This window comes from Scyliorhinus canicula, chromosome 16, assembly GCF_902713615.1.
Source record: "Scyliorhinus canicula chromosome 16, sScyCan1.1, whole genome shotgun sequence".
NCBI lineage: Eukaryota > Metazoa > Chordata > Chondrichthyes > Carcharhiniformes > Scyliorhinidae > Scyliorhinus > Scyliorhinus canicula.
In genome coordinates, this window is record NC_052161.1 from 3,880,524 (window position 1) to 4,024,702 (window position 144,179).

The 144,179-nt window shown below is 47.9% G+C and overlaps 2 protein-coding genes and 1 long non-coding RNA gene across 9 annotated transcripts in view; 2 read left to right on the forward strand and 1 right to left on the reverse strand.

Annotated features, from left to right (window-relative positions):
- Positions 1–1,863: 1,863 nt before the first annotated feature.
- LOC119979610 lies at positions 1,864–50,801 on the reverse strand. Of its 2 annotated transcripts, none has more exons than XR_005463762.1 (3): positions 50,496–50,801; positions 49,105–49,242; positions 1,864–2,316 (listed from the first exon to the last, which is right to left on the reverse strand). It is a non-coding gene; the product is annotated as an uncharacterized LOC119979610 (long non-coding RNA). The 2 variants fall into 2 exon arrangements; XR_005463761.1 differs by having other exon boundaries at positions 50,465–50,801.
- fgf8b (fibroblast growth factor 8 b) lies at positions 41,180–67,192 on the forward strand. Of its 2 annotated transcripts, none has more exons than XM_038822091.1 (5): positions 41,180–41,638; positions 41,784–41,820; positions 43,234–43,411; positions 58,323–58,429; positions 65,823–67,192. In XM_038822091.1, exons 1-5 carry the CDS (start codon positions 41,607–41,609, stop codon positions 66,102–66,104), a joined length of 636 nt encoding a protein of 211 aa, XP_038678019.1. In that variant the 5' UTR covers positions 41,180–41,606; the 3' UTR covers positions 66,105–67,192. The 2 variants fall into 2 exon arrangements, with proteins under 2 accessions (XP_038678019.1, XP_038678020.1); XM_038822092.1 differs by having other exon boundaries at positions 43,267–43,411.
- Positions 67,193–119,864: 52,672 nt separating this feature from the next.
- fbxw4 (F-box and WD repeat domain containing 4) overlaps positions 119,865–144,179 on the forward strand; it is a 174,855-nt gene continuing 150,540 nt past the window's right edge. For 3 of the 5 annotated variants that reach the window (XR_005463760.1, XM_038822090.1, XM_038822089.1), the window contains exons 1-2: positions 119,869–120,225; positions 142,787–142,882. Coding sequence is in view for 4 of the 5 variants with exons in the window: in XM_038822090.1 (XP_038678018.1) it covers positions 120,038–120,225; positions 142,787–142,882 (284 nt within the window). In the remaining variant the exon portion in view is untranslated. Of the gene's footprint in view, positions 120,226–142,786; positions 142,883–144,179 lie in introns of all 5 variants that reach the window. The other 2 variants (XM_038822087.1, XM_038822088.1) reach the window with 1 other exon arrangement.

The following is a 144,179-nucleotide window of genomic DNA, read 5'->3' on the forward strand; positions in this document are numbered from 1 at the left end:
CGCCCTTACCGGTGATGGTTTCCGTAGATTTCTGCCTCAAGGAACTGGAACCCACAACTTTCAAGATGCATTTATCTGCTGGGGGCAGGTTTCGAGTTACGGAGATTGGATTCAGGGCCAGTGGCTGTCAAAGCAGGGCAGTCAGGGTAAGGCTCTGTTTGTTGTGAGAACGGTTTGTATGTGATTTGGGTAAATAAAGCTTTAGGGCCTCTAAGTGTCTCATTTGCTACCAAACGTCGTGGATTTTTTTCAACAGTTTAATGTTTGGTATTTGGAGAGATGGCGACGGTTACCTGCTGACAGACAGCTCACAGAATAATTTGTGGACTCAAGAGATCAGTGCAGCTGCAGTGTGCGGAAGTGCGATTATGTGTGTTTAAGTGTGAATGCATGAGCGTGTGTATGTAAGAGTAATTATATGTGTGTGTAAATAGATTACATGTGTGTGTTAGTCTGACTGCATGTGTACCTCTGCTTTGTAGTGTTTGTGTCTTTTGGAATGTGAGTGGGGACTATGTCTCATCATCTGTGAGCATTTTATTGTTTGCAAGTGTTTTTGTAGATTTTACTACTACGTTGAGTGGGTCTTGGTAGATGCATTTTAGTTAGGTACCTGGGTGAAAATGTATTTTTATGAGGTATACACCTCCACCGAGTAATGTACAGTGAATCTCCCACAACAGTACACTTGTAGTAAATATTCCTCTCCCTGTAAATGGACTGTGAATATATCTGTGAAGAGGAATGATCTGCTAGGAGTATAAATGAATGAGAACACATGAGTTGAACTGAAGAATAAAAAAGGGGCAATCGCACTACAGGTCGTACGCAATGGAGTCCCAGTCAGAGGGGGATGAATAGTAATTATGTCAGAGAAGTTCACAAACAAGAGGGAAGTAATAACAGGGATTTTAATTACCCTCTGCATGGTTCTCACCCCCACAACCCAAAGATGTGCAGGGTAGGTCGATTGGCCACATTAAATTGCCCCTTAATTGGAAAAAATGAATTGGGTACTCTAAATTTATTTTTAAAAAGAGGGATTTCAATTACCCTGACAATAACTGGGATAAATTCAGTGTGAAAGGTATAGAGGGTGGTGCATTGTTAAAATGCATTCAGAATTTTTTTATCAATAAGTAGCAACCCCAACAAGAGAAGGGACAGTTCCTGACTTTGTTTTAGGGAATTGATCTAGACAGGTGAAAGGGGGAGCACTGGGACAACATTGTGGAAGGTAAATCTGTCTGTGTGTGCGTGCGTGCGTGCGTTTCAGAACAAATATGTTCCCAGAAAAAAAAAGGTATTTCCAAATGTAGACGTCCCCTGGATGTGAAAGAGCAGGAAAAGGAAAAGGTAAGAAAGGAAGCTTATGTCAAATATTGAGAGCTCAGTACTGCAGAAAGCCTTGGAGTATAGAAAGTGCAGGGGTGAAAGTAAAAAACAAAATTAGGAATGCAAAGAGAGGGCATGAGAAAAATATCAATAAGTAAAATCCAGGAAACCCCAAACATGTTTAATAACGACATCATAGCAAGAGGATAAATAAAGAAAGAGCAAAAAGGAGGCAGAAGATATGGCTATGATTCGTATTGAATACTTTGCATTTGTCTTCACAAACTGTGAAAAGTGAAATTAAGGAGGAGTGTGAAATATTAGATGAGATAAACATAGTGACAGAAGAAATATTATGGAGTTTAGTATTTTTAAAAATATTTTATTGGACTTTTAACATTTTATACATAAACAATTAAACAATAAAACATGCATTAACAACCACAACAAGCAAATATTAACCTCCTCCGCCAACAATCACAACCACCCCCCACTCCAATCCCACCCTAACAACTAACAGGGGCCAGATCTTTGAAATGTAATAAAAACGGATGCCATCTGCGGTAGAACCCGTCAATCGCTCCCCTCACCGTGAATTTAACCTTCTCAAGATAAAAAACTCCAAGTTACCCAGGCATGGTGCCTCCAACCCAGCAGAATCCCGGTGCCGAGGTCTCAGGTTCGAACCCGGCCCTGGGTCACTGTCCGTGTAGAGTTTGCATTCTCCCCGTGACTGCGTGGGTCTCACCCCTGTTACATTCCAGTGCGTTGCAATGATTGAGTCGGTGCACCAAAGAAATTCTAGTTTGTGACTAGTTAAGATTTATTAAATTACAATATCATGGGTATAAAACAATACTAATAACGAACTGTAAACAGTTAACAACTAGAATACAAGAGCTAATACAAAACAGGACTATCATCAACGACTCTTCACTCAGACTCCACAAGCTTGCAGTTGTGGTGTAGGTCACCTGCCACCTGCTGGTTGGAGGTCGAACATATTAACATACAGAATTGCTTATGCCTATCATTATAACCCCCACAACACAAAATTATGCACAGTAGGTGGATTGGCCATGCTAAATTGCCCTTTAATTGGAAAAAATAATTGGGTAATCTAAATTTATGAAAACGAACTCCGCAGAATTTGCTGCCGGGCCAACAATGAGGCAAAGATCAGAGAATCCACCATCACCCCAGAGATTCAACCATCACCCCAGAGAATCCACCATCACCCCAGAGAATCCACCATCACTCCAGAGAATCCACCATCACCCCAGAGAATCCACCATCACCCCAGAGAATCCACCATCACCCTAGAGAATCCACCACCACCCCAGAGAATCCACCATCACCCCAGAGAATCCACCATCACCCCAGAGAATCCACCACCACCCCAGAGAATCCACCATCACCCCAGAGAATCCACCATCACCCCAGAGAATCCACCATCACCCCAGAGAATCCACCATCACCCCAGAGAATCCACCATCACCCCAGAGAATCCACCATCACCTTAGAGAATCCACCATCACCCCAGGAATTCGCCATCACCCCAGAGAATCCCCCATCACCCCAGAGAATCCCCCATCATCCCAGAGAATCCACCATCACCCCAGAGAATCCACCATCACCCCAGAGAATCCACCATCACCCCAGAGAATCCACCACCACCCCAGAGAATCCACCATCACCCCAGAGAATCCACCATCACCCCAGAGAATCCACCATCACCCCAGAGAATCCACCACCACCCCAGAGAATCCACCATCACCCCAGAGAATCCACCATCACCCCAGAGAATCCACCATCACCCCAGAGAATCCCCCATCATCCCAGAGAATCCACCATCACCCCAGAGAATCCACCATCACCCCAGAGAATCCACCATCACCCCAGAGAATCCACCATCACCTTAGAGAATCCACCATCACCCCAGAGAATCCCCCATCACCCCAGAGACTCCCCCATCACCCCAGAGAATCTACCATCACCCCAGAGAATCCACCATCACCCCAGAGAATCCACCATCACCCCAGAGAATCCTCCATCACCCCAGAGAATCCACCACCACCCCAGAGAATCCACCATCACCCCAGAGAATCCACCATCACCCCAGAGAATCCACCATCACCCCAGAGAATCTGCCATCACCCTAGAGAATCCACCATCACCCCAGAGAAGCCTCAATCACCCCAGAGAATCCACCATCACCCCAGAGAATCCACCATCACCTCACAGAATCCACCATCACCCCAGAGAATCCACCATCACCCCATAAAATCCACCATCACCCCAGAGAATCCGCCATCACCCCAGAGAATCCACCATCACCCCAGAGAATCCACCATCACCCCAGGAATCCGCCATCACCCCAGAGAATCCACCACCACCCCAGAGAATCCACCATCACCCCAGAGAATCCACCATCACCCCAGGAATCCGCCATCACCCCAGAGAATCCCCCATCACCCCAGAGAATCCCCCATCACCCCAGAGAATCCACCATCACCCCAGAGAATCCACCATCACCCCAGAGAATCCACCATCACCCCAGAGAATCCAACATCACCCTAGAGAATCCGCCATCACCCCAGGAATCCGCCATCACCCCAGGAATCCGCCATCACCCCAGAGAATCCACCATCACCCCAGAGAATCCACCATCACCCCAGAGAATCCACCATCACCCCAGAGAAGCCTCAATCACCCCAGAGAATCCACCATCACCCCAGAGAATCCACCACCACCCCAAAGAATCCACCATCACCCCAGAGAATCCACCATCAACCCAGAGAATCCACCATCACCCCAGAGAATCCACCATCACCCCAGAGAATCCACCATCACCCCAGAGAATCCACCATCACCCCAGAGAATCCACCATCACCCCAGAGAAGCCTCAATCACCCCAGAGAATCCACCAACACCCCAGAGAATCCACCATCACCTCACAGAATCCACCATCCCGCCAGAGAATCCACCATCACCCCAGAGAATCCACCATCACCCCAGAGAATCCACCATCACCCCAGAGAAACCTCAATCACCCCAGAAAATCCACCATCACCCCAGAGAATCCGCCATCACCCCAGGAATCCGCCATCACCCCAGAGAATCCACCATCACCCCAGAGAATCCACCATCACCCCAGAAAATCCACCATCATGGATGGATGAGATATCTCCACTCAACCCAGTCAAAGGCCTTTTTTGAGTCCAAAGACACAATTAGCTCTGGCTCTGGCCCCACTGCCGCTGTAAGAACCATATTAAGTAACCGCCATGTTAAATTTCAGCTTCCTGCCCTTCACAAAGCCCACCTGATCCTTCCCCACAACCTCCAGGAGACACGGCTCCAATCTTAACGCTAAAAACTTCGCTAGAGGTTTTGTATCCACATTAAGCAGAGAAATCAGCCACTACCACCCACACTTTGTGGAGTCCTTATCCTTCTTTATGAGGAGGGAAATAGAAGTCCGCCTCCATGTCTCTGGGAGGGAATTTCATGCTAATGAATCATTAAACATCCCCAACACCAATGGGGCCAACTGATCCACAAATTTCTTATAAAATTCCTCCGGGAAGCCATCTGACCCTGGCACCTTCCCAGCCTGCATCTTCCCCAGAGCCTCCAACCTTCCCTCCAATTCTTCCCTCAACTCATCCTTCACCTGAGGAAACTCCAACCCCTCTAAAAACTTTAACATCCCTTGTCTGTCCTCCAACAGCTGAAGCTTACAAAGCCGTCATAGAAGAACTGAAACACACCATTGGCAGACACCAATCCCAGCATCTGCACTATCTCTCCAGCAGTTTCTTACCACCTTACCTGATGGGTGAAAAGGTGACTGGCCTTCTCCCCGTACTCTTACCCACCGCAGCTGATGCAGCACCAGGCCCGTGGACAACAGGCCAAACCACATTTGCAGCTTTTTCCTGCGTGCCCAAATATCTAGCATGGGTTCGCTCGCATACTCCCTATCCACCTCCAAAATCTCACCCACCAACTCCTGGCATGCCTGCCTTGCCTCCCTATCTGTATGAGACTTGTACGAGATGACCTCCCCGGATCACCAGCTTCAACACCTCCCAAACGTAGAGGCAACCCATTCTCATTCCATGTCATACAGGCCTTTATAGCGCAAGAAATCTGAGCACAAAACCCGAGGTCAACAAGCAGACCAACATCCAACCACCACTGTGTACACTGTACACTGCGCTCAACCCTCCTCCCGCATTGTACACTGCACTCAACCCTCCCCCAGCGCTGTACACTGCACTCAACCCTCCTCCAGCACTGTAAACTGCACTCAATCCTCCTCCAGACTGTACACTGCACTGAACCCGCCTCCAGCACTGTACACTGCGCTCAACCCTCTTCCAGACTGTACACTGCACTCAACACTCCTCCAGCACTGTACACTGCGCTCAACCCTCTTCCAGGCTGTACACTGCACTCATCCCTCCTCCAGCACTGTACACTGCGCTCAATCCTCCTCCAGCACTGTACACTGCGCTCAACCCTCTTCCAGGCTGTACACTGCACTCATCCCTCCTCCAGCACTGTACACTGCGCTCAATCCTCCTCCGGCACTGCACACTGCACTCAACCCTCCTCCAGCACTGTACACTGTGCTCAACCCTCCTCCAGCACTGTACACTGCACTCAACCCTCCTCCAGCACTGTACATTGCACTCAACCCTCCTCCAGCACTGTACACTGCACTCAACCCTCCTCAGGCACTGTACACCGCACTCAACATTCCTCCAGCACTGTACACTGCACTCAACCCTCCTCCAGCGCTGTACACTGCGCTCAACCCTCCTCCAGCACTGTACACTATGCTCAACCCTCCTCCAGCACTGTACACTGCACTCAGCCCTCCTCCAGCTCTGTACACTGCACTCAATCCTCCACCAGCACTGTACAATGCACTCAACCCTCCTCCAGCACTGTACACTGTGCTCAACCCTCCTCCAGCACTGTACACTGTGCTCAACCCTCCTCCAGACTGTACACTGCGCTCAACCCTCCTCCAGACTGTACACTGCACTCAACCCTCCTCCAGCACTGTACACTGCACTCAATCCTCCTCCAGCACTTTATACTGCACTCAACCCTCCTCCAGACTGTACACTGCACTCAACCCTCCTCAAGCACTGTACACTGCACTCAACCCTCCCCCAGCACTGTACACTGCACTCAACCCTCCTCCAGCACTGTACTCTGCCCTGAACCCTCCTCCAGCACTGTACACTGCACTGAACCCTCCTTCAGCACTGTACACTGCGCTCAACCCTACTCCAGCACTGTACACTGCACTCAACCCTCGTCCCGCACTGTACACTGCACTGAGCCCTCCTCCAGCATTGTACACTGCACTCAACCCTCCTGCCGCACTGTACACTACACTGAACCCTCCTCAGGCACTGTACACTACGCTCAACCCTCCTCCAGGACTATACACTGCACTCAACCCTCCTCAGGCACTGTACACCGGACTCAACATTCCTCCAACACTGTACACTGCACTCAACCCTCCTCCAGCGCTGTACACTGCGCTCAACCCTCCTCCAGCACTGTACACTGCACTCAACCCTCCTCCAGCACTGTACACTGCACTCAACCCTCCACCAGCACTGTACACAGCACTCAACATTCCTCCAGCACTGTACACTGCACTGAAACCTCCTCCAGCACTGTACACTGCACTCAACCTTCCTCCAGCACTGTACACTGCACTCAACCCTCCTCCCGCACTGTACACTGCACTCAACCATCCTCCAGCACTGTACACTGTGCGCAACCCTCCTCCAGCACTATACACTGTGCTCAACCCTCCTCCAGCACTGTACACTGCACTCAAGCCTCCTCCAGCACTGTACACTGCACTCAACCCTCCTCCAGCGTGGTACACTGCACTGAAACTCCTCCAGCACTGTACACTGCACTCAACCCTCCTCCAGCACTGTACACTGCACTCAACCCTCCTCCAACGTGGTACACTGCACTGAAACTCCTCCAGCACTGTACACTGCACTCAACCCTCCTCCAGCACTGTACACTGCACTCAACCCTCCTCCAGCGTGGTACACTGCACTGAAACTCCTCCAGCAATGTGCACTGCACTCAACCTTCCTCCAGCGCTATACACTGCTCTGAACCCTCCTCCAGCACTGTACACTGCACTGAACCCTCCTCCAGTACTGTACACTGCACTCAACCCTCCTCCGGCACTGTACACTGCACTCAACCCTCCTCCAGACTGTACACTGCGCTCATCACTCCTCCAGCACTGTACACTGCACTGAACCCTCCTCCAGCCCTGTACACTGTGCTCAGCCCTCCTCCAGCACTGTACACTGCACTGAAACTCCTCCAGCACTGTACACTGCACTGAAACTCCTCCAGCACTGTACACTGCACTCAAACCTCCTCCAGCGTTGTACACTCACCTCAACCCTTCTCCAGCACTGTACACTGCACTCAACCCTCCTCCAGCACTGTTCACTGCACTGAAACTCCTCCAGCACTGTACACTGCACTGAACACTCCTCCAGCACTGTACACTGCACTCAACCCTCCTCCAGCACTGTACACTGCACTAAACCCTCCTCCAGCACTGTACATTGCACTCAACCCTCCTCCAGCACTGTACACTGCATTCAACCCTCCTCCCGCACTGTACACTGCACTCAACCATCCTCCAGCACGATACACTGCATTCAGCCCTGCTCCAGCACTGTACACTGTGCTCAACCCTCCTCCAGCACTGTACACTGCGCTCAACCCTCCTCCAGCACTGTACACTGCACTCAACCCTCCTCCAGCACTGTACACTGTGCTCAACCCTCCTCCAGTGCTGTACACTGCGCTCAGCCCTCCTCCAGCACTGTACACTGCGCTCAATCCTCCTCCAGCACTGTACACTGCGCTCAACCCTCCTCCAGCACTGTACACTGCACTCAACCCTCCTCCAGCACTGTACACTGCGCTCAACCCTCCTCCAGACTGTACACTGCACTCAACCCTCTTGCAGCACTGTACACTGTGCTCAACCCTCCTCCAACACTGTACACTGCACTCAACACTCCTCCAGCACTGTACAGTGCGCTGAATCCTCCTCCAGCACTGTACACTGTGCTGAACCCTCCTCCAGCACTGTATACTGTGCTCAACCCTCCTCCAGTGCTGTACACTGTGCTCAGCCCTCCTCCAGCACTGTACACTGTGCTCAACCCTCCTCCAGCACTGTACACTGCACTGCACCCTCCTCCAGCACTGTACGCTGCGCTCAGCCCTCCTCCAGACTGTACACTGCACTCAACCCTCCTACACTGTACACTGCACGCAACCCTCCTCCAGCACTGTACACTGCGCTTAGCCCTCCTCCGGCACTGTATACTGCGCCGAACCCTCCTCCAGCACTGTACACTGTGCTCAACCCTTCTCCAGTGCTGTACACTGCGCTCAGCCCTCCTCCAGCACTGTACACTGCGCTCAACCCTCCTCCAGCACTGTACACTGCGCTCAACCCTCCTCCAGCACTGTACACTGCACTCAACCCTCCTCCAGCACTGTACACTGTGCTCAACCCTCCTCCAGTGCTGTACACTGCGCTCAACCCTCCTCCAGCACTGTACACTGTGCTCAACCCTCCTCCAGCACTGTACACTGTGCTCAACCCTCCTCCAGACTGTACACTGCGCTCAACCCTCCTCCAGACTGTACACTGCACTCAACCCTCCTCCAGCACTGTACACTGCACTCAATCCTCCTCCAGCACTTTATACTGCACTCAACCCTCCTCCAGACTGTACACTGCACTCAACCCTCCTCCAGCACTGTACACTGCACTCAACCCTCCCCCAGCACTGTACACTGCACTCAACCCTCCTCCAGCACTGTACTCTGCCCTGAACCCTCCTCCAGCACTGTACACTGCACTGAACCCTCCTTCAGCACTGTACACTGCGCTCAACCCTACTCCAGCACTGTACACTGCACTCAACCCTCGTCCCGCACTGTACACTGCACTGAGCCCTCCTCCAGCATTGTACACTGCACTCAACCCTCCTGCCGCACTGTACACTACACTGAACCCTCCTCAGGCACTGTACACTACGCTCAACCCTCCTCCAGGACTATACACTGCACTCAACCCTCCTCAGGCACTGTACACCGGACTCAACATTCCTCCAGCACTGTACACTGCACTCAACCCTCCTCCAGCGCTGTACACTGCGCTCAACCCTCCTCCAGCACTGTACACTGCACTCAACCCTCCTCCAGCACTGTACACTGCACTCAACCCTCCACCAGCACTGTACACAGCACTCAACACTCCTCCAGCACTGTACACTGCACTGAAACCTCCTCCAGCACTGTACACTGCACTCAACCCTCCTCCAGCACTGTACACTGCACTCAACCCTCCTCCCGCACTGTACACTGCACTCAACCATCCTCCAGCACTGTACACTGTGCGCAACCCTCCTCCAGCACTATACACTGTGCTCAACCCTCCTCCAGCACTGTACACTGCACTCAAGCCTCCTCCAGCACTGTACACTGCACTCAACCCTCCTCCAGCGTGGTACACTGCACTGAAACTCCTCCAGCACTGTACACTGCACTCAACCCTCCTCCAGCACTGTACACTGCACTCAACCCTCCTCCAGCGTGGTACACTGCACTGAAACTCCTCCAGCACTGTACACTGCACTCAACCCTCCTCCAGCACTGTACACTGCACTCAACCCTCCTCCAGCGTGGTACACTGCACTGAAACTCCTCCAGCAATGTGCACTGCACTCAACCTTCCTCCAGCGCTATACACTGCTCTGAACCCTCCTCCAGCACTGTACACTGCACTGAACCCTCCTCCAGTACTGTACACTGCACTCAACCCTCCTCCGGCACTGTACACTGCACTCAACCCTCCTCCAGACTGTACACTGCGCTCATCACTCCTCCAGCACTGTACACTGCACTGAACCCTCCTCCAGCCCTGTACACTGTGCTCAGCCCTCCTCCAGCACTGTACACTGCACTGAAACTCCTCCAGCACTGTACACTGCACTGAAACTCCTCCAGCACTGTACACTGCACTCAAACCTCCTCCAGCGCTGTACACTCACCTCAACCCTTCTCCAGCACTGTACACTGCACTCAACCCTCCTCCAGCACTGTTCACTGCACTGAAACTCCTCCAGCACTGTACACTGCACTGAACACTCCTCCAGCACTGTACACTGCACTCAACCCTCCTCCAGCACTGTACACTGCACTAAACCCTCCTCCAGCACTGTACACTGCACTCAACCCTCCTCCGGCACTGTACACTGCATTCAACCCTCCTCCCGCACTGTACACTGCACTCAACCATCCTCCAGCACGATACACTGCATTCAGCCCTGCTCCAGCACTGTACACTGTGCTCAACCCTCCTCCAGCACTGTACACTGCGCTCAACCCTCCTCCAGCACTGTACACTGCACTCAACCCTCCTCCAGCACTGTACACTGCGCTCAACCCTCCTCCAGACTGTACACTGCACTCAACCCTCTTGCAGCACTGTACACTGTGCTCAACCCTCCTCCAACACTGTACACTGCACTCAACCCTCCTCCAGCACTGTACAGTGCGCTGAATCCTCCTCCAGCACTGTACACTGTGCTGAACCCTCCTCCAGCACTGTATACTGTGCTCAACCCTCCTCCAGTGCTGTACACTGTGCTCAGCCCTCCTCCAGCACTGTACACTGTGCTCAACCCTCCTCCAGCACTGTACACTGCACTGCACCCTCCTCCAGCACTGTACGCTGCGCTCAGCCCTCCTCCAGACTGTACACTGCACTCAACCCTCCTACACTGTACACTGCACGCAACCCTCCTCCAGCACTGTACACTGCGCTTAGCCCTCCTCCGGCACTGTATACTGCGCTGAACCCTCCTCCAGCACTGTACACTGTGCTCAACCCTCCTCCAGTGCTGTACACTGCGCTCAGCCCTCCTCCAGCACTGTACACTGCGCTCAACCCTCCTCCAGCACTGTACACTGCGCTCAACCCTCCTCCAGCACTGTACACTGCACTCAACCCTCCTCCAGCACTGTACACTGTGCTCAACCCTCCTCCAGTGCTGTACACTGCGCTCAGCCCTCCTCCAGCACTGTACACTGCGCTCAACCCTCCTCCAGACTGTACACTGCACTCAACTCTCTTGCAGCACTGTACACTGTGCTCAACCCTCCTCCAGCACTGTACACTGCACTCAAACCTCCTCCAGCACTGTACACTGCGCTCAACCCTCCTCCAGCACTATACACTGCGCTCAACCCTCCTCCAGCACTGTACACTGCACTCAACCCTCCTCCAGGCTGTACACTGCGCTCAACCCTCCTCCAGCACAATACACTGCGCTCAACCCTCCTCCAGGCTGTACACTGCACTCAACCCTCTTGCAGCACTGTACACTGTGCTCAACCCTCCTCCAACACTGTACACTGCACTCAACCCTCCTCCAGCACTGTACAGTGCGCTGAACCCTCCTCCAGCACTGTACACTGTGCTGAACCCTCCTCCAGCACTGTATACTGTGCTCAACCCTCCTCCAGTGCTGTACACTGTGCTCAGCCCTCCTCCAGCACTGTACACTGTGCTCAACCCTCCTCCAGCACTGTACACTGCACTGCACCCTCCTCCAGCACTGTACGCTGCGCTCAGCCCTCCTCCAGACTGTACACTGCACTCAACCCTCCTACAGACTGTACACTGCACGCAACCCTCCTCCAGCACTGTACACTGCGCTCAGCCCTCCTCCGGCACTGTATACTGCGCTGAACCCTCCTCCAGCACTGTACACTGTGCTCAACCCTCCTCCAGCACTGTACACTGCACTGAAACTCCTCCAGCACTGTACACTGCACTGAACACTCCTCCAGCACTGTACACTGCACTCAACCCTCCTCCAGCGCTGTACACTCACCTCAACCCTTCTCCAGCACTGTACACTGCACTCAACCCTCCTCCAGCACTGTACACTGCACTGAAACTCCTCCAGCACAGTACACTGCACTGAACACTCCTCCAGCACTGTACACTGCACTAAACCCTCCTCCAGCACTGTACACTGCACTGAACCCTCCTCCAGCACTGTACACTGTGCTGAACCCTCCTCCAGCACTGTACATTGTGCTGAACCCTCCTCCAGCACTGTACACTGTGGTCAACCCTTCTCCAGTGCTGTACACTGCGCTCAACCCTCCTCCAGCACTGTACACTGTAGTCAACCCTCCTCAAGCACTGTACACTGCGCTCAACCCTCCTCCAGCACTGTACACTGCACTCAACCCTCTTGCAGCACTGTACACTGCGCTCAACCCTCCTCCAGCACTGTACACTGCGCTCAACCCTCCTCCAGCACTGTACACTGCGCTCAGCCCTCCTCCAGCACGGTACACTGTGCTCAACCCTCCTCCAGTGCTGTACACTGCGCTCAACCCTCCTCCAGCACTGTACACTGTAGTCAACCCTCCTCCAGCACTGTACACTGCACTCAATCCTCCTCCAGCACTGTACACTGCACTCAACCCTCCTCCAGCTTCAAATCCACCCAATGCGTAGCATGGTCCGAAATGACCACTGCCAACATGCACTTTTTACCCCAGGGAGCAAAGTCTTACCCATAACAAAGAAGTCGATCCTCGAGTATACCTTGTGCACCGGTGAAAGAAACAGAAAGTCCTCACCCCCCAGATTCACAAACTGCCACATATCCACCCCTCCCATCTCCTCCATAAATGCAGCCAACACTCTTGCCATCTCCGAAAGAGACAGGACCCTTGGCCTGGAGCGATCTAACTTTGGGTCCAAAACACAGTTGAAATCCTCCCCCAAAATCAGCTGCTGCACATCCAACTCCGGAATGGCAGCCAACAGCCGTTCCATGAACTTAACATCATCCCAATTCGGGACATACACGTTCACTAACACCACTTCTTTCATCTCCGATGTTCCTGTAACCATCACATAGCGACCACCATCCCTGTCTGGAAATGAACCTTCTTGCTAACCAAATTTGCTACCGCACCCCCACCCCCCCCCCCCCCCTCCCCCTTCACCTACTATTGAACCAGAAATGGAAAATCTGGCTCACGCAAGCCTTCTGCAACCTGAACTGCTCCCACACCTGCAGGTGAGTTGATGCAGAAACACCACATGGGCCCCCGAATAGGAAAAAACATTGCCCTCTTCACCGTCCTCCTTCCCCCCTCCCAACCCTTGCAAAGGCCTGCACGTTTCAGGTGATCAACCTTGTCGGACATCTCTCACCACATCCCCCCCCCCACTCCCCCCTTCACCTACTATTGAACCAGAAATGGAAAATCTGGCTCACGCAAGCCTTCTGCAACCTGAACTGCTCCCACACCTGCAGGTGAGTTGATGCAGAAACACCACATGGGCCCCCGAATAGGAAAAAACATTGCCCTCTTCACCGTCCTCCTTCCCCCCTCCCAACCCTTGCAAAGGCCTGCACGTTTCAGGTGATCAACCTTGTCGGACATCTCTCACCACATCCCCCCCCCCCCCACTCCCCCCCCCCTCTCCCCCCCCCCCCCCACTCCCCCCCCCTCCCCCCCCCCCTCTCCCCCCGCCCCCCCCCCCCCCCCCCTCAAGTCAGCCATCAGCATCGTGATTTAACGTCTCGACCCAAATTCCCGGATCCCAGGTCCACCTAAGATCGCCCCCAGTCCCATTCCTAAGGTGGGACAAAGAAAAATCCTTGGACACTATTCGCACTTCTCCCCACCTCCCCCAACCAGGCTCACACCCCCTCATCCCCCACATCACACAAACAGCCAGGCCCATTGTAACCCACCCCATCAGGCTCCACAGACCGCAGCCTGCCCCCCCCCCCCACTCCACACACAATCGCTAGCCTCCCCTCTCCCCATCGCTAACAATGTGGCCCCATCCAGGGCCCTCCTCCAATATTCCTTCAAAACCAACATCCACCCCCATCCCGTCTATTCCATATCCCCATCGACATGCCCACCCCCCACCATCATTAACAAGCCTCTATCTCCTCCAAAACCCACACACCCATCCCCTTGTTTTTACTAAAACACCCCCCTCCAAACTAGGTCAAAAACACCCAACACACAAATGCGCAAAGGCATATGTACAGTAGACAAATATCCCCCTTCTTACACAGAGTCACAAAGAGTCTTCCTCACAACTTCCCAACCTATCCTCCCTCATGAAGGATCTGTCTACTTTGGCATATCGAAAAAATGATATTTCGAGTTTATGGTGACCCGTAACCTCGCCGGATACACCACCCTAAATCGCACGCCCTTACTGTAGAAAACCACCTTTGCCCTGTTACAGGCCGCAAGCCTCTTCGCCAGCTCAGTCCCAATATCCTGATATATCCACACCATGTGCTCATCCCAGCCGATATTCCGAATCCTCTTTGCCCACTCCAAGACCCGCTCCTCTGTTGGTAATTATGAAAGTGGATAATCACCGCCCACAGTGGCTCATTCGGCCTTGGATTCTGCCGGATCGCCCGGTGAGCTGTCCAATTCCAGAGAGGGGAACTCCTCATCCCAGCCCACCAGCTAAGAAAACATTCCGAAAAGTACTGGGTCGGTTTCGAGCCCTCCAAACCCTCCGAAAGCCACCTCAACCTGAGATTTAACCGCCGTGACCTATTCTCCAGATCCTCCACCTTCAGCCTCAGGCCTTTGCTGTTATCCACCACCATCAGCAGGTTGGCCTGCTACGAGGCAAGTTGGTCCTTGTGCTGTGACAGGGCCTCCTCCACACCTTTCAATGTCTCACCCTGCACTTTGATCACATTCAAAGTCTTCACCAACTGCTCCTGAATCGGCCACAGAGCTTCCTTGACAGTGGCTTTAAAGGATTCTTTTATCTCCTTGCCCTGCCGCTCAAACTGTCGACCCATTTGTTTGCCAAACTTCTCAAGCTCGTGCGCCACTGTTACAGCCAACATGTCTAAAGTAATGTGCACGGCAGCCAACTTGCCTCTTTCACCTTCCTTCAACAGACTCCTCCTGAACTTTCTTTATGTTGGGCGTCTTTGTCGATGCTTTCAACATGACTCCATGGAGGAACAGTTCTCTAGACCCACAACAGGCATTTGGTCTTCAGAAATGCTTGAAAAAACAGGTACAAGGGATCAAAAACAAGGACTTAGCCGGGAGACACCTTCTGTGCTTGTTGCTCCTACATGACGTTACCGGAAGTCCACAGAGTTTAGCATCCTTGAAAGTGGATAAGTCACCAGGCCTAGAAAGTCCAAGGCTCAATTAACAAAATAAGTGTCAAAAAACAAGGAACGCAATAGTGGAGAGTCTGACCAGCATTTTCCAATCCTTGCTGGCCACACTATGGTGTCAGAGGGCTGAAGGACTGCTAACCATTGTACCATTGTTTAAAAAGGGAATGAGGGGCACTCCAGGAAGTTACAGGCCTGTCAGCCTCATTTCGTTGGTGGGCAAATGTTCAGAAAACGTTCTGAGGGTCAGTATAAATCATCATTTAGGGAGCTACAGATAAATCAAGGAGAGTCAACATGGATTTGTTTAGGGAAGGTCATATCTCACTAACTTGATTGGATTGTTTTCTTATTCGTTCCTGGGATATGAGCGTCGTTGAATGGACCAGCATTTATTGCCCATCCCTAATTGCCCTTGAGAAGGTGGTGGTGAGCTGCGTTCTTGAACCGCTGCAGTCCCTGTGGTGTAGGTACACCCACAGTGCTGCTGGGGAGGGAGGTGGGGGTGAGTTCCTGAGTTTTTACACAGCATCAGTGAAGGAACGGTGATATTTTTCCAAGTCAGGATGGTGTGTGGCTTGGACACGAACTTGCAAGTGATGAATGAATCTGCTGCCTTGGTCCTTGTAGTGTCTAAGGAGCCTTGGTGAGTTCATGCACTGCATCTTGTACTCACTGCTGCCACACGCGTTGGGCATGAAGGGAGTGAATGTTTGTGATGGGGTGCCAATCAAGTGGGCGGCTTTGTCCTGGATAATGTTAAGCTTCTTGAGTGCTGTTGGAGCATTTTTTTCTAATTCGTTCATGGGATGTGGCGTCACTGGGTGGGCCAGCATTACAGAGTTAACCGCATTGCTATGGATCTGGAGTCACATGTAGGCCAGGCAAGAACAGCAGATTTCCTTCTCTAAAGGACACATTAGTGAACCAGATGGGTTTTTACAGCAATCGACAATGGTATTCTGGCCGCGAGGTTTGCTAGTGTCACACGGGAGGGTTTAAACTAGTATGGCAGGAGGGTGGGCACTGGAGCAATAGGTCAGAAGGTGAAAGCATTGAGGGAGAACTAGGAAATAGGGCCAGTATGGCTCTGAGGCAGAGCAGACAGGGAGATGTTGCTGAACACAGCAGGTCTGGTGGCCTGAAGTGCATATGTTTTAATGCAAGAAGTATTACGGGTAAGGCAGATGAACTTAGAGCTTGGATTAGTACTTGGAACAATGATGTTGTTGCCATTACAGAGACCTGGTTGAGGGAAGAACAGGATTGGCAGCTAAACGTTCCAGGATTTAGATGTTTCAGGCGGGATAGAGGGGGATGTAAAAGGGGTGGCGGAGTTGCGCTACTGGTTCGGGAGAATATCACAGCTGTACTGCGGGAGGACTCCTCAGAGGGCAGTGAGGCTATATGGGTAGAGATCAGGAGTAAGAAGGGTGCAGTCACAATGTTGAGGGTTTACTACAGGCTACCCAACAGCCAGCGGGAGATAGAGGAGGAGATAGGTAGACAGATTTTGGAAAAGAGTAAAAACAACAGGGTTGTTGTGATGGGAGACTTCAACTTCCCCAATATTAACTGGGACTCACTTCGTGCTAGGGGCTTAGACGGGGCAGAGTTTGTAAGGAGCATCCAGGAGGGCTTCTTAAAACAATATGTAGACAGTCCAACTAGGGTAGGGGCTGTACTGGACCTGGTATTGGGGAATGAGCCCTGCCAGGTGGTAGAGGTTTCAGTAGGGGAGCATTTCGGGAACAGTGACCACAATTCAGTAAGTTTTAAAGTGCTGGTGGACAAGGATAAGAGTGGTCCAAGGATGAATGTGCTAAATTGTGGGAAGGCTAATTGTAACAATATTAGGCGGGAACTGAAGAACCTAGATTGGGGGTGGATGTTTGAGGGTGAATCAACATCTGACATGTGGGAGGCTTTCAAGTGTCAGTTGAAAGGAATTCAGGACCTGCATGTTCCTGTGAGGAAGAAGGATAAATACGGCAAATTTCGGGAACCTTGGATAACGAGACATATTGTAGGCCTCGTCAAAAAGAAAAAGGAGGCATTTGTCAGGGCTAGAAGGCTGGGAACAGACGAAGCCTGTGTGGAATATAAGGAAAGTAGGAAGGAACTTAAGCAAGGAGTCAGGAGGGCTAGAAGGGGTCACAAAAAGTCATTGGCAAATAGGGTTAAGGAAAATCCCAAGGCTTTTTACACGTACATAAAAAGCAAGAGGGTAGCCAGGGAAAGGGTGGGCCCACTGAAGGATAGGCAAGGGAATCTATGGGTAGAGCCAGAGGAAATGGGCGAGGTACTAAATGAATACTTTGCATCAGAATTCACCAAAGAGATGAAATTGGTGGATGTTGAGTCTGAAGAAGTGTGTGTAGATAGCCTGGGTCACATTGAGATCCAAAAACATGAGGTGTTGGGCGTCTTGAAAAATATTAAGGTAGATAAATCCCCAGGACCTGATGGGATCTACCCCAGAATACTGAAGGAGGCTAGAGAGGAAATTGCTGAGGCCTTGACAAAAATCTTTGGATCCTCACTGTCTCCAGGTGATGTCCTGGAGGACAGATTAGCCAATGTTGTTCCTTTTTTTAAGAAGGTTGGCAAGGATAATCCAGGGAACTACAGGCCGGTGAGTCTTACGTCAGTGGTAGGGAAATTACTGGAGAGAATTCTTCGAGACAGGATCTACTCCCATTTGGAAGCAAATGGATGTATTAGTGAGAGGTAGCACGGTTTTGTGAAGGGGAGGTCGTGTCTCACTAACTTGATAGAGTTTTTCGAGGAGGTCACAAAGATGATTGATTCAGGTAGGGCAATGGATGTTGTCTATATGGACTTCAGTAAGGCCTTTGACAAGGTCCCTCATGGTAGACTGGTACAAAAGGTGAAGTCACACGGGATCAGGGGTGAGCTGGAAAGGTGGATACAGAACTGGCTCGGTCATAGAAGGCAGCGAGCAGCAATGGAAGGGTGCTTTTCTAATTGGAGGGCTGTGATTAGTGGTGTTCCGCAGGGATCAGTGCTGGGACCTTTGCTGTTCGTAGTATATATAAATGATTTGGAGGAAATTGTAGCTGGTCTGATTAGTAAGTTTGCAGATGACACAAAGGTTGGTAGAATTGTGGATAGCGATGAGGACTGTCAGAGGATACAGTAGGATTTAGATCGTTTGGAGACTTGGGCGGAGAGATGGCAGATGGAGTTTAATCCGGACAAATGTGAGGTAATGCATTTGGAAGGTCTAATGCAGGTAGGGAATATGCAGTGAATGGTACAACCCTCAAGAGTATTGAAAGTCAGAGAGATCTAGGTGTACAGGTCCTCAGGTCACTGAAAGGGGCAACACAGGTGGAGAAGGTCGTCAAGAAGGCATACGGCATGCTTGCCTTCATTGGCCGAGGTGAGTATAAGAATTGGCAAGTCATGTTGCAGCTGTATAGAACCTTAGTTAGGCCACACTTGGAGTATAGTGTTCAATTCTGGTCGCCACACTACCAGAAGGATGTGGAGGCTTTGGAGAGGGTGCAAAAGAGATTTACCAGGATGTTGCCTGGTATAGAGGGCATTAGCTATGAGGAGCGGTTGAATAAACTCGGTTTGTTCTCACTGGAATGACAGAGGTTGAGGGGCGACCCGATAGAAGTCTACAAAATTATGAGGGGTATAGACAGAGTGGATAGTCAGAGGCTTTTCCCCAGGGTAGAGGGGTCAATTACTAGGGGGCATAGATTTAAGGTGCGAGGGGCAAGGTTTAGAGGAGATATGCGAGGCAAGTTTTTTACACAGAGGGTAGTGGGTGCCTGGAACTCGCTGCCGGAGGAGGTGCTGGAAGCAGGGACAATAGTGACATTTAAGGGGCATCTTGACAAATACATGAATAGGCTGGGAATAGAGGGATACGGACCCAGGAAGTGTAGAAGATTGTAGTTTAGTCGGGCAGCATGGTCGGCACGGGCTTGGAGGGCCGAAGGGCCTGTTCCTGTGCTGTACTTTTCTTTGTTCTTTTGTTGTTCTTTTTGGTTTCATGGTCATCATTAGACTTTTCATTCCAGATTTTTTTTATATTGAATTCAAATTTCACCATCTGTCATGGCAGGATTCAAAACCAGGTCACCAGAGCATTACTCAGGATCTCTGGATTACTAGTCCATCAGCAATACCACTATGCCACTGCCTCCCCTACCGCTGCACTCAACCAGGCAAGTGGAAAGTATTCAATCACATTCCTGACTTGTGCCTTGTAGATGGTGGACAGGCTTTGGGGAGTCAGGAGGTGAGTTACTCACCGCAGGATTCCTAGTCTGTGACCTGCCCTGGTAGCCACAGTATTACTATGGCTAGACCAGTTCAGTTTCTGGTCAATGTTAACGCCAGGATGTTGATAGTGGGGGAATTCAATGAAAGTGATGATAATGCCATTGAATGTCAAGGGACGATGCTTAGATCCTCTCTTGTTGGAGATGGTCATTGCCTGGTGCTTGTGTGGAGTGAATGTAAAATGCCACTTGTCAGCCCAAGCCTGGATATTGTCCAGGTCTTGCTGCATTTTGACACGGACTGCTTCATTATCTGAGGAGTTGCGAATGGTGCTGAACATTGTGCAGTCCTCCGCCAACATCCCCATTTCTAACCTTATGATGGAAGGCAGGTCATTGATGAAGCAGCTGAAGATGGTTGGGCCGAGGACACTACCCTGAGGAACTCCTGCAGTGATGTTCCAGGACTTAGGTGATTGACCTCCAACTACCACAACCACCTTCCTTTGTGCCGGGTCTGACTCCAACCAGCAGAGAGTTTTCCCACTGATTCCCATTAACTTCAACTTTGCTGGGGCTCAAATGCTTGCCTTGATGTCAAGGGCAGTCATTCTCACCTCACCTCTGGAGTTTCCCTCTTTTGTCCATATTTGAACCAAGGTTGTAATGAGGTCAGAAGCTGAGTGACCCCTGGCGGAGCTCAAACTGAGCAGGTTACTGCTGATAGCCCTGTTGATGACCCCTTCCATCACTTTACTGACAATCAAGAGTAGAATGATGGGGCGGAATGGCTGGGTTGAATTTGTTCCTGGGAAATTTTCCACATTGCCGGATAGATGCCAGTGTTGTAGTTGTACTGAAAGAGCTTGGCTAAAGGTGTGACAAGTTCCGGAGCACAAGTCTTCAGTACTATTGCCTGAATATGGTTAGGGCCCATAGCCTTTGCAGTATACAGTGCCTTTAGCTGTTTTGTCTTTCCAGTGAGAACAAACCAAGTGCCAGAACTGTATAAAACACAAGTTCACAGCTGAAATACTGTGTCCAGTTCCAGTGCCGACATTACAGGAAAGATGTGATCGCATTAGAGAGGGTGCCGAAGAGATTTACAAGAACATTGCCGGCACTGGAGAACTTTAGCAAAGAGAAAAATTGGATAGGCTGGTTGCTTTCTTGGTGGCAGAAGAGGTTGCGAGGAGATTTCATTGAAATATAAAAGTATAAGGGGCCTGGATAGAATGTGTAGGAAGAAACCTGTTTCTCTTAGCAGAGTGGTCATTAACCAGGGGGCAAATATTTAAAGTAATTGGCAGAAGGACCAACTGCGGCAGCAATTTGGCCTGTACAAAATGTCGGACAAGGCTCCCATCTGCAACAACCATAGGTTCAAACCAGCACCGACTGACGCCACCTTCAAAAGGTGGAGACAGGACGGGGGGACACTGACAGTCAGGGACCTATACACGGACGACAGGATCGCAACACTGGACGAACTGACAGAGGAATTTCAGCTAGCTGGGGGGAACGAGCTACGGTACCTGCAGCTCAAAAACTTCCTACGAAAGGAGACAAGGACGTACCCACAACCGCCACGACAGACACTACTGGAAGACCTACTGGACGCAAGTATCCTAGAGAAAGGGAACTGTAGTGACATGTATGGCCGACTGGTAGATAGGGACGACACCGTACTGGACGCAACAAGAAGGAAATGGGAGGACGACCTGGGGATGGAGATAGGGTGGGGACTCTGGAGCAAAGCACTGCATAGGGTCAACTCCACCTCCACGTGCGCAAGGCTCAGCCTGACGCAACTAAAAGTGGTACATTGAGCCCACTTAACGAGAAACCGTATGAGTAGGTTCTTCCCGGAGGTGGAGGACAGATGCGAGCGGTGCCAAAGAGGCCCGGCCAACCACGCCCACATGTTCTGGTCTTGCCCCAGACTTGTGGAGTACTGGACAGCCTTCTTCGAGGCTATGTCCAAAGTGGTGGGGGTGAGGGTGGAGCCATGCCCGATAGTGGCGGTCTTCGGGGTTTCAGACCAGCCAGATCTATTCCTGGGGAGGAGGGCGGACGCCCTTGCCTTTGCCTCCCTGATTGCCCGCCGTAGAATCCTGTTTGGCTGGCGGTCAGCAGCACCGCCCAGAGCTGCAGACTGGCTGTCCGACCTCTCGGAATCTCTCCAAATGGAGAAAATCAAATTCGCCATCCGAGGGTCGGACGACGGCTTCCACAGAACGTGGGAGCCATTCATGCAACTGTTCCGGGACCTGTTTGTGGCCAACGTACAAGAGGAAGAATAGTCGGGTGGCCAGGAATCAGGGGAAAATGGACGGGAATCGGGGGAGGGTAGCCGGGGGGGGGGGGGGGGGGGGGGGGGGGTTACGGGCTCGTTATGGGGGTTTGCTGGCAAGCCAAGGCCCAAAACCAAACTATAAATAAATGCCTATAAACATGTGCCTCGGCCATATTGGGGAATGTAAAATATGTATGCTGGCTAAAGGGGGCGGCCACAATTGTTGTTATGAAGATGCTTACCTGTAAATATTCATGCTAAATTTTTGTGTTTTCTTTTTTTTTCTCTCTAATAATTTGTAATTTGTCATATATAAAATATGAAACTCAATAAAAAACATTTATAAAACAAAAGTAATTGAGGTTTAAAAAATCACTTTGATGGTCTACTTCTTCGGCGATCACTCGCTAACGAGTATGATTGTCGACCTAAGAAACTCTGTGTTACTGGTCATGGGTTCTGTGGGTCCTTACATGGCTAATGAGCTCAATCTTACCCAGGGATGGGTTGGTAAAGGACTTGATTCTTCTCGAGGTTGAGACTGATTCTTTGGTATGCTTCGGCAAAGATTCCAAGCATGGCTTGGAGATTCTCTTCTGCCAGAGTCGGGATGGCGATGTCATCTGAACTGGCACAAGCAATGTCAGTGTCATTTTCTTCTTGGAGTTCAACCAGTTGAGGTTGAAAGGCTTTCCGTCCCACCTGTAGACGATGCCCACTCCACTGGTAAGCTTGTTCTTGACAAGGTGATGGATGATGTTGATGAAGCTGGAGGAAAGGGTGGGGGCATTGACACATCCCTCCTGGACTCCAGTCTTGGCCTTGAAGGTTTTGGTCTTATTTCCGTTGGTGAGGACTGAGGCCGGCATCTTGTCGTGGAGGAGTGGGAGGATGTTGATGAATTTCTCTTGTCAGCCGGCCTTTGACAGGGTCTTCCATAGTATTTCCCGACTGACTGAGTCAAAAGCCTTGGTCAGGTCAATGAAGGCCATGTAGAGTGGTTGATGCTGTTCCCAGTATTTCGCTTGAAGTTGCCGATCAGTGAAAATCATGTCCGCTATTCCGCGGTTTGGTTGGAAGCCACACTGGCTTTCTGGAAGGATTGATGACAACATCCCTGAGGTCGGCAGGAATTTCTTCCCTGTCCCAGATTTGCAGGAATAGCTGATGGAGAGGGTAGTGTGTGACTAGAACTCACTGTCTGGAAGGATGGCAGAGGCAAAAACTTTCATTGCATTTTAAAAATACTTGGACATGCACTTGAGTGCTGTAACCTACAAAGCTACAGGCAAGATCTGGGAAGTGAGTTTAGGCTGGATAACTGGATAGCTGTGTTCTGGCTGGTACAGACACAAAGGGTTGAGTTGCCACCTTCTGTCCCATAAATGTTCTATGTTTACCTTCTCATTAAATATATGATTAATATAGCAATAATGGCCACAGTTTCACATGAAATGTACAGAAAATATACCCCTCCACTTCATGAGATGCCTGGTCAATATACATCTACCCATCAAATATACAGTGAATATATCTTCCCATCAAATATATAGTGAAGATACTACCCCTGGGGAATGTGCAATAAAAAGTACAATGCGGGACTTCCGGTTGCGGCTATGACTAGCTAAGCCGCACATTTGGAAGCTCCTGCAACAAAGGTGTTTTTGGGCCAATTGGAGGGCCCCAATGGCGCTGAAAAAACGAATCCCGGTGGGGGAAGGTCCCCTGAGGAGAACTAGACCGATTTTATGGTCGGTACCCGGAGTGGAGCGGCAAGAAAAACGGCAGCAGCTCCCCAAAAAAAGCGGGGGAAGAAAATCAAATGGCGGCCGGCGGTGCATCGGAGGAGTGGAAGAAATGGGCGGAGGAGCAGCAGGCCGCTCTCCTCCGTTTTTTCACGGAGATGAAAGTGGAGCTCTTAGAGTCCATGAACGCGACGGCCACCAGGTTGGTGGGAGCCCAGGCGATCCAAGAGGCGTCGATTAAAGATCTGCAGCAGGAGATGACCGCGAGGGAGGAGGAGGCCACAGTCATCGGGGCAAAGGTGGAGGTGCGCGAGGCACTCCACATGAAGTGGCAGAGCCGCTTCGAGGAGCTGGACACTCGGATGAGGAGGAAAAATTTGAGGATCCTGGGCCTGGAAGAAGGCCTGGAGGGGTCGGATCTCCCGGGATATGTGGCGGAGATGTTGAGCTCCCTGATGGGGGAAGGGGCCGGTCCGGCGCCCCTGGAATTGGAAGAGGCATACCGGGTCATGGCCAGGAGGCCTAGGGCAAACGAGCCCCCGAGGGCGGTGCTGGTGCGGTTCCAGCGGCTAAGTGATCGAGAGAAAGTCCTGAGGTGGGCAAAAGGGAGAAAAGCAGCAAGTGGCAGAACTCGACGGTAAGGGTGTACCAGGACTGGAGTGCGGAGGTGGCAAAGCGGCGGGCCCGGTACAACCGGACAAAGGCGGTGCTACACGCGAAAAAGATCAAATTTGGAATGCTGCAACCGGCGCGCTTGTGGGTCACCTACAAGGACCAACATCATTATTTCGAGTCCCCAGAGGAGGCCTGGACCTTTGTACAAGAGGAAAAGTTGGACACGAACTAAAACCTGGGAGCACCGGCGGTCGTAGCCGCCGGGGGACTCTTGATTGAGCAAGTGGCCCTTTTCTTTTTCAGGCCAGGTCGGAACTGGGTAACAGTTTCGTGGATTGTTTGGGGGTGTTTTTTCTCGAACGGTTGACTTTCTGAATATTTTGAAGGTTTCGAGTTGTTGGGTGTTTCTGTATATTTGTACTGTTGAAATCTCTATTGTGGGTCGTTGGCTTCTTATGGGGTGTTTTTTTTCCCGTTTCCAATTCCCTTAGTTATTTACCCCTCTTACCCTTTTTCTTTGGGTGCTTGGGGGGGTTTTTTGTTCTTTTTTCTTTTCGGGTTATGGTTATCTGCGGTTATTTATACGTTTGATGGAGGGTGATGGTTGGGCACACTGTTAGTTGATAGTTAGTTAATTATTTTGTTATTTAAGTATGTAGTTAAGTATTTATGTTTTTAGTTGCCATTGGGTATTTATATCGTTAAGTGGGGGAGAGGGGAGGGGGGGAGCGGGTTGTTTATGCGGGTCTTTCTCGGGGGTTTTAAGGGGATCTTTCACGGGCGCAGATGGGGTGAACCGGGAGGAGTCGGAATGTGGCAGGAGCAGCCGGGTCAGCGGAGACCAGCTGACTCTCGGGAGTACGATGTGGGTACATCGCGGCTAGGAGGGGTCCTAGCCAGGGGGGGGGGGGGGGGGGGAAGGGGGGGGGGGGGGCTGGGGGGGGACACCGGGTTGCTGCTGGAAAGACCAGGGACGAGAAGGGGAGAGCCGGGGGGTGGGGGGGGGGGGGCCATCGCTATGGGAAGCGGGTCAGAAAAGAAGGGATGACCCGGGGCGAGCAAGGGACAAGACATGGCTAATCGACAGGGAGTAGGGACGGGTCGCTCTGCGACCCGATTGATCACGTGGAACGTAAGGGGGCTGAATGGGCCGGTCAAAAGATCAAGGGTCTTCTCACACCTGAAGGGACTGAAGGCTGATGTAGCAATGCTGCAGGAGACTCATTTGAGGGTAGCAGATCAGGTCCGCCTGAGAAGGGGGTGGGGTGGGACAGGTGTTCCACTCAGGCTTGGATATCAAGAACCGGGGGGTGGCGATTTTGGTGGGAAAGAGGGTGTCGTTTGTGGCGGCAGAGGTGGTGGCAGACAAGGAGGGCAGGTACGTGATGGTGAGGGGTAGGCTGCAGGGAGAGAATGTGGTACTGGTAAATGTGTATGCCCCGAACTAGGACGACGCGGGTTTTATGAGGCGCCTGCTGGGCCTCATCCCGGGACTGGAGGCAGGGGGCCTGATCATGGGAGGGGACTTTAATACGGTGTTAGACCCTGGGCTGGATAGATCGAGTTCCAGGACGAATAGGAGGCCGGCAGCGGCAGAGGTGTTAAGGGGGTTCATGGAGCAGATGGGAGGGGTAGACCCATGGAGATTTGGTAGGCCTAGGGCGAGGGGAGTATTCTTTTTTCTCCCACGTCCACAGAGTGTACTCTAGGATCGATTTTTTCGTATTGAACAGGGGGCTGATACCGAGAGTGCAGGACACGGAGTACTCGGCCATTGCGATATCGGACCATGCACCACATTGGGTGGACGTGGACATGGGGGAGGCGCGGGACCAACGCCCGTTGTGGCGCCTGGATGTAGGGCTGTTGGCGGACGAGAGGTGTGCAGAAGGGTGAGAACGGGCATTGAGAACTATCGGGGTACGAATGACACAGGTGAGGTGCAGGTGGGGATGGTCTGGGAGGCCTTGAAAGCAGTGATTAGAGGAGAGCTGATCTCCATAAGGGCACACAGAGAGAGGAAGGAGAGGCAGGAAAGGGAGAGGCTGGTGGGGGAGCTCCTAGAAGTAGATAGGAAATATGCGGCGGCACCAGAGGAGGGGCTATTAAGGGAGCGGCGTAGCTTGCAGGCCAGGTTCGACCTACTGACCAATAGGAAGGCGGAAATGCAGTGGAGAAGGGCGCAGGGTGCGGAGTATGAGTACGGGGAAAAGGCGAGCAGGATGCCTGGCACACCAGCTTCGTAAGCGAGATGCAGCCAGAGAGATTGGGGGAGTGAGAGAGAGGGTGGGGATGTAGTGCAGGAAGGGGCAAGAGGGTGAATAGGGTCTTTAGGGACTTCTATAGGGAATTGTATAGGTCTGAACCGCCGAAGAGGATAGGGGGAATGAAGAAACTTTCGCGACAAATTGGGGTTCCCAAAGGTACAGAGGAGCTGGTGGAAGGGTTGGGGGCGCCGATAGAGCTGCAGGAGCTAATTAAAGGGATAGGCCAGATGCAGGCGGGGAAGGCGCCGGGGCGGATGGGTTCCCGGTGGAGTTTTACAGGAAATTTGTGGACTTGGTGGGTCCAGTGCTGGTGCGAGCCTTTAATGAGGCGCGCGAGGGGGGGGTTCTGCCCCCAACAATGTCGCAGGCCCTGATCTCCTTGATTTTGAAGCGGGACAAGGACCCGGTCCAGTGCGGGTCCTACAGGCCCATCTCCCTCCTGAATGTTGACGCCAGCTGTTAGCAAAGGTCCTGGCAACCAGGATAGAGGACTGTGTGCCAGGGGTAGTCCATGAAGACCAGACGGGGTTCGTGAAGGGACGCCAACTTAACACAAATGTCCGGAGATTGTTAAATGTGATTATGATGCCAGCAGTGGAAGGGGAGGCGGAGATAGTGGTAGCGCTGGACGCGGAGAAGGCATTTGACAGGGTGGAGTGGGAATACTTGTGGGAGACGTTGGAAAGGTTTGGGTTTGGGGAGGGATTTATCAAGTGGGTAAAACTGCTCTATTCAGCTCCGATGGCAAGTGTGGTACAAACGGGAGGAGGTCAGAATATTTTGGGCTCCATCGAGGTACTAGGCAGGGATGTCCCCTATCTCCCTTACTCTTTGCATTAGCGATTGAGCCGTTGGCGATGGCACTGAGGGGTTCAGGGGGGTGGAGAGGACTGACAAGGGGAGGGGAGGAACATCGGGTCTCGCTCTATGCGGATGATTTGTTGTTGTATGTGGCAGACCCGGAGGGGGGAATGCCGGAGGTATGGGGATACTAGCGGAGTTCGGGGACTTTACGGGATATAAATTAATCTGGGGAAAAGTGAGGTCTTTGTAATACACCCGGGAGACCAAGGGGAGGGAATTGGGAGGCTCCCCTTCAAAAGAGCAGTTAAAAGTTTTAGGTATTTGGGGGTGCAGGTGGCAAAGAACTGGGGGACCCTCCACAAGTTGAACTTTTCCAGACTGGTGGAACAGATGGAGGAGGAGTTTAAGAGGTGGGACATGGTGCCGCTGTCGCTGGCAGGGAGGGTGCAGTCAGTTAAAATGACGGTCCTCCGAGGTTCTTGTTTTTGTTCCAGTGTCTGCCCATCTTCCTCCCCAGGGCCTTTTTCAAGAAGGTAACGAGTAGTATCATGGGGTAGGTGTGGGCACATGGCACCCCGAGAGTTAGAAGGTCTTTTTGGAGCGGAGTAGGGATAGTGGAGGGCTGGCGTTACCCAACCTTTCAGGATATTACTGGGCGGCAAATACATCGATGGGTACGAAAGTGGATGATGGAAGGGGAGGGGGCAGCCTGGAAGCGCATGGAGAGGGCGTTCCTGCGGCAACATAAGCTTAGGGGCACTGGTACGGCACCATGGCCGCTCCCTCCCACGAGGTATACCACGGCCCGGTGGTGGCGGCCACCCTCAAGATCTGGGGGCAGTGGAGGCGACACAGTGGGGAAGTGGGAGGTCTGTATAGGTGGCACCACTAGAGGGAACCACAGATTTGCTCCGGGAAACACAGGAGGGGGATTCCAGAGCTGGCAGAGGGCGGGTATTAGACACTGAGGGACTTGTTTATAGAGGGAGGTTTGCGAGCCTGGGAGAGCTGGAGGAGAAATTTGGGCTCCCCCCGGGGAACACGTTCAGGTACCTCCAAGTGAAGGCATTTGCCAGACGACAGGTAGCGGGGTTCCCCGCGCTCCCCGACAGGGGGGTGAGTGATAGGGTGCTATCAGGGGTCTGGGTCGGGGAGGGGAAGATCTCGACATCTATAAGATTATGCAGGAGGTGGAGGAGGTACCAGTAGAGGAGCTTAAAGATAAGTGGGAGTTAGAGCTGGGGGAACAGATAGAGGACCGGACATGGGCAGACGCCCTGGAGAGGGTCAACTCGTCGTCGTCATGTGCGAGACTAAGTCTCATTCAATTTAAGGTACTGCATAGAGCCCACATGACGGGGACAAGGATGAGTCGGTTTTTCGGGGGTGAAGACAGGTGTATTAGATGTTCGGGAAGCCCTGCGAATCATGCACATATGTTTTGGGCATGTCCGGCACTGGAGGAGTTCTGGAAGGGGGTGGCAGGGACGGTGTCGAGAGTGGTGGGGCCCAGGGTCAAGCCAGGATGGGGACTTGCGATCTTCGGGGTTGGGGGTGGAACCGGGGGTACAGGAGGCGAGGGAGGCTGGAATATTAGCCTTTGCGTCCTTGGTGGCTCGGAGGAGGATCCTGATTCAGTGGAGGGACGCAAGGCCGCCAAGTGTTAACACCTGGTTAAACGACATGGCAAACTTCATCCAATTGGAAAGGATCAAATTCGCCCTGAGAGGGTCGGTGCAGGGGTTTTTCAGGCGATGGCAACCCTTCCTAGACCTCTTGGATCAGAGATAGAAACTGAGGTCGTGACAGCAGCAACCCGGGAGGGGAGGGGAGGGCGGGAGGGATGGGGGGAGGAGGGGAGGGGGGAGGGGGGACAAAGACGAAGGAAGTACGGTAGCGGTGGTGGCACAGGCAAGGCCTGCCCGAGGACGCTGCTAGAAATGATAAGTTGGTCTGACTGTCGGTTCGCCGGCGGGGGGGGGGGGGGGGGGGGGGGGGGGGGGGGGGGGGGGACGTGCGAGTAGGGGGGGGGGGGGGACTTTTTTCTTTTTCTTGTTAAGTAGGGGGGTTTGACTTTGTTTTGTTATAATTTAAATGTAAATGTAGGGGGGGTTAAAATGTTTGTATTTTGAAAAATTTCTTCAATAAAAATTATTTAAAAAAAAAAAAAGTACAATGCGTATATGCACTGTGAAAAAATGCCATCAATGCCGACAATTTCAGAGAGATTGTCACATAGTGTCCAAGGTTGGGAATTAAATATTCTAGGATACTTGAAGTTCCAATAAGACAGGCAGAATTGAAAAGGAGGAGGGGTAGATCTGCTAATGAAGGGTGAGAGGAGAACAGTAGTGAGGAAGGATCTTGGCTCAGGCAGGTAGAGACGGGCTGGTCAGATGGGCTGATGAGGGGCAAATGGAATTAAATCCGGATAAGTGTGAGGTGATGCACTTGGGGCAGGACAAGTAAAACAAGGGAATACATGATAAACAGCAGGACCCTGGGAAAAAATGAGAATCACCGGTGTGCATGTACACTGGTCCTTAAGGTAGCAGAGCAGATGGATAAAGTGATTAAGAAGACATATGGTATACTGCCTGTCTTATTGGAACTTCAAGTATCCTAGAATATTTAATTCCCAACCTTGGACACTATGCGACAATCTCTCTGAAATTAGATCAGAACTATTTATCTCTATTTGTGCTGGTAATTCATCTACCATGTTACCAATGCGTTCTCATTTCAGATAAAGAATTTTAATTTTAACATTTGACCTTATTCACTGAGTACTATTACTGTTAAATTCTTTGCCCTATCCTGGCACGGTTTGTCATAATACTGCCCTACAGCTTTGACTACAGATTTTTACATTTTGCTTTGCATAATCCCACGTCCCCTCCCATCCCCACCTGATGTTGTACAGTGAAAACAAATGCCCATAAAATGCAAAGTAAACATCTCCTTTGAAATGTACAATGACGTGGGCGGCACGGTTGTGCAGTGATTAGCACTACTGCCTACGGGGCTGAGGACCCGTGTTCGATCCTGGCTCCGGGTCACTGTTTGTGTGGAGTTTTTTGCTCTCCTAATTTCCTTTTTAAGTTCCCTTTTGCACATTCTATATGCCTCTAGGGCTTCTGCTGTTTCGAGCCTTCGATATCTGCCATAAGTCTCCCATTTTCTCCTGATTCAATGCTGTATGTCCCTCGATATCCATGGTTCAGTGGAGTTGGTGATTCCCCCCTTTTTCCTGATTGGAACATGTTGGCCCGATACTCTCCCTGTTTCCTTCTTGAATGATTCCCACTGTTCTGTCACAGATTTACCCAAAGTTCTGAGGTCCCAGTCTACTCTGGTAAATCATATCTGACCTTCTGAAAATTGGCCTTCCCCAGTTTAGAGCATCAATCTCAGACCCACCCTAGTCCTTTCCATACTAAACTTGAATCTAACAAAGTTTTATGATCACTGACTGCAAAATGTTCCCCACTGATCCGTCAACCACCTGCCTGGCTTTACATAGATACATCGAACATACAGGGCAGAAGGAGGCCATTTGGCCCATCAGGTCTGCACCGACCCACTTAAGCCCTTACCTCCACCCTATCCCCGTAACCCAATAACCCCTTTGAACCTTTTTAGACACTAAGGGCAATTTATCATGGCCAATTCACCTAACCTGCACGTCTTTGGACTGTGGAAGGAGCACCCGGAGGAAACCCACGCAGACACGGGGAGAACATGCAGACTCCGCACAAACAGTGACCCAGTGGGGAATTGAACCTGGGACCCTGGCGCTGTGAAGCCACAATGCTAGCCACGTGTGCTACCGTGCTGCCCACCCGGCTTTGTGACTTAAAAGTATGCCGAGAACGACACCTCTCTTGTAGGACCTTCTACATATGGCTTAAAAAGTTCTCCTGGATGCATTTTAAGAATTTAATATGCAGTGAATACACATCCTAGTGGAAAATGCAGTAAGTCTACCTCCCTGCGAGATATGTTGTGAATACACCTCCCAGTTGGATAAGCAGTGAGCAAACTCCCCAGTGAGATATACAGTGAAATTACCTCCCTGTGAGATATACAGTGAGTCAACCTCCCTGTGAGATATGTTGTGAATATACCTCTCTGTGAGATATGCAGTGAATATACCGCCCTGTGAGATATACAGTGAGTCTACCTCCCTGTGAGATATGTTGTGAATATACCTCCCTGCGAGGTTTGCCGTCAGTATACTTCCTGTGAAATATGCAATCCGAATACCTTCCTGTGAGAAATGCAGTGAGTATACCTCCTTGTGAGATATGCAGTGAATATATCTCCCTGGGAGATAGGCAGTGAATATACTTCCCTGTGAGATATGCAGTGAATATATCATCTCCGACCCACATTGACAAAATTCAGTGGGTTTCCGAGTGAGATCTGCAGTGAGTGTACATCCCTGAGAGATATTCAGTGAATATACCACCCTGTGATGTATGCAGTCAGTACACCTCCTTGTCAGATATGATAATAATCGCTATTGTCACAGGTAGGCTTCAATGATGTTACTGTGAAAAGCCTCTAATTGCCACATTCCAGCGCCTGTTCGGGGAGGCTACTACGGGAATTGAAGCCGTGCTGCTGACATTGTTCTGCATTATAAGACAGCTGTTTAGCCCACTGTGCTAATCCAGCCCCTGGATATGCAATGGATATAGCTCTCTGTGAGATATGCAGTGAATATACCTCCCTGTGAGATATGCCGTGAATATTTCTCCCTGTGAGATATGCCGTGAATATACCTCCACGTGAGAAACGCAGTGAATATACATCCCTGCGAGATATGCAGTGAATATACCTCCCTGTGAGATAGGCAGTGAATATACCTCCCTGTGAGATATGCAGTGAATATACCTCCCTCTGAGATATGCAGTGAATATACCTCCCTGTGAGATATGCAGTGAATATACCTCCCTGTGAGATATGCCGTGAATATACCTCCCTGTGAGATATGCAGTGAATATACCTCCCTGTGAGATATGCAGTGAATATACCTACCTGTGAGATATGCAGTGAATATACTGCCCTGTGAGATATGCAGTGAATATACTTCCCTGTGAGATATGCAGTGAATATACTTCCCTGTGAGATATGCAGTGAATATACCTCCCTAGAGATATGCAGAGAATATACTTCCCTGTGAGGTATGCAGGAATATACCTCCCTGTGAGATATGCAGTGAATATACCTCCCTCTGAGATATGCCGTGAATATACCTCCCTGTGAGATATGCAGTGAATATACCTCCCTGTGAGATATGCAGTGAATATACTTCCCTGTGAGATATGCAGTGAATATACCTCCCTGTGAGATATGCAGAGAATATACTTCCCTGTGAGATATGCAGTGAATATACTTCCCTGTGAGATATGCCGTGAATATACTTCCCTGTGAGATATGCAGTGAATATACTTCCCTGTGAGATATGCAGTGAATATACCTCCCTGTGAGATATGCCGTGAATATACTTCCCTGTGAGATATGCAGTGAATATACTTCCCTGTGAGATATGCAGTGAATATACCTCCCTGTGAGATATGCAGTGAATATACTTCCCTGTGAGATATGCAGTGAATATACTTCCCTGTAAGATATGCAGTGAATATACCTCCCTGTGAGATATGCAGTGAATATACTTCCCTGTGAGATATGCAGTGAATATACCTCCCTCTGAGATATGCAGTGAATATACTTCCCTGTGAGATATGCAGTGAATATACCTCCCTGTGAGATATGCAGTGAATATACTTCCTTGTGAGATATGCAGTGAATATACCTCCCTGTGATATATGCAGTGAATATACTTCCCTGTGAGATATGCAGTGAATATACCTCCCTGTGAGATATGCCGTGAATATACTTCCCTGCGAGATATGCAGTGAATATACTTCCCTGTGAGATATGCAGTGAATATACGTCCCTGTGAGATATGCAGTGAATATACCTCCCTGTGAGATATGCACTGAATATACTTCCCTGTGAGATATGCAGTGAATATACTTCCCTGTGAGATATGCAGTGAATATACCTCCCTGTGAGATATGCAGTGAATATACTTCCTTGTGAGATTTGGAGTGAATATACCTCCCTGTGAGGTATGCAGTGAATATACTTCCCTGTGAGATATGCAGTGAATATACCTCCCTGTGAGATATGCAGTGAATATACTTCCATGTGAGATATGCAGTGAATATACCTCCCTGTGAGATATGCAGTGAATATACTTCCCTGTGAGATATGCAGTGAATATACCTCCCTGTGAGATATGCAGTGAATATACTTCCCTGTGAGATATGCAGTGAATATACTTCCCTGTGAGATATGCAGTGAATATACCTCCCTGTGAGATATGCAGTGAATATACTTCCCTGTGCGATATGCAGTGAATATAGCTCCCTGTGAGATATGCAGTGAATATACTTCCTTGTGAGATATGCAGTGAATATACCTCCCTGTGATATATGCAGTGAATATACTTCCCTGTGAGATATGCAGTGACTATACTTTCCTGTGAGATATGCAGTGACTATGCCTCCCTGTGAGATATGCAGTGAATATACCTCCCTCTGAGATATGCCGTGAATATACCTCCCTGTGAGATATGCAGTGAATATACCTCCCTGTGAGATATGCAGTGAATATACTTCCCTGTGAGATATGCAGTGAATATATCTCCCTGTGAGATATGCAGTGAATATACTTCGCTGTGAGATTTGCAGTAAATATACTTCCCTGTGAGATATGCTGTGAATATACTTCCCTGTGAGATATGCAGTGAATATACTTCCCTGTGAGATATACAGTGAATATACCTCGTTGTGAGATATGCAGTGAATATACTTCCCTGTGAGATATGCAGTGAATATACTTCCCTGTGAGATATGCAGTGAATATACCTCCCTGTGAGATATGCAGTGAATAAACTTCCTTGTGAGATTGGAGTGAATATACCTCCCTGTGAGGTATGCAGTGAATATACTTCCCTGTGAGATATGTAGTGAATATACCTCCCTGTGAGATATGCAGTGAATATACTTCCATGTGAGATATGCAGTGAATATACCTCCCTGTGAGATGTGCAGTGAATATACTTCCCTGTGAGATATGCAGTGAATATACTTCCCTGTGAGATATGCAGTGAATATACCTCCCTGTGAGATATGCAGTGAATATACTTCCTTGTGAGATATGCAGTGAATATACCTCCCTATGAGATATGCAGTGAATATACTTCCCTGTGAGATATGCAGTGACTATACTTTCCTGTGAGATATGCAGTGAATATACCTCTCTGTGAGATATGCAGTGAATATACTTCCCTGTGAGATATGCAGTGAATATACCTCCCTGTGAGATATGCAGTGATTATACTTCCCTGTGAGATATGCAGTGAATATACCTCCCTGTGAGATATGGAGTGAATATACCTCCCTCTGAAATATGCCGTGATTATACCTCCCTGTGAGATATGCAGTGAATATACTTCCCTGTGAGATATGCAGTGAATATACCTGCCTCTGAGATATGCAGTGAATATACCTCCCTGTGAGATATGTAGTGAATATACTTCCCTGTGAGATATGCAGGAATATACCTCCCTGTGAGACATGCAGTGAATATACCTCCCTGTGAGATATGCAGTGAATATACTTCCCTGTGAGATATGCAGTGAATATACTTCCCTGTGAGATATGCAGGAATATACCTCCCTGTGAGATATGCAGTGAATATACCTCCCTGTGAGATATGCAGTGAATATACTTCCCTGTGCGATATGCAGTGAATATACTTCCCTGTGAGATATGCAGTGAATATACTTCCCTGTGAGATATGCAGTGAATATACTTCCCTGTGAGATATGCAGTGAATATACTTTCCTGTGAGATATGCAGTGAATATACCTCCCTGTGAGATATGCAGTGAATATACTTCCCTGTGCGATATGCAGTGAATATACCTCCCTGTGAGATATGCAGTGAATATACTTCCCTGTAAGATATGCAGTGAATATACCTCCCTGTGAGATATGCAGTGAATATACTTCCCTGTAAGATATGCAGTGAATATACCTCCCTGTGAGATATGCAGTGAATATACTTCTCTGTGAGATATGCAGTGAATATACTTCCCTGTGAGATATGCAGTGAATAAACCTCCTTGTGAGATATGCAGTGAATATACTTCCCTGTGAGATATGCAGGAATATACCTGTGAGATATGCAGTGAATATACCTCCCTGTGAGATATGCAGTGAATATACCTCCCTGTGAGATATGCAGGAATATACCTGTGAGATATGCAGTAGATATACTTCCCTGTGAGATATGCAGTGACTATACTTTCCTGTGAGATATGCAGTGAATATGCCTCCCTGTGAGATATGCAGTGAATATACTTCCCTGTGAGATATGCAGTGAATATACCTCCCTGTGAGATATGCAGTGAATATACTTCCCTGTGAGATATGCAGTGAATATACCTTCCTGTGAGATATGGAGTGAATATACCTCCCTGTGAGATATGCAGTGAATAAACCTCCTTGTGAGATATGCAGTGAATATACTTCCCTGTGAGATATGCAGTGAATATACCTCCCTGTGAGATATGCAGTGAATATACCTCCCTGTGAGATATGCAGTGAATATACTTCCCTGTGAGATATGCAGTGAATAAACCTCCCTGTGAGATATGCAGTGAATAGACTTCCCTGTGAGATATGCAGTGAATATACTTCCCTGTGAGATATGCAGTGAATATACCTCCCTGTGAGATATGCCGGAATATACCTGTGAGATATGCAGTTAATATACCTCCCTGTGAGATATGCAGTGAATATACCTCCCTGTGAGATATGCAGGAATATACCTGTGATATATGCAGTGAATATACCTCCTTGTGAGATATGCAGTGAATATACCTCCTTGTGAGATATGCCGTGAATGTACCTCCCTGTGAGATATGCAGTGAATATACTTCCCTGTGAAATATGCAGTGAATATATCATCTCCGACCCACATTGACAAAATTCAGTGGGTGTTCGAGTCTTTTCCAGATCCGATGCGCTAAACGCAGAGTGCAGGAGAATGTAGACTGGGTTAATGCCCGTTGTCTGGTGAAATAATAGCGGGAACAGTCTGGACTGGCTCTGCGCTCCTTTGTGGCCTGTTTTAAAATGTTTCCTTTCCGATTGAGTGTCCCCAACAGTTCCAATTAAGAATCCGCGCTACAGAGAGCTCGAACTATAGAAATTAAATATCATTGCCTTCCAACGTCTGTGTTTGGATCTCGAGAAACTTAATCCTTCATTGTTTTAATTCGTGTATTTTCGTTTTCCGATTTATTTACAAGTCATTTCTTTCATTTAAACCTTCCCGATAGAACATTCAATAATATTTGAATTCGTGCAGGATCTCGCCCTCTTTCAGAAACGATTATAGGAATATTGGTACGTGGTATTTACGGTGTAGCTGACCCGCCGCCCTGCATCACCCAACAACTCACACACACTCGCATACTCACACACTCAGATACACACACACACTCATATACACAAACACACTCGCATACTCACACACTCAGATACACTCACACACACTCATATAGTTATATACAGCTCCAGGGTCCCAGGTTCGATTCCCGGCTGGGTCACTGTCTGTGCGGAGTCTGCACGTCCTCCCCGTGTCTGCATGGGTTTCCTCCGGGTGCTCCGGTTTCCTCCCACAGTCCAAAGATGTGCGGGTTAGGTGGATTGGCCATGCTAAATTGCCCGTAGTGTCCTAAAAAGTAAGGTTAAGGGGGGGTTGTTGGATTACGGGTATAGGGTGGATACGTGGGTTTGAGTAGGGTGATCATGGCTCGGCACAACATTGAGGGCCGGAGGGTCTGTTCTGTGCTGTACTGTTCTATGTTCTATACACAAACACACTCGCATACTCACACACTCAGATACACTCACACACACATATACACAAAAACACTCGCATACTCACACACTCAGATACACACACACATTCATATACACAAACACACTTGCATACTCACACACACTCATATATACACACTCACATACACACACTCATATACACAAACACACTCGCATACTCACACACACTCATATATACACACACACTTATATACACACACACATACACTTGCATACTCACACACACATATATACACACTCACATACACACACACTCATATACACAAACACACTTGCATATTCACACACATACTCACACACACTCACATACTCACACATTATATACACATACTCACACTCACATACGCACACTCATATACACATACACACACATTCATATACCATTACAGTCGTATACTCACACAGTCACACACACATACACACACTCGCATACTCACACATACACTCGCATACTCACACACTCATACTCACAGACTCATACACACTGCAGTGTATATTCACTACACACACACTTGCATACTCACACACTCACATATTCATATATGCATACATTCATTCACATACTCACATACAGACACACACACTCACATACACACATATTCACATCTACTCACACACACGCACTCATACACACATACAGACACACATCTGCATGTGCATACGTACACACACTCACAGACGTACACACTCATAAACACAGTCTCACATACACACACTCATACATACAAATACACACTCGGCACACTTTTACATACTCACTCTCACATATACACTCATACTCACACATGCAAACATTCACACATATGCACTCACATAGATACGTACATACTCACACACACTCACACACCAACACACTCTCACATACACACTCATACATACAAATACACACTCACGCACACCCTCACATACACTCACATATACACATATTCAGACACACTTACAAACATTGGATGGATACACACATGTCCATGCAAACACTTTCATATATTCTCAGACTTATCCATACATTTCTCAGACTGAAGCACATGCACTCACACATATACTCATACAGGCACGTTCTCTCAAACATTCAGGGAGTGGGGACGAGGGAGTGGGAGGGAGAGGGAGGCAGGAAGAGCGGGAGTGGGAGAGAGGGAGTGGGATAGAGGGAGTGAGAGAGGGAGTGAGAGAAAGAGCGAGTGAGAGAGGGAGGGAGAGAGAGGGAAGCAGGAAGAGAGGGAGTGGGAGAGAGGGAGTGGGATAGAGGGAGTGAGAGAGGGAGGGAGAGAGAGGGAGTGAGGAGGAGGGTGAAAGATACATACTCTCTTACATACAAACATACAGGAACACACACACACACCTTCACATTGGCACACAAACTGATACACATCCACTTACATTCACAGATAACTCATAAAATGCTCACTTACATACACACATACTAATTCGCATAACTCACCAGCTCTTTCAAACATTGAGACATACTCGCTCGTGTGATACACACGCGCTTACATTCAGGAACACTTGAGTTCACAGTTCAAATACACAGTCACACACACACAGTCCCGCTCACACACACAGTCCTGGCACAAATACACAGGCACACACACAGTCCCGGCACAAATACACAGGCACACACACAGTCCCGCTCACACTCACAGTCCCGTTCACACACACACAGTCCCGGCAGAAATACACAGGCGCACACACACACAGTCCCGCTCACACACAGTCCCGGCACAAATACACAGGCACACACAATCCCGCTCGCATACACAATCTCGGCACAAATACACAGGCACACACACAGTCCCGCTCACACACACACAGTCCCGTTCTCACACACACAGTCCCGGCACAAATACACAGGCACACACACACACACACACACAGTCCCGCTCACACACACACAGTCCCGGCACAAATACACAGGCACATACAGTCCCGCTCACACACACAGTCCTGTTCACACACACAGTCCTGTTCACACACACACAGTCCCGGCAAAAATACACAGACACACACACACACGCACAGTCCCGCTCACACACACACAGTCCCGGCACAAATACACAGGCACACACAATCCTGCTCACACACACAGTCCCGTTCACACACACACAGTCCCGGCACAAATACACAGGCACACACACACACACAGTCCCGCTCACACACACACAGTCCCGGCACAAATACACAGGCACACACAATCCCGCTCACATACACAATCTCGGCACAGATACACAGGCACACACAATCCCGCTCACGTACACAATCTCGGCACAAATACACAGGCAGCTGAAGCATGGCTTTCAGATGTTAAAAATGTAAATTCATAGTCAGATCTTAGAGACCCCAAGAAATACAAATCCATTAATTGTAACACGATATGTATGTCCCTGGGAGTACAGCGTGTATATTATTGCTACATATGAGTGTGTGAATGCGTTAAACAGTCACATTTTCAATCATTCTGTGAAATTCCAACAAATAATCAGTTCAAAGTCACATTTCCTGAAACGTTTCTAATACAGGACAGCACTGGAGCTGTTGCTGAGATTGATCAAATTCACCCCCCCCCCCCCCCCCCCTCCTGAAATGTCATTCCCAGGATGAGGAAAGTGTGGGCCGTCCGGCAGGCAGACAGGTGTGTGCCTCTATTTAAACCATTGTCCCCTCAGAGGGGCAGCTCCGCTCCGCTCCTCTCCGCTTGCCCGCTTGTAGCTGACAGGATAGACCGCGGAGAGCTCACAGACAGTGAGAGAGGGAGGGAGAGAGGGAGGGAGAGAGAGAGTGAGAGAGGGAGGCAGGGAGAGAGGGAGGGAGAGAGGGGGTGGGAGAGAGGGAGTGAGAGAGAGAGGGAGAGAGAGAGGGAGTGGGAAAGAAGGAGGGAGAGAGACAGGGACTGGGAGAGGGAGTGGGAGAGAGAGAGTGGGAGAGGGAGTGAGAGAAGAGGGAGTGAGAGAGAGAGGGAGAGAGTGAGGGAGGGAGAAGGAGAGTGAAAGTGACAGAGAGAGTGAGAGAGGGAGTGAGAGAGGGAGTGAGAGAGAGAGGGAGGGAGAGGGAGCGAGTGAGAGGGAGGAAGAGAGAGTGAGAGAGTGAGAGGGAGTGGGAGTGGAAGGGAGGGAGTGAGAGAGAGGGGGAGAGGGACTGAGAGGGAGTGAGAGAGGGAGGGCACAGTGAAATTGAGGAAGAGGGGGAGGGAGGAACAGGGGCTTGCTACTGCCGTAATGAGTGTGTGAGGAGGTTTCAGTTGTGTTAAGGTGACCAGCAGATTGCGGAGCCAAGCAGCCAGTGCGCCCAGATTTGGGAGTGGATTCACAGCCCTGAGGGGGAATTTGCCGTGAGGCAGTTGCCTGGTTAAATAAGGCGAAGTGAAGAAGATGTTTGTTTAACCAGAGGTGTGTCTGAGTGTGAGAGAGAGAGAGAAGGTGGGAGAGTCCGGGCTGCTGTGTCACACAGACTATTCCAGAATAGCGGAGACTCGGCATCTGGACACTGCTGTGTGTGAGGGAGCTGCTGTGGGTCTGGGCACAGAACTCCCCCCCACCCACCCTTTACCCATCGCCAGACAAACAGAAGAGCAGAGAGAGAGAGAGAGAGAGAGGCGGCAGTATTGTGTGAATGTCATCCAGCTCTGGACATTAATCTGCCCGGTCTCTGCAGCCTGGACCAGTCCCTGATCGTGGCATCTGACTGTTGCCTTTCACCAGACATATCGCCAACTGCCAGTTTCCTGAACCACAGAATCCTCTCTCTCCCCTTCAACATCCACCCCGAAAACAGGAGAGCGGGAACTGCGTGAGGTGTGAGTCCCGCCTGGAGGTTCCTCACTCCGGCCCCCCCGCACTGCCCTGCTCAGGGATCCTGCCGGGGATTGAACCCGCTCCGGAGACTCACTCTGCACGTTACAGGCATACTGCGCTTTCTTGTCTACCTCTTCCATTGACATTTAAATCGCTGACTAAAACCTGCAACCAACAAGATTCATCCAAAATCAAGAATGCGTCTCGCATCCACTCGGCTGAGTTATTTGTAAGTTAATCAGTCGGTGCTTTGTGTTGATTAGAATGTACACATTGGCAGTAATATTGCTGAGTTGTGTGAAGCTGCAGTATGGAGTCACTCTCCCCCTGGCTATGAATACCGAGCTCTCTAACTGTCTCCCTTCAATCCTCAGGTGTCTGCAGTTACTGGCTCTCTGCTTCCAAGCTCAGGTCGGTGTCACTATTTCATGTTTCTCTCTATTTATTTGTTCTTTTGTTTTTGGTTTACTGAGTGGAGTAAAATAACGTGAACATTGATGGCTTGTCTCTCAAACTGGTAGAGAGGGTTGTTTTTTAAACCGGAGCAGTTTCTGGGAGTGTTTGGATGTGTCTGTGTGTCGGGGATAGGAGGGTGGCTCTGGAATAAACTGTGCAGGGAAGGGGGCAGATGAGAAATGATCGGCTGCATCGCAGAGGCCGAGGAACAGAAAATGAGAGGGAGCTCGAGAGAGGGATAGAAAGAAGACAGAGGGAGAAAAGGGGAAAACGAGTGGCAGAAACGGGGATAAACTAGTGAGAAATTGGATGAAAGGGTGCTGGGGTTGGAGGGGAAAGAGTTGGAAATGAAAAGGTAAAATGGTTTGAGGTGAAGGAGTGAGTAACCCAGCGGCTCACAGGCACACAGAAAGACAGAGGGAGTTAGGAATTACAGTCCCGCTCTCTTACACATGTTTATGTCATTAGCAACCCGCCTATAAATTGATGGCATTATGTAAACTCTGGGACCAATCCAACTGCAATTGAAGGAATGGTGATGTGAGAGCGCCCAACACACACGGGCAACCGGCTGGGTGAACCCAGAGCAGACCCTCCCTCCCTGGCTGGCACCAGATGTTCCCCCCTGGCACCAGGCACCCCCTGGGTGGCACCAGGCACCCCCTGGTACCAAACCTTCCCTCCCTGGCACCAGGCACCCCCTGGCTGGCACCAGGCACCTCTTGGCACCAAACCTTCTCTCCCTGGCACCAGGCACCCCCTGGCTGGCACCAGGCACCCCCTGGCTGGCACCAGGCACCCCCTGGCACCAAACCTTCTCTCCCTGGCACCAGGCACCCCCTGGCTGGCACCAGGCACCCCCTGGCTGGCACCAGGCACCCCCTGGCACCAAACCTTCCCTCCCTGGCACCAGGCACCCCCTGGCTGGCACCAGACCTCTCCCCTTGGCACCAGGCACCCCCTGGCTGGCACCAGACCTCTCCCCTTGGCACCAGGCACCCCCTGGGTGGCACCAGCACCTCCTGCCCCCAGCTCCGGGAGCCACTGACTGGAATCCTTACCCAGCACAATATCCACATAGCTCAAGAAGAGAAAGAGAGAATCCGGATGGATTCACTTTTATTTATTAAACCATTGGCACCACCGAGCCCGTTAATGGAACTGAAACTATTCTGAGAGCGAGGGTTCTGCTAATTGATTAAACTATTTTTAATAATATATATATTTTAAACAAGCAAAGAATTGAGGAGGAAATATTCTTGGAGCGAAGGAAGTTCCCGCACAGACGGTGCCTCAGTCTGAAGGCGGCTGTCTGGATCTGTGATTGTTTAATGTACACGTGTATTGTATATTGTATTTTCTTTAAAGGTAACCTATCAGTCACCGCCTAATTTTACACAGCACGTTAGGGAGCAGACCAGGCAGACAGACCGGCTCAGCAGGAGGCTAATCCGCACCTACCAACTATACAGCCGCACCAGCGGGAAACACGTCCAGGTCCTGGGCAAGAAGATTAACGCAAAGGCGGAGGATGGAGACAAGTACGGTAAGAGAGAGAGAGAGTGAGAGTGAGGGAGGGAGAGAGAGAATCCCAGAGAGTGAGTGTGTCCGTGAGAAAGAAGAGAGAGACTCCGAGAGAGTGAGTGTGTGAGAGTGAGGGAGAGAGAGAATCTGAGAGAGAGTGAGTGTGTGAGAGAGGGAGGGAGAGAGAGAATCTGAGAGAGAGTGAGTGTGTCCGTGAGAAAGGGAGAGAGAGAATCCGAGAGAGAGGTGGTTAGAGAGTGAGGGAGAGAGAGAATGTGAGAGAGTGTGAGTGTGTGAGAGAGAAAGGGAGGGAGATAATCTGGGAGAGTGTGTGAGAGAGGGAGGGAGAGAGAGAATGTGAGAGTGTGAGTGTGAGAGTGAGGGAGAGAGAGTGTGAGGAAGGGAGAGAATCTGACAGTGCGTGAGTGTGAGAGAGTGAGTGTGAGAGTGTGTCTGGGTCTGTGTGCGAGGCTTTGCGTGTCAGTGGGTAGAGAATGTGTAAGAGTGTATGTGAAAGTGCCAGTGCCTGAGTGTGTAGAGACACAGGTGTGTGTGTACGTGTGAGAAAGATTCGAGAAACATTGGAGAGAGAGGAGACACTAGAGGTGAGGGGGTGGAAGAGAGACTGAATGGAAAGGGGGACACATTGCAGGGAGAGAGTGGGTAAAGTGATGCGGGGATAGGAGAGAGAATTAAAAGAGTAGAACGCGGGAATAAACGCATTGAAAGAAATGAGGGTCAGGAAGTGTCCGAGGCGAGAAAAAACCGATGGTGAAAGAGAAAGTGTAAAGGGGGCGTGTAAGGAGAGACTGGCAGAGAAATAATAGCAATTGAGTAAAAACGGAGTAAAATATCGCAATTCCGTCACCTCACTCAGAGAGAACAGGACCAGGCCGCGGGTCCCGGGCTCAGGCTCAGGGTCCCAGGCTCAGGGTCCCTGGCTCAGGCTCAGGGTCCTGGGCTCAGGTCCTGGGCTCAGGGTCCCAGGCTCAGGCTCAGGGTCCTGGGCTCAGGGTCCCAGGCTCAGGGTCCCGGGCTCAGGGTCAGGGTCCTGGGCTCAGGCTCAGGGTCCCGGGCTCAGGGTCAGGGTCCCGGGCTCAGGGTCAGGGTCCCGGGCTCAGTGTCCCGGGCTCAGGGTCAGGGTCCCTGGCTCAGGGTCAGGGTCCCGGGCTCAGGCTCGGGGTCCCGGGCTCAGGCTCAGGGTCCCGGGCTCAGGCTCAGGGTCCCGGGCTCAGGCTCAGGGTCCCGGGCTCAGGGTCAGGGTCCCGGGCTCAGGGTCAGGGTCCCGGGCTCAGGGTCAGTGTCCCGGGCTCAGGGTCAGGGTCCCGGGCTCAGGGTCAGTGTCCCGGGCTCAGGGTCAGGGTCCCGGGCTCAGGGTCCCGGGTCCCGGGCTCAGGGTCCCGGGCTCAGGATCCCGGGTCCCGGGCTCAGGGTCCCTGGCTCAGGGTCAGGGTCCCGGGCTCAGGGTCAGGGTCCCTGGCTCAGGATCAGGGTCCCGGGCTCAGGGTCAGGGTCCCGGGCTCAGGGTCAGGGTCCCGGGCTCAGGCTCAGGGTCCCGGGCTCAGGGTCCCGGGCTCAGGCTCAGGGTCCCGGGCTCAGTGTCCCGGGCTCAGGCTCAGGGTCCCAGGCTCAGGGTCAGGGTCCCGGGCTCAGGGTCAGGGTCCCGGGCTCAGGGTCAGGGTCCCGGGCTCAGGCTCAGGGTCCCGGGCTCAGGCTCAGGGTCCCGGGCTCAGGCTCAGGGTCCCGGGCTCAGGCTCAGGGTCCCGGGCTCAGGCTCAGGGTCCCGGGCTCAGGCTCAGGGTCCCGGGCTCAGTGTCCCGGGCTCAGTGTCCCGGGCTCAGGCTCAGGGTCCCAGGCTCAGGCTCAGGGTCCCGGGCTCAGGCTCAGGGTCCCGGGCTCAGTGTCCCGGGCTCAGGGTCCCGGGCTCAGGGTCAGGGTCCCGGGCTCAGGCTCAGGGTCCCGGGCTCAGGGTCAGGGTCCTGGGCTCAGGGTCAGGGTCCCGGGCTCAGGGTCCTGGGCTCAGGGTCCCGGGCTCAGGGTCCTGGGCTCAGGATCAGGGCCCCGGGCTCAGTGTCCCGGGCTCAGTGTCCCGGGCTCAGGGTCAGGGTCCCGGGCTCAGGCTCAGGGTCCCGGGCTCAGGGTCAGGGTCCCGGGCTCAGGCTCAGGGTCCCGGGCTCAGGCTCAGGGTCCCGGGCTCAGGGTCCCGGGTCCCGGGCTCAGGCTCAGGGTCCCGGGCTCAGGGTCAGGGCTCAGTGTCCCGGGCTCAGGCTCAGGGTCCCGGGCTCAGGGTCCCGGGCTCAGGGTCCCAGGCTCAGGGTCCCAGGCTCAGGGTCAGGGTCCTGGGCTCAGGCTCAGGGTCCTGGGCTCAGGCTCAGGGTCCCGGGCTCAGGGTCAGGGACCCGGGCTCAGGGTCCCAGGCTCAGGGTTAGGGTCCCGGGCTCAGGGTCAGGGTCCCGGGCTCAGGGTCAGGGTCCCGGGCTCAGGGTCAGGGTCCCGGGCTCAGGGTCCCGGGCTCAGTGTCCCGGGCTCAGGGTCAGGGACCCGGGCTCAGGGTTAGGGTCCCGGGCTCAGGGTTAGGGTCCCGGGCTCAGTGTCCCGGGCTCAGGGTCAGGGTCCTGGGCTCAGGGTCCCAGGCTCAGGGTCAGGGTCCTGGACTCAGGGTCAGGGGTCCCGAGTTCAGGGTCCCGGGTTCAGGGTCAGGGGTCCCGAGTTCAGGGTCCCGGGTTCAGGGTCAGGGTCCCGAGTTCAGGGTCCCGGACTCAGGGTCAGGGTCCTGGGCTCAGGCTCAGGGCCCCGGGGTGACACCAGCTCTGATATTCGGCCCCGGGACCTCTCCCCTATACCGGAGACAATATTCAGCTTGTTTTAAACTACTTACGGTTGACTGGCTGCTTCGCAATTTTCATGGACCGGGTCGGGAAGAGGGGATTAGGAATCCTCAGCAAACCCTGGCATGCTAGCCCCCTGGTACAGGCCCCTCCGGGTACAGGGCCCCCCGGATACAGGCCCCCGGGAACAGGGCCCCCGGGTGCAGGCCCCCCCGGGCACAGGCCCCCCCGGTACAGTGCCCCCGGCACAGGGCCCCCCGGGCTCAGGGCCCCCCGGGTACAGGCCCCCCCGGGCACAGGGCCCCCCGGGCACAGGGCCCCCCGGGCACAGGGCCCCCCGGGCACAGGGCCCCCCGGGTACAGGCCCCCCCGGGCACGGGCTCCCCGGGCACGGGCTCCCCGGGCACGGGCCCCCCGGGTACAGGGCCCCCCGGGTACAGGGCCCCCCGGGCACAGGGCCCCCCGGGTACAGGGCCCCCAGGCACAGGGCCCCCAGGCACAGGGCCCCCCGGGCACGGGACCCCCGGGCACAGGTCCCCGGGTACGGGGCCTCCCGGGCACAGGACCCCCGGGTACGGGGCCTCCCGGTTCAGGACCCTCGGGTACGGGGCCCCCCGGGCACAGGACCCCCGGGTACGGGGCCTCCCGGGCACAGGACCCTCGGGCACTGGGCCCCCCGGGGACAGGGCCCCCCGGGCACGGGCTCCTCGGGCACGGGCCCCCCGGGTACAGGGCCCCCAGGCACAGGGCCCCCCGGGCACAGGCCCCCCGGGTACGGGACCCCCGGGCACAGGTCCCCGGGTACGGGGCCTCCCGGGCACAGGACCCCCGGGTACGGGGCCTCCCGGTACAGGACCCTCGGGTACGGGGCCCCCCAGGCACAGGACCCCCGGGTACGGGGCCTCCCGGGCACAGGGCCCCCGGGTACGGGGCCTCCCGGGCACAGGGCCCCCGGGTACGGGGCCTCCCGGGCACAGGGCTGGCGGATGGACTATCCGGGGCTATTGCGATAATTCCACCTCTGCCGAATTTCACCGTTTGCAAAGACTAGCAGTGCCTGTGAGATGGGCAGATCTCCACATTCTGCTCAGTTGAATAGATCGAGTTCCAAACACAATCTCAGCAGTGAACGGGGCTAAATCTATTTCATGTTTGATTCGCGGAGGAGCAAAGCCGCGTTCCAATAATGACATTTGCTCCCCTTGTCCCACTCCCTGCTTCAGTAACTGAAGCTTCTGTCTGCCTCTTTTCGCCCAGAGAGGTGCAATCCCTCCTGGATTCACTTATCTGCTTTTTCCATCTGCGAATTTCTCTCCCTGTCTCTCTGGACAATCCACTAAATCAATACTCAACCCTATTTACTGCCCAACGGATCGATTGATTCCGCCCCTCCCCTCAATTAATGTTTGTTTTTCCCTCTTTATTTAATTAAAAAGAATCGCTCTGTCCGCCTGCTCTCTTCTCTGGCGGTTTTTAATCAGCAGCTTTCATCCTTCTCGAACCTTCGTCCAGGCGATGGCTTTTCCAGATGGTTGTGGTGCTGGGGATTACTGGCTGGTTTGGTTTGGTTGTTTTATTGGTTATGCTGGTTGGTTGATTTGTTGTGGTAATTAATGTTGGTATTTATTTGTACCGCTTGCTTAAGTCTGTGATTGATTAATTGCCTGGTTTGGCTCTGGTGTCTGGTGGTGGTGATTGAACATAAAACAGCACTGGGTCATAATCTGCTCCAAGCATGTCGTGTCCATGGGCACCCTCCGTTCTCATTGGGCACCATCGGGGCTGGGGTGCCCCATTCGCCCTGTTAATCACATTTTGAATTAGTGTTTTAAGTTTCCTTTGTGATTCCTTTTTTGTTTATGGCAGTTTCCATTTGGGACTGTTCCTTTAATTTGTCCCTCAGTTAATTTTATCTCGTTGACCTGGTTATTTATATTAATCAAAATATTTAGAGTCTGCTCCACCATTCGATTAAAAACAGGGTTTGACTTTCACACTAACTCCACTTTCCAGGCCTATTCCATTTTCTTTGATTAGATTAGACTAGACGCAGAGAATCTAGAGTTCAGATTTAAATATACTCAAAGACTGAGAATTAATAGCGCCCTGGGGTAGATAGTTTCAAAGATTCACAGCCATGAGTGAGGAAATTCTTTCTCATCTTACTCCGAAATGGTCACCCTCTTATCCTGAGGCGATGACTCGCTAGTTCTAGATTCTCCAGCCAGGGGGAAACAATCTCTCAGCATTTGTCCTGAAACTCCATCAAAGAATTTTCTATGTTTCAATGAGATCATCTCTCATTCAGTAAAGCTACAGGAAATAAAAGATTTTCTATTCAATGTTTCCACATCCCCAGGAATCAGTCCACAAATCTTTGTTACACCCCCTCTAAGGAAAGTACATCTTTCCTTCAGTAGGAGAACAGCCATTCACTGCTCCAAATGTCACAAAAGCCCTGATCAATTGCAGCTAGATTTCCTCCCTCATACTCAAACTCCTTTGCACTAAAGATTAATGTAGCATTTGTTTTCCTAATTGCTTGTTGGATCTACATGTTACATTTCTGTGACACAAGGACAACCAAACCCCTCAAACTAACAATGTTTGCCAGTCTCTTGCCTTGTCCATTCTTATTACCAAACTGGGTAATTTCACACGGCTCCACATTATATTCCAACAGTCACCTTGATGATAATAATAATAATCTTTTATTGTCGCGAGTATGAAGTTACTGGGAAAAGCTCCCTTGTCACCACATTCCGGTGCCTGTTCAGGTAAGTTGGTTTGGGAATTGAACCCACGCTGCTGGCCTTGTTCTGCATTACAAACTAGCTGTCTAGCCCATGCCCTCTTAACTGTGGTGTAGCTTCACAGACTTACTCACCGCTTACTTTCCAACCTCCGATTGATTATGGTCAGTGGTTCTGATGATGGTTTCGGTGACTCTTGCTAGTGATTGATGGTATCTTGATCCTCTGCTCCCAGGAAAAGATCCCAGCTCCATATCTGCCAATGTGTAACCCTAACAAAAACAGATTGTTCTTAATTAGAGATGAAAAGATTTATGCAAATAGAAGCTGGAAGATTTTGCATTTTATTTTAAGCATATTTGAAGATCAGAAGTTATTTTGTACAAAATAATTATTTGGTAACTGAAGATGTATTTAGCTTCAGGGGTTTTACTTGTCTCAGGGTATAGCCACACTGGCATAGTTTTAGTTATTGCCCATGCCAAGTTGGCATGAGTGGTTATAGTTATTACCCATGCCAAGTTGGTATGAGTGGTTATGGTTATTGCCCATGCCAAGTTGGCATGAGTTGGTAAGAATTTCAGAGATCTTAGTATTGGACTGTAGGTCAGACCAGATAGCAGTGGTAGGTTTCCTTCCATGAAGACAATTAGCAAACCCTTTGTGTTTGTAACAGCAATTAAACAGCTCCTGGTGCCAATTCACAATTTACATGTATTGAGAGGCCACACAGATTTCAATGCATTGTCTACAAATTATTGGCCTATGATACCAAATCCATTCTTAACACTGTATTCCACTTTCGAATAGAATGATTTTAGGTGTGCATGCACACAAAAGGAGCTGTCTCACTGACACTGCGACACACAAAGGTCGCATTTGCACCAAAACCATAGCACGGTGGTTTCCCTTCACACCAATGCTGCAGCTGCAGTGTAAATCCAGGTGCACTGCTGAACCTGTCTCCAGAGTGAAGCAAAGTGGGACTTTAGCAAATCACTTCTCTCAAATGCTCTGGTTATTGTGTGAATGCAACCTAAAGGTGTGAGATCCCACTTGAGCTGTCTCACATCAGGTTGAACTCACACCCAGTGTAAAATTTTCAGGATGATCACTGCATTAAACTGCACATAATATTTCTAAAGTTATTAAGTCACTGTTGTTCCTGACAATAAAAGCCTGGCAAATACATGGAATTCTTATATGGTTTACTTTGCCCGGGGGTGGGCACCTAGCGGTATAAATCCAGCCTGCTGGCTATTTTTAGTTCTCCACAAATAGCAGGTAATGGGTAGGAGCATGTGTGAAGAAGGTACGAGTGTGTCTAAGAGAATGTCTGAATGTATTTGTGTGAGTGGCTGAATATGCGTCAGTGTATTTGTGTTGCAAGTCCTGTGTGTGAAATCACAAGTTTGCAAGTAATTTCAGATGAAGCAGTCAATCAGCACATCTTAGATCATCTAGACAGATTTAAAAAATTACATTCTCCATTACCTTAGCTAACTGTCTATTGAATGAGCCAAACCTTTTCATGACCACAAACGTTGCTTGTCAAATTGTTCAGTTTTCTTCACTGAAAAAAATTCTTCCTAAACCAAAATTGTCTTTTCACCAGCCAATGCTGGTCCATTCATATGTGACATATTTAGTGGCTGTGCAGAGTGTAAATTGTGTAGAAGCCCAAACTTCCAAGTGAAGTTGAATGAATCTGCGACCTTTGGGATGTCTCAGACCACTTTGTTCCAGACAGGTCAGGCCCTGACATGCGGGTCAAGCTGCATTTATAGTAGAATTGGACTAGTAATCAAGTGACCCGGGGCAATGCTCTGGGGACCTGGGTTCAAATCCCACCAAGGCAGATGGTGAAATTTGAATTCAATAAAAAAACTGGAATTAAAAGTCTAATGATGCCCATGAAATCATTGTCAATTGTCGTAAAAACCCGTATGGTTCACTAATGTCCTTTAGGGAAGGAAATCTGCCGTCCTTGCCTAGTCTGGCCTACGTGTGACTCCAGACCCGCAGCAATGTGGTTGACTCTGAAACACCTCTGAAATGGCCCAGCAAACCACTCAGTTGAAACGCACTTGGGGATGGCAATAAATGCTGGCCCAGCCAGTGATGCCTACATCCCCTGAATGAATAAAACAAAAAATTGCAACGTCAGTGTGAAATGAAAGTACTCATACTAAAAGTGCAATTGTGGGTTATAACACCAGGAAATAGCTCTGGATACAGGACACTGCTGAAAACAAACATGCATCTATCCCCAGTTAGAATTCAGTAAAACAAAGCTGGGGGATGCATCAGTGCTTATTCTTTAAGTTGTTCACTGGATTTGGGCATTGTTGGCATTTACTGGTCATCCCTAATTGCCTTTGAGAATATGGCGGTGAGCTGCCTTCTTGAACCACTGCAGTCCGTGTGGTGTAGGTACATCCACAGTGCTGTTGGTGAGGAAATTCCAGGATTTTGACCCAACGACAGTGACGGAATATATTTCCAAATCAGGATGGTGAGTGGATTGGAGAGAAACTTGCAGATGGTGGTGTTCCCATGTCTCTGCTGCCCTTGCCCTTCGAGATGGTACAGATTACAGGTTTTGAAGGTGCTGTCAAAGTAGCCTTGATGGGTTCCTGCAGTGCAATTTGTAGATAGAGCGTACTGCTACCACTGTGTGTCGGTTTGGAGAGAGCAGATGTTGAAGGTGATGGATGGGATGCCAGTCAAGCAGGCTGCTTTGTCCTGGATGTTGCTAAGATTCTTGAGTGTTGCTGGAGTTGCACTCATTCACGCAAGTGGACAGTGTTCCATCACACTCCTGACTTGAGCTTTGTAGACAATGCACAGGGGAGTCCGGAAGTGCTGCAGAATTCCCAGTAGCTGACCTGTTCTTGTAGCCACAGTATTTATGTAGCTAGTCCAGTTCAGTTTCTGGTCAATGGTAACCCCCAGGATGTTGATTCAGCAATGGTAATGTCACCGAAGGTCAAGGGGAGATGCTTAGATTCTCTCTTGCTGGAGATGGTCATTGCCTGTCACTTGTGTGGCGTGAATGTTACTTGTGACTTATCAGTCCAAGTCCAAATGTTGTCCAGATCTTTAGGAAGCTAAATATATTTCTGTAAAAGAACAAAATAATGTTCATAAACAATAATTAGAAATTGGCATAACTAAAGTTTGATCATTCAGACCAGCACATCTCAAACTGGGGTCCACATATCCCTGGGGCTAAACAGGAACCTTCTATGGGTTGTGCAATGCAGGTCAGCCTGCCAGATGGGTGACTGTCCAGGGAACTGTGGTCAAGAGTAAGCAGTGAGTGACTATCACTTGTGTGCTCTGCTCTCCACATGCTCCTGCTCTTCCCATGATCTGTTCTCTGAGTTTCAACTCTCTCCAGGTCCCTGCTCTCTCTCCCCGCACCCTGCCCTTTCTCCCCACACTCCTGCTCTTTCTCCCCCCGCGCTCCTGCTCTCTCTCCCCCCGCGCTCCTGCTCTCTCTCCCCCCGCGCTCCTGCTCTCTCTCCCGCCGCTCCTGTTCTCTTCGTGCTCCTTTAAAAACAATCTTTTACTTCATATAGGCATTAATGCAGATTGGGTGGCTGTGATTATGGATCTATTTGAAAATGGAGCTTTCAATGACAATGTTTCAGAATCCGGGATTTAGACCAATCTTTTACAATGTTGTATATCACCCGATCAAAATCACTGAAACTGCAGAATTAGCCATTGTGTTTTATGGGATCTTATTGAATGGAAATTGGCTGCTTCATTTCCTACATCACAGCATCACAATTTAAAAGGAACTTGATTAAACTTGAAACAATTTGGGATATCTTGATGTCAGGAATGGAGAGTTTGCAATCCTCTGGTGAACTTTAATGCCCAGTTTCTCTTGCCTATGAACGTTTCTCCCAGGCTGTAGTGTTACCTGGAGCTCGGTCCCCGTGGCATGGACATTTAAGCACAGGGCTTACTGGACCATACAAGAAGCTATGAGATAGTTGTTCCCTACCTGCTGGGATGGTTGGACATGGTCCTTGCCACAGCTGGCCCAAGCTGTGTCCTCCTTTCTGTTTTGCTCTTAATATAAGCAGATCAGATATAGGAGGGGGAATAGCTACTTGGCCCTTGGGTCTGCTCCACCATTCAATAATATCATGGCTGATTTAATTGTGGCCTTAATACCACTTTCCAGCTGTCCCATGTAATAGTTGACTCCCTCGTTAATCAAAATTCTGTATTACTCCACCTTGAAGGGCAGCACAGTAGCATTGTGGATAGCACAATTGCTTCACAGCTCCTGGGTCCCAGGTTCGATTCCCGGCTTGGGTCACTGTCTGTGCGGAGTCTGCACATCCTCCCCGTGTGTGCGTGGGTTTCCTCCGGGTGCTCCAGTTTCCTCCCACCGTCCAAAGATGTGCAGGTTAGGTGGATTGGCCATGATAAATTGCCCTTAGTGTCCAAAATTGCCCTGAGTGTTGGGTGGGGTTACTGGGTTATGGGGATAGGGTGGAGATGTGGGCTTGGGTAGGGTGCTCTTTCCAAGAGCCGGTGCAGACTCGATGGGCCGAATGGCCTCCTTCTGCACTGTAAATTCTATCTATGAAATTGAAGATATTTAATTACCCAGCCTGTAATTTAATTACAACCGTACAGAAGCAAATTTAAACAGAAAGTACCTAGCAGTATTACAGATATTAAACAAGTTTAAATATCTTCAGAATAAATTTCTTACATAGTCTGATAACTTTGTGACTTCTTGGTTTGTGAGACCACATTCCTTTACTAGTCACATCGAGTGGAAAAAAATTCCAAACATTAACTGTTCTCAGAGGAAAGAAATTCCTCCTCGCCCCCACTATCATTGAGAGACCCCTTATGTTGAAACCCATCTAGGGTGGCATGGTGGTGCAATGGTTAGCGCTGCTGCCTCAAGGCGCCGAGGTCCCAGGTTCGATCCCGGCCCTGGGTCACTGTCTGTGTGGAGTTTGCACATTCTCCTTGTGCCTGCGTGGGTTTCACCCCCACAACCCAAAGATTGCAGATTAGGTGGATTGGCCATGCTAAATTGCCCCTTAATTGGGAAAAAATAAGTGGGTATTCGAAATTTAAAAGTATGTGTTTGCAAACGTTAGTAGATTAGTGAGTCGAGCTTGGTGGTGAACATAGAGAAATCGAAAATAGGAGCAAGAAGAGTCCATTCGGCCCTTTGAGCCTGCTCTGCCATTCATTATAATCATGGCTGATTATTCAACTCAATAGCCTAATCCCACTTTCTCCCCATATCCTTTGATCGCCTTCTCCCTCAGTGCTATGTCTATCTGCTTATTGGCTTCAACTACATTCTGTCCTGAATTCCACAGGCCAGATGGTGGGGGGTGAATGTAATGCGACATGAATCCAAGGACGCACGGCAACGCAGAATTGCCGAGCAGAAATTTATTGCCAAGTTCCGCACACATGAGTACAGCCTCAACCGGGACCTTGGATTCATGTTGCATTACATTCCCCCCCACCATCAGGCCTAGGCTTGCGAAATCCTACCAACTGTCCTGGCTTGAGACAATTCACACCTCTTTAACCTGGGATTACCCCTCTCTCTGGATCTGTAAAGACTTAATTACCTGCAAATGTTCGCAGTCAAAGTATCATCTTGCATCTTTGACTTTGTCTATATATATGTTTCTGGAATATACCTCTTCATTCACCTGAGGAAGGAGCTGCGCTCCGAAAGCTAGTGATTTGAAACAAACCTGTTGGACTTTAACCTGGTGTTGTAAGACTTCTTACTATGCTCACCCGAGTTCAACACCAGCATCTCCACATTATAAAATAATGAGGAGCATAGATAAGAAAGATAGTCAACCTGTTCCCAAAGGTAGAGGGGTCTAGAACGAGAGGGCATAGGTTTAAGGTGGGAGGGGAGAGATACAAAAGAGACCAGAGGGGAAATGTTTTCACACAAGTGGGTGGTGAGCATCTGGAATGAGCTGCCAGAGGCAGTGGTACAGGCAGGTACAATGTTTTCCTTTAAAAAATGGTTAGACAGTTACATGGGCAGGGTGGGTATAGAGGGATATGGGCCAAATGCGGGCAAATGGGACTAGCTTAGTGATAGAAACTGGGCGGCATGGACAAACTGGGCCAAAGGGCCTGTTTCCATGCTGTAAACATCTATGATTCTATGACAGAAGAATGGCACCTCTGCCAGTGCAGCACTCCCTCAGTATTGGAAGTGTCAGGCTAGAATTATGTGCTCGACTCTTTGGAGTAGTGCTTGAAGATACAACTTCCTGGATTGGAAACAAGAGTACTAACCAGTGAGGCTAGGCTGACACCTTAGCAATTGTTGACACAACTGCTAGTGCAATGTCTATTATGACTGGTAACTCTGTGTTTCTCCAGTGAGTTGTGGAAAATGCTTGATTAAAACAGGAGAGAGAAACTGTTATTTTTCGAGCTCAGTAAAAGGTCTCCACACATGCTGCCAGACCTGCTGAGTATTTCCAGCATCTCGGTTTTTGCTTCAGATTTGCAAAAGTTTGCTTTTGAATATCCTAACTTAGATTGTCAGTCTGTGCTGAGTTGGTTGATGTCAGATGGAGCATGTGTGTGGGCATGAGGTAAGGCCAGGGTCTGCTCTGTCTGTGCTGTCCTTCGCTGTTAAGCAGTCAGCCATAAATCACACCCAGGTGGCAAACAGCAACTACCACCCATGGTGCCCGAACAAGTCAATCAAATGCTTCGGGAAAGGAAGGAAAAATGAAGCAATGCTAAAGCAGAAACTCAATTCATTGAAGAGCTCCACATATCCAGCTTAACATTAGTTGGAATGTATTAAGGAAATGGTTCGAACTGATAAATTGCTGAAGCTTTTCCCCTTAAGAGTCCTGGCCAATATATATCCCTCAACCAACATCACTAATTCAGATTATCCGGCCTTTGTCTTCCTGTTGTTTGTTGAATCTTGCCGAGTGCAGCATTGATTGCTGTGCCTCCCATTATAAGACAGTGATGAAAAGTATATCATTGGTGTAATTCACTTTGGAACAAGCTGAGATTGTGAAAGATGCTATATCCATTAAAAAAATATTTAATTCCTTTTTATTTAATAGGTGTGATGCTGCCAGGGGTGGGGATCATGATAGACGGGGTGGAAAACACTCAGTTCCATAGCTCACACAGTTTTCCAAATAGCCAAACTGAACGTTTATTTAAAAGTCTTCAGATGCTCCGCAAAACAGAAAAGAATAGAAATAAACACCTTTGAGCCTAACTTTACACACAGCATGTCCCTATTTAAACCTGGACGGCAAATCCATTTCCCAGGAAAAACTCAACACAATATATAATAGCGACAGTCAGATTACCAGAACGGGTTCTCATACAGGCCAAAGTTTAATCCACATCAGGGTTTTCGTACAGTCCGAGGTTAGCAACAAAGGTACAGTATGCACACAGAAAATTCTCACTCTCCAAGGCACCTTCCTTGCATTCACCAAGTTGGCTCTGTTAAGAAACCGGGGAATCTTATGAGGAAAGTACCTTTCTTCCAGCACACAGCCAGCCCCTGGTGACACCACATAGGTTAATATTGTAATTCTAGGTAATACACTGTTGCTGCTAAGTGATGCTGCTGAGAACGCTTTTGCTGTATTGCTGCAGAAGTTTTCAAATGGTGTCACCCAAGTCTTAGCAATATCAGAGGAGACAACTTGTTTCTAGTTGTGTATTGATTTTTCTGCTTGTTCTGCCTTTAAGGGGGTTGATTTTTGTGGGTGCTCTTAGCCCAAGCAATGTTGGGTACATGGATCTAAATGAAAACATGGATTTAATAAGAAACAAGACCAGGTGTTTCTGCCTTTCAGGAAGATCCTGGCTGATCTTCCACCTTCCCACACGCTATCTCAATATCCCCCGATTCCTTTAGTATTGAGATATCTATTAATCTCAAACTGTGATGGAGCATCCACAGCTCTGTGGGCTCGAGAATTTCAAAAATCCACAATCCTTTGACTGAAGACATTTCTCTGAATTTCAAACTCTGATAGACAGACATCTGAGATTAGCCTTTAGTTCTAGACGCCGCTGCCAAAGAAAGCATCATTCTGTCAAACTCATTAAGAATTTTATATGTTCCAATGAGACAATAGGTTAAATGGCCTGAGGCCCCATGGTACGTCCTTATGTGGTCGACGAAGATGACAATTTGGAGGGCCTGATATGTTCCTGGATTATACCACCAGCACATTGTGTGATCAGATCAGGAATCTGGATACAGTTCTATCGAAGATTGATGGCTCTAATTGCCCATTGTGAAAACAGGCTGACAAGTAAATTGCTGGAAACACTTAGTAGATTAAGCAGCATCTGTACAGAGAATGGGTGTGTTAGGCATATTGGAGGGCATTTGATGAAAACACTGAGGGGGGGCTTGAGACAAATAGTTGGATAAGTATGGAGTGACCTTTACTCTGTATATAACCACGTGCTGTACCGTTCTGGGAATGTTTGATGGGGACATACAGGAAGCATTACTTTGTATCTAACCCCATGCTGTACCTACCTTGGTAGAGTTTCATGAGAACAATGTAGAGGGAGCTTTACTCTGTATCTAACCCCGTGCTGTACCTGTCCTGGGAGTGTTTGATGGGGACAGTGTAGAGGGAGCTTTACTCTGTATCTAACCCCGTGCTGTACCTGTCCTGGGAGTGTTTGATGGGGACAGTGTAGAGGGAGCTTTACTCTGTATCTAACCCCGTGCTGTACCTGTCCTGGGAGTGTTTGATGGGGACAGTGTAGAGTGAGCTTTACACTGTATCTAACCCCGTGCTGTACCTGCCCTGGGAGTGTTTGATGGGGACAGTGCAGAAGAAGCTTTACTCTGTATCTAACTCCATGCTGTGCCTGTGTTTGATGATAATGATGCTTGGTTGGTGGAATAAAAAAATGTTTTCCTGTTCGCGTGGGTCTCACCCCCATAACCCAAAGATGTGCAGGGTAGGTGGATTGGCCATGCTGAATTGCCCTTTAATTGGGGGCGGAGGGGGGCGGGGGGGGGGGGGGGGGGGGGGGCAATTGGGTACTTCAATTTTTAAAAAAAGAAAAAGTTTCTATTCCCATGCCTAATGTTGCACAACTTCATTGACTGCAGAAATTACCCATTCTCTCCTTCCAGATACTTTTGCTGCTGACCTGATGTTGAATTTTATCTGGGGAAAAGTCACCCATTATATTGTGCAATAACCAGTGTGATAAAGGCTGAGAATGGGTCGCTTGCTTCGTGAATGTAAAAACACTGTGCTGATCAAACACTCACTGCTGCACCCCTTTGTTTTCGAGGCAGCCAAACTAATTGTGGAGACAGATACATTTGGCAGCAGAGTCCGCATCAAGGGAGCTGAATCTGGGTTCTACATCTGTATGAACAAGCGAGGAAAACTGATTGGAAAGGTAAGGGTTAATGTGAGAGTGGTGGAGAAACTTTAAAAACAAAATTGTAAAGATTTTGGAATCAGGTGTTCGGGCAAACGGAGAAATTGGGTGAAATAGGTTAGCGAGGTATGTAGCGAAATGGGCAGAGCCTGTGTGCGATATATAATCATTATACTGAGGTTTGCAGGTAACATTTCTCCGTCTAATAGTTTAATGGAAGCAATGAAGTGTTCCAAATAATCAGAAGAATTAAGTGCTAGTTAATTTCAGGGCAAAATAGAGAAACAGGAATAGAGAGTGCAGAAACTCAGTGAGTCAGTGAATTTACAGCAATTAGGAGGCCAAATGGAGAGGAAGACAGAGAGAGACAGAAAACAAGGCAACATAGAAACACAAGCGTACAAAGATATAGAGAAATGGGAATAGAAAGGATGAGGATAACATTTAACAGTGAGTAGGGAAAGGTTAATCAGCAAGTGAATCAAAAGAAAAGAGATTGAGAACCAGATTGTGAGACAGAAAGAGCATGACTGAGAAAGAGAGAATCAGCAAGAGAGGTAGAATCAGCAATACTGAGAAACAGTGAGAAACAATGGGAGAATGAGAAACAGTGAGAGCCATTGTTTTCCAAGTGCTATGCTATTAAATCTTTTATGATGGACTGTAGAATTTTCCTCACTACCAAGTCTATAATTGACTAGTCTATAATTCCCCATTTTCTCTCTATCTCCCTTTTTAAGTAGAAGGGTTACATTAGCTACCCTCTAAACCATAGGAACTGTTTCAGAGTATATAGAATCTTGGAAGATGACCACCATTGCATCCACTATTCCTAGTGCCACTTCCTTAAGTACTCTGGGATGTAGATTATGAGGCCCTGGGGTTTTATTTGCCTTCAAACCCATCAATTTCCCCAACACCATTTCACTGCTAATACTGATTTCCTTCAGTTCCTCCCTCTCACTAAATCCTGTGATCCCCAACATTTCTGGTACGTTATTTGTGCCCTCCTTTGTAAAGACAGAACTAAAGTATGTATTTAGTTCATTAGCCATGTCTTTGTTCCCCTTTATAAATTTGCCTAATTCGAGGGCAGCGCGGTGGCACAGTGGTTAGCTCTGCTGCCTCACAGCGCCGAGGTCCCAGGTTCGATCCTAGCTCTGGGTCACTGTCTGTGTGGAGTTTACACATTCTCCCCGTGTTTGCGTGGGTTTTATCCCTGCAACCCAAAGATATGCAGGCTAGGTGGACTGGCCACGCTAAATTGTCCCTTAATTGGAAGAAATGAATTGGGCAGTCTAAATTTATTTTTAAAAATAAATTCACCTAATTCTGACTGTAAGGGACTCGTATTCTATTTTCTCCTTCTTAATCAATCCCTTTGTTCTCCTATTCTGCTATTTTTCTGGCCAATTTGTATGCCCCTTCCTTGGATCTAATAACCTCTCTAATTTCCTTAAGTTTGGTTACCTTTACCATTATAATTTTGTGCGGACAGGAATGAACAATTGTTGCAGTTCACCCATACACTCTTTCAATGTTTTCAATTGCCTATCCACAGTCATCCCTTTAAGTAACCTCCCTCAATCGGTCATAACCAACTCATGCCTCATACCATCATAGTTTTCTTTATTTAAACTCGGGACCCTAGTATTATGGTCGCTCATTCCCAAGGGGCCTCACGCAACTAGATTGTCAATTATTCTTTTCCCATTACACAATATCCAGTTGTGGATGGCTTCTTCCCTAATTGTTTTTCAACATATTCGACAATAAAACCATCCCATACACAATCCAGGAATTCCTCCTTTATGGTATTGTTACTAATTTGATTTGCCAAATCAACATACAGATTAAAGTCACCCAGAATTACAGATGTTCCTTTGTCGCATGTGTCTCTAATTTCCTGTTTAATGCTATCTCCAACATCACCACTAAGTTTTGGGTTCTGTATACAACGCCCACTAATGATTTTTGCCCCTTGGAGTTTCTCAGCTCTACTCATACATATTTCACATCGTCGGAGCTAATATCCTTCCTCACTATTGCGTTAATTTCCTCTTTAACCAGCAATGCAACCCCACTGCCTTTGTCTGTCTTTCCTAAATACTGACTACCCCTGAGGGCAGCATGGTGGCGGAGTGGTTAGCACTGCTGCCTCATGGCACCGAGGTCCCAGGTTCGATCCCAGCTCTAGGCTACTGTCCGTGTGGAGTTTGCACATTCTGCCCGTGCTTGCATGGGTTTCATCCCCACCACCCAAAGGTGTGCAGGGTAGATGGATTGGCCACGCTAAATTGCCTCTTAATTGGAAAAAAATGAATTGGGTACTCTAAATTTTTTTTTAAAATACTGACTACCCCTGGATGTTCAGTTTCCATCGCTGGTCACCTTGCAGCCACGTCTCTGTTATCCCAAATTTATCATACCCATTTACATCTATTTATGTGATTAATTCATCCACTTTATTGCTAATGCTCCATGTATGAAGGAATGTCCCATTCCCATTATTTTTCACTGTGTTTGTGTTTGATTTGGCCCTTGGTTTTCTGCCGATCACTTTTCTTATTCCACTTTCTGTCTTTAGTTCTTCTATTTGTTTCCCCCTCCTCTGACTCTTTGCAGAGATTCCTGAAGCCCTGCCATTTGAGTTTAAACCCTCCCCAACCAGTATAGCAAATACTCCCCAAGGACATCAGCCCTGGTCCTGCCCAGGTGCAACCCATCCAGTTTGTACAGGTCCCACCTCCCCTTGAACCTGTCCCAAAGTCCCAGGAATTGGAACACCCCCCCTTCTCCTCAGCCACATATGGATCTGATATATCCTGCTATTTCTGGTCTGACGAACACATGGCACTATTAGTAATTCTGTGGTCCTACTTTTCAACTTACTTCCTAACTCCCAATATTCTGCTTTCAGGCCCTCATTGCTTTCTTGCCTGATGTTTGTACCAATGTGTGCCACCCCCATGAATACTAACCCTCCTCCTCTAGATTGTCCAATGGACGCTCTGAAAACATCCTTGACCCGAGCACCACATGCCATCTTGGATTTTCATCTGTAACCACAGAAACAGTGAGAATGAGAAACAAAGAGAGAGAGAGAAACAGTGTGAGTGAGAAACAGTGAGAGTGACATATAGCAAGTGAGAAACCGATAAAGAGAGACAGTGATAGTGTAAGAAACGAGAGTATGAAACAGTAATTGTGCAAGAATCAGGGAGAGAACAAGGAAAAATGAAATGGAGAAACAGTGAGAGTGTGAAAGAGTGAGAAACAACGAGAATATGAGAAATAACAAGAGAGTGAGAAACACAGAGGGAGAAATAGCGAAAGAAGGGATAACAGCAAAAGAAGCATTGAGAGAAACATCTAGAGAGGGCAACCAATAGTGAGAGAGTGAGACACAGGTGAGAAGAACAAACTGTGAGAGAGAAAGAAATGAAGGACAGTGAGAAACAATGATTGAGAGACAAATGGTGCGGGATTAAGAAACCATTGGCGGAGGGGTGGCACGTGGCGCAGTGGTTAGCATTGCTGCCTACGGTGCTGATGACCCGGGTTCGAATCCCGGCCATGGGCCACTGTCTGAGTAGAGTTTGCACATTAACCCCGTGTCTGCGTGGGTTTCACCCCCACAACCCAAAGATATATAGGTTAGGTGGATTGGCCACACTAAATTGCCCCTTAATTGGTACTCAAAACAAAAAAAAAGTGTTTATATAAAAGAAAAGAAGCCATCAGTGGGATTCGCCGGACACCAACGGCGAAACCGCGTTTGGCGATCGGCCAGAGAATCACCGTTCACGACCGAATTGGGGGCGGTGCCACTTTCACGATGCTCCGCCCCCTCCAAAGCGGCGTATCGACTGCCTCATGACATTGCCTCAGGCCCACCCTCCGCTGCTCGGCCCCCGACCAGCCGGGTTCCCGACGGCGTCGGTCGCATCTGGTCTCATCCATCGGGAACTTGGCATGGTGGCTACGGACTCCATCCAGCGCCGCCACAGTCAGGGGAGGGCCAATCCGCTGGCAGCGGGAACTTTGCCAGGTGCTGGTGGCACTGTTGGGGGGGGGGGTGGTCCGGGGCGCGTAGACGGCCAAACCGGAGGCACTATTTCACAGGCTGGGTCCGCGAGCGGTCGCCGCCATGTTGCACGGCGCGGCTGCTGCAGGCTGCCGCTGTGTGCATGAGTGGCCACGGACCTGACAATTCTCCTGGCCATATCCACAGATGGAGCTGGGTACACTATGCTGCTTTGATGCTAGCCCCCAACCAAACGGTTGATCGGTGGCCGTTTTACCCCATTTTTTCTGTCGGAAAACGCCACCGTTTCCACGCCGGCATGGAGACATAGGCTCAAAATTGGAGAATCCAGCCTGTGACAGTGAGTGAGTCAGAAACAGTGAGGGAGTGAGGAACAGTGAAACTGGGAAGCAGCCAGAATGAGTCACACTGTGCAGAATTTTCCGTTATTTGCACAGAGTGCTTGCTGAGGGGGGAAATCTTCGTGCAGATCACAAGCTGCACTGTTGATTTTTCCCGCCACATTCTGCAGCAGAGGAAATCTCCAGGTGTGGCTCACGCCATCACGATGGCGGGATGTTTCCCCATTTTGCAATTAAAAAATTACACCCCTGCCCCTCGCGGGTAAGAGGAACAGCAACACCCCCCCTCCCTCCAACATGACAAAGGCAACCCCACCTCACAGATAAAGGGACCCCCCCCCCTCCTGCCCAATGATATGCTGGCACTGTCCTCTGGGGAACTCCAAACACGCCCGTGGTGGGTCGATATGACGGGATGCCCGCTCCTTATATTAACCTTTGTTGAAATGAGGCGCCGGCCCAGGAAGGTGGGGCCGGGAAGAATCGACAAACGAGATCTCACGCAGTGTGATTCTTGTTTTCCCAGTGTCCCAAGACTTTGGCTCGCGTTGCCATTTGCGCTCGCCTGATCAGCACGTGCACAAAATCATAGCAACATAGTGAGAAACACAGAGAATGATTAATAGTGAGGGAGTGAGAAACAATGAGTGAGAAACACTGAGTGAACGATAAATAGTGAGAGAATGAGAAACAGTGTGTGTGAGATAAATAGTGAGGGAGTGAGAAATGCTGAGTGACAAACACAGTGAATGATTGTGACTGAATGAGGGAGTGAGAAACACAGAGTGAGAAACACTGAGTGAGAGATAAATAGTGAGGGAGTGAGAAACACTGAGTGAGAGATAAATAGTGAGGGGAGTGAGTGAATGATTAATAGTGAGTGAGTCAGAAACACAGTGAGAAACACTGAGTGAGAAACACTGAGTGAGAGATAAATAGTGAGGGGAGTGAGTGAATGATTAATAGTGAGTGAGTCAGAAACACAGTGAGAAACACTGAGTGAATGATAAATAGCGAGGGAGTGAGAAACACTGAGTGAGAAACACTGAGTGAGAAACACTGAGTGAGAGATAAATAGTGAGGGAGTGAGAAACACTGAGTGAGAAACACTGAGTGAATGATAAATAGTGAGGGGAGTGAGTGAATGATTAATAGTGAGTGAGTGAGAAACACTGAGTGAGAAACACTGAGTGAATGATAAATAGTGAGGGAGTGAGAAACACAAAGTGAGAAACACTGAATGAGAAACACTGAGTGAATGATAAATAGCGAGGGAGTGAGAAACACTGAGTGAGAAACACTGAGTGAATGATAAATAGTGAGGGAGTGAGAAACACAGAGTGAGAAACACTGAATGAGAAACACTGAGTGAATGATAAATAGCGAGGGAGTGAGAAACACTGAGTGAGAAACACTGAGTGAATGATAAATAGTGAGGGAGTGAGAAACACTGAGTGAGAGATAAATAGTGAGGCAGTGAGAAACACTGAGTGAGAAACACTGAGTGAGAGATAAATAGTGAGGGAGTGAGAAACACTGAGTGAGAGATAAATAGTGAGGGAGTGAGAAACACTGAGTGAGAAACACTGAGTGAGAAACACTGAGTGAGAAACAGTGAGTGAGAGATAAACTGAGTGAATGATAAATAGTGACGGGGGGGGGGGGGGCGAGAAACAGCGTGAGTTCTAGATAGTGAGAGAGAAACAGCGAGGTGCACATTTGAGGGAAAGAAAAGATTTGGATAGGAGCGGGAGAAAGGGGGCCAGCATAGCGGAAAGATACTCAGTAATAGTGCGAGAGGAAAGGCCAGAGAATCAGAAATTGATGCAGAAAATCGATTCAGGTCATGATAAAGGGGGGGGGGAGATATATTTATCTCCTCCCCCTACACTCCGTCCCAATCTTTATCACTGCAAATCTCCCAATAAAAATATTGCTGTCTGTCATTTTAACGCATCAAATCCTTCCAATTCCTGAGAAATGTCTATTAAACTGATGCATGTCTAGATACTGAATTTTAATCCCGGTAGGAAAATCTGTGAATGACATTATAGACATAAAATAGGTATACTGACCATTTTATATAATATAATCCCGGTAGCTGCACAGATAGTTGGTTGAATAGCTAATGTATGGATACACGAGCCGAACTCTTGGCATGATGTTTTTTGAAATGGATTAAGTATTGTGGGGATGGGGTCATTAGTGTCTGATGCTGGGATGTGGAGGTTATTTTAAAGGCTTGTGTTCGGTTGGAGTTGGGGGCTTGTCGCTCTCCGCTTCCACTTGTCTAATCCTGTGTCACATTGAGTGGCTGAGTGGCGGGTCCTGGCAGAGTCTCTGTGACCAAGAGCAATGACAGATACCCGCCAGCCCGCGCCCCCGCTTGCCCCGCCATCTGCTTGTCGAGGAGCTGATATTATTCCTTGTGACAAGTTGTATTTGGCAGTGCCCAGCGCGGAGCCCTGCACACGGGCTGCAGGAGGAGGGGGGTGTATTCCGCAGATGGAAACTGCTACCTGCTTCAGGAGAGGCGGCTGCTTCTATACTGCATGGGTCAGGAATATGTATCCTGGGCTCACACCTACCCTGTGTTCCCAAACTCCCCGAATTCTGACTTCTTTAAAATCATCTCTCTTCGCCTTCTGCTCCCTCTCTGTCTGTAGATTCCCTTTCACTCCTATTCACTCAATTCCTTCACCCCCTTTCTTCCCACACTTTTCTCTTAACTTCCCCCTTTCTCTGTCTATCCTTTCCCGCTCTCTCACTCTCCCTCTCTCCCCGATTCAATCTTTCTAGTGTTAGTTTGGCAATCCATGCGTTGTCTCAAGGCTGCAAACAATAACGTGGTCAGAACAGTCCCCAGTATTCCTCACCGATATTAATCTATCGGGTCGCCAATGATGTTTTTAAAAGAAAGATGCTTTTTAGCTGAGCTACACACAACGCCCGCACATTGGGACTGAGCGTGGCGGGTCAGTCTGGATGGAAGCTTTATTCACTGTCCTCTTTCTCTTGACAGCGAAGCGGGAAGAGCAAGGATTGTGTCTTCACCGAGATTGTGCTGGAGAATAACTACACGGCTCTACAGAATGCCAAGTACGAGGGATGGTTCATGGCTTTCACCCGGAAAGGGAGACCCAGGAAAGGGTCAAAGACCAGGCAACACCAGAGGGAGGTGCATTTCATGAAGAGATTGCCCAAGGGTCACCTGTCCTCTTTGGACACCCATAGACACTTCGAGTTCATCAACTACCCTTTCTCCAGCAGGACTAAACGCACCAGACACTCCAGGCCTCGATAGAAACAGCCATTGTCCGAACACCATCTCTCTCCAGTAACAATTGAAACAGCTAATGGATAAACAAGCTCCGTTTTTTTAAAAAATGAGATGCTTTATTTTTCTACTCAACTCCAATTGATGAGACTACACCACCAGGCGTTGGGGGTAAGAATTCAGTCAGAAGTAAAGTTAAAATAGTTTTCACAAAGAGAGGAGAACAAAAGGACACACATGGATTCCGTGACAGAAGAAGAGAAAACCATTAAGACGCCATTCAAACCATGAAGATGCTCGGCTCATCGACCCCCAAGTTGAGATGAGTGTCTGAGGCTCTTTAATGTTGTATATAATCAGTTAATTAGGTATTAGAGTGGAAGAATAAAAGATGAATGGTTCACTCTTATTCTTCCATGATCCTCTTCAAATGCTGCTTTTGGAACTCTTCATTTGACAGTGATGTCCGAGTGAGTGAATCGCCAAGAAAATTACGGAAAATGCATCTGAGCTACCTGGGTGAATTCCTTCAACGCTATCGCTGGATGTTGTTAACAGTCATTCACTGTCCAATTATATTTACTGAAGCTTGGAGGAGACCCATACAGCAACAGATTATAAACTCACCTCTAATTGTCTTGTTAATAATTCTTCATTTGCTTTATTTACTTATTTTAGTACAACACTGTATTGTTCCCGAGAAACTGGCAGAACACTTTTTGTATTCAGTTTTCTTTTGGAGAATTGTGTAAAATAATTTCTAATGATGAAAATATTTATTTAATAACTGTATTAAATTTGTATTAGAATACAGAAAGCAATTTCTGTGTGCTGTCACTGGAATCAAGATAGCGCAGGGTGTCAGTGATTGTTGTGTGAGCTGTTAATGAACCCGCAATTAGACAGAAAAACCGAGAGAGCACAGAAAGAGAAACAGAAAAAAAGCACAGGTAGAGAGGGAAACAAAGAAAGATGATTAAAATAATGACAAAGGAAAACTGAATAGAATGAGATAAATAGAAGGGAAGAATGATAGAACAGGTTAAGAAAAGTCAGAGATGGAAAAGGCCACTCATTCCATTAAAGCCCATCAATGAGAGACCCCCACCCCCATACATTACCCCTCACGTCATAGAATCCTATTGTATTTTGAGTAATTTCTTACACATAGATACATAGAAGATAGGAGCAGGAGGAAGCCTGTTGGCCCTTCGAGCCTGCTCTGTCATTCATCACGATCATGGCTGATCATCCAACTCAATAGCCTCATCCTGCTTTCTCCCCATAGCCTTTGATCCCATTCTCCCCAAATGCTATATGCTTCTTGAATATATTCAAAGTTTTAGCATCAACTATTTCCTGTGGTAATGAATTCCACAGGCTCACCACTCTTTGTGTGAAGAAATGTCTCCTTATCTCTGTCCAAAATGGTTTACCCTGAATCCTCAGGCTTTGCCCTGGTTCTGGACACACCCATCATTGGTAACATCTTCCCTGCATCTACCCTGTCTAGCCCTGTTAGAATTGTATAAGTCTCTATGAGATCCTCCCTCATTCTTCTGAACTCCAGCGAGGACAATCCCAACCTAGTCAATCTTCCTCATATGACAGTCCCGCCATGCCTGGAATCAGTCTGGTAAACCTTTGCTGCACTCCCTCGAGAGCAAGAACATCCTTCCTCAGAGAAGGAGACCAAAACTGCACACAATACTCCAAGTGTGGCCTCACCAAGGCCCTGTACAATTGCAGCAACACATCCCTGCTACTATACTCGAAATCTCTTGCAATGAAGGCCAACATACCATTAGCCTTCTTTACCGCCTGCTGCACCTGCATGCTTACCTTCAGCAACTGGTGCACAAGAACACCCAGGTCCCACTGCATACTCCCCTTTCCCAATTTACAACAATTCAGGTAGTAAACTGCCTTCCTGTTTTTGCTTCCAAAATGAATAATCTCACACTTATCCAAATTATACTGCATCTGCCATTGGTTTGCCCACTCGCCGAACCTGTCCAGATCTTGCTGTAGGATCCCTGCATCCTTATCACAATTCACCCTCCCACCTAATTTGGTATCATCTGCAAACTTTGAGATGTTACATTTTGTTCCCTCATCCAAATCATTAATATATATTGTGAATAGCTGGGGTCCCAGCTCCGATCCCTGTGGTACCCCACTGGTTACTGCCTGCCAATTTGAAAAGGTCCCATTAATCCCTACTCTTTGTTTCCTCTCTGTCAACCAGTTTTCTATCCACCTCAATACATTTCCCCCAATCCCATGGGCTTTAATTTAGCACAACAATCTCTTATGCGGGACTTTGTCAAACGCCTTCTGAAAGTCCAAACATACCACATCGACTGGCTCCCCTTTGTCAACTGTACTGGTTACCTCTTCAAAGAATTCCAACAGATTTGTCAAGCATGATTTTCCCTTCATAAATCCATGCTGACTTTGACTGATCCTGCCACTGCTTTCTAAATGTTCCGCTATAAAGTCCTTGGTAACGGATTCAAGCATTTTCCCCAGTACCGATGTTAGGCTTACTGATCTATGATTCTCTGCTTTCTCTCTACCTCCCTTTTTGAACATCGGAGTGATGTCAGCTACCCTGCAATCTACAGGGACAGTTCCAGAGTCTATAGAATCCTGGAAGATGATCCACTATTTCCAGAGCCACCTCCGTAAGCACTCTGGGATGCTGATTCTCAGGCCCTGGAGATTTATCCGCCTTCAATCCCATCAGTTTTCCCAGCACCATTTCTCTCCTAATGTTGATCTCCCTCAGTCTTCCCTCTCACTAAACCTTTCATTCTCCAACATTTCTGGGATCTGATTTTTGTCCTCATTTATTGAGACAGAACCAAAGTATGTATTCAATACTTTCACCTCCATTCGACATTTGGGAGATCATTTCAGTTAACACTCCATAATCTTTCTCTCTACAAAGTGAATTTAGAATAAAGATTTAGGTAAGTGTCAAAGAGACACAAATACAATTAGAAAGAGGTAATCTATCTGTAAACATAAATACTTCCATCACATTTACTATAGGTTGGGTAAAGGTTCCTCTTGTTAGCAAAATCATAAACATATCTTTATATGTTTTATGTGAGTTTACATTTCATATTATAATAGATAGATAGACAGCTTAATAGAGTTAGAATCCAACATAAGCGCAATTGCTTAGAGGAACCCAGCTAGGCTAATTTGAATATATTTCTGACTGGTGACTTTGGCCAAGGCAACTGGTCAGTTTTATCCGCTATCAGGCTCTGTGTATAAATCCTACACTTTGCAACATTGTTTGAGATTGCCTTCTTTTTGCTATTACCCATCTGAAAATGAAAATTGCTTATTGTCACGAGTAGGCTTCAAATGAAGTTACTGTGAAAAGCCCCTAGTCGCCACATTCCGGCGCCTGTTCGGGGAGGCTGTTACGGGAATCGAACCGTGCTGCTGGCTTGCCTTGGTCTGCTGTCAAAGCCAGCGATTAGCCCTGTGAGCTAAACAAAGCAGAGAGATTGAATACAGCATTCTGCAGCAAGCTTCCACACATTCACTACTATAAATATCTCTATAAATATATTTGTAATTTATATGGATTGCACTTGAGATGTGGAATATTAACCTAAAGCCTGTCCATGTGACAATGTAAAGAAAAGCAAAGTCGCCACAGTCCCAGATGACCATAGGCTGCTTTCCTCTTTGAGGGGAGAGCTGACTGGTGGTGATTTAACCTGAGCATTATCACACCTCAGGTGAGGGGCAAGGTTGAGAAGGCAAGGCCTTCATGAATAACTTCAGCCAGTACAGGAATTGAACCCTCGCTGTTGGCCTCACTCTACATCATGCGGTGGCACGGTGGCACAGTGGTTAGCCCTGTTGCCTTACAACTCCAGGGAGCCGGATTCAATTCTGGCCTCGGTTGACATTCTGGGTGGAGTTTGCACTTTGTCCTGTGTCTGCGTGGGTTTTCTCCGGGTGCTCCGGTTTCCCCCCACAGTCCAAAGATGTGTAGGTTAGGTGGATTGGCCATGATAAATTGTTCCTTAATTTCCAAAAAGTTAGGTGGGGTTACTGGGTTACGGTGATAGGGTGGAGGCATGGGCTTAAGCAGGATGCTCTGTCCAAGGGCTGGTGCAGACTCGATGGGCCAAATGGCCTCCTTCTACACTGTAATGATTCTATGAGAACCAGCTGCCCAGCCAGTTGAGCTGAATCGGCCCACAGTGTAGGAGGAACTTTACTCTGTATCTAACTCCTTGTTCTAACTCCTTGCCATAGCTACCCTGGGAGTGATGAATGTGACAATGTAGAGGGAATTTACCCTTTATCTAACTGACATTGTATCTGCCCTGGGAGCTTTACTCTGTTTCTAACCCTTGGTATTTTAACAGAGTTACTGAATATTTTAATATCCCACAACACTATTTCACCCTGATCCAATGATGTGCGAATTTACTGCTGATCATCCTGGACTGTTTTGTCTGAATTTAAAAATGTTGATTTAGTCTCGGGTAAAACTCCATAGTTGTCCACAATCATTCACTTCCTGATCTAAGTGGAAATTCTTCATATGCTAGCCTAGACATGAGTTTTGGCAGGCATTTCAACTGGGTGGACATCATAGCAATACCTATCCTTATGTTCACCTAATTTCCACTTTCGTACAGGATAGTCAACAGGAGTGGGAAAGTTGTTTCATGTTTCCCCTTCAGAATTGTGGAATCTGAAAGCTAGCTCCAAGACAAGAGGGACTGTTTAATCACCCAAATCACATATAGAGCCTTGGCCATGGCTCAGTACCAGTTGAGAAATACACTCATCATCTGGACCATCGGGAGTTTTTTAATTTATTGATCTATAGGAGGTATTTGAAAATATACCAATCAAAAATAGGCATTTTTTCAGCATTTTTAATGTGAGGATTGTAACATGAAGGTTACCAGTGAAATAATGACAGACAAGATGCTTAAAAAATACTTATTTGTGCTTGGTGAGTCTCTACTGCTTCACTAATATGCGGCAAATGAATGTTTCTTATTCGTAGTAAATTAGGTAGTTAGGGATTATAAATCACACCAATATAACAATCATCAACCCTGTGATATAGTTGCTGTATCTGGAACATAAGAAGATGAGACATATGTGCAGAGGTTAACCTGCTGCACCATTCAATATGATCGCGGTGATCTTGGGCTTCATTTGCATTTTGCTGCTCGCTCCCCAATTCCATTAATTCACTGAGAGACCGCGGGCTGGATTCTCCATTCCGTTGCACCAGATTTCCGGTTCAGCACGCCGGTGGGATGCCCTGTTTCGCCGGCTGGTCAATGGGGTTTCCCATTGTGGTACAGTCCCACGCCGCCAGGAAACCCCTGCGCTGCCAGCAAAATGGAGCATCCCGACGGCGAAGAATCCAGCCCCACAAATCTGTCTATCCCATCCTTAAATGTATTCAACAATGCAGCATCCACAACCTTCTGAGAGAGAGAATTCCAAAGATTCAATTGCTCCCCCTCTCCCTCCTAAATGATCGGCTCCTTAACTTGAGACACTGCCCCCCCCCGCCCGTGTTTAAGATTCCCTAACCAATGGAAACAATCTCACAGCATCCACCTTATAAAGCCCCTTCAGAATGTTATAGATTTCAATGAGATCACCTCTCATTTTTCTAAACTTCAGTTAATGTAAGCCCAATTCTGTGCTTAAACACACAGCCTCTCATCAGAGGACAACCCCTCATCCCATGGGTCAATTTAGTGAACATTCGCCATACCACCTCCAATGCAAGTATATCTTTTCTTAAATGAAGAGACCAAAACTGCACACAGTTCTCCAGATGCGGTCTCAGCAAAACCCTGAGCTGTAGCAAGACATCTTTATTCTTGTGCTCCCATCTCCTTGCAATAAAGACCAATATGCTATATGTCTCCCTAATTTCTTGCTACACCTGCATGCAAACTTTCTGTGCTCCTTGAGCAGCACACACAAGTCTCTTTGAACATCAATACTCACAAGTTTCTCATCTTTTCAAAAATATTCTGATTTTTTTATTCTTACAAAGTGAATAACTTCACATTCCCCAATATTAGATGCCACCTGCCATCTTGGTGCCCACTTATCTAATCTGTCTATATCTCTTTACCGCCTAACTTTACCGGCAACTTACCTTTCCACCTGCTTGGTATCATCAGCAAACTGGCACATTACTCTCTGCATCTTCATCAAAGTCATTCATATAGATTTAAACAGCTGAGGCCCCATCAATCATCCTTGCAGCCTTCACTGTTCATTGCCTGCCAACGTAAAAAATCTCCATTTATGTCCACTCTCTATTTTCTATCCATTAACTAATTCTCTATTCATGCAAATATATTACCCCCAGCTGCAAGAGCCCTTGTTGTAACTATTAAACTTTTGTGCAGCACCTTATCAAATTACTTTTGGAAATCTAAGTATATTACATCTACTGGTTCCCCTTTATCCACCCTCTTAGTTACAGTCTCAAAAATCTTTAATGTATTTTTAAAAATACATTCAGAGTACCCAATTCATTTTTTCCAATTAAGGGGCAATTTAGCGTGTTCAATCCACCTACCCTGCACATCTTTGGGTTGTGGGGGCGAAACCCGCGCAAACACGGGGAGAATGTGCAAACTCCACACGGACAGTGACCCAGAGCCGGGATTGAACCTAGGACTTCGGCGCCGTGAGTCAGCAGTGCTAACCACTGCACCATCGTGCCCTCAAAAAACTTCAATGAATTTGTGAAGCAGGATTTCCTTTTAAAACAAACTAATATAGTTTTACTAATCATACAATACTTTTCTAAGTTGTTAAAACTTCCTTAATAATAGATACCAGCATTTTCCCAGAAACTGATATTAGGCTAACAGGCCTGTAATTTACTGTTTTTTCTCTCCCCTCCTTTCTTGAAAAGTGGTGTAACATTTGCCAACTTCCAATATAGTTGGACCATTCCTGAATCAAAGGAAGTTTTGAAAATCATAGCCAGCACAGCCAATATCTCTGCAGCTATCTCTTCTATAACCCTAAAGACATCAGGTCCTCGGAATTAGAACCATAGAAAAGTTACAGCACAGAAGGAGGCCATTTGGCCCATCTTGTCCACACTACCCAAGGACACCCAGTTGCCCTTTGTAATCCTACCTTCCTGCACCCTGTCCATAGCCCTGTAGCTACCGTGCAGCTCCAGGTACTTTTTAAAGAGTTTAGCATCTTTGCCTCCACCACCACTTTGGGCAGTGAATTTCTGCTACTCTCTGCTTAAAAAAGTTCTCCCTTATGCCTTCTGCCACTTATCTTGATTGTATGTCCCCGGTTCTAGAATTCTCCAACAAGGGAAACAATTTTATCCTGTCCACTCAATCTCTTCCCCTCATAATTTTGTACACTTCAATTAAGTCACCCCTCAGCCTTCTTTGTTCCAAGGAATATAACCCAATGTAACCAATCTCTCCTCGTAGACACACTTTTTCAGCTCTGGCAACGTTCTTGGAAACCTCCTCTGTACTCTCTCCAGAGCAATTACATCCTTCCTGGAATGTGGTGACCAGAACTGCATGCAATACAGTATTCCAGTTGTGGCCTCACCAGTGTTTTATACAATTCCAACATTATATCCTTATTTCTATATTCTATACCTCTGCTAATAAAGGACAGCATTCCATATGCTTTCTTTACAACCTTGTCTACTTGCACTGCTGCCTTTAGGAGCCTGTGTACCTGTACACCAAAGTCTCTCACTTCATCTACCCCTCTTAGTATATTTCCATTTATTGGGTACTCCCTATAACTGTTTGACCTCCCTAAATGCATGACCTCACATTTCTCTGTGTTAAAATCCATCTGCCACTTTACCACCCACTCCACCAACCCATCTATATCATACTCTTCATTATCCACTACTCGTACAATCTTTGTGACATCTGCCAATTTCCCAATCGGACCTCCCACATTAACATCCATATATTACAAACAGTAAGGATCCCATCACCGAGCCCTGTAGAACACCACTTGAAACAACTTTCCATTCACAAGGGCATCCATTGACCATTACCTTTTGTTTCTTGTTACTAAACCAACTTTTCTAACCAGTTTGCCACATTACCCTGTGTCCCATGGCTTTTACCTTTTGTCCCAAATTGTCATGTGGGACCTTGTCAAATGCCTTTCTTCAGAATTTAGTCCCTTATGTTTCTCCAATACTTTATCTCCGCTGATATTAATTTCCCTAATTTCCTCATTCTTCTTAGCCCTCGAGTTATCATTTCTTTCTGGTATGGAACATGCGTCTTCCACTGTGAAGACAGACACAAAATATTTGTTCAATGTCTCCATCATTTCCTAATACCCGTGAAAATTTCACCTGTCTCTGCTTCTAAGGGACCAATGTTTACAGTAGCTACTTTCTTCCTTTTTATATTTATATAGCCGTTGGCTGGTTTCTAAAAAAACTTCCAATTTCTTGCCATGCTCAAATGAAATCTCTTCAATTGAGTGAAAATAATCAATAGGATTAGCTATAATATATTAAAAGTCTTAAAGCCATGCATAAATTCCTGTCAATGTTTGCACTTGTAAAGATGGGGTGTCTGTGGTGCAGTGGTAGTGTCACTGGACTAGTAATCCAGAGACCCAGAGTCATGCTTTGGGGGCCCGGGTTTGAATCCCACCATGGCACATGGTGAAATTTGAATTCAATAAAAATCTGGAATTAAAAATCTAAAAGGCGACCGTTGTGAATTTTCATAAAAACCCATCTGGTTCACTAATGTTCTTTACCTGGTTTGGCCTACATATGAGTCCAGATCCACAGCAATGTGGTTGACTCTTGGGCAGCACGGTGGCGCAAGTGGTTAGCACGGTTGCCACACGGCGATGAGGTCCTAGGTTCGATCCCGGCTCTGGCGCACTGTCCGTGTGGAGTTTGCACATTCTCCCCGTATTTGTGTGGGTTTTGCCCCCACAACCCAAAAGATGTGCAGGGTAGGTACATTGGCCACGCTAAAATTGCCCCTTAATTGGAAAAAATGAATTGGGTACTCTAAATTTTTTTTTAAATGTGGTTGACTCTTAAGGGTAATAAATGCTGGCCCAGCCACTGATGCCCACATCTCTTGGACGAATTTTTAAAAATTGTGTAATGCAAATTGCCTCCATAAACATGTAATATTATAAAATAACCCTGCCACTATACTGCATCCATTAGAACATAGAACATAGAGTGCAGAAGGAGGCCATTCGATCCATCAAGTCTGCACCGACCCACTTAAGCCCTCACTTCCACCCTATCCCTGAAATCCAATAACCCCTCTTAACCTTTTTGGTCACTAAGGGCAATTTATCATGGCCAATCCACCTAACCTGCACGTCTTTGGACTGTGGGAGGAAATCTGGTTGGAGAGCATAATTGCATTAGCATGACAAACTTGCAAAGACAATCCCATTATAAATATGAACATAGTATGGAAATATAAGAAGCTATGAATTATATCATTAAATTGGGACTGAATAGGGTAGCGCAGTGGTTAGCACTCCTACCTCACAGAATGAGAACCCGGGTTCGATTACATGTGGAGTTTGCACATTCTCCACGCGTCTGCGTGGGTCTTGCCCCCACAACCTAAAGATGTGCAGGGTCGGTGGATTGGCCACGCTAAATTGCCAATAATTGGGGGAAAAATGGGAATTGAATTATGTCTGGGTACCTTAGTCCAATTTTAAACTCATTCATGGAATGTAGGATATCACTGGCAAAGTCAGCATTTATTTATTTATTTATTTTTAAAACTCTTTTTATTGGCTTTTCTCATATTTATAAACAGTTGTTACTTATATATATTATATTTTTCTTGCCTGCGCTAGTTTGCTTTATTTTACAGAGAGGTTTGTTTCGGCCTTCTTTGACTAGATTGCAACTATTGGGCATGGCTTCACCCTCACAACCTTCAACATTGCCTCGGAGAAGGCTGTCCAGAACCAAGCAAGCTTGGTACAAGCCCAAAACATGTGGGTGTGGTTTGCCGGGCCCCTCTGGCACCGTTCACATTTGACCTCCGCCTCTGGGAAGAACCTGCTCATTCGGGTTCTGGTCAGGTGCGTTCTGTGCACAACTTTGAGCTGCATTAGGCTTAGCCTTGCACAGGAGGAGGTGGAGCTCACCCTGCTCAGTGCTTCACTCCAGAGTCCCCATCCTACCTCTGACCCCAGTTCGTCTTCCCATTTTTGACTGATCCAGTCCAGTGGTGTTCGGGCTCTGTCCAGTAGCTGTCCATATATTTTCCCACATCACCCCCCTTCTCGCTGCTTGTACCTATCAGGTCCTCTAGTAGTGTGCTTTCAGGGGCCCCGGGGTTCCCTACTGTCTCTTTGCGGAGGAAGTGCTTTATTTGGAGGTGTCTCAATTCCTGTCCTCTTGCTAGTTTCCACTTCCTCGTCAGTTCGTCCAGTGCCGCCAGTCTGCGCCCTACGTAGAAGTCCCCGACCGTCAGTGTGCCCCCGTCCCGCTTCCATCTTTTGAAGGTGGTGTCTAGCATGGCTGGGGGGAATCTGTGATTGCCGCAGATGGGGGCCATAAGGGACATTTTGGTTATCCCGAAGTGCTGTCTCAACTGGTCCACGTTCTCAGCGTGGCCGCTACCACTGGGCTCGTTGTGTACCTTGTTGAGGAGGATGGGAGTGCTGCTGTGGCCAGGGCCCGGAGGGTTGTTCCTTTACAGGATGCCTCCTCCATTTGTACCCAATCTGTGTCGGGTTCTTGTACCCATCCCCTCACTCTTTCTGCCGTTGCTGCCCAGTGGTAGTATTGTAGGTTCGGTCTTTCCCTCTTTGCAGTGTCAGTTTGGGAATTCTCGGGTTCTTGCCCCCCCCCCACACAAACGCCATGATTAGCCTGTCTATGTTTTGGAAAAAGGCCTTGGGGATGGAAATGGGGATGGATCTAAACAGGAAGAGGAACCTTGGCAGTGCGTTCATCTTGATTGTCTGCACTCTTCCCGCCAGGGAGAGTAGGAGTGAGCCGCACCGTTGAAGGTCTTTTCTTACTTCCTCCACCAGGCTGGTCAGGTTCCACTTGTGGATCTGTGTCCAGTCTCTGGCTATTTGGATCCCCAGGTAACGGAATCTGTTCTGGGCCGTTTTGAACGGGAGTCCCTTCAGCTCTGTCCCCCTTTTGGGTTCACCGAGAATGTCTCGCTTTTGCCCAGGTTAAGTTTGTAGCACGAGAAGATTCCAAACTCTTTCAGTATTTGTAGTATTGCCTTCAGTCCCACCTGTGGCTTTGAGACATAGAGGAGCAGGTCATCTGCATACAGTGAGACTCTGTGCTCTCTGTCTCCTCTCCGGTTCCTTTCCAGCTTTTTGCGTCCCGCAGGGCTATCGCCAGGGGTTCGATCGCTAGCGCGATCAAGAGTGGGGACAGGGGGCAGCCATGTCTTGTTCCTCTCTGTAGCTGGAAGTATTCAGAGCTGGTGGTATTAGTTCAGACATTCGCTTCGGGAGCGTTGTACAGAAGCCTCACCCAGCCGGTGAACCCCGCTCCTAGCCCAAACCGTTCTAGTACCTCGAGGAGGTAGCTCCATTCGACTCTGTCAAAGGCCTTTTCAGCGTCCAGGGAGACGATTACCTCTGGTGTTCGTTAAAAGTCAGCATTTATTGCCCAACACTATAAAGCGGAGTGGATTGCTAGGCGATGTCAGGATGTTCAAATGCACCTTACAGCCAATTGTTTGAATAGTTTTTGAAGTCACAGGTGTAACAGGAAATATGCAGCCTTTTTATGCACAGCAAGATCTTGTGAACAATGTGGCAATGATCAGATTATCTAGGTTTTTCTGTGATGTTGGTTGAGGTGTAAAGGGCGAGGGTACTGTTGAGAACTCTGCTGTTCTTCTGTGAATATTGGTCGTGGGATTTTTAAAATCCTTTAAGACGACAGAAAGCCATGGTTAAAATCTTCTCTGAAAGACTGGGATGTCAGCCTGAATTATGTGTTTAATTTCTGCAGTGCAACTTAAGCTGACAACTCCAGAGTGACTCAGAATTGAGAGCGTTACCAACTTACTGACAAACAAGTAACACCGAGATAGATATATTTCTGATTGAAAAAACAGGTTAAAGGGAAATGAGGAACAGGTAGGGAGGTGGATTTGAGACCAAGAGGAGATCAGCCATGATCTGATTGAATGACGGAGCAGGCTCGAGGGGCTGAATTGTCGACCTCTACTCCTAATTCCTATGTTCCTATGATTGTTCCTAAATTACTAATTAGTTCAAATAATACTTATAAATAGGTCAGTAATTTTATCTTAAGAGTTATGTACACTATTTAAATCCAGCTTAACCTAAGGGGTGGAGTGGGTTAGGATGGAGGAGGAATCTTGTAAGGGGTCTAGTTTGACGGCAGCATGGTGGCAACAGTGGTTAGCATTGCTGCCTGCGGCGCTGAGGACCCAGGTTTGAATCCCAGTCCTGGGTCACTGTCTGTGTGGAGTTTGCACATTCTCCCCATGTCTGCGTGGGTTTCGCCCCCACAACCCAAAAGATGTGCAGGATAGGTGGATTGACCATGCTAAATTTCCCCTTAATTGTGAAAAAAAATAACTGGGTACTCTAAATATTTAAAAAAATAGTTTGAGGGCTATGGTGATGATAGCATTGCCAATGGCTCTGAGAAGGTATTCAGGGAGCCCGGTGGTGCAGTCCACGATGAACATATGGACTCAGTTCAGGAGGCATTTTAGGATGGAAGGGATGTCGATGTTAAGGCTGCTGTGCGAGAATCATGGGTTTGAACCGGGGGGGGGGGGGGGGGGGGGGGGGGGAGATAGATAGTGTATACATGAGGTGGATAGAAGTGGGGCTGGTAAAGTTGAAGGATCTGTATTTGGAGGAAGGGTTCGCCAGTCTGGAGGAGCTAAGGGAGTGGGTAGAACTGCCGAGGGGGAGTGAGTTCAGGTATCTGCAGGCTAGGAACTTTGCCCGCAAGGTCTGGAGGGGGTTAATGTAGGTTGCCGGGATACACTGGAGTGACTGCTGGTTCCGGATGTGGAAGGGGAGGAAGAATTGGGGATATATACAAGTGGCTGGCAGAGCAGGGTGGTGAAGATCAAGGAGAAATGGGAAGCGGAGTTGGGAGGGGAGATCAATTGTGGAGTATGGAGTGAGGCACTCCATAGGGTAAATAGGACCTCCTCCTGTGCAAGGATGAGCCTGATACAGTTTAAGTAGAGTTGATGAAGAGGAGCCAGTGGATGTGGTATATTTGGACTTTCAGAAGGCTTTTGACAAAGTGCTACATAAGAGATTAGTGTGTAAAATTAAAGGGCATGCAATTGGGGGTAGTGTATTGAGATGGTAAAAGTCACCATAGTCCCAGATGACCATAGGCTGCTTTCTCCTTTGTGGGGAAGAGCTGACTGGTGGTGATTTAACCGGAGGGTCACCACACCTCAGGCAAGGGCAAAGTTGAGAAAGATAGAAAATTGGTTTGCAGACAGAAAACAAAGAGTAGGAATAAACGGGTCTTTTTCCAAGTGGTAGACAATGACTAGTGGTGTACTGCAGTGATCAGTGCTAGGACCCCAGCTATTCACAATGTATATTAATGATTTAGATGAGAGTACTAAATGTAACATCTCCAAATTTGCAGATGACACAAAACTGAGGTGGGATGGGTGAGGCGGGGGGGGGGGGGGGGGGGGGAGTGTGGTGGTGAGCTGCAAGGAGGATGCAGAGATCCTTCAGTGTGATTTGGACAAGTTGAGTGAGTGGGCAAATGAATGGCAGATGCAGCATAATTTGGATAAATTTAAGGTTATCTAGCCACTTTGGTAGCAAAAAACGGGAATGCAGATTACTATCTGAATGGCCATAAATTAGGAGAGTGGAATGTGTAACACGACCTGGGTTTCTTCACCAATTACTGAAGGTAAACATTCAGGTGCAGCAGGTAACGAAGGCAAATGGTATTCTGGCCTTCATAGCGAGAAATTCAAGTACATGAGCAGGGATGTCTTGCTGTTATACAGGGTGTGGTGAATGTGATTCACACTATATATTGTTGCCAATATCACTCCATGTATATATGTTCGTTATCTACCCGTTGTAAGATCAATGCTGTATATTGTTGCCAATATAACTCTGTGTATATATGTTCACTATCCACCATTGTAAGTGCAGTTGCACTATCCGAACACCAGGGAGAGTCGCTCTGGGAGTACGCGAGAGTTTGTACTGGGCTCCGCCTAGGACTCCTCCCCCTGGGACCGATGTATAAATATCAGTGCCTTAGAGCCAGCCTGCAGTTCATCTGAAGTTCAACGACGAATAGGCTGGCTCTGTTATAAGTGTATTAAAGCCTCTGTTCAGATCCAACTACACGTGTTCGCTGAATTGATGGTTCCATCAATTTAATACACTTAAGAAGCTGCCGAAGTAAAGCATGGAATCCGCTCTAAAACCAGGACGTCTAGAACTCGATCCGCAGGATGCAGAGGCGAAAGAAACCTTCTGCCACTGGCTGAAATGTTTTAAGGCCTACCTGGCCGAGATCAGCACCACTGAAACTACGGAGGAACAAAAGCTCAGCCTACTGCACGTGAGGGTAAGCCACAGAATTTCGACACAACTAAATCCAGCCGGTTCCTACACCGCAGCGCTGGCGATTTTGGACAAAATGTATATTAGGCCCATGAACGAGGTCTTTGCCCGCCATGTGTTCACGACTCGCTGACAACGGTCTACTGAAACGTTAGCTGAATTTGCACGCGAGTTGAACAATCTCGTAAATGACTGCAATTACCAGGCTGTAACCGCGGCCGAACATAGGGAGCTTGCTGTGCGGGACATTTTTGTAGCGGGCCTTTGATCTAGCTATGTACGCCAGAGACTATTAGAAAATGGGGCCCAGGGCTTAGAGACTACCGTAGGGGCTGCTATCACAATGGAAGTTTCCTTCCGCAGCCTCAACTCGTTTCCTGCGGACCCCGCTAACCCCGCATGGGCCCCCGACCTGAGGACCCCCCAAGCCTGTGCCGTAAGGCTCCCCAGCTATCGCGCTGCCACAGCCGGTCGCCCTACTGTCCCAGTCAACTACTCAAGCTATCCAGCTGCTCCAGATAATTACTCAGCTCCCCCAGCCAGCTATTCGGCTCCCCAAACCAGTTATTCAACTGCTCCAGCGTGCCACTATTCAGCTCCCCAAACCAGTTATTCAACTGCTCCAGCCTGCTACTTCTGTGGACAAAGCCAGCACCTGCGGCAGCACTGTTCAGCCCGATCCGCGACCTGCAGCAGCTGCGGGAAGAAAGGCCACTATGCTAGAGTGTGCCTCGGCAGAAGGGCCCCAGCCCTCAACACCCCAACAGTCCAAAAACATCGCCCCCAGCACTGGCAGGCCCGCGGGGCCCGAAACGCTGCGGCCTACGCTCAGGCTCCGCCCCCTCCCGCCACGTGCGATCCATGGGGGCCGCCATCTTGACAAACCTCCACCATGCGGCCGGCCACGTGCGATTCATGGAGGCCGCCATCTTGGACGCCATCTTCATCACCACCCTCCACATGCAATCCACGGGCCCTAGCTGCATCCCCAGACTCAAACAGCTCATCGGAGGAGTACGACCTCCCCGGGCAGTCACCACATGGCTCGCAACTCAGCGCAGTGTTCCTGCGTCAAGCTCGCCAGAACGCAGCGGCATCTACTCGACAGGATGCCCGATCGGCAGAATTCGACTCCCCCGGGCACCCACCATGCGGTCCGCAACTCAACGCGGTCACCCTCGACCAATCTCGCCCCAAGCATCTGAGAAATTCGATGACGGAGGTCCAGATCAACGGGTGCAACACGCTGTGCCTCTTCGATTCCGGGAGCACAGAGAGCTTCATACACCCAGAGCTGGTAAGACGCTGTTCCCTCCCTATTTATCCCGTCAACCAAACTATCGCCCTCGCTTCGGGCTCCCATTCCATCCAAATCCAAGGCCGCACTACAGCAACGCTAACGATTCGAGGCGCTAGCTATTCCAAATTTAAACTGTATGTCTTGCCTGATCTCTGCGCGCCACTCCTCTTAGGCTTGGATTTCCAATGTAATCTCAAGAGTCTCACCCTCAGCTTCGGCGGGCCCCTGCCCCCACTCACTATCTGCAGCCTCGCCATGCTGCGCATCGCCCCCCCTCCTCTCTTCGCCAACCTCACCCCGGATTGCAAACCGGTAGCCACCCGCAGCAGGCGGTACAGCCTGCAGGATAGGGTATTTATCAGAACGGAGGTCCGAAGGCTGCTCAGTGAGGGGATCATAGAGGCCAGTAACAGTCCCTGGAGAGCTCAGGTGGTGGTCGTCAAGACCGGGGAAAAATTCTGCATGGTCGTCGATTATAGCCAGACCATCAATCACTTTACGCTCCTAGACGCGTATCCCCTCCCCAGAATTGCGGACATGGTAAACCACATCGCCCAATATCGGGTATTTTCCACGGTGGATCTGAAGTCTGCACACCACCAGCTCCCAATCCGCCCGGAGGACCGCCACTACACGGCGTTCGAGGCCGATGGCCGCCTCTTCCATTTCCTCCGGGTTCCCTTCGGCGTCACTAACGGGGTTTCGGTGTTCCAACGAGCAATGGACCGAATGGTAGACCAGTACGGGCTGCGGGCCACGTTTCCGTATCTGGATAATGTTACCATCTGCTGCCATGACCAGCAGGACCACGACGCCAACCTCCACCGTTTTCTCCAGACGGCCCAAAAATTAAACCTAACATATAACAAGGAGAAATGCGTGTTCCGCACAAACAGACTAGCCATCCTCGGCTACATCGTGGAGAACGGAGTCCTGGGCCCAGACCCGGACCGCATGCGTCCCCTCTTAAACTCCCCCTCCCCCATGGCCCCAGGGCCCTCAAACGGTGCTTGGGGCTCTTTTCGTACTACGCCCAGTGGGTCCCCCAATATGTGGACAAAGCCCGCCCTCTCTTCAAGGCCACACTATTTCCCCTGTCTGCTGAGGCGCGCCAGGCCTTCAGCTGCATCAGGGACGGCATCGCCAAAGCAGCCATGCGGGCGGTGGATGAATCACTCCCTTTCAGGTTGAGAGCGACGCCTCAGAGGTAGCGCTAGCAGCCACTTTAAACCAAGCAGGGCGGCCCGTTGTATTTTTCTCCCGTACCCTATCCGCTTCAGAACTCCGACACTCCTCAGTCGAGAAGGAAGCACAAGCCATCGTGGAGGCTATCCGACACTGGAGGCACTACCTCGCAGGTAGGAGGTTCACCCTCATTACCGACCAATGGTCGGTCGCCTTCATATTCGACAACTCGCAAAGGGGCAAAATTTAAAATGACAAAATTCTTCGGTGGAGGATTGAACTCTCCACCTACAATTACGATGTCAAATATCGACCGGGGAAGCTCAACGAGCCCTCGGATGCCCTATCCCGCGGGACATGCGCCAGCGGCAAATCAGCCGCCTAAAAGCCATCCACGATGACCTCTGTTACCCAGGGGTCACCCGGCTCGTCCACTACATCAGAGCCCGAAACCTGCCTTCCTCCAACGAGGAGGTAAAAGCGGTCACCAGGGACTGCCCGATCTGTGCCGGGTGCAAACCGCACTTCTATAGACCAGACAGGGCTCACCTGGTCAAGGCTTCTAGGCCCTTTGAACGCCTTGCGATCGATTTCAAAGAGCCACTCCCCTCCACTAACAAAAACATTTACTTCCTTAACATTATTGACGAGTTCTCCCGATTCCCCATCGCCATCCCATGCCCCGATATGACCTCCCACACAGTCATTAGGGCCCTGCATAGTGTCTTCACCCTGTTCGGTTTCCCCAGCTATGTGCACAGCGACCGGGGTGCGTCCTTTATGAGTGGCGAGCTGCGTCAGTACCTGCTCGACAAGGGCATCGCCTCGAGCAGGACTACCAGTTACAATCCCAGGGGGAACGGACAGGTGGAGAGGGAGAACGCAACGGTCTGGAAGACTGTCCTACTGACCCTCAGGTCCAGAAAGCTCCAAGTTTCCCAATGGCAGGAAGTCCTCCCTGACGCGCTCCACGCAATTACATCCCTCCTGTGTACAGCTACCAACCAAACCCCCCACGAGCGGCTCTTCATTTTTTCCAGGGGCACTACCACAGGGGTCTCACTTCCGGCGTGGCTGAGGACGCCAGGCCCGGTTCTCCTAAGGAAGCACGTCAGGGCGCACAAAACCAACCCCATTGTTGAAAAGGTGCGCCTGCTTCATTCCAACCCACAGTACGCATTTGTTGAGTTCCCGGACGGTCGCCAGGACACAGTATCCCTCGAGGACCTGGCACCCGCTGGATCCAGCCCCCCATCTACCCCCACCGAGGAACTCCTTTCCCCGTTCCCTATGCGGCCGCCCCCTTGCGCCCCTGATTCTGCGAGCTCACCCCACCAGTCCCGAGCGCCAGCACCAGCCCGCCCCCCGCGCCCCCAGTCTGCATTCGACCAGGAGATGTATGAGGCTCGAACAAGACTCGCCCCGGAGCCGGCAACCGTACCCCAGACCTCGACGCCCGCCCAGCCACCGCAAGAGGCTGCAACCCCGGTGCTCCGCAGATCAAAACGGACATTTCGTCCACCGGACGGACTGACTCTTTGAGCCATCACCCCCGCCAGACTTGATTTTGTTTAACAGGGGGTGAATGTGGTGAATGTGATTCACACTATATATAGTTGCCAATATCACTCCATGTATATATGTTCGTTATCTACCCGTTGTGAGATCAATGCTGTATATAGTTGCCAATATAACTCCGTGTATATATGTTCACTATCCACCATTGTAAGTGCAGTTGCACTATCCGACCACCAGGGGGAGTCACTCTGGGAGTACGCGAGAGTTTGTACTGGGCTCCTCCCTTGGCTCCGCCCAGGACTCCTCCCCCTGGGACCGATGTATAAATATCAGTGCCTTAGAGCCAGCCTGCAGTTCATCTGAAGTTGTGATGGTTCCATCACAGGGCCTTGGTGATGTCATGCCTGGAATATCGTGTGCAGTTTTGGTCTCCTTATCTGAGGAAATATGTTGGATGTTCTGGTTACAGAGGGACTGCAGCAAACGTTTACCAGACTGATTCCAATGATGGCAGCACTGACGTATGAAGAGAGATTGAATCAGTTGGGATTGTATTCGCTGGAGTTCAGAAGAATGAGGGGGTTCTCATAGAAACCTATAAAATTCTAATAGGACTGGACAAGGTAGATGCAGGAAGGATGTTCTCGATGGTGGTGGTGTCCAGGACTAAGGGTCACAGTCTGAAGATACAGTCTGGAGAATTCGCTACCACAGATAGCAGTTGAGGCCAAAAGTTGTATATTTTCAAAAAGCAGTTAGATATGGCACTTGGGGCGAAGGGGACCAAAGGATATGGGGAAAAGCGGGATTTGGCTATTGACTTGGATGATCAGCCATGGTCATAATGAATGGCCGAGCAGGCTCGGCGGGCCTAATGGCCTCCTCCTGCTCCTATTTTCTATGTTTCTATGAAGAGATATCACAAAAGATGACCAAAAGTTTGGTCAAAGCTGGAAAAGGAGCATCTTAAAACAGGAAGATGTAGAGAGGCGGAGATGTTTAGGAAAGGGGGTAACAGCTTAGAGTTTAGAGCTTAGACAGAAGCAGCTGACGACACAGCCATCAATACAACTTCCAATTATCAGGCACAGCAGCAAGAGACTGGAAATAGCAGTGAATTCTGCACCTCAGCTGGACAGGTGGATCACTACGGCTGGTCATCTGCTATAACTGAGGATCTAATTGTTTTTCATCTGTCAGCTCTCCAAAACATTGCTGTGAATAAATTAGCATTGTTTGAAATGCTGACATTTCTGCTCTTTCCTTCAGTCACTGTCAGACTGTCCCACAGGGTCCTTCAGCATCAATAAATACAAGTGGAAACTTGACTAACACTTACCGTAGCTTATCCAGGTTATTCTGAGGAACCATAGGGATGACTCGTACATAAAATAGAAATGTCACAGGCTCTGAGCTGTGACTGTGATACAATGTTGGAGGCAGTTTTAAGCTGCCTCTAACTAAGGGTGTAGGTGACAATAAGGTGCTGATGAGGGACTGTAAAGGGAGCTTTACTATGTAGCTAACTTGTGCTGTACCTACCCTGGGAGCTTCTGATGAGCCACTGTAGATGGAATTTTACCAGACAATCTAATCATTATTGTAATGCTGTTTGTGGAAGCTTGTTGTGTGCAAATTGGCTCTGTGATTCGTACAGTTCAGCAGTGTCTGTATTTCAAAAGTGCTTAATTGACCGTAAAAGATGTCCTGATGGGTGTTATATAAATGCAAATTCTTTCTTTGCTTTACCGCTTAGCCAAGGCTGGCACTCAATCATTGAACAAAATTCAAGGGTTTTGAGCAATATTAGTGTGGACATGATATGAGCTTGCAGTAATGCTGAATATGAACTGCACAGTTACTGTGCAATCCTTAGATAGATTGAATGGAAAAATAAATTGCTGGGAACAACCAACGAATCATGGTTTCACATGCAGACCCTCTGTCAGAACTCAATCATTTACTTTTCTACAGTGTTGCTCATGTATTTAGATAGTGCCTTTAACATAATAAAATGCCCCCAGTTGGGAGCATAATAATGCACAATTAGGCATCAACACACATAAAGCAATTGTAGGGCAGATGGCCAAAAACATGGTCAATGAGGTGGGTTTCAAGGTAGAGATGGAGTGAGATTTATGGAGACCAGATCAGTTGAAGTCATGGCTACCACTGGTGGAGCCCTTAAAATCAGGAATGCTGACGAGGCTAAAATGAGAGGAGAACAGACTATTCAGAACGTTGTAGGACTGGAAGAGATAACAGAGATAGGGAGGGACAAAGCCATGGAGGGATTGTAAAACAAGGATAAAAATGTTTAAGTCAATGCGTTGCTTGACTAGGAGCCATTCGTGGTCAGTAAGTACCAAGATGATGGTTGAGCAAGCCTTGATGTAAGGACATGAGCAGCAGAATGGATGGCCTCAAGTTTACAAAGTATAGCATGTGGGAGACCAGCTGTGGGAGTGCATTAGAATAGTCAAGCCTGGAGTTAACAAAGGCATGGATGAGAATTTCATCAGATGAGCTGATGTTGGAGCAAGTCAGGTGATGTTACTGAGGTGGAAGGGAAACTAAATCTCAGCATGGACAGGGCACATGAGAGCAAGAGGGGAGAAGGAAAAGCCGGTGTTCATGTGGAGTGAAATCAAAGATGCAACTTTTCTTCGGTTCTCGTACTGCTGATGCATGTGGATGCAGTAACCGAAAGCGGGATTCATAATCCAGAGGAGATGAGTTTAAACCTCACCGTGATTTGAGAATTTGAATTCAGTTTCAAACAATTCAGGAAATAAAAAGCAGGTCTCAGTAAAAGTGATAATGGCGCTGTTGTATCATTGTAAAAACCCAGTTGGCTCACTCATACCCTTTATGTCAGGAGAAATGGTGGCCATACCCAGTCTGGGCCGATGAGTGACTCCAATCCCCCCACACAATCTGATTGACTCTTAACTGCCCTCTGAAATGGACCAACGAGCAGTCAGTTGTATCACCATTTCTTCAGCGAAACTAAGGATGGGCAATAAATGCTGCCCTTTGCCTGGTGGTACCCGGAGCATGAGAATGGATTAAAATAAAATAGTGCTTCACAGATGCATTGCTGATCATTCCTGTGATGCAGCATGCAGAAAACCACATGCATGCTTGGCCATCTTTCCAAAGAGACACCATTAATCTACAGCTGCAACCAGGCTGCTTAAATGCAGGTTATGATTTTAAAAGTGTGGCGGCACTATTCCTGAAAGCTGAGAACACAACAATATGGGGCTGGTTTAGCACACTGGGCTAAATCGCTGGCTTTTAAAGCAGACTAAGGCAGGCCAGCAGCACGGTTCAATTCCGGTACCAGCCTCCCTGAACAGGCACCAGAATGTGGCGACTAGGGGCTTTTCACAGTAACTTCATTGAAGCCTATTTGTGACAATAAGCGATTTTCATTTCATTTCATTTCATTTCATATGGGCGGGCTGGTCAGATAGGCAGAACAGTGAGAAATGGAATTTAACCTTGAAAAGAGTGAGATGATGCATTTTTGGAGGACTAACGAGGCAGAGGAATACAGAATGAGCAATAGGATGCTAGAAAGTAGAGAGGACCAGAGTGACCTTGGTGTGCATGTCCATAGGGGCTCGACAGCTGGTTTGTGATGCAGAACAAGGCCAGCAGCGCGATTTAATTCCTGTACTAGCTGAGAATTCTGAATTCTCCCTCTGTGTACCCGAACAGGCGGCGGAATGTGGCTACTAGGGGCTTTTCAAAGTAACTTCATTGCAGTGTTAATGTAAGCCTACTTGTGACAATAAAGATAAAATAATAAATAAATAAATAAATAGATCTCTATAGGCACAGGACATGTAGATAAGATGGTTAAGAAGGCATATGGGATACCTGCCTTAATTAGGCAAGGCATAGAACATAAGAGCAGGGTGCTGTATAAAATGCTCACGCTCATAGGCCACAGCTGGAGTACTGTGTGCAGTTCTGGTCATCACACTATAGGAAGGATGTGATTGCAATGGAGAGGGTGCAGAGGGGAAAGAGAAAATGCTGGAAAATCTCAGCAAGTCTGGCAGCACCTGTAGGGAGAGAAAAGAGCGAACGTTTCGAGTCCAATGACTCTTTGTCAAAGCTCAGGTCAAAGCTTTGTCAAAGTGCAGAGGGGGCCTGATTAAGGTGTACAAAATTATTAGGTACACAATTAGGGTAGATAGGAAGGAGCATTTCCACTTAACAGTGGGGTCAATAACCAAGGGGCATAGATTTAAGGTAAGGGGCAGGAGATTTTGAGGGAATTTGAGGAAAAATTGTTTCACCCAGAGAGTGGTTGGAATCTGGAACTCACTGCCTGAAAGGGTGGTAGAGGCCAGAACCCTCACAGCATTTAAAAAGCATTTAGATGAGCACTTGAAACACAACAGCGTACAAGGCTGGGTGGCACGGTGGTGCAGTGGTTAGCACCGCTGCCTCACGGTGCCAAGGACCCGGGTTCGATCCCGGCCCTGGCTCACTGTCTGTGTGGAGCTTGCACATTCACCCTGTGACTGCGTGGGTCTCGTCCTCACAACCCAAAAAGCTGTGCAGGGCAAGTGGATTGCCCTTAATTGGGAAAAAAAGAATTGGGTACTCTAAATTTATTTTTAAAAAGCATACAAGGCTCTGGACCAAGGGGTTAGTATAGATGGGTGTTTGATGGCCAGTGTAGACATGACGGATTGAATGGCTTCTTTTTTGTGCTGTAAACCTCCATGACTCTAAAAGCTCTTTCAAAGCTTTGCCTTCTGAGTCAATGTTCTTTTTGTATATTCCAGAACTCTGCAGACGGCAATAAGCACTCTTCTTAAACCTTAATTAATTCCAGTTAAAAAAAGCCATTGGAGCAGTGAGATGGGAGATATCAGACACCTGTGGGAAATGTCACACCTCCAGCTTGCAGCCCCTCACCAGCTTCTCCTCTCATGTAAATGAGAGCAGTTAAATCCCACCCCGCATCTCAACACCCCCACTGACCCTTTCATCTGCCTCTAAAGTGCTGCTGCTTTGGTATTAAACACCACAGTCTAATTTGATTGTGTGCAATTCATCTCAGGATAGTGTGAGTACCAAGTGTTGGTCCATGAAGACAACAATTAGCCTTTTTACTGCAGGGAGTTTGGGAATGGGGTGAGAAACAAACAGTAGGCCTGCAGTAAACGCCACGTCTTCACACCTGAGGGGCTAGTGGGGGGTCTGCAAAAAAAGGTGTAAAGTTCTGAGCAGGAATCCTGCAAATGTTTAAACTTCTATTAGATGTTTCAGCAAAAGTCAGCAGTAGCTGAAAAGGAGAAATGTATTCTTTCCAATTCTCCCACAATCCAAAGTGTCACGAAGGGAGATATCTGAAGACTGATGTTTCTCTCATGGTCTGATGGTACTATGAGAACCACCCCAAATTCAGTGGCATTGTAAAGTAAATGAGATGAGGCAGCTGCTTCCAGAGCATCCCAAAGTGCTTTTAGGTCAGAGGTTAAGCAGCAGCCGTTGTATGGATTCCACATCATCGACCAAGTTGGTAGCACACTTGCCTCTGAGTGATAATGTTTCTACAATCAAAATCTCTTTTTATATCCTGCCACCACTGCATAATATAGTAAACCTCCAGTGCGTAACTGAGGGAGTGCTGCAGTGCTGAAAGTTTAATCTTTTGGATGTGATGTTAGACAAATGTCTGATTTGTCATAGAATTTACAGTGCAGAAGGAGGCCATTCGACCCATCATGTTTGCACCGGCTCTTGGAAAGAGCACCCTACCCAAGCCCACATCCCCACCCTATCCCCATAGCCCAGCAACCCCACCCAACACTAAGAGCAATTTTTGGACACTAAGGGCAATTTAGCATGGCCAATCCACCTAACCTGTACATCTTTGGACTGTGGAAGGAAACCGGAGCACCCGGAGGAAACTGGGGCAGCACGGTAGCACAAGTGATTAGCACTGTGGCTTCACAGCTCCAGGGTCCCAGGTTCGATTCCCTACTGGGTCACTGTCTGTGCGGAGTCTGCACGTTCTCCCCATGTCTGCGTGGGTTTCCTCCAGGTGCTCCGGTTTCCTCCCACAGTCCAAAGATGTGCAGGTTAGGTGGATTGGCCACGCTAAATTGCCCTGAGTGTCCAAAAAGGTTCGGAAGGGTTACGGGGATAGGGTGGTAGTGAGGGCTTAAGTGGGTCGGTGCAGACTCGATGGGCTGAATGGCCTCCTTCTGCACTGTATGTTCTATTTCAAATGGATGTATTGTCGAAGATCCCACTGCACTATTTGAAGAAGAGTAGGGATTTCTGATGCCTTAGCTAACAATTCTCCCCCAAACTACATCATTAACTGATTAACTGGTTATTAATTAAATTACTGTCTATGTGATCTTACTGTATGAAGTATGATGTATTTCTGAAACATGTGATTTCACAATAGTGAGTCTAACTAGCAACACAAGTGCAAGTTTTTATTTTCCCTTTCAAAGCCTCAAGACCTCCCAAAGTGCTTTACAGCCAATGACATGCTTTGAAATATAGCCACTATTACAATGTATTTGTCGCCAATTTGTGCACAGCAAGCTCCCACAAAGATCAAGGAATAGGCAAATATGAGCTATCAGGAGGCAGTAAGGACAGCTTATAGTACATGTGACTGGTGTAGCATTACATCCAACTCCCAACAAAACAAAAGAACCTGAAAAAAAAGCTGCCACAATCAAAAATATAACAAATGCGCAGATCATCTCTTTTAAATGTTGGTTAAGGGACAACCATTAGCCAGGACACTTGAAGAACTCCTCCATTCCTCTTCACATAGTGCAGTAGTATCTTACATCCACCTGACGGGCTCGCCAGACCTTAATGTCTTATTCCAAAGACAACACTTCAGGCAGCACAGCACTCCCTTAGTACTGCAGTGCCTAGATCTCCACAAATTCTGTGCTTACGATGGTAGTTGCTTACGGTGCTTTAGAACCTGGGTGGCCATTAGTCTGGTTTTATTCTGGATAGTCTGGGCTTTAGCTGGTCTGTCCAATGTCCAGAACTGGACACCTTTATTTTTATTATAGGCTGACTGACAATGAAAATGATCACTGCAAGATCCTGTCTGTGCCTCACACTGACCACTCTGCTACAGTGAAGCACCAGCAGGGACCTGCACTTGCTTCTTTGTTGAGATTTGCACGGTCATTACTATTTAGGTGGGGGCTACACGGAGGCTTATGGACTGAAGACTCATGGTGACACCATCCTAGTGTAGCATGGCAATGATGTCATCTTTCTTCCCTGCCGCAACGCTGTTGGTCTGGGGTCTGTTATTCTTGACCTCTATCAGTGGCGATCCTATTGACCTCACATATAAATGGTGTGTACCCCACAGCATCAATGATCAGAGATCATTTTTAACGTAAAATTAGTTAACGTTTTGTAATTTGTGTAATGGATGAGTAATATGTGTGCTACTTTTCCAATGTTTAAGCATAATTAGGGCAATGAGTCTCCACAGACAGAACTTAATCCTGGCAATTGGTGCTCAGACAGACCCTAATTTGGTCTGTTTGGTCATGGGGTACATATGATGTTCCAGCACATTGATGGCAGCATCAAGAAGCAATAGAGTAGCAGCTAGATCACTCACTAAATCACTTATTCTTCCGACATTTACTTTTACAGTCACTCCACTTCAAAGGTACTTCATTGGCTGCAAAGTCTTTGGTTGTCCTGAGGTGACGCTATATAAATGCAACGATCTTCTTCCTTTGGTGCTGTCAGTCAATGTGCCATCATGTCATTAATCCACTAACAAGGTCTGTGATGGGCTGTTACTGGTGCTTTGATGACCAGCAGCTGAGAGGAATAACCAGTAAGAAAGTGGCCCCCTTGAGTTTCTGTTAACTGCAGAAGACGCCATGTTTCATAAGCTAAGGTAAGGTAACGTTGCCATAGTCCCAGATGACCATAGGCTGCTTTCCCTTTGAGGGGGGAGAGTTGACTGGTGGTGGTTTAACCTGAGGGTCTACATGCCTGAGGTGAGGGGTAAGGTTACCTAAGGTTCATGAATTACCTCAGCTGGTACAGGAATTGAACCCATGCTGCTGGCCTTGTTCTGCATCACAAACTAGCTGTCTAGCCCACTGAGCTAAACCTGTCTCATGAGCTAGTGCCATTACAACAAAATATAGCAACTGTTACATTCCAAGGTGTCTCATATGAGTTTTATTTGACAAAATATGAGATTAAGTTACAAAAGGAGATATTAGGCCAGGTGACCAAAACATAGGGGCTGTTTAGCACACTGGGCTAAATCGCTGGCTTTGAAAGCAGACCAAGGCAGGCCAGCAGCACGGTTCGATTCCCGTAATAGCCTCCCCGAACAGGCGCCGGAATGTGGCGACTAGGGGCTTTTCACAGTAACTTCATTGAAGCCTACTCGTGACAATAAGCGATTTTCATTTTTTTCATTGGCAGGTTTTAATAAGCATCTTGAGGGAGAAGTAGACAGAGGTTTAGGGAGAGAATTTCAGAGTTTAGGACACCAGGCAACTGAGTCTGCCAATAGAGGAGCAATTAAAATGGGGAACATGCTGGAGGTCAAAATTGAAAGTGTGCGGAAAGCAACTCCAGGCGATTGTATCTTTTGCATTGAAGTGTAATACATTGTGATACTATTTGCTCTCTTATTAATCCAGTGTGTTAACTTTCCACAGGCCTGTTTCTCCATGCATTTAACACACATTGTGTTCTTCAGTTTTGAGGGATCAAGGGTTTTGGGGGGAGGGGTGGGGTTGGTATTATGCGATGGGGGGTTTTTAGGGGCCCCTGAGTGTTCTACTTCATTCTGATACAGCTCTGTCAGCTGCTGGTGTAGAATCAAGGTCCACGGTGATTTTGTGTCTTCAGGAAAGCAGTGAAACAGCAAAACAAAAGATTTTCAAAGCAAGCTAGGTCACAAATTCTTACAAGTTTAAGGACATGAAAATGAAAGGAATCCCTCTATAGGATGACACCTCTTTAGGGTTTATTTGCTGAATCATTTTCACAGTTAATGCCATGCTGGCCTTAATTAGTGGCCTTTACGTTGTGCTTTCCACTTTTAGAATGGATTCCAGTTTTGCTGCTCATGCCTTTAATTGATTACACCTCTGATGTGGATTGAGTTTGTGTACATTATAGTCACTTTTATAATGGGGTAGAAGTGCAGAGATCAAGCACACTGTATGACTATAATCAACTGAATTATTTATGTAAAGGACCTGTTGCCTTGGCTCCCAACAACCTCACAGACTCAAGTTTTTGAGAGGCCTGCGAGCTGGAGAATGGTTCACCCCCTGGAGTAGACTGTCAGTCTTGGCTCAGTGGGTTGCACTCTAGTCTCTTGAGTCAGGAAGTTATAGATTCAAGCAGGAGGAGGCTCCACAAATATCCTCATCCTGAATGATGGGGGAGCCCAGTACATCAGTGCAGAAGACGAGCTGAAGCATTTACGACTATCTTCAATCAGAAGTGGATGATCCATCTCAGCCTCCTCCTGAGGTCTCCAACATCACAAATACCAATCTTCAACCAATTTGATTCATGCCACGTAATTTCCAGAAATGACTGAAGGTACTTGATACTTCAAAAGCTAAGAGTCCTGACAACATCCTGGCAATTGGCCCCTAGCCAAGCTGTTCCAGTACAGCTGCAACACTGGCATCTACTGGGCAAAATGGAAAGCTGTCCCTCAAAAAGCAGGATAAATCCAATCCAGCCAATTACTGTCCCGTCAGCCTCTTCTCAATCATCAGCAAAGTGATGGAAGGTGGCGTTGACAGCGGTATCAAGCAGCACTTACTCAGCAATAACCTGCTCGCCGATTTTCAGTATGGATTCTGAAGGGGCCACTTGCCTCCTGACCTCTTGAAGCCTTGATCCAACCATGGGCAAAAGAGCTGAACTCAAGGGAAAATGAGAGACATCAAGGCAGCATTTAACTGAATATGACATCAACAATCCTTGACAAAACTGGAGTCAATGGGAATCGGGGGAAACTCTCCACTGGTTAGTCATACCTGGCACAAAGGAAGGTGGTTGTAGTTGTTTGAAGCCAACCATCTCAACCACAGGACATCGCTGCAAGGGTTCCTTGGGTAGCGTACTAGCTCAATCATCTTCAGCTCCTTCATCAATGACCTTCCCTCCAATATAATTTCAGAATTGGAGATGTTCGCTGACGTTCAGTATCATTTGTAATTCCTCAGATACTGAAGCTCTCTGTATCCATATGCAGCAAGACCTGGACAGAATTCAGGCTTGGGCTGATGTGAGGTGAATGTTACTGCCACTTAAATGTCAGGCAATGACCATCTCCAACAAGAAACAATCTAACCATCTCCACTTGACACTCAATGGCATTACCATTACTGAATCCCCATCATCAATATCCTACCTTTGACCCAAAACTGAATTGGACCAGCTACAGCTTCCAAAGTCAGATCGGCCTTCTTGAAAGTGAATCCTCGGAAAGCGACAGAGTCCCTGGTCATGCACTCAGATCCTGCGTGGACCAACTAGCAGGTGTGTTCGCAGACATCTTCAAACTCTCCCTGCTCCGTTCCAAAGTTCCTACCTGTTGCAAGAAGACAACCATCATACCAGTGCCAAAGAAGAACCAGGAAACGTGCCTCAACAACTACCGTCCGGTGGCCTTGGCATCTATCATTATGAAGTGCTTGAAGAGGTTGGTCATGAGACACATCAACTCCATACTCCGGGAATGCCTTGATCCACTGCAATTTGCATACCACCTCAACTGGTCCACAGCAGACACCATCTCCCTGGACCTATACTCATCCCTGGAGCATCTCAGCAACAAAACTCCTACGTCAGACTCCTATTGATTTACTACAACTCCGCCTTCAACACCATAATCTCAGCACACTTGATTGGACCCCCATCAACCAACTTAAACATTCACTTCCTCCATCACAAGATCCACTGTAGAAATTCACCAAGGTTCCTTCGACAGTATCTGTCGTATCCATGCACTGTTCCTTCACAGCTCCAGGGTCCCAGGTTCGATTCCTGGCTTGGGTCATTGTCTGTGCGGAGCCTGCATGTTCTCCTAGTGTCTGCGTGGATTTCCTCCGGGTGCTCCGGTTTCTCTGTTGCTCTTTTTAATGAGTGGAATACTATCCCACTAGCGTCGCCAATAATGTTGCCCCTTTCGGCACCAATAATGTTGCCAAATTAACTAGATATGGCAGTTATTAATGATAATATTGCTTTTCAGAGTCACCAGGTATCAAATGATACCACCACAAGGCTTTACCAGATATTGATCAAAGACCAAACAACCAGTTAGTCAGTTCAAGTTCAAAGATAGTTTATTTACTCAAAAGGATTACTTCGACATGCAACATAAAACACTACAAGTTAAACTACACCTAACAACTACAATAATCTATACTTAACTTCAGGGCAACTGGCTCTATGCAGGTGGACAAGGCCTTTGTTTGGATCTTGCGTGGCTGGGTAGAAGAAGTGGCTTCATTTATGCTGGGCTCGTCCGTCTGGTAGCGATCGTTGGTCTTGAACTTGTCTTCTGGTCGTAATGCTACACTTGGTTTTAGGCGTAGGCCGGGGCCAAAAGAGACCGAACACATGGCTGTGTCTCTTTTTATCCCTCTGGGATTTCGCGCTCTTTGGGGCGGTCCTTAGCTTTGGACCCAATAATTTGGCAGGCTTCGATCACTACCTTCAATTTAGGCCAATAAAGGGGCGGGTGCCTTGATGGATGGGTGTGTCCTGAGCGGTTATTGACCTTGGCTGTTTGGGCTTTCTTAGCAAACGGAGTTGCGCTGGTTAGTCTGCATCGGTATCGGATACCTGAATACAGTCCTTTTGTTCTGGAGAAATGGGCCATTGGAATGCAAACAAGCGGGGGTTTCAATCACATCTAGCTATCTGGGTTGCAAATACACACACAAACTCTGAGTGTGTCTGAGTCCTGGGTTGACCATAATTCCCATGGTCCTTTGCAGGTGGCCATCTGAGATGGCTACACCTCCCATAGTCCAAAGATGTGCAGGTTAGGTGGATTGGCCATGCTAAATTGCCCAAAAAGGCTGGGTGGGGTTACTGGGTTAGGGTGGAGTTGCGGGCTTAAGTAGGGTGCTCTTTCCAAGGGCCGGTGCGACTCGATAGGCTGATTGGCCTCCTTCTGCACTGTATATTCTATCATTCTATGATAGAAGGACAAGGGCAGAAGAAGCATGGGATCACAACCCACCACTTTCAATTGCCCCTCAAAGCCACACACCTTTCTGACTTGGAACTACACTGTGATTCCTTTACGATTGCTGGACAAGATCCTCAAAATCTGTTCTTAACAGCACAGCAGGAGTATCTGCACCAGATCGACTGCAGTTATTTAATAAGGCGGCTCACCACCACCCTCTCAAGGGCAATTAGGGATGAGCAACAAATGCTGGCCTAGCCAGCGACATCCACATCCCATATAAGAATTTTTTTTAAAGTTGGACATAAAAGATCCTATGCACTATTCGAAGGAGAGCAGAGAAGTTCGCCCTAGTGTGTTGGCACAAAAAGGATTTAGAGCCACTGCAGAAAATGCAAAACAGATTAATTGGAATGATACCAGAACTGAGATGTTATTCCTATCAGAAAGACCGAACAAGCTAGATTCTTTCCTCAAGAAAAAGAGACTTAACAGTAACTGATTGTGAAATCATTTGATGGAGTAAAAGTAGAGACGGTACTTTCACTTGTGGCGAAGACCAAAATTAGAAGCCATAAATATAAGAAATCCAATAGGGAATTCCAGTGAAACTTCTTATCCAGAGAACAGTGAGAATGTGGAACTTGCTAAACAGGGAGTGGCTGAGGCAACTGGATACATTTAAGGGTAAGCTAGATTAGCAGGTGAGGGAGAAAGGAACAGAAGGATGTGTGTAAAAGGTTAGATGAAGTAGGGTGGAACATAAATTCCAGCATGGATTAGTTGGGCCAAAAGGCCTGTCTCTATTCTGTAGATACTTTGTAACAACTTTCCCTCAAAGTGTCAGTCAGTGCTCTCGCCTTTGAGTCAGAAGATTCTGGGTTCAAGTCCAAACCCAACACAAAACCCCAGGGTGACATTCCAGTGCCGTATTGAGATAATGCTGCGCTGATGGAGAAATTAATGAAAAATTAAATTGAAGCGCTGTCAAGTGGAAATAAAATAACCCATAACACTATTTTGAAGAAGAGCAGGGAAGCTCTCCCCAGTATCCTTGCCCATGATAGCACAGTGGTTAGCACTGTTTCTTCACAGTGCCAGGGTCCCAGGTTCAATTCCCGGCTTGGGACACTGTCTGTGCGGAGTCTGCACGTTCTCCCCGTGTCTGTGTGGGTTTCCTCCGGACGCTCCGGTTTCCTCCCACATGTCCCAAAAGATGTGCTGTTAGGTAATTTGGACATTCTGAATTCTCCCTCAGTGTACCTGAACAGGCGGCGGAATGTGGCTTTTCACAGTAACTTCATTGCAGTGGTTCTTTTAAAAATTTAGAGTACCCAATTCATTTTTTCCAATTAAGGGTAATTTAGCGTGGCCAATCCACCTACCCTGCACATCTTTGGGTTGTGGGGAAGAAACACACGCAAACACGGGGAGAATGTGCAAACTCCACATAGACAGTGACCCAGAGCCGGGTTCGAACCTGGGACTGCGGCGCTGTGAGGCAGCAGTGCTAACCACTGTGCCACCGTGCTGCCTCTTCATTGCAGTGTTAATGTAAGGCTACTTGTGACAATAATAAAAATTGTTATTATTATTTATTGCATGAAATAATTCAAAAACAGCTTATCTGGTCATTATCACATTGTTGTTTGTGGGATATTGCTGTGTGCAAGTTGGCTGCTGCATTTCCTTTTTGTTTTATAAATTTAGAATACCCAATTATTTTTTTTCCCCAATTAAAGGGCAATTTAGCGTGGCCAATCCACCTAACCTGCAAATCTTTGGGTAGTGGGGGTGAAACCCAAGCAGACACAGGTAGAATGTGCAAACTCCACACGGAGAGTGACCCCCCCAGGGCCGGGATTCAAACGCGGGTCTTCAGTGCCATAGTCCCAGTACTAACCACTGTGCCATGTGCCACCATGGCTGCTGCATTTCCCACATTACAACAGTGTCTACACTTCAAAAGTATTTCATTGGCTGTGAAACGCTTTGAGATATCCTGAGGTTGCAAAAAGCACTATACAAATGCAAGTCATTTATGTTTTCTTTGCCAGCTAATAATGTGCAGTTGTTCCATGTCTAGATAAATAGATGTATGAAAGAAAGCCTTACATTTATATAGCACCTACTCATGTCTCTCAGAAATGTTTCAAACCACTTTAAATACAATGAATAACTTTGATATGCATCTTGGCTTTTATATAAGCCAGGATGAGGTAATTTTGCACACAACACAATAAAATTCTTCTACACAGCAAATTTTTTATTTGTAATTTTAGTGAAATTGATTTAGGAAGAGTTATGTTTAGAACAGCAGCAAAATTTTCTGTTCTTTGAAAAGTGCCATTTGATCTTCAATGCTCACCTGAAGCACTGAAACAGGCAGGTGAAATGTTCTTTTTATGCCTCATTTGAAGGATGATGTCTATGACGATGCAGCCTTCCTCTACTGGGATGAAGTACCAACCACAGTGATGGGCTCAAGGACATATGCTGATGCAAGTCAGAATTTCCATATATTGATATGGTCGCGAACCTTTCCAAATCCTATGATATAGAACCCCAGATTCAGACTAGATGCACAATCCCACTCAAACAGGCAATACTGAGCTCTGAGCCAAAACTACATCTGACAATTTTCCAGCATATATCTTCTGAAGGGGAAACTACTGTAATTGCATGCAAGTCAGTCAGTGTTGGAAGAGTGAAGTAACAGCCATTGAGTGAAAGTCCTGGTGAGTCTGTCAATGAACAGTACAGGTTTTTCAACTGATCCTCACTCTGTGCAGAATGAGCTGATCGCACAAGACAATTAACCTTGGTTCCTCATCAAGGGGAGTGATGAAGATATAGGGTTTGTGATTTCAGTCATTGTCCAGTCCCAGTCCCACTTCCTGGCAGAGTCACTGGACAGAGATCAGGATTGCAGAATACTACAAGGAGGTCATTTGGTCCAACATGTCAATGCTGGCACTTTAAAAAAGCTATCCAATTAGTCCCGCTCACGCATTCATTCCCCATTTAGATGTAGAACAGAATCATAGAACATAACAGGAAACCCAAGACAGTGTTTTCCTCTCCTTAGTCCTCAGGCACTGAAGCCAATGATTGTGTCCTGACAATCAACCTGGCTGGCACTGACTCAGTCAGCAGAGCCAAACCCTGTCATTCTCCTTGTCTACATGACTGGGGTACCACACTGTACCCATTGGGGGGGGGGGGGGGTACTGAATATGAGGTTGTTGTACAACAGTGAGTTGTAGGGATTGGGAAAGTAACTGAAAGGAGCTTTCATTCATCCCCCCCCCCCCCCTCATTGGCAGATGATGTCCCTTTAACAAGCCTGAGGGCGGTGTGTGTGTGTGAGTGACACATGGGCAGCTGTATGTGCTCAGTGAGTTATGAAGAGGGTGTGACCATGTTGTCAATGAGACCACTTTGAGTCCTCTCCTGAATGGAGTCAGGTCAAAGCCCCGCTCACAGGACAATCTGTGCCACCAGCGAGCGGCATTTTCTCCCCATTCACTGAGCATACGGCGTGATCAAACGCTCCTTTTGTAACACTAATATAAACCGTGTTATACAATGTCCAAGTGGCACAATAACACACAGAGAGGGGAGCATTAAAACGGGCGATCTGCAGCTTGTCACATCATGAAAGACCGGGTGGGAGGATGAGACTGGGAAAGAGATGAAAGAGGAAAAAATACTTGGGAGAGATAGGGCGGGGAATGAGAGAGAGAAAGAAGCGGCGAATAAAAAGTGAAAAATCAAAACAAGGTGACAGAAATCGCGGGGGAATCTGGAGCACAGTTAGAGAAAGGAATAGAGAAATGGAACAATCAGAGGAAAAGTAGATTTACAGAGGGGGTAAAAGTTGAAGAATAGGAGAGTGAAAATAAGTTAGCAACGGTGGAGAATTGGCAGTGAGATTAGCTCCCATTGGGAAGGTGCAAACTGGGGTTAGATTGGACTTTGTGTTGTCCTGACTGTTCTGAGGGGGTCTCTTGCCAAAGCAGCAGCTTCCTTGGGGTTACCCCAGGCTTGGTGAGCTGTCCCGCGGTTGGTAAACCGGAGGCACCGCCCAGAACCAGCACCCACAGAACCTGCCAGCCAGCAGCTTCTGCTACACTCCCGGGTTACACTTGGGCCAGGGTTTCTGGTCACGGGTCCAGCTCTGTACCTCTCTCCACAGATACTACCGGACCTGCGCCACTTTCTATTCTTAATTCAGAGTTCAATCATCTGCGGATTTTTATTTTATTTTGCCTTTGTATTGGAGGAAAGACAAAAATGAAACAGGGAGGACCAGGGAGAACATTGGTGAAAGTTAACATTGGGATTAAAATGTAGATTTAATTAAGATTTTGTCCTAAAGACACGTTGGTGTTGGGCGGCATTTAAAAACCAGAAAGACATTCACATTTCTTGCAGTTTGCACAAAGGTTTTAAAACACACCCAGGTCCTGGACGCTTTTGACAGGCAGCTGACAATTGCTTCCAAACCTGCAGCATTTCACAAAGGTGACTGATTAGGGGAGGATTTACACAATGTTAATGTGCCTGCAGAATGATTTGGCTTCACACTCACACACTAAAACTGCAGCCCCAGGCTGCAGTCAGCCAGTCTGTTTGATTCGAAGGCGAAGTCGGGGTTTTGTTCCGAACTTCGCAGAGTCGGTGTGAAGGGAAGGCGTTTTTTTGGGCGAATAATTGGAGCTTTAACAGCAGCAATAACTCGGTTAGATGAAGCAATGATTACACATAACCAGAAGAGTTGTGTGATCGGCACTGCAATAATCTTAGGCTCATTTCTCTGCACTTTCTTTCTGGGGAACAGTCGGGGGAGAGGGGATCAGAGTTTCTCACGCGCGTCCCTTCAGTTTCTCACACTGACTCACTGCTTTTCCCATTCTCAATTTAATCACGTTTAGCAAACAAATCAATTCTGAACGTTACGTTTTACAGTTGGTTGTAAAGGCAAATGCCAGCGGATTACCAATTCACAGAATATATTTCTGAGTTTAGAGCCTTTTCCAGCTCTTGTGCATATTTTTATAATCTGTGTTATGGAATTAACTGTGTTATTGCAAATATTAAGGGATGGGATTAGGGCAGTCAGCGCCAGCAGAGGCCCGATGGCCCGAGCGGTCTCCCCTGCGCTCTGCTTCTATTTGTGTTTGTCCAAGAAATCGCTGAAACTTTTAAGATCGCATCTGGTATCTGAAAAATGTTAATGGTGCCATTTTCCTTCTCGGTGGGGGTCTGTCTGTATAATAACAATGTTTATATATATATATACAGTATTATATATATTTGTTGAAGCATTCAGAGAGAGTTGGGAAGGAGGTAGAGAGGAGGATCCGGGGTTTACATCAGTGCAGGTATTAAAAGACAGACTTCTTTGATAATCTAACCCGTCATAATTCCCTCGAGTTGATTTCAGGCGTTGAAAGTCTGCTTTGATACAGAGAAAAGGAGGAATCCATCCCCGTTCGGGGGGGGGGGGGGGGGGGGTAGTAAAATCCTAGCTGTTTAACACAGGGATAAAGAAAGATGAAGAAAATAGAGAGAGCAGCTCAATCGCTGTTTAGGATGTTCGGGTCTGTCTGTAAAATACAATAGAGGCTGAAAGATTCGCTGTCCGTCCCACTCTTCTTATCTGCCTTTTCCCAGGATACAGGAGGCAGTTTCGAAGAGCGAGAGATGAGAAAAGGCGGTGAGCAAACAGGCAGGGTACAAAGGGATGAGAAGATTGCCAGGTTTCTCCTGCTCTGGTTATGTTACAGGGCTATTGACAGGGAGAGGTGACCAGGGGCGTCCCAGTGTTCTGACAGATAGAAGTGTCAGGGCAGGAAAAACAGATACACACAGGAGCATGTACCATGACGGAGCAGTCGTACATCTCTGTCCATCTCTTGTTTCTTTTTCTTTTTATCTTTTCTACAAGCCCCGCTTTTAAAAGTAATCGCGCCATCACTGAGCTGACAAAACTATTCTCCCTTTACCACCCCCCCCCCCCCCCCCCCCCGCCTTCGCTTTTCCCTCCAAGTGCACTGGCTCACACGTTTGGCCGAGTGGCCGCACGGGACACTATTCTACTGTGAACAGCATCATCTGGGAGCCTGTCCCCACAAGGGCTCGGACTTCCCAGCAGAGGTCAGTGGATCGCATTCTTTCTGAGAAAGCCTGAGGTTAGTGGTGCCTCCTGGCCGGGTTCAGCTCTGGGTAGGACGGCCCTGCCTTCCCAGCCAAACACTTGCCCACATAACCCAGGCTGAGATTCCAAGCGGAGCTCTGAGGAAATGCTGCATTGTCATTTCCGCCAGATGTTGAAGGAGGCGCGCTATCAAGTGGTAGTAAAAGATCCCATGACCACTATCACCACTCTCCTCAAAAAAAACCCGTGCCCCACCATCCTTGCAAGCTACCAGCCCATCTCCAAACTGCTTCTCCCTCCAAAGTCGTCCACCATGTTAGAAATACAGAAAATGCTGGATAAACCCAGCGGGTCTGGCAGCATCTATGGAGAGCGAAACAGAGTTAACATTTCGAGTTCATATGACCCTTCTCCAGAACTCCTTCAATATGTTGCCACCTCCCAAATCTATGCCCTTCTTTATTTGAACATATTTGATCAGGTTTGGCGTCACAGTAGCACAGTGGTTAGCATTGCTGCCTCATGGTGCCAAGGACCCGGGTTCAAACCCGGCCCTGGGTCACTGTACGTGTGAAGTTTGCACATTCTCCCCATGTCTGTGTGGGCCTGTGGTTTATATAAATGATTTAGATATAATAATTGCTTATTGTCTCAAGTAGGCTTCAATGACTTTACTGTGAAAAGCCACTAAGAATGTAGGAGGGTTGATCAGTAAGCTTATGAAAATTGGTGGGGTGGTAAATAGTGAAGAGGACAGCCTTAGTTTACAGGAGGATATAGACGGGCTGGTCAGACTGGCCGATCAGTGGTAAATGGAATTCAATCCAGATAAGTGTGAGATGATGCACTTGGGGCAGGACAAACAAGGCAAGGGAATACATGATAAACCCTGGGAAGCACCGAGGATCAGAGGGACCTTGGTGTGCATGTACACCAGCCCATTAAGGTAGCAGAGCAGGTGGATACAGTGGTTAAGAAGGCATATGGTAAACTTGCCTTTATTAGCCAAGTAAGAAGTCTTACAACACCAGGTTAAAGTCCAACAGGTTTGTTTCAAACACGAGCTTTCGGAGCACGGCTCCTTCTTCAGGTGAACATGGAGCATTCACCTGAAGAAGGAGCCGTGCTCCGAAAGCTCGTGTTTGAAACAAACCTGTTGGACTTTAACCTGGTGTTGTAAGACTTCTTACTGTGCTCACCCCAGTCCAACGCCGGCATCTCCACATCATCTTTATTAGCCAAGGCATAGAGTTTAATAGCAGGGAGGTTATGTTGGAACTGTATAAAACGTTGATTAGACCACAGCTAGAGTATTGTGTGCAGTTCTGGAATCCACATTATAGGAGGGGTGCAATAGCACTGGATGCAGAGGAGATTTACCACAATGTTTCCTGGGCTGGAGAGTTTTAGTTATGGAGAGATTGGATCGACTTGGATTGTTTTCCTTGATGCAGAGGAGACTGGGTGGAACCTGTTTGAAATGTATAAAAGTATTTATTTATTAATTTTTCCGATTAAGGGGCAATTTAGCATGGCCAATCCAACTACCCTGCACATCTTTTTTAGGTTGTGGGGGTGAGGCCCACGCCGACACAGGGAGAATGTGCAAACTCCACACAGACAGTGCAAAACACTGTACCACCGTGCCACCCTAAATTATGAGGGGCTTAGATAGAGTAGACATGAACAAACATTTCCCCTTGGTGGAGGGATCAATGACCAGGGGGAAGAGATTTATGGTAAGGAGCAGGAGGTTTAGAGGGGATGTGAGGAAAAACGTTTTTTACCCAGAGGGTGGTGGGATATTGGAACACGCTGCCTGAAAGGGTAGTGAAGGCAGAGACTCTCATAAACATTTAAGAACTATTTAGATGTGCACTTGCGATCCCAGGGCAGACAAGGCTATAGGCCAAGTGTTGGAAAATAGGATTAGAATGGTGGTTGTTTTTGACTGGCACAGTCGCGATGGGATGAAGAACCTTTTCTGTGCTGTATGACTTTACCCTCTGTAAAACTGAAGTCATCAAAACTCTGTTACCCATGTCTTAACTCACACCAAATGGGCGGCACAGTGGTTAGCACTGTAGCAACAACAATCTCTCCCTCAATGGCAGCAAAACTGAAGAGCTGGTCATTGACTTCAGGAAGCAAAGTACTGTACACACCCATGTCAGCATCAACGGGGCCGAGGTGGAAATGGTCAGCAGTTTCAAATTCCTAGGGGTGCACATCTTCAAAAATCTGTCCTGGTCCACCCACGTCGACGCTACCAGCAAGAAAGCACAACAGCGCCTATACTTCCTCAGGAAACTAAGGAAATTCGGCATGTCCACATTAACCCTTACCAACTTTTACAGATGCACCATAGAAAGCATCGTATCGGGCTGCATCACAGCCTGGTGTGGCAACTTCTCGGCCCAGGACCGCAAGAAACTTCAGAGTCGTGAATACGGCCCAGTCCATCACACAAACCTGCCTCCCATCCATTGACTCCATCTACACCTCCCGTTGCCTGGGGAAAGCGGGCAGCATAATCAAAGATTCCTCCCACCCGGCTTACTCACTCTTCCAACTTCTTCCATCGGGCAGGAGATACAGAAGTCTGAGAACACGCACGAACAGACTCAAAAACAGCTTCTTCCCCACTGTCACCAGACTCCTAAATGACCCTCTTATGGACGGACTTCATTAACACTACACCCTGTATGCTTCATCCGATGCCAGTGCTTATGTAGTTACATTGTATATCTTGTGTTGCCCTATTATGTATTTTCTTTTATTCCCTTTTCTGCCCATGTACTTAACGATCTGTTGAGCTGCTCGCAGAAAAATACTTTTCACTGTACCTCGGTACATCTGACAATAAACAAATCCAATCCACTGTTGCTTCACTGCACCAGGGACCCAGGTTCGATTCCCAGCTCGGGACAGTCTGTGCAGAGTCTGCACGTGCTCCCCATGTCTGAGTGGGTTTCCTACGGGTGCTCCAGTTTACTCCCACAAGACGTGCTTCTTCCAGGTGAATTGGACATTCTGAATTCTCCCTCTGTGTGCCCAATTAGGCGCCGGAATGTGGCGACGAGGGGATTTTTACAATAACTTCATTGCAGTGTTAAGGCAAGCCTTCTTGTGACACTAAGAAAGATTATTGTTATTATTAATATTATTAAATCCTGTTCAACCAACACCTCTGTGCTCGCTGACCTGTACTGACACATGGTGAAACAATGGGCAAAACTCTCTGGCCCTCGTGGCCAGAAATGCGAACTGCAATGAGGTGGAGAATTGGGCATCTGGCCAAAATCAAGGTTCGCGCCCAGTATCGCATCAAACGCCATGGTTTGCGCCCCGTGCTGGCAGTGGCATGCAAAACTGGCATTAAATTCATTTTCATTTCATTAGCTGATTGGACTTGGTATGCTCCAGGTCTCTGCAATTCTCCACTCCTCTTAGGGGGAAGTCACGCAGGTGCGGTATTTACAAGCGGGGACTGGGTGCCATAGCTGCTGAGGGAGAGAGAGAGAGATGATAAGCAAAGTTTTTAAAACAGTTGCTGGGGATTGGCTGCTAGTGCTGGGGGGAGGAGTGAGAAGTGACTTGGTGACAGCTCCGTGGATTTGGGGTGTTCCCCTCGGGATCGGGGTGGCCTGGCTCAGACCGCCATTGCTGCAGGATTTGTTTTAAGCGCACTCATTCAGTACAAGTTACAGGCCCCTGGCTGCTCACTCTGATGACTGCTCACTGTGTCCTGTAAATGTTCACAGAGCCTCTGGTCATCTAGGAGCCCACCCAGGCCGCCCGTCTGGAAACCCTCAGACCCCAGCTGACCATCACCGGGATGGGAGTGGCCAAGGTCAATCAGTGGCCAATCAGGTGCTCTCTCTCCTCAATTCACTCATCAGAAGCTCAGCCCCACTGCAGGGGAATAGCAGAGCTCACCCTAAACAAAGGACAACTGCATGATGCCCTTTGGTATTCTCCCTGGCACAATACCCCTCTCAGGGCAGAGGCCTCATCAGTCACGCTATCAGCTAGCCCACTCCATGGGACCACCAGCTGTCTCCAAGCCACGCCTGTACAACCCGCCCCTGCTCCCATCCATCTTGCCCCCGGTCAGGTTATCACAACCTGCATATCACACCCAGGACCCACGTCACACTGCAGCTAGGCTCCCAGCAGATGCATACTTTCCTGCCTCACCCCCATCTGTAGGACCTGCCCACACACAAGCCTCTAAGCAGGGAGGCAATTGGTGGCACACGGTGACTCTCTCCACCACATAACCAGGTGCCACCTTTCCATACTCTTTCCCAACCCCCACCCCTCCAGCGCCCTTCCACGTGGTGCCCCCTTCCCCATGGATGCCCACATCCTCCCATCACCCTCCTCCCTTCACTCATCCCACCATACTAGCTGCCTCTCCCCCTACAGGTTGTTAGCCCTGGGCAGGCTGTACCAGCGGTCTTACCAACAGGTTGGCAGATGATGATGACTCGCTGTGAGATGAGCTCTGGTGCTCCTCATCGTTTGACAAAGTCTGATTCCTGCCTTTAGGATCACATTCCATTGCCCGCCTGGGTGCTCCCTGCATGTGTGCTGGCCATTCCATCTCAGGCTCATATATTCTTTGGGGGTCGGGGGGGGGGGGGGGGAGTGAGGGGTCTGTGGGTGGTGATGGAGATGGTGAGCGGTGATAGGTCACTCACTGGGTAAGCTGTCCTACAAGGTGGCCTCACACTTCTGGTCTTGTCTCCTGCCATCTCTGAGAGTCACCTCAGATGGACCACCCAATTGTCCTGGTGGCCCTGCCCAGTGCCAGCCTCCAGCATCCACACCCCACCCCCAACCTCCCACCCCCACCACCTCTCTCCACTCGGCACACCCTCCAGACCAAGCCCAGCCCATCCCTTACACCCTTCATACGAGACGATTGAGGCAGGTTGCAGTTTTGGTGTAAAGGTGTTTAGTCGTGACTATTTACAGTATTGAGCCCTGACCCCTACCTCTAGCCTATGATTTGCACCTTTGCCAACTTAACTGGTGTCTAACCTTCTTATATTTTGTGGCCTGCCGCTCCTTCTAAGTGAGACCCCGGACAGCACATCAAATGTGAAGGTGCCCTGTTGCACATGTCACCCTCTGACCCAAGGAGCCTTGAGCGACCATCCTCTGGTGGGCCTGGAACTGGATGGATCTGGCCGACCTTTGGGTGTCAAAGGTGAGGAGGTTCCACCCTGTTCTGCCCGCTGCCCATCAGATGAGGAAGTGTCAGGTGGGGGGATTCAGAAGCGCTGAGGTGTTCAAGCAACTAGCCTGCAGGAGTCACTGGCACAGGCCCCATCACTTCATCCTCCCTCGGGGTGCTCGATGGCCCTGGGCTACTTCATGGGATGGAGGTGAGGCCGGAGTGAACTCTGGAGGCTCCAGTGCTGGAGGCCTTCTCTTGTCTCAACCAGGGTTTTGATGCCCTCAGCCATGGGCACTGAGACTGGGACATGTCCCTCAGCAACTGAGACATGTTCCTCACTGCCTCGGTCACGTCCCTTTGGCACTCTGCCATATCCCTCTGGGACTGTGCCACGTTCCTCTATGCCTGGCCAAGGTCAGTCAGCTGCAGGCCAATGCTCTCAATGCCCCCAGCCATGACCCTTTGTGACTGGGTCAAGCAATGTCCATGTGGGCTTGGTACACGCCTGCCTGTGGCTGGGCTTCCCTTGCCTGAGCCTCAGCCATCGACCACACAGTGTGCCCCAAACCCTGGATGTTTTGACACATGGCTGTGGCTTTTTCACCCAAGGCTTCCACTGCGGTTGCCACCTGTTCAGTGTTTGCCTGGATACCACTCATTATCGGCACCATCTCCAGCGCCTGCAGGCACTGGAAGGTTGCTGACACCCCCTACTGCAAACCCTGGCTCGGTGTCTCCATCTCTACCAGTGATGGGATCATCCTTTCCAGAAGTGCAATACCGGTCTGGACTACAACTGTTTCCTGGGATCAGGCAGCTTTCTGACTGCCCACTCCCTTGAGAGTCCTTGTTTCCACCTTATGTGCTGCAGCATGTGTGATGCGTGCACACAGACGGTGACCCAGGAACCTCTTCACTAAAATGACCCACCAAAGTGATAGTATCCGGGTGGGTGGAGGGTGCAGGTGAGTGCAGTGCCGAGAAGTCAGTATCGTCCCCGGACTGGTCCTCTAGGATGTGCTGGGGTTGTGGCCAGGGGCGGTGGATCCCAGGTGGGCAGGCTTCGCCTGTTGGTGATCCTGCAAGACAAAAGACAAGACACATGGTGAGATCTCAGGAAGGAGTGGTGTGCGGGACAGTGGTGTCTCACTTGCTATGACAACATCACTTTGCCCTAGGGGCTCACTTGGTTGTCCCACTCCGGCCTCCGCCTGGAAGAGAGCCCTCTCTTCCACCTCCCCGGCTAGTTCCATTGCCCTCTGCTCGGCGGGGCTGAGAGCCCCGAGGTCTGGCTCGCCAACTCCGGTCTTCTCCCACTCCCGGCAATTCTGGTCTGTCTTTTCCTAGGGGACACATAAAGGACATGGTGAGACTCATGGAGGCTAGTTACATGGGATGGTGTATAGCTGGTGGCATGTATGTGTAAGGCACCTGGCCAGAGAGGAAAATACAAGTGTTGGAGTCTGGTGCAGAGCCGGATGTAAGGGCGATTCAGGCAGATGGGTTTTTATTGGCGTCAAGGGGGTGAGGTGAGGAGTGATGGATGGGAGTGATGCCAGGGGACAGAGGTGGTGATTCATCAGAGCTAACCTACGGTCATTAATCATTTTGCGACACTGCAAGTCAGTCCGCCTGGTGAGGCCACAGCAGTTGCTGCCTCTGCCAGCTCCGCCCTGGCCTAGTTGACATCTAAGGGCGGCAGCCCCTTGTCCACCTGGGGAGAGGGTGTCCCACCTCTCCTCCACTGCATCCAGCATTTTGTCCAGCTTACCCTCCATGAACCTCGGGGCAGCTCTTCGTGGAGCCACCTTCTTGACTGGAATGAGCGTGTGTGGGGAGTGGAGTGCTTATAAACAGCTCCAGCTCTTTAAGCTCCCCAGCGCCAATTCTGGCCCCAGCGAATCCGACACCAGCGGGAATGAGAATTGCTGTAGTTTCACGTGGGCAAAGTGATGGCTCATTGGCAGGTCCTGAATTGCTCTGGAACTAGCGTCCCCAACAGGAACATAAACCCCACACAATTCAGTCCCGGTGTCAACAGTTGGTCCCTCAAAGAGAGAATCTCGGCCAATGTCTCAAATTATAATTCTTGTTTTCAAATCGCTCCATAATCTTAACCTCTCTTCCATCTCTATAATCTCATCAAACCCACACAACTCTCCGACATATCTGTGTTCATCTAATTCTAACTTCTTCTGCATCCCTGATTTTAATAGCTCCACCAGTTGCATGGGCCCTAAGCTATGAAATTCTGTCTCTTCATCTCCCCCCTCTCCATCTAATTTTCCTTTTTTAAAACACTCCTTAAACCTATCTCTTAGATCAAGCTTTTAGTATTCTGACCTGATATCCCCTTGTATGTTTTGTTTTATAATATTCCTGTAAAGTGCCTCTCACTTTATCATATTAAATGTGCAGTATAAATATAAATTCCTGTTACCATTAGCTTATCTACTTCTTCCAGCCATTTTTGTCATAATCCTGCTTTCTCTCTACAATTCTTCTCATCCAACTATTTTGTTTCTCACTTTCCTCAAACATTTCTTCCTGCTTCTGTCTGGAGGCATTAAAATTCAATTTCATAGAATTTCATAGAATTTACAGTGCAGGAGGCCATTCGGCCCTCATGTTCTTGCTGATTTATCTCATTGGTTCTTTGACTTGCAGTTAGAAAGTTGTATCCTGTTTTGGACGCCCTACTTTATTTAGGGAAGTATGTCATGAGCATGGTTTGAGCACAGTAGAGCTTCACCAATTTGATATCAGAGTTGTAACTTTAGTTCTGATGATAGACCAGAAAAAAAGGGCTCTTTTCATGAAAGTGGATAAAGATATAAGGAGATCAAAAGAGGCAGATTCTGAATCAGGTAAATAGAGAAAATCATTTCTCGGGGCAGTGAGTTTGCAGCCAAAGGAAAGCAAATGCTAAATCCATCACCAATAAAGCAAAGGTGGCGTTAGGAAAATTTATTATTTTATATGGGACATAGAATGCCCAATCAGATCTATTGTTGAAAGAAGAATTTACAGTAGTTTTTAAAAATGAAATGGATAAATATTTGCAAAGGAACATTTAAAAGGTTCAGGGGATAATTCAGGGAATAAAACCAGAGAGCTAGCACAGCAGGCTGAATGGCCTCCTGTGCTGTCCAGTGCTAAGTTCTATAATTCTCTGAAACCTTCATGTTGTCCTGCAGAATGGGTGTATGCCCTTCATTTAAGTTTCTCAACAGAAAAAAAAAGATCTTTCTAAACTTTACTCAATACTTATCTAATTATATATACATGCCACAACCTCCATATTAGCGCCTACGAAAGTATAACAAGTTCAATGGTTCTCTATTTTGTCCAGGCTGGGGAGACAGACCATCTGTTGCCCACTTGTTTTGGTGATTGCAATTCTTCTACAAAATGGTAGGTATAAGATTCCACAAGGACGGGAACTGAGCTTTGTCCTGTTATTACTGTTTGAAGTTTCCAGAATGGTCGCCAACTTTCAAATCAAGTGACCTGTAGCAGCCATGTTTTTGGTCCAGCAAAGTCCATTTTTAAATAAGCAGTATGTACGGTTTGATCTAAACAGTTCATGTTTACTTTTATGTCTTACGGATATGAAACCAGATTCTAGGGAGTTTTGGAAGATTACAACCAATATGTCGACTAACTCTGCAGCCATTTCCTTTAAGACCCTAGAGGGACCTGCCGGCCCTCAGTTTTTCCAAGTACTTTTTCTCTCGTGATTGTGATTGATTTAAGATCCTCCCCGTCTTCAATCTCTTGATTTTACTATTCTTCAAATGCTTTCAGTTACTTCTGAGACCATAAAGATTTAGGAGCAGAAGTAGGACATTCTGCCAATAGAGTCTAGTTCCACCAATCAATGAGATCATGACTGATCTGATATGATAATCCACTTTCCCGCCTTATCCCCATAACCCTTAATTTCCTCACTGATTGAAAACCTGTCTACTCTGATGACAGATACAAAATACTTGTTCAAAGTCTCTGCCTTTTCCTTGTTTCCCATATTATTCCCAATTTCAAGAAGGGGTCAACACTCACTTTTGCTACTCTTTTCCTTTTTTGTCTGTTTTTATATTTCTTGCTCGATTTTCCCTCATACTCCATTTTTTTTCCTCTTTCTTTTTAGTCAGCCTATGCAGGTTTCTAAAATGTTTCCAATCTTTTGGGCTACCACTAATCTTTTGAGCATTGTACATCTATTCTTTTAATTTGATACCCATCCTTAAACTTGCTGAGTGAGCCATGGATGGTGCCTTCTTGTAGTGTCTTTCTTTCTCAATGGACTCTATCTTTGTTGAAACTTATGGAATATCTCCTTAAATATCTGCCACTGCATCTCTACTGTCTTACACGTTTTAACCTATTTTCCCATTCTACCACAACACTCTGACTTCATAACCTATATTTAGGTTTAAGACAATAGTTTGAGACCTAAACTTCTCACCTCCAAACTGAATGTGAAATTGTATCATAATATGATCATTCTTGCCTAGAAGATCCTTTACTGTGAGATCATAATTAATCCTGTCTCATTACACATAGTCTGTTCCCTGGCTGGTTACAGAGTGTAATGTTCTAAGAAAACTGGTCAAAATATATTCTATGAACTCATCCTCCAGATGACCTTTGCCAATTTGTTTCATCCAATCTACATAAAAGATTTTTTTTTTTTTTTTTAATTTAGAGTTCCCAATTATTTTTTCCATTTAAGGGGCAATTTAGTGTGGCCAATCCACCTAACCTGCACATCTTTGGGTTATGGGGGTGAAACCCACGCAAACACGGGGAGAACGTGCAAACTCCACTCAGACAGTGACCCAGGGCCGGGATTCGAACCCGGGTCCTCAGCTCCGTAGGCAGCAATGCTAACCACTGTGCCACCGTGCTGCCCCAATCTACATAAAAGATTAAAGTTTTCCACGGTTATTTCTCCAATATGGAGGGAAGTCCAGAGAATAGTGCCCAGGCAGCTGAAGGCACAGTGAGAAGTGATGGAGTGATTAAAGGCCAGAATTGGAGGAATGTAGAGTTCTTGAATTCCGTTGGTAAATGCAATTCCTGTTGTGGTACCGAGCAAGCAGATCATGAAGGTCTCAACTTTAATAGTGAGTTATCGGACTTTATGGTGATGGTATTGGCTCTACAACTGCCAGTGTCCACAGGTTACGGAAGTGAAATAGACTAATGTCTAGCTCCTGATTATTGCCCAGGGTCTGCTGCTGGAAAGAGCATGTGCAGACTTGTCTAGGAGACCCTTTAGTACTAAATAGGCTTTGACACCCTAGCTAGATTCAACTACATCCATGGATTATCAGAGGGTTCATGTGGAATTGTATAAAGCATGCACCATTGTCTTCAGGAGATGAGTAGAGTGAGGGTGATGAGTGGAGAGGGTGGGTGAATGAAGACGCTTGTGGAGGACAATTACATTCTTCTTCTGTTCCCCTGAACACATATCACAGCACTTTACATTTATGTTTTTTCTCTCTCTTTCATTTCCTGCTTTCTATTTTCTGCCTTGTTGCTCACAAGAACTCAATTACCTCAATGGGTCCTGTCTAATCCACAAATCACCCCCTTTTAGTAAAACATTTTCAGTGATACAGTAAGGTGTAATTTCTTTAACTATTTCCCAGCAGCAGCTTTAGTGCTGCTGCAATAGTAACAGGCGTCGGTGTCTTTGATCCTGAACGGCTGAAATAAAGTTAAAAAAGACATTTTCTTCTCTTCCTCCTCCCTCTCAAATGGGAAGCACTTTAGTTTATTGAGGTGTGAGTTCTGCAACATTCCTTGTATCTAATCCTTTCACTGATGAACACACAGAGAGCCGTTCAATAGCCAGGCACCATTGAACAGTGTAAAACATTAAATTACAGACATTGCTGAGATATGCTTGTCTACTGTTACACAGCATCTGGGATTAGGCTCAAAACTAGTCCCCCAATTCACATGAAAAGATCTCTTCTCATATGACATATCCTTAAATTGGTCGCACTTAAAAATAAAATGGAGTGTATGGTTTTACAGTAGAAGCGATTGAAGTATAAATCTGGTAAGTCTGTAATTGGGTTAAGAAGTTGCATTTCCAAACACAAAAACTCTTTCCTATTACCTGCCGTTGCTTTCTGCCCTGTGATGTAACCGCAGCATTTTTTTTGCTTTGTACTCCTGACTGCTCAACTTCAAATCCCCCACAAATGCTTTAACATCTTATAAAGTTGTTTCATTATGTCTCTGTTAGATGTACTGACTCCATGATTTTGCAACCTCATAGTTGTGGGCCGACTGACCCCAGAACAGCGCAGTTTGTGACTGACTGACCCGAGCGGTGCGGCCTTGTATGTGTGACTGACTGACCCCAGAATGGTGCAGCCTTGTATGTGTGACTGACTGACCCAAGCGGTGCAGCCTTGTATGTGTGACTGACTGACCCCAGAATGGTGCAGCCTTGTATGTGTGACTGACTGACCCCAGAATGGTGCAGCCTTGTATGTGTGACTGACTGACCCCAGAACGGTGCAGCCTTGTATGTGTGACTGACTGACCCGAGCGGTGCAGCCTTGTATGCGTGACTGACTGACCCCAGAACGGTGCAGCCCTGTATGTGTGACTGACTGACCCCAGAACGGTGCAGCCTTGTATGCGTGACTGACTGACCCCAGAACGGTGCAGCCCTGCATGCGTGACTGACTGACCCCAGAACGGTGCAGCCTTCTTTGCGTGACTGACTGACCCCAGAATACTGCAGCCTTGTATGCGTGACTGACTGACCCCAGAATGGTGCAGCCTTCTTTGCGTGACTGACCCCAGAATACTGCAGCCTTGTATGCGTGACTGACTGACCCCAGAATGGTGCAGCCTTGTATGTGTGACTGACTGACCCCAGAATGGTGCAGCCTTGTATGTGTGACTGACTGACCCCAGAACGGTGCAGCCTTGTATGTGTGACTGACTGACCCCAGAACGGTGCAGCCTTGTATGCGTGACTGACTGACCCCAGAATACTGCAGCCTTGTATGCGTGACTGACTGACCCCAGAATGGTGCAGCCTTGTATGCGTGGCTGACTGACCCCAGAATGGTGCAGTCTTACTATAGCACGGCCCTGTTGGTGCCTGACTCAATGGCTGCGAATTTGCACCTGATAACCCTGAGAACAAATGGTGACGTGGGCACGAAATATTGCGAGACTCGGAAGACAAGAATATCACCAGCGAGATCTTATTTTCCGATTCTCTTCACCCCCGCAACCCCGCTAATGACATAATGAGGTCCCACCCTTCTCATTTCAATAAATTCAAATATAATGAGTGGCCTTCACCGTTGTATTGCCTCCCTTGCCAAAGTGACGGTGGTTGGCCTCTGCCCCTATCTGGGAGCTCTTACTTCCACGAGTCCCACGAGAGAGGATTAATAATGGTTTCTTCCATGGTCCTTGTGGGGGTTATAACACCCCTCCCCCAAGTCTGAAAATCCCCCTGCAGCCGTCAATGGTGGGGGCTCTCTACGCCGCCTTGCCCGCGAGTTGTGTTCCAGCCTGCAGCGGCGTTGGGCTGGGTGGAGTGTAACACATAATCAATAGTTGTTTTCCTGGCTAACCGCCAAAGTTACAGTCAGGACTTCGGGACGGACTCTGCTACGACCGTGTCAAACGTGGGGTCGCCAACCTCTTGCTGCACCAGGTGCGATGACTTCGACAGCTGGGCACTCAACCTGAGTGGTCTCTGGCGGGCAAACATAAATAAATTTACCACTGTTGGTCGAAGGGCCCCAAAGCTCTTGATATTCCGGTAGCCATTCAGACAATCCTCGATGTCCCCATCGATACACAGCCACCAAACAGAGCTCCAGACCAACAACGTTCAACTTTTGATGCCGCCAGTTGGCTGGTAAAGCCCATAATCAGATTTCCTATCCGTGAGGGAGATACCTCGAGCACCCCACCACATCACACCATCCTTCAGCGACACGAATTCCGGAGCAAAGGGCCGAAAAAACGCTGGGAAGGTTTCCTTTTTCACTGCCGTCAAGCAATATAGGCGAAGCTTCGCCATCGCCGGGTCCCGGGGTGTACATGCTCGTCCTCAAGTAACCGCCACCGGTAAGGTGCCCATAAACGTCCACACCACAATCACCTCAACTGCAACTGGTGGAAACGGGGTGCTCGCGGACAATGACAGACAGCGTCCGCATGGGTAGCCCGATACCTTGACAACGTTGGAAAATGTACTTGTAAGCGGCAAGCAGGAGCGCCCATCGCTGGATCCTGGCTGACGCAATAGAAGAAATGTTCCCGTTCTCCTGGAACAGGCCGAGTCATGGCTCGTGGGTCGTTACGACAATAAAATATCACCCATACACGGACATGAATGTTGCATCCTGTGAAGTGTCCCAGCACCATTTCTGGCCATTCCACAACAATACATGCAACCAGTAGCACCAATAGCGAAACCGGGTTGGTGAGAAACTTGACATAAGAATGCACAAGGTCCAAAAATGACCGGAGCTCCGTGTCCTTCTGCAGGGGGTGGCCCCCTTAATAGCCCAGACTTTATCCCCGACTGGGCGCAACCCATCACTGTTCACACGGTATCCGAGGTAAGTCACTATCCTTCCACGGAAAACACGTACATCGCTTCAATCGGGCGCTCCACATGGGCAAAACGGCGGTGCACTTCCTGGAGACTTTCCATGAGTTCCTGTTCTGTTGAACCAGTGATTAGAACGTCATCTCAGTAGATGGCCACTTTTGGCATGCCATGTAAGATGTTGCCAGCATGCTCTGAAATCCCAACGCAATTTCCAACGTGTTTCTATAGTGGAAAATTTTCTCGACTCTGGGTTGAGCTCCACCTGCAATTATGCGAAGCTCTTGTCTAACTATGTAAACAAAGTCTTCGGCCTACCAAGCATAGTGATCCTCGACCTGCGGCATCGGTTAGCAGTCGAATCGCGAAGCCCTGTTTACCGTTAGCGTGAAGTCCCCACACAGCAGGATGGTTTCATCTGATTTCATCACTGGCACTCCAGGCGCAGTCCATTCCGTAAACCATACAGATCGTATGACCCCCCCCCCCCCCCCCCCCCCCCCCAGACCTTGTAAACATTGCAGTTCTGCTCCAATGTTTGGAAGTAGTGCACATGGGACAGGCCTTGCCCGGAAGTACCGGGACTGAGGAACAGGATCGACACAGATGTGGGCACCCTTTATTCTGCTCAGACCTTCCTGAAAAAACTCTGGACAATTATTCAGTATATTGTAAAGATTTCCAGATCCCATGTGGAAGATCTGCTGCCAATTGAGTCTCAAGACTCTCAACCAGTCTCTTCCTGGTAAATTTGGACCCAGACCATGTACCACCACCAAGGGCATGCGGGACTGCCTGCTGTCCATACGCCACCGGCATCACAGTGGTTCCAAGATTTTTAGTGGTTCCCCCGTATACGTGGCCAATCTTGCTTTGATATCCATCAAAATTATCAGCCTGATTGCTGTGCGGAGGCATTGAAACGTGCGGAAGTCTCTATCAGAGATCGGACCCTAGTGTCCATCTCCACTGGATAGCCATTGGTCCGTAGGATTGGTGCAACGTTCGGAGCCGAAACAAAGTTTAATAATATCAAACGGTTATCCTCTTCTGGGTCGTCCAAGTGCAAGGCCCTGGTCCGAGGTGACCCCGGTTGCTACCGCGGGCGGCATCTCCTGAGCAGAAACAAGCAATCCTGATTCTCCCGAGTCCTTTGACAAATGGCAATGTGGCTGGCACACACCATTGTCCTCGAGCAAAGGATCTCACCAGGTAGTGGCAATGTTCGAGGTACAGGTTCCACATGGACGTGACTCGGGAGCTGCTCTTTCGTAAAAATCTGCCTGTACCAGCGCCATCCCATGACCTAGGAGATATCCGAAAAGGGCAGCCCAAACTACGCACACCACAATTAACAGATCCCTGCAGTTCCTGTACACCCTTCTCTGCATCTTCGCGAGAGGGAAAGCTCAATGGTTAGCCTTAAATCCAGCGTAGCTTCCGCTAACAGCTTCCATTGAGTGTCCGAATTATTGACACCACGCACTAGTCTGTCCCGTAATATTTCGAGAGCGATGGCCCAAACTCGCTGCTGTATTGTAGAAAACACAGAGCCAATTAATGCACAGCAAACTCCAATAAACAACAATATGATAATTTTTTTTCCAATTGAGGGGCAATTTAGCATGGTCAATCCACCTACCCTGCATGTCTTTGGGTTGTGGGGGTGAGACCCACGCAGACATGGGGAGAATGTGCAAACTCCACACGGACAGTGACCGGGCCCAGGATCAAACCCGGGTCCTCGGTGCCATGAGGCAGCAATGCTAACCACTGCACCACCATGCCGCCCTACAATGTAATTACCAAGGAATCTGTTTTTGTGATGTTGAATGAGGGATAAATATTGGCCATGTCACAGTGGATGTCTCTCTATTCTTCTCTGAATTTTTAAACATTCATCTGAGCAGGTAGATGGCACCCGAGTTTAAAATCTTTTTCTGAAACAGTATTGTGCTCCCTCAGAACTGCACTTGATTTTTGTATTCGTGCCTTGGAGTGGGACTTGAAAACAGAACCTTTTGTGACTTAGAGGTGGAAGTGGTGCTAATGCTTTACATACTCTTAAAATATAAAAGTAATATATAGATATAGATTTATTCATTCATTTACAGGATGTGGGTGTAAGCCAGTATCTATTCCCAACCCCATTTGCCCTTCAGAAGGTGGATAGTGAGTTGTCCTCTTGAACCACTGCAGTCCATGTAGTGAAGGTCCATCGTGCTATTTGGGAGGGAGTTCTAGGATTTTAACCCAGCTACAGTGAATGAACGATGATATATTTCCAAGACAGTATGATGTGTGGCTTGGAGGGGAACTTATAGTTGGTGGTAGGGTTCCCAGGTATCTGCTTTTGTCCTTCTAGATGGTAATGGTCGTGGGTTTGGAAGGTGCTGCCTCAGGAATTCCTGCAGTGCATCGATACACAGGGCTGCCACTGTTTGTCAGTGATGGAGGGATTGAATGTTTGTGGAAGGGGTAGCAGGGCTGCTTTGTCCTGGATGGTATTGAGCTTCTTGAGTGTTGTTGAGAGTTGACCTCATCCAGCCAAGTGGAGAGTATTCCATTACGCTCCTGACTTGTGCCTTGTAGGAGGGTGTGGTCAGGGGGTGAGTTACTCGCTGCAGAATCCCTCGTCTTCGACTGCTCTCGTGGCCACAGTACTAAGACGGCTAGTCCAGTTCAGTTTCTGGTCGATGGTAACCCCCAGGATGCTGATAACGGCTGAACGATAGATCAAGAATCAAGTGAAATTTAAGGCATACCATTTTAAAATCAACTGTATGTGAAGCGCTTTGGCGCATTCTGAGATATGTTCTTGCCACTGTATAAATACAGCTCTTATCTTTTTATAAACGTTCTCTGCCACCCTCCCCACACAAAGGAAATAATAACATTTCCCAGAGGGGCAAAGATTTTTTAAAAAAGATGCAACTGCAGACATGAGAGGATGAGGAAGTTGAAGCCCACAGTGTTTACACATGTGACACAGGCTGTGCCTCATTGCAAATGGCTAACAGTGGGGTTTAGGTGTGAAAGCGAGAGGGGAGAACATGGGAATAGGTGCAGGGGGGAGATTCTTTCCTTTTTCTTTTGCGCCGGTTCCAATCTCCGGCTGGACCGTGAGCGGGGGCGATGCTGCTCTTACCCCAGCTGCCTGAAGACCTCCTCCTGCTCCTCTTCTCCTACTCCGACACCCAGGCCCTGGGCAGGCTGGCGCAGGTCTGCCGCAAATTCCACTCGCTGGTCGGCAGGGACACGCTGTGGCGGAGGATCGCCAAGGTCTCCCTCAACACCGGCATCACCCGGCTCGGCAGAGACGCGTAAGGAGACGGTTTGGCGCGAGCGGGGGGACGGGGGGGGGGTTTGAACCGGGCCGCGCGCGCGGACGCCGAGCGAGCTGCGGCCTACCTCAGCCCCGGGCTGGGCGCCGCCTCACTACCAATCTCCATGGTTACCAACCGCCGCCCGCCCGCCTCGAGCGCAAGAAAGATCTTTTTCCCCCGTCCACACTTTGCAAATCTCGACCTTTTTTAATCATTTAATTTCGCCGGTATTATGCACCTTTTCCAAAAAAAATGAGGCATTAATAATTCGTCAGCAATCCCGAGCTCAGACCCTTGTTTATTATTATTATTTTAAATCTGGCACTTGTTCCTGTAAAGTTTACTTTTATATCTTCTTTGAAAAAAAATATAGTCATTTTGAGTTTTGCGACGAAGGTGGTTGGCGAGATCGGCTTTCAGGTTGACGGGAGGATCCGAGGTGAGGAAGGGCGGGTTTGGGCAGGGGGCGGCGGATGCATTCGGCGTGGAGGAGTCAGATTAAAATAATAACTCAGCAACTCGTGCATTGAAAGAAAAAAGGGGGGTGATGATGGCGAGTGTCCACCTCGAATGGGAAATGGGGTGGGCGGGCGATGGCAAACTGACGGTCGCGGTTTGCTGGTCAAGTACGTTCGACAACAACAACAACTTATTTGTGTAGCGCCTTTAACTTAAATGAAACGTCCCAAAGCCCCTACAGGAGCATTTATTAAATACGATTTGACACCAAGGCGCCATTAGGTTTTCTGGCCAGAAGCTTGATGGAAGAGGTAGGTTCTGAGGATTGACTTGGAGGGGAGGGAGGGGATTCCAGAACTTGGGACCACGTCTAGGCAACACAAGGCACAGCCCCCCAAATCTATACAATCCCTACCGTGCAGACGGAGGCCATTCAGCCCATCGAGTCGACACCAACCCTAACAAGAGCACTCTACCTGAGCCCACTATACCCGTAGCCCCGTCACCCCACCTAACCTGCACCGTTGGACGCTAAGAGGCAACTTAGCATGGCCATTCGACTTAACCTGCACATCTGGTGGCTGACGTCCCTGGCTCTTTCACGTGCGGGAAGTGTGTCCAGCTGCAGCTCTTGTTAGACTGCATGACGGCTCTGGAGCTGCGGATGGACTCACTTTGGAGCATCCGCGATGCTGAGGAGGTCGTGGATAGCACGTTTAGCGAATTGGTCACACCACAGATTGGGATTGCTGCGGGAGAAAGGGAATGGGTGACCAAAAGGCAGAGAAAAAGCAGGAAGGCAGTGCAGGTGTCTCCTGCGGTCATCTCCCTCCAAAACTTGGATACTGTTGGGGGAGATGGTTCACCAGGGGAAGGCAGAAGTAGCCAGGTTCATGGCACCGTGGCTGGCTGCTGTACAGAAGGGCGGGAACAAGAGTGGAAGGGCTATAGTCTTAGGGGATTCAATTGTAAGGGGAGAAGATAGGTGGTCCTGTGGTCGAAAACGTATCTCCCGAATGGTATGTTGCCTCCCAGGTGCACGGGTCAGGTCTCAGATTGGCTGCAGAATATTTTGAAGCGGGAGGGTGAACAGCCAGTTGTCGTGGTGCATATAGGCACCAATGATATAGGTAAAAATGGGATGAGGTCCGACAAGCAGAATTTAGGGAATTAGGAGCCAAGTTTAAAAGGTCGGACCTCCGAGGTAGTAATCTCAGGATTGCTACCAGTGCCACGTGGTAGTCAGAGTAGAAATGAAAGAATAGGCAGGGTGAATGCGTGGCTTGAGAGATGGTGCAGGAGGGAGGGGTTCAGATTTTTGGGACATTGGGACCGGTTCTGGGGGAGGTGGGACTACTACAAATTGGACGGTCTACACCTGGGCCGGACTGGAACCAATGTCCTTGGGGGTGCTTTTGCTAATGCTGTTGGGGAGGGTTTAAACTAATGTGGCAGGGGAATGGGAACCAAATGAGGAGGTTAGTGGACAGTTGAGGAGGTAGTAACTAAAGCCTGTAAGGAACTAGATCATGAAGTCAGCGTGACTAAGGGGAAGAGTAGGCAGGGAGCAGATGATGAATGCAAATGGACAGATGGTCTGAGGTGCATTTGTTTTAATGCAAGAAGTGTAGTAGATAAGGCAGATGAACTTAGGGCTTCGATTAGCACCTGGGAGTATGATGTTATTGCTATTACTGAGACTTGGTTGAGGGAAGGGCATGGTTGGCAACTAAATATCCCAGGATATCAATGCTTCAGGCGGGATAGTGAGGGAGGTAAAAGAGGTGGAGAAGTTGTCAGAGAGGATGTCACAGCTGTGCTGAAGAAGGGCCCTATGGAGGACTCGAGCAGTGAGGCGATATGGGCACAGCTCAGAAATAGGAAGGGTGCGATAACAATGTTGGGGCTGTACTACAGACCTCCCAACAGCGAACGTGAGATAGAGGTACAAATATGCAAACAGATTATGGAAAGATATAGGAGCAACAGGGTGATGGTGATAGGAGATTTTAATTTTCCCAACACTGACAGGGATATACTTAGTGTCAGAGGTCTAGATGGAGCAGAATTTGTGAGGAGCATCCAGGAGGGTTTTCTAGAGCAGTATGTAAATAGTCCATCTCGGGAAGGGGCCATACTGGACCTGGTATTGGGGAATGAGCCCGGCCAGGTGGTTGAAGTTTCAGTAGGGGATTACTTTGGGAATAGTGATCACAATTCCATAAGTTTTAGAATACTCATGGACAAAGACAAGAGTGGTCCTAAAGGAAGAGTGCTAAATTGGGGAAAGGCCAACTATACCAAAATGCGGCAGGAGCTGGGGAATGTGGATCGGGAGCAGCTGTTTGAAGGTAAATCCACATTGTGGGTGGCTTTTAAAGAGAGGTTGATTAGAGTGCAGGACAGACATGTCCCTGTGAAAATAAGGGATAGAAATGGCAAGATTAGGGAACCATGGATGACAGGTGAAATAGTGAGACTAGCTAAGAGGAAAAAGGAAGCGTACATAATGTCTAGGTGACTGAAGACAGACAAAGCTTTGGAAGAATATCGGGAATATAGGACCAATCTGAAACGGGGAATCAAGAGGGCTAAAAGGGGTCATGAAATATCTTTAGCAAACAGGGTTAAGGAAAATCCCAAAGCCTTTTATTCATATGGAGCAAGAGGGTAACTGAAGAAAAGGCTGGCCCACTCAAGGACAAAGGAGGAAAGTTATGTGTGGAGTCAGAGAAAATGGGTGAGATTCTTAACGAGTACTTTGCATTGGTATTCACCGAGGAGAGGGACATGACGGATGTTGAGGTTGGGGATAGATGTTTGATTACTCTAGGTCAAGTCGGCATAAGGAGGGAGGATGTGTTGGGTATTCTAAAAGGCATTAAGGTGGACAAGTCCCCAGGTCCGGATGGGGTCTATCCCAGGGAAGTGAGAGAGGAAATAGCTGGGGCCTTAACAGATATCTTTGCAGCATCCTTGAACATGGGTGAAGTACCGGAGGACTGGAGAATTGCTAATGTTGTCCCCATTGTTTAAGAAGGGTAGCAGGGATAATCCAGGTAATTGTAGACCGGTGAGCCTGACGTCAGTGGTAGGGAGGCTGATGGAGAAGATACTGAGGGATAGGATCTATTCCCATAAGGAAGAAAATGGGCTTATCAGTGATAGGCAACATGGTTTTGTGCAGGGAAGGTCATGTCTTACCAACTTTTTAAAAATATATTTTTTTATTCTCCTTTTTCACATTTTCTCCCGAATTTACACCCACCAACAATAAACAATCAGCAACAAATATGTAAATCCCCATAACAATAACAACGATCCCATCCTCCCACCAACCCCCAAACATCACCCCGCTTGTTTACATAAACAAATGACTAAAAGAAATCAGGGATTACCCATAGTCACTCTTAATACCCAAACACACAGACCCCCCTCCCCCCAATCCTCCCACCCATTCCCTCCAACTAATGTTCAATGTTATCCAGTTCTTGAAAGTGGATAATGAATAACGCCCATGACTTGTAGAACCCCTCCGTCCTACCCCTCAGTTCAAACTTAACCTTCTCAAGGGTCAAGTATTCCAACAGGTCCCCCCGCCACGCCAGGGCACAGGGTGGAGAGGCTGCTCTCCATCCCAGCAGGATTCGCCTACGGGCGATCAACGAGGCGAAGGCTACGATATCTGCCTCCGCACCCGTTTCCAACCCTGGCTAGTCCGACACCCTGAATATGGCCTCCCGGGGACCGGGGTCGAGTTTCACGTGCACCACCTTGGAAATTACCCTAAAAACCTCCTTCCAGTACTCCTCTAGCTTTGGACAGGGTCAAAACATATGAACGTGATTAGCAGGGCCCCACAACGCTCACACACATCTTCTACTCCTTCAAAGAATCGGCTCATCCTCGCCCTCGTGAGGTGTGCTCTGTATACCACCTTCAGCTGTATCAGCCCCAACCTCACACATGAGGTGGAGGCATTTACTCTCCGGAACACCTCACACCAGACCCCCCTCTCTATAACCTCTCCCAACTCTTCCTCGCACTTTGCTTTGATCCCTTCCTTATGCCTTATCCTCTTCCAAAATAGCTCCGTACACCGCTGACACTACCCCCTTCTCCAGTCCCCTTGTTGTCAGCACCTCATCCAGCAATGTGGAGGCCGGTTCCTCTGGGAAGCTCTATCTCCTTCCTAGCAAAATCTCGAATCTGCATGTATCTAAACATTTCTCCCTGCTCCAGCCAATACTTCGCTTCCAGCTCCCTCAATCCTGCAAACCGACCCCTAAGAAACAAATCTTTTAGCGTCTTAATCCCCTTCTCTTCCCGTTTCAGAAAACTTCCATCCCACCTTTCTGGCTCAAATCTGTGGTTCCCCCGAATCGGCATTTCCTTTGACCCTGCCCCCAACCTGAAGTGTTGGCGAAACTGCCTCCAGGTTTTCAATGAAGCTATTATTACCGGACTCCCTGAGTATTTCCCTGGAGCTATCTGGAGCGGCGCTGTTGCTAGTGTTTTCAGTCCCGTCCCCCTGCACAAACTCTCCTCCATTCTGACCCACTGGGAATCAACCCCTCTGACCCAGCTCCGCACCTTCTCCACATTCGCTGCCCAGTAGTAATACATCTGGTTTGGAAGACCCAAACCCCCTGCCTGCCTTCCCCTCTGTAGCAGCACCTTTCTAACTCTGGCCACCTTCCCTCCCCATATGAATGAAGTAATCCTTCCCTCAATCTCCCTGAAAAATGCCTTTGGCAGGAAAATCGGTAGCATTGAAAAATAAGAAGAAATCGCGGCAACACGTTCATTTTAACCGCCTGTACCCAACCCGCCAATGACAGAGGGAGACCATCCCACCTTGCCAGATCGGCTTTCACACTCCCCACCAAACTAGTGATGTTGTACCTGCGAAGCCTCCCCCACTCCCGGGCAGCCTGCACCCCCAGATACCTAAAGTGAGTCCCCGCCCTACCGAATGGCAGCCCCCGACCCCTGCCCCCACCTCCGGCCGAGACACCACAAAATACTCACTCTTGTCCAGGTTCAGCTTGTACTCTGAGAAAGACCCAAATACTCTCACTAGCTCCAATATTCCCCCTATCGACACACTCGGTTCTGACACGTACAGCAGCAAGTCGTCAGCATATAAGGACACCCTATGCTCTATCACCCCCCCCCCCCCCCCCCCCCCCCCCCCCACCCCCAGCACTATTCCTTTCCATGCTCCCGAACATCTTAATGTGATGGCCACCGGTTCAATCGCAAGTGCAAACAGCAGGGGGGACATAGGACATCCCTGCCTCGTCCCACAGTGGAGAGAAAAGTATCTCGAGCTGATGTTGTTTGTGCGGACACTTGCCTTAAGCTCCTTATATAATAGCTTTACCCAGTTCACAAATCTTGGTCCAATCCCAAACCACTCCAGAACTGCAATCAAGTACCCCATTCTATGTCTTACCAACTTAATAGAATTCTTTGAGGAAGTGACATAGTTGATTGATGAGAGAAGGGTTGTAGATGTCAAATACATGGACTTCAGTAAGGCATTTGATAAGGTTCCCCATGGTAGGCTGATGGGGTCCAGGGTGTACTGGCTAGATGGATAAAGAACTGGCTGGGCAACAGGAGACAGAGAATAGTAATGGAAGGGAGTTTCTCAAAATGGAGAACTGTGACCAGTGGTGTGTGCAGAGGAGATTCACGAGGTTAATCCCAGAGCTGAAGGGGTTGGATTACGAGGAGAGGTTGAGTAGACTGGGACTGTACTCGTTGGAATTTAGAAGGATGAGGGGGGATCTTATCGAAACATTTAAAATTATGAAGGGAATAGATAGGATAGATGCGGGCAGGTTGTTTCCACTGGCGGGCGAAAGCAGAACTAGGGGGCATAGGCTCAAAATAAGGGGAAGTAGATTTAGGACTGAGTTTAGGAGGAACTTCTTCATCCAAAGGGTTGTGAATCTATGGAATTCCTTGCCCAGTGAAGCAGTTGAGGCTCTTTCATTAAATGTTTTTAAGGTAAAGATAGATAGTTTTTTGAAGAAAAAAGGGATTAAGGGTTATGGTGTTCGGGCCGGAAAGTGGAGCTGAGTCCACAAAAGATCAGCCATGATCTCATTGAATGGCGGAGCAGGCTCGAGGGGCCAGATGGCCTACTCCTGCTCCTAGTTCTTATGATCCGTGCTGGGACCACTGTTGTTTATGATATACATAAATGATCTGGAGGAAGGTATAGGTGGTCTGATTAGCAAGTTTGCAGATTACACTAAGATTGGTGGAGTAGCAGATAGTGAAGGGGACTGTCAGAGAATACTTCGATTGGTGAGTTGGGCGGAGAAATGGCAGATGGAGTTCAATCCGGGCAAATGCGAGGTGATGCATTTTGGAAGATCCAATTCAAGAGCGAACTATACGGTAAATAAAAAAGCCCTGGGGAAAATTGATGTACAGAGAGATCTGGGTGTTCAGGTCCATTGTACCCTGAAGGTGGCGGCACAGGTCGATAGCGTGGTCAAGAAGGCATACGGCATGCTTTCCTTAATCGGAAGGGGTATTGAGTACAAGCGTTGGCAGGTCATGTTACAGTTGTATAAGACTTTGGTTTGGCCACATTTGGAATACTGCGTACAGTTCTGGTCCCCACATTACCAAAAGGATGTAGATGCTTTGGAGAAGGTGCAGAGGAGGTTCACCAGGATGTTGCCTGGTATGGAGGGTGCTAGCTATGAAGAGAGCTTGAGTAGATTAGGATTATTTTCATCAGAAAGATGGAGGTTGAGGGGGGGGGATCTCATTGAGGTCTACAAAATCATGAGAGGTACAGACAGGGTGGATAGCAAGAAGCTTTTTCCCCAGAGTGGGGGAACTCAATTACTGGGGGTCACGAGTTCAAGGTGAGAGGGGAAAATTTTACGGGAGATATGCGTGGAAAGTTCTTTACGCAGAGGGTGGTGGGTGCTTGGAATGCATTGCCGGCGGAGGTGGTAGAGGCGGGCACAATAGCATCATTTAAGATGTATCTAGCCAGATACATGAATGGGCAGGGAGCAGAGGGATACAGATCCCTCTATTAGGGGCTGTTTAGCACACTGGGCTAAATCGCTGGCTTTGAAAGCAGACCAAGGCAGGCCAGCAGCACGGTTCGATTCCCATAACAGCCTCCCGAACAGGCGCCAGAATGTGGCGACTAGGGGCTTTTCACAGTAACTTCATTGAAGCCTACTCGTGACAATAAGCGATTTTCATATTTTTTTCATATTTCATCCTTCGAAAATAGGCGACAGTTTTAGATAGAGGATCTGGATCGGCGCAGGCTTGGAGGGCCGAAGGGCCTGTTCCTGTGCTGTAATTTTTCTTTGTTCTTTATCTTTCGACGGTGGAAGGAAACCGGAGCACCCGGAGGAAGCCCTTGCAAACATGGGGAGAATGTGCAAACAGTCAGACTCGATGGGCCGAGTGGCGACTAGGGGCTTTTCACAGTAACTTCATTGAACTTTCTTGTGACAATAAGCGATTATTATTATTATTATTATTATTCTGCTCCTATGTCTTATGGTCACCCAAGACCAGAATTGAAGCTGGGTCCCTGGTGTTGTGAAGCAGCAGCGCTAAAAGGGGAGCTTTTAAAATTGGTAATGCGTGAGTGGCCAGAATTAGAGGAGCGCAGATGTCTTGGAGGGTTGTGGGTTGGAGGGGATTACAAAGATAAGCAGGGAAAAGGCATTTGAGAATGTTAAGGTCGACATGTTGCCTAACAGGGAGCTAGTGTAGGAGAGTGAGTACCGTGGCGATATGGGGGCACGGTGTGAGTAAGAACATGGGCAGCAGAGTTTTGGCTTACCTTAATTTTGTGGAGGATAGAGTGTGGGAAACCCACATTGACAGCCAACAGGAGAGGCAAGAAGACAAGTTGGAAGATCAGCAGTTTAGTACGAATAGGGTTGAGAGGCAGCAGGTGGGTCATGTGGACAAGGTGAGCTTGGAGGGGGCAGCACAGTAGCATTGTGGATAGCACAATCGCTTCACAGCTCCAGGGTCCCAGGTTCGATTCTGGCTTGGGTCACTCTGTGCGGAGTCTGCACATCCTCTCCGTGTGTGCGTGGGTTTCCTCCGGGTGCTCTGGTTTCCTCCCACAGTCCAAAGATGTGCAGGTTAGGTGGATTGACCATGACAAATTGCCCTTAGTGTTCAAAATTGCCCTTAGTGTTGGGTGGGGTTGCTGGGTTATGGGGATGGGGTGCAGGTGTTGACCTTGGGTAGGGTGCTCTTTCCAAGAGCCAGTGCAGACTCGATGGGCCGAATGGCCTTCTGCACTGTAAATTCTATGAAAATAAGAAACCCGCAAAGGAAACAATTTCCTGGTCAGTCTTAAACAGCTCTGCCTTTTAAAAAGAATTATGGGTGAGATTCTCAAGCCTGCCTTGCAGCATGTTACTTGGCGGCACTCCATTGGCTGGCAGTGGGATTTTCTGGTCCCCTGCTGTCAATGGGATTTCCCATTGAATCCAGCCCACACCGCCGGGAAACCAGCGGCAGGAGTATGCATTTGGTAGTATCAGAAGATCCCGCTGGAAGATCTCGCCCTATATTATTTACTTTAAAATGTTTTGAATAATTCAATTTGACCTCTCTGGAAGGTACATTTGTTTTATTTTGACCTTTCTGAGCCACTTGCCCTATTTGAGGTGAGACTCACTGACTGGCAGGGAATGGCTCCTTTGTCTAGATGTTGCGAGACTGGACACCACAATCTATACCCAACTGGCTAGGTGTTTTTCTCTGTACCCTTACTTGCTGGAAGTACAAGTCAAATAAGACTCCACATTGTTCCTTTCTGAGTCAGAGAGATTGTATTGACGGTCACCATGTGGTTTAAAAGGTGCTTGCAGTCTTTTTGGGGAGACTTAACTTTTTGTGGCAAACTTTTTTAAAAATTCCAATTAAGGGGCAATTTTACGTGGCCAATCCACCTACCCTGCACATTTTTGGGTTGTGGGGTGAGACCCATGCACACATGAGGAGAATGTGCAAACTCCAGACGGGACAGTGACCCAGAGCCAGGATCAAACCCGGATCCTTGCTGCCATGAGGCAGCAGTGCTAACCACTGTGCCACCATACCACCCACGTCTGTGGCAAACGTAGTGAAAGGTTCTTGTATAAATGCAGCAAATTCTTAAAAATAATAACTCACCTGATGAAGGAGCTACGCTCCGAAAGCTAGTGATTCCAAACAAACCTGTTGGACTTTAACCTGGTGTTGTAAGACTTCTTACTGTGCTCACTCCAATCCAACACCGGCATCTCAACATCTTAAAAATAATGGGGAGGCTAAAGACAAAATGCCATTTGTAGGAATCAAACAGTTGAACAATGTAAATCGACCAGCATGTTTTGGAGATCTGCAATTCATGACCACCTGAACTTGCCACCAATTTATGCATTGATAGTGCATGCATCGTTAACAGGCTTATACTTCTGCAGTAAAACCCAACCCAATTTAAGAACTAATCTGACCTACGTGGTTTACATCAGTTTGCAATAAATCTTGCTTGTTTTGCCTGTAATTCTAACTTTTTAAAAAGAAATTTAGTGTACCCAATTCATTTTATTTCCAATTAAGGGGCAATTTAATGTGGCCAATCCACCTCGCCTGCACATTTTTGGGTTGTGGGGGCGAAACCCACGCAAACATGGGGAGAATGTGCAAACTCCATAAGGACAGTGGCCCAGAGCCGGATCGAACCTGGGACTCGGCACCGTGAGGCTGCAGGGCTAACCCACTGCGCCACCGTGCTGCCCCTTGTAATTCTAACTTTTAACATTACCCCAGCACGATAATTCAGTTTTTGTAAAATTCAAACCAGATATCTAAAATCTGATTGATTTATTTTCTCTCAGTTTCTTCCCTGCCTTATGTATCAGTGTGATTCATTTACCAGCACCCTTGCCTCTGAGTTCTCTGGTTGAGAGTTGAGCTCTATGATAAGAGCAGATAATCTGGGCTGACATTTGTTGCAGCACCGGAGGAGTGGACATCGTCAGCAAGGCCATTTTTTGGTGAGGTTATAGATTAGGTTCATGTAAAAAAAAAAAATCCTTGACATTATTTGAAGACAAGCTTGGTGTTGACTGGCCACAAAGAAAAACAAATTAATTGGGCCATTCATTTCTTTGCTATTGTGGGATCTTGCTGTGCTCAAAATGGGTGTTTTAAAAGGTGACTGTACTTCAGAATGATTCATTGTACACGGAGTGCTTTGAAATGTTTTTCAGAGACCTGACGAGATGCTACGAAAGTGCGTAGTCTTCCTTTAGTTAAAGAAACGAGTGAGATCTCCAGTCTGCTACCCAGCTCAGGATTAAAGATGGGAGCGCAGCACAGAGAGACTTGCTGTTCTGAGATGGGACATGACGTTTAGGTTACAGCTCCTGATGTGTCTAATTTTTAGCTTGCTAGTATTGGGATATCCAACCTTTTGCTCTTCGTGGACTGCATAGTTTTGTACAATGTTATTTTGGAGGGCCATATATAGAAGTTTAAACCCATGTTCCCATTAATTTACTTATACCTCAGATTGATCTTGATTAGCTCTAGGTTATGTTCTGATTTAGGATTTATTGACCAATGAGGACGATATCTCCAAACCTGCAGCACCACAAAATTCAAACAAACTGGCAAGTAATTTATGTAAATCTAAATAACACTGATTTGCATAAGGCCTCGAGAGTTAGGTAAGCAATGCTTGGGCCTCTGAAATGGACTAATCTCAGACCTTGTATCATAGGTGGTAAAGCTCAGGAGTAATGTGGGACATCAGTTATACTCCATGAGCTGTCATAACATATTCTGTTCATACCTCATGTTAAATATTAACCTGGTGAAGTTAATCCAGTAAAGAAGTAATAGAGCTGGGTTTAATGGTGCTATATGTTCTCTGTGGTTTGGTGGCAATGTTGGAAGAAGGGAGGGTGCTGAATGACATGTTGCAATGTTCCAGTAACTAGAACTTGGTGCAGCATTGTATTCAGAAAATAGCAGATGGTTCTCTCTAATAAAAACGGTGACTTGATACAGGTGCCAGCTGCTGGTACCTCAGTTTAGTGTCCACTCTTTGGCTGTGAGCTTTGATGATTAGCGTTAATGGTCTATTTCATTGTTATGGAGGTTTGCACCTTGCCCTGTCCAATACCTGAGTTGCCAATTGAACTGAACTGAGCTGTGTGGAGTACGTGGGTCCAAAGATTGGATTCCTAGTTGGTGCTTATTTCACTACTCTCCGCTGGGGCAGGCCTTTGGTCACTAGGCTAGGGAACAGGCAGATTAGATGTTTTTTATTTTCCTGATCGCTTCCCTTTGGAGTGTCAGCAGAGCATACTCACGTCCTTGGGTGATTTCAGATCAGGGTTATTTTATCATTCGTGGGAACCCATTTGGAATGAATATCTTTTACTGCCAATGCAAAAAGAATCATCAATCAGGAGCAGCAAGCTTCACTCTGCTGGTGAAGTTAAACTGTTTAATTCGAGAGAAAAATTGTCAAGCTTCTATGAAGCTCCTGTAAAGGAGAAAAGGATTTGATACCAGGACCAGTTTAGCTTTCTGGCGTGTCAGCAACTAGCTGAAGGGCCTGTCACACCATGCAGCAATAGGACTGTATTGACACATATTTGACGTTTCCATTGTGTTGGTCCTTGAGAACATTTGGCCTGGGTAATGCAGCCCCCTTGCATTGTATTGGATCTTATGTGTGAACGCGGTCTGATTCTGGGTGAGATCTCAGTTATCCTGATAACTGGGGTTATTCTAACGTACGCTTCAGTGCTGAGTCGTACACTGTGAGAAGTCCCTGGTTTCAATCTCAGGCCTATGCGGAGTTAATTAATAGATTATGCTTCAACACTCCTAGAATGTTTACAGTACAGGAGGAGGCCATTCGGCTCTTGGATAGAGCTAGCTAATTAATCCACTACCCTGCTTTTTCCCTGCAGCTCTACAGTTTATTTTTCCCTTTTCAAGTATGCAATGTATCTGATTCTGTATTTTTAAAAATAAATTTAGAGTACCCAATTCATTTTTTCCAATTAAGGGGCAATTTAGTGTGGCCAATCCACCAACCCTGCACATCTTTGGGTTGTGGGGGCGAAACCCACGCAAACACGGGAGAATGTGCAAACTCCACACGGACAGTGACCCAGAGCTGGGATCGAACCTAGGACCTGAGCGTGTGAGGCAGCAATGCTGATTCCATCTTGAATGTTACAATTGGACCTACTTTCATTGCCATTTTAGACAATGCATTTGAGATCATCATAACTTACTGCGTAACAGAATGTCTCTTCATCTCCCTCTGGTTCTTGCCAATTATCTTAAACCTGTTTCCTCTGGTATTTGACCCACCAGTTCCTCTTCACTTATCCTATCAAAACTCATAATTTTGAACACTTCCATTAAATCAACTCTTGACCTTCTCTGCATTAAGGAGAACAATCCTGCCTTCTCTAGTTTCTCCATTAAGTGAAGTCTATCCTCCTGGTACCATTCTGCTAAATCTGCACTCACCCCTATGAGTGAGTAAGGGAAAATCAGACAGGGGTCTCACTCCTGCTAGTAGGTCAATGAGCGTCCCCTGCTGGAAAACAGTTTAGGTTGGGCAAGGGAAGGATTGGGCTCAGCTGTGTTGGTTTTCACAGCTGAAGAGCCTGATGATACTCAACTATCTGGTCTCCCACGTATGGCTACTTTAGTGGGCAGGAGAAATAGTTTTCCAGTTATTGAGGAAAGTAAACCATCACCTTTAAGAGAAGACCGTAAAAAGGAGGAAAAATTTAGAGATCATAGATTTTGGGAATCAATTGTTAATTCACAAAATTGCTTTGCCTTTCAACAAACAAGCCCTAATTGTGTCCCCTTTCCCAACCTAAATCAGCAGACCCTGAGAAAGCAAATGATTTTCTCGTCTGGCTTTGATGATCACAAGAGCAAAGACGTGGAGTGGGTGACTATAAGTCAGATGTTTAGGAATGCAATCACGCTTTTTAAAAAAAGTCAAAAGATATACAGGGCTTGGGGCAGATGGAAGGCGTAGGGAGAGAGAGAGAGAGAAAGGAGAACGGCCTGAGGCTATAGCAAGGGGATGGGAAAATTGAGCACCGGGGCAGTTGTGTGTGTGAAGCGGCCACTGTAACGTGTGTAACAGCTACGTGAGATGCTTATTTACAGCCTGAATCATTTTGAAGTGGCCTCAGGGAACAATGGCTTGAAACAAAAGCTTGTGGGAATGTGGCTCAAAGTAGAATTTGAGGTCGGGGTGGGGGTGGGGGTGGGGTGGGGGGTGGAAGCAGTGGAGGTAAGAAGCATTGAACTGTTTTATTGAATTGTAAGGTGTATGCTACAATATTGCCAAATTCCAGCCAAATGTCACTGAGTTCCCCCCTCGAAGTAAAAACCCCTTTTTACTATAAATCCTATTAATACGAATGTCTAACTTAAGAAGTAAAACTGTAGTTGCTGATTTTCTGGGTGGATTATTTAAATTGCTCCCCATTCCATGCTACGCAGTGTTGTGATTTAAAAAAATTATTTGTTCATTGGATGTGAGCATCACTAATTGGTGTTGAGAAGGTCGTGGTGAGCCGCTTTCTTGAACTACTGCAGTTGATGAGTGAAACAGCACAGCAAGCCGGAAGGCAGTTTTGAGTCAACCACATTGCTGAAGATCTAGAGTCACATTTCGGCCAGATTGGGTAAAGAAAGCAGATTTCCTTTCCTCAAGGGCATGAGTGAATCAGATACGTTTTTACAACAATCCGGTCGTTTCATGATCATTATTAATAATCTTTATTAATATCACAAGTTGCTGTGAAAAGTCCCTAGACACCACACTCCGCCACCTGTTCAGGTACATGAGGGAGAATTCAGAATGCCCAATTCACCTAACTGCACGTCTTTCATGACGTGTGGGAGCAAACTGGAGCACTTTAGCATTTTATTCCAGTTTATTAATTACATTTAAATTCCCCCAGCTGCCATGGTGGGATTTGAACCCATGTGTCTGAAGCATTAGGCCTCTGGATTACTAATCCAGTAACTTTACCACTATGCTACTAGCGCCATACTTAAACTTTCTGGAACTGAGTCACATTCGTTTCCTTACCTGAAAGTATTGTCACCCAATTTTAAGTTAATTTTAAGTGGGGTACTGCACAGCAGTTCTCCACATCCCTGGAGTAGTGATGGGGCAAAACAAATCCAGAGGCTTCTGATTCTGTTTGATGATCAGCTGGATTGCGAAGACCCATGTGGTTGAATGCCCCATTGGCACTCAATGCTCAGCCTTGCACGATTTAAGGTACAGTTACTTGAATACTGTGTTGACCCATTGAGCAGTGTTTTAAAATAGGAATGCGGCGAGGATTGAAATGGAAACTCGGGATCAGGAGGATGCATTCAGTCCCTTGATCCCTTCTACCATTCAGTTAGATCATGGGTGATCTGAACCTTTTTAAAACATAATTTAGAGTACCCAATTGTTTATTTTTTTAGCAATTTAGCGTCGCCAATCCACCTACGCTGCACATCTTTTGGGTTGTGGGGGTGAAGCCCACGCAGACACGAGGAGAATGTGCAAACTCCACACAGACAATGACCCAGGGCTGGGATTCAAACCTGGGTCCTCAGCGCCGCATTCCCAGTGCTAACCACTGTGCCACCGTGCTGCCCTGCACCTCCTTAACCTCATCTACCCACCTTGTTTCCACAACCCTAAAACCCTTACCCAACAAAAATAGATTGGTTGAGTTTGCGCGAAGTCATATTCGACTCAAAATGTTAACTCTATTTCTTTCTCTGCAGATGCTGCCAGAACTGCTTAGCTTTTCCAGCAGTTTGTTTTAATTTCAGAATAACAGCATCCACAGCATTTTGCTTTTGTATTAAAAAAGTATGAATTTCAGTTGTGAGATTTTCAGTTGACTCAGTGGCACTGGTATTTTTGGGGGGAGAATGTCCAGATTCCTACAGTCTTTTTAGCACACTGGGCTAAATCGCTGGCTTTTAAAGCAGACCAAGGCAGGCCAGCAGCACGGTTCAATTCCCGTACTGGCCTCCCCGAACAGGCGCCGGAATGTGGCGACTAGGGGCTTTTCACAGTAACTTCATTTGAAGCCTACTTGTGACAATAAGCGATTTTCATTTCATTTCATTTCATTTTTTGTGTGAAGAAATGCTTCTTGGCATCACCCCTGAACAACCCAGCTCTAATTTTATGGTTCTACCCCCATGTTTTGGATTCACCCCACCAGAGGAAATAGTTTCTCTCTACCTACCCTATCAAATCCTTTAATCATATAATCCGAAACATCTTAAAGTTATAAAAGATAAGTGTAGATTACAGTCAGCGTTTTGGATGTTGCAGTTTTGAAAATACGGGTTGTGCGCTTTTACATTTTAGTTTTCTCCCTTCCTCTCCTGAAGGCACAGGAGATGGGGGGGGGGGGGGGGGGGGGGGGTTCACACCTGTGGCTACTGGCCATACCCTACTAGCTTGCCCTGTTCCCAATTTTTGAGCAGAGATAGTTAGATCCCAATTTCAGTTTTGCTTGGATCCCCACATGCTTGTGTGCACATTTCAGTAGAGGTCATGGGTCTACGCACAGCTAATTTACCCCTCTTAGCCCAGTGGCGCTGAGGCCGATTGTGATACCCCTTTGGCCATCCTGACCAGTCTCCTTTGGCCAAGTTAAACACGACAGGTGCAAGTGTTTGTGGGAGGTTCGGAGAGGTGACTGAAAGTTTGGTGAAGGAGATGTGTTTTGATCAGGCTTTTATAGGTGGGGAGACAGGTGGAGATGTGGAAATTTTCTGTTTGGGTGAAAGGTTTTGCTACTAAATGTGGTAGTGGAGAGCCTTTCACGGTTCCCCCTCACTGAGTGTTCAATCAGATTGAACCAGATAATGTGCAACCGTGGAACTTTGTTCAGCTCTGAGATAAGACTCATATCTCATGTGTTATTTGTCATTAAGACTGTGTACTTTTACCTTCAGTAACATTGCCCAGCTCTGCCAAACTTCCAGCTATCTCAGTCCCACACTGATCTCTCACTCCACGTCCTTCTATCTGCTCTGCTTTGTCCTGTTTTTAAAAGCCTATTTGCTTAAGCCTGTGGTTACCTGTCTTGACTCTCTCACAAAGGTTTGCGAGTCATTTCTTTGCTTTCTGCGTCCCCAGCAAGGCCACAAACCTTGTACATGTCTTTGACCTCATTTCATACAACAGCGACGACAATTCATAAGTACTTCATTGGCTGTGAAAGAGGTTGTGAAAGGTTCCATAGAGATGTAAGACTTTCACTCTGTTTTTTCCCTTTTCACTCTCTTCTCTTTTCTCCAACATTCTCCATGCCAACTATCTTACTTCACCAACCATAAACTATGACTCATCTAAAAAACAGTGCCCTGATATGTGCAAAGTCTCACCCCTACATTACCCCAAAACATTGAAATTAAAACTGTTGTCCTCTGAAAATCCTTTCCTGGCCTCACAGCATCTGACCCCCACCCCCTCCATCTCCTGGCTCTTTCCAACCGTCTCCCACATGACATCCATTTTTGTGTCTTCTGGTTCTTGGACACTGGCTGGTGTATCTTATCCTCCCTCAGCTCTGCTATCAGTGGGAGCCTTCAGCTGTCTCAGCTCTGCCCTCAGGAACTCCCTCAATAAACTCTTCTGCTGCTTCTCTGTCGCATTAATAATTATCTTTGCCCAAAAGCTTTTGGCTATCTCTCTCTCTCTCTCTCTTTCATTCTCACTCCCTCGGTTCCTTTTCTCCTTTCGTGAAAGTGCACAAGTAAAACTTGAAGGTGATTGCCACAATACATAGAAGTGTTGAGGAGCAGTTTTATGTTCTAATCCTTCTTTGTGCTGGGTTCCATATTCATTTATATTTTTCGACAGAAACAAATAAAGTGCAGGTTAATTGCTTCCATTACTCTTGTTTTCACCTTGGAAGAAGCTGATTGCAGGACCTGAGCGGAGCGGGATCAGGTTGCCATCTGGTTGTCTCAGATTAGGATAGTGTCTGAAGCATGTTGATTCAAAAGGAAAAGGTCTTGGGTTTAAGTTCCATACCAGAGACTTGATCGCCAGATTGAGGTTGACACTCCAGTGCCAGAACTGAGGGGGTGCTGCTCTGTCAGAATTGCTGACTTTCAGAAGAGATGTTAAACTGAGTCCCGCTTTGCCCCCAGGTGTATATACTGTGATTCTTTGGCAGAACTTCTACAAAGAGCAGGGGAGTTCTGATGTCCTGTTGATATTTATCTGTCAAACTATGTTAACATTTAAAAAAAAAAAAATTATTTTTAAGAGTACCCAATTTCTTTTTCCAATTACGGGGCAATTTACTGTGGCCAATCTATGGTGCACATCTTTGGGTTGGGGGGGGGGGGGTTGAGACCCACGCAGAAAGGAGGAGTATGTGCAAACTCCACACAGACAGTGACCCGGGGCCAGGATCGAATCCGGGTCCTCGGCGCCGTGAGGCAGCAGTGCTAACCACTGCACCACTGTACCGCCCCCAAACTCAAACATAAAACGGATGCTCTGCTCATTATCACATTGCTGTTTGTGGTATCTTGCGGTGCACAAATTGTGTCATATTTCCGACATTACAACATAACTACTGGTTAGCACCGTGCCCTCACAGTGCCATGGGTCCCAGGTTCGATTCCCGGCTTGGGTCACTGTCTGTGCGAAGTCTGCACGTTCTCCCCGTGTCTGCGTGGGTTTCCTCCAGGTGCTCAGGTTTCCTCCCACAAGTCCCGAAAGATGTGCTGTTATGTAATTTGGACATTCTGGATTCTCTCTCTGTGTACCCGAACAGGCGCCGGAATGTGGCGACTAGGGGCTTTTCACAGTAACTTCATTGCAGTGTTAATGTAAGCCTATTTGTGACAATAAAGATTATTAAATTAGCTGTAAGTGCTTTGGGACATTATGGGATCATGGGAAACACTAGAGATGCAAGTTTCTTTCTTAAAACCACATCCCAACTTCAGCAATAATAAATTTCAGTTGACCATGAAAGTCAAACTGGAGTTTGAGTAAATCCTCAATGGATTCTTGACAGCATGTGACCAGCTTCAACATCGACTCTCACTTAAGTGGACCGTCAAAAGCAAGGATTTAAAAAAAAAAAATTTAGAGTACCCAATAAATTTTTTCCAATTAAGGGACAATTTAGCGTCGCCAATCCACCTACGCTGCACATCTTTGGGTTGTGGGGGCAAAACCCACGCAAACACGGGGAGAATGTGCAAACTCCACACGGACAGTGACCCAGAGCTGGGATCGAACCTGGGACCTCGGCGCTGTGAGGCTGCAGGGCTAACCCACTGTGCCACCGTGCTGCCCTTCTCTGCTATTTTTAGAGCGATTTTCTGAAATCTGCTAATTTGCTGCGAGGAGCAACTGGTGTTGGTGTGTTGGGAGATGAAAAGAAGCATCTGATGGAGCTTGAAAATGTAAAGATTTATAAAGGAAGAGAGGCAGAAGAGCAGTGAGATGTGTGAAATGTGACAGCGAGGTAGTTTGTCCTTCGAGGGGATGGGGCTTCTGCTCATCCAACCCCACTGGTTGATTTACAGTCTGCTGTGTGTGTGTGTTGGTGAACATATGTGTCTCACATTTGTTTTTAGAGAACAGCAAATGGTAACTGCTTAAAATAAGCGAGCTGCCAGCTGACCTTTGCATTTTGACCTAAATAGGTGTTTTATATTGCATTGGAAGGCCTTGGATAACTTGTACATTTTTCTTTCAGCCTTCTCTTTTCTGTCTAAAGGGATTGGGACAAGCTTTTAGTACTGTAGGCGTACTGTCCGTATCTCCTCCCGAGGGACCATGTCTCATGAGGGAGCATGTGAGGGAGCTGTGACCCGTATCAAAGGAAGGATGTGCTGGCTTTAGAGAGTGCCTGGAGAATGTCCACAAGAATGATCCCCAGAATTAAGGACTTGTCATGAGGAGGAGTTGAGGACTCTGGGTTTGTACTCGAAGGATGAGGATGGGGAATCTCTTTGAAACCTACAGAATACTGAGAGTCCTAGATAGAGTGAATGTGGAGAGGCTGTTTCCACCAGTAGGAGAAACTAGAACCTCAGGCTGAAAGGACGATCCTTTAAGGCACAGATGAGGAATTCCTTCAGCCAGAGGCTGGTGAACCTGTGGAACACTTTGCCGCAGAAGGCTGTGGAGGCAAAGTCACTGAGTGTCTTCAAGGCTGAGATAGATAGATTGTTGAATATAATAATAATCTTTATTGTCACAAATAGGCTTACATTAACACTGCAATGAAGTTACTGTGAAAAGCCCCTAGTCGCCACATTCCCGGCGCCTGTTCGGGTACACGGGGAGAATCCAGAATGTCCAAATGACCTAACAGCACGTCTTTCGGGACTAGTGGGAGGAAACCAGAGCACCCGGAGGAATCCCACGCAGACACAGGGAGAACGTGCAGACTCCGCACAGACAGTGACCCAAACCGGGAATCGAACCTGGGACCCTGGCACTGTGAAGCAACAGTGCTAACCACTGTGCTACTGCGCCGCCAATAAGGGAACCAGGGGTTATGGGGAGAAGGCAGGAGATTGGGGATGAGAAACATATCAGTCATGATTGAATGGCGGAGCAGACTCGATGGGCCAAATGGCCTAATTCTGCTCCTATATCTTTTTTAAAATTTTGTTTATAAATTTAGTGTAGCCAAATTAATTTTTTCCAATTAAGGGGCAATTTAACGTGGCCGATCTACCTAGCCTGCACATCTTTGGGTTGTGGGGGTGAAACCCACGGAGACACGGGGAGAATGTGTAAACTCCATATGGACAGTGACCCAAAGTCGAGATCGAAACTGGGACCTTGGCGCCTTGAGGTTGCAGTGCTGCCCACTGTGCCACCGTGCTGCCCTCAGAATCCTAATTTTAACTGAAAGCAGCACGATGATGGATTGAAGCCGGAGTCAATCTGATCATTATGCCCATGCAGCTCCAGATACTAACTCTCAGCAAATAATTGAACTTTTATTTTCATCCAAATAGCTTGGCAAATAGCAGGGTGGCACGGTGGCGCAGTGGTTAGCACTGCTGACTACAGCGTTGAGGACCCAGGGTCGATCCTGGTCCTGGTTCACTGTCTGTGTGGAGTTTGCACATTCTCCCTGTGTCTGCATGGTTTTCACCCCCACAACCCAAAGATGTGCAGGGTAGGTGGATTGCTACGGGGCTAAATTGCCTCTTAATTGGAAAGAAATAATGGGTATTCTAAATTTATTTTAAAAAACTTGGCAAATAGCTTTAGACACCAGTTTGGATTCCCATTCATGTTTTTATCCTCTACAGTGGCTTTGGTGATGGATCTGGATGTGGACATGGAAGGGCATTCGACTCATAGAAAAGAGAAACTTTCCTTTCTGTGGCACCTTACGTGACCTTGGAACATTCCAAGACACTTGATAGCCAATGAAGTACTTTAGAAGCGTAGACATTTTGTAATGTAGCCAATTTGTGCACAGCAAACTGCCAAAAAGCAATCTGGTAGTGACCAGGTAATCTTGTCTTTAGTGATTTGGTTAAGAGATGAATATTGGCCAGGACACCAGCAAGAATCCCCCTACTTCTCTTTGAAACAATGTCATAGGGTATTTTAAATTAATTTGACTGGGCCTCAGCTTAATACAAGGATGAGAATTGTAAAATCCAAGGCATAGATGGACCAGGAGACAATGTATGGTCAGGAAACACCGAGATGATGGGTAAATGAGACTTGGTGTGAGTTAGATAGGGGCAGCTGAGTTTTGGATGAACTCAATGTTCTGGAGGGTGCAAGGTAGAGTCCAATCAGGATTGTATTGGAGTAGCCCTGGAGATGAACTTTAACCATGCTCTTCTGATTCAGGTGAGCATGGTATCACTAAATCAAGCTGAAGTCTGTTGTCAGGAGCTGGATGTCTTGGGGTGGAGCAAGTGCTTCTTGGGCTTTCCAAATGCTTGTTTTGTATTACTATTGGATTATTTCACCTCTTTCATGGATCTGAGATCAGTCTGGTAGAGGTTTAATCTTTTCAGTATGGATTGGACTCTAGCTTAGTTCTGGAAATAAATGAGAAGCAATCAAACTGGCTCTGCCCTTCAATTCATTTTTCATCTTTTTGTGACTTGATATTTGTCGGCATTCTTCTCTTGTGGAATGATTCAGCTTTACTCTTATTCCATTCTGTCATCTGTCCTTTGCTTACCTCTAGACTTGACTGTTCCAACATACATCCACTCACTTCCATTCTATCCTTCATCGACTTGAATGAGTCTGAAACTGCTCTCCGTGTCCTAACTTGTACCAAGTCTCATTCATCTAACAGCCATGTGTTCGGTGATGTCATGAACAGGGTTCCAGTTAAGGAACGACTCAGTTTTAAAATGATCATTCTTGTTTTCAAATTCTACAACCCTCCAAGCTGCCTGAGCTGCTCCAATTTTGGCCTCTTGAATGTCCCTGGTTTTAATTGCTCCACAACTGACTGCTGTATCTTCAGCTACCTGGGCCCTAAGCCCTGGTATTCCCTCCGTGCACCTTTCTACCTCTGTATGTCTCTTTTCTCCTTTAAACCTGAACTTAAAGCCTTCCTCTCTCACCAAGCTTTGGTTGCCTATCCTGATATCTCCATATGTGTCTCAGTTTCAAATTTTGTTTGTTAATGCTCACTTTAATGTACCTGTGAAGCATCTTTGGACATTTCATTGTGTAATGGCACTATGTACTTTACAAGTTGTTGTACCCACAGTACATCCTTATTGTATGATGCTGATATTGGGAGATGATTAGGGGTGGTGTCTTGTTTCGCGTGGTTATGTAAAATATGTGGGAGAACCAGCAGGCTATTCTGGACTTTGCTTGCTACTCTCTTACCCAATGTAGTCAATAGAAGAATTAACTGGGCGGAGTGTAAAATCGGCTGCTGGGCTTGCGTTACCACACGGCACTGATTTTATCTCTGCTATCTCTGAAATCATTGTTTAATTTGTTTTAACTCTTTTCTGACCACTATAGGTTTCCCCAAATCGCTCTTAAAGAGCGGGTAAAGTTTTCTCAGAACTGGAAGCGTGGGAGGTGTCACCAAGAGATTTTGCTGAGGTGGAAGTACAAGTATGTGACAATTTCATTTTATCTTTGTTCCCTCAATCCTTCTCAATATGATAATATATTTTGAACTTTAATATCTTAGGCATTGAGTATGACAGTCGAGAAGACATTTAGCAAAAGTCAGCATAGCAGAACTCCCTCTGCATGTCCTATAAAATGCATACAAAGCAAATACAGAATGTGTTAGATTCAGAGTAAAGCTCCCTCTGCACTGTCCCCATCAAACACTCCAGGACACATACTGCACAAGGTTAGATGCAGAGTAAAGCTGCCTCTACACTGTCCCCATCAAACACTCCCAGAGCAGGTACACTACAGGGTTAGATACAGGGTAAAGTTTCCTCTACACTGTCCCCATCAAACACTCCCAGGACATGTACTGTCCAGGGTTAGATACAGAGTAAAGCTCCCTCTACACTGTCCCCATCAAACACTCCCAGGACATGTACTGTCCAGGGTTAGATACAGAGTAAAGCTCCCTCTACACTGTCCCATTAAACACTCCCAGAGCAAGTACAGCACTGGGTTAGATACAGGGTTAAGTTCCCTCTACACTGTCCCCATCAAACACTCCCAGGACAGGTACAGCACTGGGTTAGATACAGGGTAAAGTTTCCTCTACACTGTCCCCATCAAACACTCCCAGAGCAGATACAGTACAGGGTAAAGCTCCCTCTACACTGCCCCCATCAAACACTCACAGAGCAGGTATAGTACAGGGTTAGATACAGAGTAAAGCTCCCTCGACACTGTCCCATTACACATTCCAAGAGCAGGTACAACAGGCATCTAGACTGGAAAGACTTTCAATTTACTAGACTTTCTATACTGCTGTTTGTGCTGCGATCTACATTTGATTTCCTGATAACTAATATCATATTTGTTTATATCATTCATTATTTTGTGGAGGACTATCACTGTTGTTATGTAGGTTGTCTTATTTGTGAAATGGGGTGGGGGTGTTGGTGATTTTCTTCCCCAGTTTAACAAAAAGATTCAATGGTAATATTCAGGAGGTTCTCTGCCTTTGTTTACCCCAGTAAACAGTTACTTGGTAGTACAGAACTTGAATATTACTAAAAAGAGAAACATGTTACTGTAGTTTGTCATCTTGCACTCATCAGGACAAACACAAGAATGCCAAATTTGAAATGATCACAAAAAATTATACTACAGGAAACAAGTGTTGTTAATTGGTTGGCAAGTTGACCGATTGGCCAAGGCATTGCCATGGAGAAAGCAACAGGGAACTAGAGGATCTCCATGCTTCTAGGTAATTCGAAAAAGACACAAGACGTGA

Excerpts from the sequence above, each read along its gene's own strand:
- fgf8b (XM_038822091.1), top strand. The coding sequence starts at position 41,607 with ATGCGTCTCGCATCCACTCGGCTGAGTTATTT. Across the intron at positions 41,821-43,233 it reads CTCTCTGCTTCCAAGCTCAG|GTAACCTATCAGTCACCGCC; the intron begins GTCGGTGTCACT and ends TTTTCTTTAAAG. Across the intron at positions 58,430-65,822 it reads GAGGAAAACTGATTGGAAAG|CGAAGCGGGAAGAGCAAGGA; the intron begins GTAAGGGTTAAT and ends TTCTCTTGACAG.